The sequence below is a fragment of the Monodelphis domestica genome, chromosome 3 (genome assembly GCF_027887165.1).
Source record: "Monodelphis domestica isolate mMonDom1 chromosome 3, mMonDom1.pri, whole genome shotgun sequence".
Lineage (NCBI taxonomy): Eukaryota > Metazoa > Chordata > Mammalia > Didelphimorphia > Didelphidae > Monodelphis > Monodelphis domestica.
In genome coordinates, this window is record NC_077229.1 from 207,087,143 (window position 1) to 207,231,321 (window position 144,179).

Genomic DNA, 144,179 nt, shown 5'->3' on the forward strand with positions numbered 1-144,179 from the left:
CTAAGCATTTAGCAAAAGGAAAGGGAATAGATTAGGCACAATTGGACGGGTAGTAGTAGGAAGAAAAAGGAAAAGGTCAGAGCATAGAGAACTGAAAGAGATGGGGCCCATGGTATTAGGGAGTGTAGACCACCCAGGGGAGGGATAGTATAAGGTCATTGTGTTTCCGGGGGAACAGAAAGAAAGGTGTGATATGGAAGATCAATTCTATCTGTTCTATTTTTCAACCTGGTATCTACCCTGGCAATTAACCCATTGTTTTATAAATTTGATATTTTGTGCTCATTCCCAAGCTCCTTGAGGGCAAGGACTGTTTTGTTTAACATAGAACCTAACATCTTGTAGGAATTTAATAAATGATTGTTGAAGTTAATACACGTTAGTTCCAAGCATTAAACTCAAAAGTTGATGCATAGAGTGAATGTAGGTCACTGTCTTCTTTAAAAAAAAGTTATGCAAGAAATCTTAAATTGAGATTTTCAGGCCTATTTTCTGGTGAAGAGACACTTGTAAATTGACTTGCTCACTCTAATCAGTGCTTTTTGGGTAAAGACAATCACAGACTAAGGAGTATAGTAATAACCTGGGATTCATGGACTAAAACACTTTGATTTTATTTATGAAAAAAATATTTTTTAATGAAAAACAATCCAGCTGAAAGGAGGAAAGTGATATTTCCTTCACCTTCACCCTTGAGCATACAATTCTCCCATCTCTGGGTCACAGAATTACTTTCCTTGGATTTCTCCTACTTTAACCTTCTTGGATTAATTATTGCAATATTTCTGTTACCTACCTTAGTGCCAACATCTATCATGTTTTTCACCCCATTCAGAGTTGAATTCTTTTCTTATAATTTTGATAATTTTTAAAGGATTTCATTTTGCTTCTTTCAGTGTTCTTATTTTTCATTTAAAATATATAACTTTATATTTCAGATCTTGTCAAAGCTGACATCCAAGCAATATGTACCTAAATAATTATTGTTTCCCTTATTTCTAAATTCATCCTCTCTTAGAATTAAGTAATTTCTTTCAAAGTTGCTGAGGGTAAACGGGAAGGGCTGGTTTCTCAGGAGCTGGGTTTGTAATAGGTATTGTGGTTGGGGGAAATTCTAAATGCTTTGGAGCCAATAAACTGGAATGGGAGTGACCTCTAGTGGTTCTGACTTGTTCTGGAGAAAATTCCATCTACACAAATTAAAAGTTACCTGCCACCATATTTTACTGTTTTAGCTGCAAATCAAAAATATGGACTTCAATAGGATAGAAGTGAATCTCGCATTTAATATTAGATGGAGACTGATTAGAGAATTATGTGCTTATGTTCTCAGATTTCTATTCCACTTGCCAAATTTCCAGGCAGCCATGCTTACATTTATTCTCCCTCTATTATCTAATTGAATTAAGGGAAGTAGTAGGATCTATTCATAGAAAGAATATTGGTCTTGGAATTGGAAAACTTAAATTGTGATCCTAGTCCTTCCTCTTATTGCATATACAGCTTTGGATCGGCCATGTCATCTTTAGGATTTCTGTTTTCTCTCTTATTAAATAAAGTTATATCTGATGATCTCTATGTCCCTTCTACCTCTAAATCTATACTCCTAGCTGATAAGACCTCTCAGGTCCTCATTTACATCAATTATCAAATAAGGTGGTTATGCTAAATGACTACTAAGGTTCCTTTAGAGTCTAAATAAATGATCTAGAGAGTTAGCCCTTAGATGCTAATGCAAATTCAAAATATGAAATAGTTATAGTATTATGAACCAGTTAATCACTCGGAGGAAGAGAAGAAATAGAATCTCTATTATCTTTATTGGTTTAAATTCATTCAGGAATTATTTCTTACTAGACTATCAGATTCTGGCCAACACTTGGAGTTAGGTTGAATGGAGTAGCCTAGATGGAAAGTGGAACAAAAATTAATTTACATTTGAATATTTTTGTCAATTTTATCTATAGTATGTGGGGAAATAGATAAATATTTCATAGGTATAATTAGAAACCTAACTTTACGTTCATAAATTCTTAATTTTATTTTTATATAAATCAAAAGTATGCTATTATTTACCTAACAAAAATAATTATGTACTATCGTTTCTCAATTCAAGAAAAGTTTCGATGACACCCAGTTTTTGGCAGATAAGTTTTTTATCATCCATCACTATTCCAACTTGGTAGGATTTTATAAATTCTACATGCTCATATCATTCTGATGGTATGAAATATAATTCACACAATATCAAATTATTCTTGCAACAGTTTTTTTTTTAAGTAGTAGTGTTTGAGACAATGATGACACTCAGCCCTCTCAGAGATTCCTCACACTACTCCCATAATCTACATTTCATAGAATCATGGAACCACATAATTTCAGATCTGCTAGACAGGATTGGGAAGGAGGAGCACCGCATAATCCAAGTATGTATCCCATCCATGACTGGACACATATTGCAATCCAATTATTATTCTAGTGCAATATCCTGGAAAATAATGTTAGATTTTGATTAAGAGAACTGGATTCTACTATAAAGCAGTGGTCATCAAAACAATTTGGTACTGGCTAAGAGACAGAAGGCAAGATCAGTAGAATAGACTTGGAGAAAATAACCTCATCCAAACAGTGTATGAAAAACCCAAAAAGCACAGATTTGGGGACAAAAATCCAGTTTCACAAAAATTGCTGGGAAAATTAGAAGACAGTATGGGAGAGATTAGGTTTAGATCAATATCTAACACCCTATACCAAGATAAACTCAGAATGGGTGAATGACTTGAATATAAAAAAGGAAACTATAAGTAAATTGGGTGAATACAGAACAGTATACTTGTCAGATCTTTGGGAAAGGAAAGATTTTAAGACCAAGCAAGAGTTAGAAAAAATTACAAAATGTAAAATAAATAATTTATTACATTAAATTAAAAAGGGTTTGTACAAATAAAACCAATGCAATGAAAATTAGAAGGGAAGTAACAAATTGGGAAAAAATCTTTATAACAAAAACCTCTGACAAAAGTATAATTACTCAGATTTAAAAAGAGCTAAATCAATTGTATAAAAAATCAAGCCATTCCCCAATTGATAAATGTGCAACAGACATGGATAGGCAACTTTCAGATAAAGAAATCAAAACTATCAATAAACACATGAAAAAGTGTTCTAAATTTCTTATAATCAGAGAAATGCAAATCAAAACAAATCTTAGCTATCACCTCACACCTAGCAGATTGGCAGGCATGACAGCAAGGGAGAGTAATGAATGTTGGAGGGGATATGGCAAAGTTGGGATATTAATGCATTACTGGTAGATTTGTGAATTGATCCAACCATTCTGGATGGCAATTTAGAATTATGCCCAAAGGGTGCTAAAAGACTGTCTGACTTTTGATTCAGCCATACCACTGCTGCATTTATACCCCAAAGAGAAAATGAGGGGAAAGACCTCTACAAGAATATTTATAGCCTCACTTTTTGAGGTGACAAAAAATTGGAAAATGAGGGGATGCCTTTCAATTGAGGTATGGCTGAACAAATTGTGGTATATGTTGGTGATTGAATATTATTGTGCTATAAGGAATAATGGACTGGACAAATTCTATGTGAACTGGAATGACCTCCAGGAATTGATGCAAAGTGACTCTAAGAGAACACCCTAATGCAAATATTAATAATATGTAAATAGGTCTTGATCAATGACATATGTAAAACCCAGTGGAATTACTCATTGGCTATGGGGGGGAGAGAGGAAAAGAATCATGGAACCATGGGAAAATATTCTAAATCAATTAATTAAATAACATTTTTTAATTCTAAAAAAAATAAAAAGGACTGGATTCAGATCCCAGTTTTTGTACTTGCTACTGTTTGACTTTGAGCAAATCACTTAATCTCATCCATCTTCTGTTTCTTCATCTGTAAAGTGATGGGGTTATACTAGAGGGCTGCTCATATCCTTTCATCTCTAAATTTATAAATCTCTACTACTTTAGTTTGCGAAAGACCTATAGGTCTATCAGGCATAGAATCAGACCACAAGCAGCTATAACTCAAAAGTCTTATAGCATACAGGGGCAGCTAGGCCATATGTTAGATAGAACACTGGGCATGGATTCAAGAAAACCTGGGTTCACTTTCCTTCTGCAAACTGGGGATAATAATAGTATCTGTCTCCCAGGGTTCTTGTGATAATCAAATGACATAAGAATTATAAAGTGCTTGTCACATAGTAAGCTCTTTATAAATTTTAGCTATCATTATTATAGGAGCAGCTAGGTGGTACAGTAGGCAGAGCACTGGGTCTGGCATCAGAGTTCCTATTTGACCTCAGATACTTAATAGCTATATTATCCTAGGTAAATCACAACCTCTATCTGCATAAAACTGGAGAAGGAAAAGGCAAACCATTCCAGTGGCTTTGCCAAAAAAGCCCACAGACAGTATTAAAAATGCTAAAAAGACATAATATCAGAAGATGAGCCCCTCAGGTCAAATCATGTCCTGCTATGGTCCATAGGGTTAGACATGATTGTACAGCAACAACAATTATGATTATAATAGTTAACAGTGTTTCATAGATATTAAAAGATTCACCCATGGTTATATGACTAATAAATTTCTGAGGCACCTGAAATAGTCCAAGGCAGACATTTCAACCCTAGTATTAATCAGTAAAATATTGTTGATCAAGCCCCAGCAAATGTTTCTCAATACTCTCAAGAAAATCGTTAGTGGCCATATGTACACCCTCCACAGAGAGAAGGAAACAAGTCTCAAGCAAATCCTTGCTCCCCATAAGCTAATCAGGGGGATCCCATGATCTTTGTCTTTGTTTTTGTTAATGTCAAGTCATTTCCATCATGTCTTATTCTTTGTTACTCCATTTTTGGGGATGGGGGAAGTTTCTTGGCAAGGATACTGGGATGACTTGCCATTTCCTTCTCCAGCTCATATGACAAATGAAGAAACTGGGACAAACAGGGTTACATTTCTAGCACACTCACACAACTAGTGTCTGAGGCCAGATTTGCACTTAAGCAGATGAGATTTCCTGACTCAAGGCTTGATGCTCTATCCACTGCATCACCTAGCTTTCCCTAATCTATGTCTATCTATATCATATTTCATGGCTAGATTCTTGTGAAATCACCCAGATGTTTATTTTCTCAAGTTGGGCTTGTCATTTCTAGTGGGCTAGAATAGAATAGAATCCTCTGCACTATAAATGTCTGAGGCTGAGATAGTATGGTGTCACCTATATCTATTAATAAGAATTGTCTCAAGATAGCAATTTTAATCTTTCACTTGTTCTATTTTTCACATATTATAGGTGTAAAATCCTTCCTGACAGTCTAATAGTCATTCAGATACATATTGTAATCAGGGAGCATTTTTACCCAACAATGAGATGAATGATAAATGTAGCTTGGTTAAGCACTGCATACATTTTTTAAAAGTTCATACTTTAAAATGTAAATCAATATAAAATATTCTTTCTCTTGTTTAGGATAACTCGAAATTAATGATAGTGTGCAAGGGGAAAACTAGAAATGTGTCCAAGGCAAGGTAAATCATTAGTGCAGTAAACTTTAAAGTTAACCTTTCCAGATGTACATGAAATGCCAGAATGGCTCTATTGGCATTAGACGAACTTTATTTATATCATCATAGGAAAATCGTTAGTAGCTACTTGCATAACACTGTTGGATAGCATTTCAGAATAAGATTAAACTGTTTTTCTTGAAGGGACTATGTTTCTTCCTCCCCCTCTTTCCTTTTTTCCTCTCCCTTCCCTGTCCTCTTCTGCCATTTCTTCTCCTCCCCTCCTCTCTCATCCTTTCATTTTCTTTCCTTCCTTTTCCTCAGATACACAATCATAATAAGACCACTTAATCAATCAGTAAATATTTGTTAGGTGTCTACTATGTACCAAGCACATAATATTGCATCTGTTACTTTGCAAGGGCTATGCTAATGCCTGAAATGTATAAATCAAAAAATTAATGTGTATTTAGTGTACCTGATATTCATGTCTTCAAGAAGCTTACCTTCTATATATACCTCTTTCCCTTCATGTTATAAGTAGGATATAGCCTTCTCTCTTGTGGAGGTTTCAAAAGAGCAGATATATAAACGAAAACCATAAATAAATATGATGTAAATTAGAATTGGCTAAGTCCTGTAAAGAGGTGGGAAAAAATGATCAGAATTCAACAGAAGGAAAGGGAACTTTGGGCTTTGACGAGCAGGGGATGGAGGAAGGAGACTGAGACATGCCGAGATGCATATTCGCCTTTGGACCTCTGCAGTTGACGCCTTCTTTGATCTCATTCTTTTTTACATGAAATCGATTTCCCTGGGCTTCTGTGCTTAGGCAGGGCTGGTGACCATGCTCTAAAGTTGCTTAGAAGCATCCCTTGGCTAAACATTTCTCTTAACAGTTTGCTGCCACCTAGTGTCCAGTAGACACCTTCCTCTCTTCAATCTTGATTGGAGCAAATGATGAAAGTGACTGATGGAACCCTTTGCGGTTCACCAAAGATCAAGGTTCCAGAGAGCATAAATATAAGCTACATGGAAGATTTTCGAACTCATCCTATAATGTGTCTCCTTCCCCCTTTCTGATCTTGTTGGACATTATTTGTAATCCCGTATCAGAGAATGAAGATATTAAGAAAATTAAGCCAAATATGAGTAAGACCAGGAAATCACACACACACACACACACACACACACACACACACACACACACACACACACACACACCATTTTTTTTGGCCCTTTTGGAGTTGTTATGTGAGTGAAAGATATATTATGAAATCATTTCTATATCTTTTTCTTCTAGAAGAATCTCATCACTCTGACTAGTCTTCTACTGATGGCATTTTAAAGATTTTCCCACTAGATTCAGTCGTCCTTCGTGGGACAATCTTTGGAGGTTGTGCTTTAACTTGGAAGAGTTCTCTCCTAGTTCTTTCAGGGAATGCTTCCTTCCGGCTCCCTCTCTTCCACTTGAAATCCAGCTCCAATAGTGTCATACATTATTTATGAAAGTCGGCACCATTACTAGGATGTGACAGAGTGCTTGACATCTTTTCTCTTTGAGTTCGTTCCATTAATAGCTGTTCCGAAGAATAGAATTCATTTCTAGAATTGCATACAGTGCCATTACATAAAGTCTGATTGATGTGCACTCAGGTGGGCAGAAGGAGTTATCAAAATCTGAAAATCAACTATTTGAAGGGAAATCAGCAAAGGGATTATCATTAAGGCAGTGGGAGGACATAATTGCCTGTGCTGACTGACTGGTGGGAAGTCTCCAACCTCCACTGCAGATTCCAAAAAGTGTGCTTAAATGGGATAGAAGTTGCTCTATTGCATGGACTTTTCTAAAATTTCAGGATGTTGTTTGCCAGAGGGACTCTGGAGCAATGGATTTGAGGAGAAGTGAAAAGGCGCCTGGACAAGAAGTAATTGCTTTGGGACTTCTTTACTATAAAATATCAGAAGATATGAGTGACTGGCCCCAAGGTATATGTGTATGCATGAATTTATAGACACATATGTGTGTATGTATATATACACATATAAATACATATATATCACTTTAAGAAACTAATTACATTTGCATTTAAAGGGATAGGGAAATAAAAGGACTAAACAAAACTTCCTTTCACTCTTGACCTGCTCTCTCCATCTCCCCTCCCCGGTATTCACATTATCCCACACTACTTCTGTTATTCTTTTAATTGACTACCTGCACTCCCTGGAACTCTCAAGTTCATATTCAAGGACATCTGTAGAGCCATGTGCATAGACATACACAGGGACACACATTATTCTTCTTTCCCTTTTCTCTGGACAAGAATCCTAGTTTGAAGCAAGCACATCTCAAGTGGCCAAACCATTCCCAAAATGTGCTGATCCCAAATTTAAGTTGAACCACAGTATTAATGATAGCTGACCTTAGAGAGCACTTCAGGCAGCAAATCTTTTTACATTCATTATGCCATTGCAGCTTCACAAATTGTCCTTTGAAGGAGGTGATACAACTATTACTAGTTAATCTAATAGGTAGAGAAACTAAGGCCCAGAGGGGAGAAGTGACTTGCTCAAGGTCACAGAGCTAGTAAGATGAAAAATTAGCATTCAAACCCAGGTCTTCTGATTTTGTACTATATTATGATGCCTCTCAGTTCAGTCTAGCTGTATTAAGTTATACAGATAATTGCTAAGCATCCCACTTCTTCTGGGAAGGCATAGTTGGAAAAAACTGGAGGCTTGATAGCAATAGAAATCAATGAAAAGATGCTCTATTTACTTCCACTTTTAAAACTTTGAATATTCACAGTTGAGAGAAAAATCCTTAAAATTTCTTATTTTAACTAATCAATAAATAAGGCTTAGCTTTCAACATTAAGATTATTTTTATTCTCAGGTATTTCTTGTTTGCTTATTTGTTTTGGCCATTAGGTATGTTGCTAAACTCAGGAAGATCTCAGATAAAGACTTATTTTGGCCAGCATTGGCTCTACCCTACTCTGATGACAGATTTATGTGGAGGTCATTTATTAAGCACATGTTATCAGAATCTAAAAATTACTCAGAGAGCAAACTAGAAAGTGGTGTGCTACAGAAATACATGCTCACACAAGCATATATACAAATTTGCAGAGTTACTGAAGCCTAGACCAAAATCTTCATCAATAAAACATATGAAAGTGGTCTCCCTTGTGAAATAAATCTTAAGGAGTAATTTTCCAATATTCAACTTGCCAATTGCCCACATATTTGCAATGAGAGTGATTATAATGAATATTCTATTCTATGGAAAAGGCTATTGACATTTCCTGCTTTATATCAGAAAGGCAGAGAACACTCATGCCAAATGCACTATCAATATGAAACAGGAAACATTTGTTTACTTTGCTGACATTGTCATTGATTTGCCATATTGAGATGTTAAGAATAATTACTTTCTGCAAATGAAGGAGTATGGGAAAAATCCTTCATCAGCAAAGGGCTACATATCCCAGAAATGCCAACAAGGTACATAATTAGATATTATAATTAGTTATCATTGTTATGTAGGCTAATGATGACTTTCAAGGATGGTCAGAGCTGAATCTTATCTCACCCCAATGGAATCAAAACCAATATGAGTCATTAGGGGAGAATATGATTTTTTACATCTGCTACTCTCCATAGAAGGGAAATTCTATTAAGTAGTAATTTTAAGAAACCTAAAAGTCATCAATATTACATATTCCAGAAGCAAAAAAATGAATCCTTTCTTTTTGATGTTCAGTAGTCCTACCTTTTTATAAGGAGGCAGACTGAAAATAGCACAGATCACACTTTTGGTGTCTTGGTGACTGAAATTCTTCACCTTCGGCCTCCTATACATAGATTATCAGTCTGGGAGGATGAACATATCTTTATGAATTCCTTGTCTCTTGTTACCCTCTCTTTTCTATGGGCTTAATGAAGTTGACCCATTGACAAAAAGGTCAATTCACATGACATAGCTACATGCCATTCAGTTCTCTATTTGAATTAGAACCAGAATAATACTTTTTTTTACATAATAAATATACATTGGCTTTATCTGTGATCTGGTGGTCTTTGTCCATGCTTCATATTCATCTTCCTATCCTATATTTTGTTACATGTCCTGAGGCCATTTATTCATGCACCTTAACATCCCAGAGCAAAAGTGACTTCTGGGAATATTGCTCCCCAGTATGTTGTTTTCCCCATTAGAGTATAAGTTTCTGGAAGGCAGGGGTCATCTCAGTTTTGAAATTGTATCCCAACAGCATAGCACATTGCCTGGCACAGAGTTTTATTGCTTTGACCATTAGGCATGCTGCTAAATTCAGGAAGGAGCCATATAAAAATTTATTTTGGCCAGCATTGGCTATTATGATGACAGATTTATGCAGAGGTAATTTGTTAAATGCATGTTATGAAAAGCACTTAATAATTGTTTTTTTCCTAAATCTTTTCACACAATTCTTATGGAGAAAGTATAATATATTGAGAAAGTCACTAGACTGACTCAAGAGATCTTTGGGAATCAGGTTTTCATATAAAAAATGAAGGGATTGGACAGAATTAGGTTATCTCTAGCTCTAATGTTCTGTGAAAGTATAAATTGGTTGTTTTCCATCATGTAGATCAAAGTTAGATTGATTAACTTAGTCAATACAACTTAAAAAAATACCAAAATCAGTTAAATTAGTGCAAGTGTTCAGACTGTCTCTACAATACAGAAACAGGAGATCAATTAGTTCAACTAAATACTGGGTACACCTGGCATTACTTAGACAGAAAAGCTGTATGACTGATTGAATGTTAGACTGAAATAAGCTAACCTGATATTCTAGCATTATAGTTCCTGACTTCCAGATTTGGCCTGGTTTTTTATTCTGTCATTTTCATAGAGCTCTCATTATTTATACTCTCCCAGTTTAGTAATATTCTTGTCTTCCAGAATTTTCTGGGTTTTGGAGGGGTGGACTTTTTCTATTTTCATTTGAAAGTTCATAATCTCATTCTGGTTTCCTCCAAAGTACCACAAAGATCATGGTTTAATTGCCCTAATAATAAGGTAAACTTCTGTTGGGTCATAAGATTCTAAATACTGAAGGAATCCTAACAGTGTCTTTCACATTGTAACAACATGATAAATGTTTGTTGAAAATAGTCTAATGCTTTCCTTTTTCAGATAAATGAATTGAGGCCCAAAAATAGTATATAATTTGCCCAAGGTCACATAGCTAGGCTAACATTTGAACCCCTGATCACTTACCTTTTAGAGCATTTTTCTTCCCATCCTACCTTTCATATGAAATTTTCAACTTCACACTATATGACAGTCAGTGGACTAAACCAGAGATGTGCTTGAATTGACTCCAAATGGCTGGGCTCATGTGAACTAAATGTTAAATTTTCAGTGTGACATTTATTTACTCCTTATTGTCAAACACTATAAATCAGGCCTCAGTTGATCATCTTGTTGATTGTCTCTAAATTGGAGAAATTGATGTAGAAAATGATAATAATACAAATTAAACTTGAATATTATGAATTTTTGAAAAGATGATTGATAAGCATTTACCAGCCTATTCCTGACTAAAGGTCAGAAGTCACACTGATTCACTACTCCTAGTCAGGCTTATATGATTATACACCAAGATTATAACTCACTCATCAAAACAAGAGTTTTATCCTTCCAAAGGAAAAAAAAATAATGGAACTTTCTAAAGAAAGATAGATGATATGGAGGCAAATGTGGAGTAAGAGAGAAATTTTAGTACTTCTTAAATAGTAAAACATATATCTTAAAGAAAAACCTTATCAATATCTTTTTAGAGTATAAAGCTAAAGCAGTATATTAAAAGTAAAATGACAATCTCTAGCCTGTCATGCCTCCTTAAATAATAACCCACTTTTAGTGAAATGTGGCTGAGAAATAAAGACAATATATGGATTGATTTTTTAGTTGTTCTGAATTTAAAATATTAAAAATTAAAATTAGCAATTATTCTTTAGATTTTTACTTTTTCAGTGTGGTATATATATTCTCAACAGAAAAAAATTGTAGGTTAACATGACAAGAGGGTAGTCAATGTAGTCAACTATAAACATGGTTTCTCAAATATTTTAATCAACTAATAAATATTTATTGTCTCGAATGTACAAAGCACTCTGCTAGGTCCTGGATACAAAGAAGGGGAAAAAAAAAGAACTAGCAACTGTTCTCATGGAGGAAACCAGTTGCATGTATGAATAGAAATATATTTTAGAAAATAGCAGGCACAAGGTGATTTGGGGGGAGGGAAGAGTACAAGCACCTGGAGAGTAGGAATAGCTTCATGAATTAATTGTAGGAAGTAGTGTTTGAACTGACTCTTGAAGGGAATTGGAATTCTAAGATCCAGAGATGAGGCAAGGAGTGTGTTCCAGGGATGAAAGTCAATGAGTCCAAAATCAGAGACAGGAAATAATATACAGTGTATAAGGAACATGAAGGTCAGATCAACTTAATCATAGAGTGTATGAAGTAAAGCAATGTATAATAAGAATAGAAAGGTGAGTTGGGACTAAATTGTGAAGAACTTTAAAATGCCTAACTATAATTCTATTTGTTCATAAGATAATAAGGAGCAGCTGAAGTTTGTCTAGTAAGAATGTGACATATACTTAAAAAAATCATTTTGGCAGGTATTTGTGAGATAAAAATGAATGGGGTTATGGAATGAGGTAGGAAGTCCAATTAAGAGATCTTTGGAATAATCCAGCAGAGAGATGGTTAGGACCTAAACTCAATTAGTGTCCAGATGGGTAGAAATGATAAAGGGACAAGAGATAAAAGAGATATTGTGGAGGAAGAAATAATGAACTTGGTAACTGATGAGATATGTGGGGAGGAAAGGAGTGGGAAGGGGGGAGAGAGAGAGAGAGACAGAGAGAGAGAGAGAGAGAGACAGAGAGACAGAGAGACAGAGAGACAGAGAGACAGAGAGACAGAGAGACAGAGAGAAATGAGGAGGGGGAAGGGGGGAGAGAGGTTCAGAGGGAGAGAAGGAGAGAAAGAAAAAGGAAAAAAGGAGGGTGGCCAAGGGTTGGGGGCCACAGAATGAGTTCTGTTTTGGATGTATCAAGTTTCATATGCTTATGCAATCCAAGTTTGTAAATATATACATGTATAAATAAATATTCTTGCATATGTACATATATCTATAAATGTATATGAGGATGACTCCTTGATATGTCTATCGGTGTGTATAGACATACGTACATACAATTCAGTATTCATACATATATGTTTATATACCTACATATCAAGGAGTCATCTACATTGAGATGCTAATTAAATCATAGATTGATGATGAGACCAGAATAGGGTAGAGCAAAGCAGATGAGACTGCTTACTCTGGGCAAGATGATAGATAGTCTTTAAAATGTGAATGTGAATGTGAATTAGCCATCCCTAAATTCATTCAGCCATCATCTATTATATGCAAAGGACTATGCTAGGTGGTATCATTCCTGTGCTCAATAACTTACATTTTATTATGGAGGTAACCCAAAATGTAGATAGTAATGAATACTTTAAAGAGGTATAAAAAAGGAGACCAAGGAAAGGGCCTATTGTTTGACATTTAAAGAATAAAGATGTTCCAGGTCTAGGACACAATTTGAAGAAATACAGAGAAGCATGTGAGATGAAGCATGTAAAGAGAAATGGCTAGAGAAATGATTATGTAGAAAAAATGATATAAGAAACATAAGATTAGAAAGATCAAGTGATATAAAATAGTGGGGAACCTTGGATACCATTCACATAAATCTAAACTTGACTCAGTTGACAATAATGATCAACATATGTTTATTAAGTACCTACTTAGTGACAATTCTTGAAATTTCTGAGCTGATGAGTGACACAACAGGTTCTATGTCTAAGACTGATCATTGTGGTAATGATATGAAGAATGGATCATAATAGGTAAAGATGACAAATGAGAAGATGTATAAGGAAATTATTGCAGTTGTCCAGATGGGTGGGAATGAGGACCTCTCCTAGGAAAAAGGGAAAATATTGTTAGTGGAATGCCAAAGTAAAATCAAGGAATGCTTTTTTTTTTTTAACCCTTACCTAATACTGTGTTTTGGTTTTAAGGCAGAAGAGTGGTAAGGGCTAGGTGATGGGGGTTAAGTGACTTGTCCAGGGTCACAAAACTGGGAAGTGTCTGAGGCCAAATTTGAACCTAGGACCTCCCATCTCTAGGCCTGCTTTTCAATCCACTGAACCACCATGCTGCCCCCCAGGAATGCTTAAAAAAAAAAAACCAAACAACCACATTACTTTGTGTCCTAGTAAAAACTCTTAATAGATAAGAGCAAAGGCCAGGCAAAAGTGATTAAGTAACTTTCCCAGAGTCACACAGAAAGTATTTGAGCCTGATTTGAACCCAGGTTCTCCCAACACAAGGCCTGACACCCTACCCACTGTGCCATCTAGCTTCTCCTAATTTTGTTTTTGTTGTCTTGTTTTCAGTGGAGAAAAATGTTATTATGAAATTAGAACTAGTAGGAAATGTTGATTGAATATGGGAGTGGAAGAGGGAGATTTAAGACCAAATAAACAAAGATAACACAATTATTAGTAATGAAGTTAGGATAAAGAATAGGATTGGGAAAAGCTCTTTTTTTGCATATTTAGAATGAGACATGGAGGTTGATTAAGAAGTGGAAGTTAGAATAGAGACAAGAATTATAAATATACCAGTGGGAAGGTAACAGGGAACAATACATTCATTTTCTGGGAGTACTTGCTTCGCCTATTTTTCTGGCTCTTATTTTCATCAATTTATGTCTCCATGCCATGGAGAGAGAACAGGGAACTCAACACATCTTCAGATCTCCCCTGTGTTTAAAAAATAACTTACTTACTTAACATAAGTAGTAAATAATAATTTATTTAAAATAGAAATAATTATGACAGAAATAAATATGTCAGCAGAAATATCATAAGATACATGGTCTAACCAAGTAACTTTTCTCCCTCCAAACCTATCAGGGGCATTCCTTATTTCTTGGACTTTTTCCATACTTTTATTATCTTTATTTTTCCAGATTTCATGTTGATAAAATTTGAAATAATTTTCTGACATTTTACAATCCATGTTCTCTTCCTATCTTCCACTTCTTCACTTCTCCCTAAGACAACAATTAGTATTATATAAGTTGTACATGTACAATCATGCAATACACACTTCATTCCTTCTATGGTGGTAGATAGCTTTTGAAATCACATGTTCCTTGGAGTTGTCTTATATCCTTTCATTGTTGTTAATAGTTAAGTCATTGACATTTGATCATCAATACTTTGGTTACTGTGTGTAATGTTCTCCTGGTTCTGCTCACTTCACTTTCCATCACTTCATAGAAATCTCTGTAGGTTTTTTGTGATCATCTTGTTTGTCATTTCTTATGGCACAATAATATTAGATTTTTTCACTTCTTCAAAAAGAGGAGAAATAGGCAGACATCTGTATCTCCCAATGCAAAGGGAGAGGGAGATTGCTTAATTACTTAAAATTGTAAACTAGTTAAGAAGTCCCTTTTTTGTTATCATTCACCAGTGATTTGTGCTGAACAGGGTAGCATGCATCAATTATCATGAATAAAACACTCTAAACTGTTTTCTTCTCCCATGGTCTCATACCTTCTGGTCATAATCTGCTTTGTCTGCTTGTTTCAACTAATCTTCATAGCAGGATAATGCTCATGCCTGTACACTACAAGTTTGAGAGAATCCATTTGAATAGGCTTGGACAATGTAGCAGCTTTTACCCTTATGCCTCTTGACTCTGCTTCCCCTTTCCCTTTCCAATTTTAATTTCATCATTCTGTTGCTACATGGGTTTCTTCTCAAATAAGAAATAATACATCTGTTGCCAAAGTATAATGGCACATTTAGTTCAAAGCAATCTCTTTCCTCCCAGTCCTTAGGGAATATAGCCCTGCTGGATCTGAAAACCTGTAATAATGATAGCTCTCTAGAATCTGTTTTAAATAATGATCTTGTGTATTTGCAGAAAAAGGGTCAATCAATACATAGGAGAAGAGGAGTAGGCAGCTGGGCAGCAAAAGATCCAAAGGTCACAGATTTTAAACTGAAAGGGAATCAGTATTTCTTACCCTTTTTGCATATGGGTTAGACACCTTTGACCAATAATATTTTAAATGCATAATATAAAATATTTAAGATTACAAAGGAAATCAAAGGTTCATGAATATAAAGATTTATTTTTTCACATTTAAGTATATGGACCCTCTGAAATCTATCTACAGATCCTTTAAGGTTTAATGGACTCCAGATTAAGAACCTTTGATTGACAAGATGATAAAAGAAACTGAATGAATGAATGAAGTGATGCAAAGTGAAGTGAGCAGAACCAGGTAAACATCATACACAGTAACAGCAATAATGTATGATGATCAACTGAGAATGACTTAATTACTATCAATAAGGCAAGGATCCAGGGCAACTCCAAGAGACTCATGAAACAAAAAGGATATACACCACCATTGAAGGACAGAAGAAGTCTGAAACATACCACTCTATTTTATTTCCTTTATGGATTTTTCTCTAGTGAAAAATGTGTATCTTGTTTTATATGAACTGAAGCTGAAAATATGTGTCATATGATAATAGATGTACCATCTCTGTCATATTACCTGTTTTCTTAGGGAAGGAAAGAAGTGGAAAGGAGGAAGAAAACATAGATTGCAAAATATCAGAATATGAATATTAAGAAATTGATTGGATATGTAATATGGAAAAAATAAAACTTTTAAAAGAATCTTTGATTGAGTCAAGCTCCCTAAATATTCATATAATGAGTCCCCTTTTAGGATTATCTAGTAGATATAGATGCTGAGTATATAGGCCTCCTAGTCACTCAGGAATTCTACAGAGACAAGTCCAACTAAAATTGTGAATAGCCAAGTTTTGACTGACAAGTCAGGGAGTCCCACTGTAAGTGGGAGTCAGCTGAAGGGTAGCAGAGGAGACTGCAGATGGGGGTGTATACTTCAGGAAGAAAGGTCAGTGTGGAGGCAGGTAAAGATGTGGAAAGATCACCATTTAGAACCCACAGTCCCCATTGTTATTGTATCCTACTCATGAGCAGTTGACAAATGCTTGCTGGAAGTTAAGATAATCACTAAAGACAAAGCACAGGGTTTGAAGTCAGGGAGACCTAAGTTCAAATCCAGCCTTAAATACTTCCTAGCTAGGTAAAACTAGGCAAGTCACTTTACTTGTGCCTCAGTTTCTTCAACTGTAAACTGGAAATATTGCTAAAACTTACCTCATAGATTATGAATATTTATAAATTTATAAAGTGCTTAGCATAGTTCTTAGTATACAGTAAGTGCTTAATAAATGTTTATTGCCATTCCCATCTTGTAGGTAGGCTGAAAAAAGCTGAAGGAGCAGGTTGAATAGGGCCTAAAGTTTCTTTGTCATGCCCAGTATAAAAGGCTGAGATAGAAGTAGGATGCAGTCAGTAAGGACAGGAGGTCTATACTTCAACAGAGAGTATGACTCAGGGATTACCATGTGTCCCCAAATTTTTCTCTTTTTTAGCAAGTGTTTGTGTTGTTGCCTCCAACACTGACATTGTGAGCGATCATAGGCCCTGTTCTCTGTGCATTCTCCTCACTTAGCTGTATCAGAGAGCCCATTGGATAAAGTAGCTCTTTTGTCCATGAGCTGGCTATGTTTCACTGACTATGTCAATCATCAGAAGGTTGGCTACTAGACAATGAAGGTTTTTAGCTGTAGATAATCATACAAGGCATTAATGAAGGTATAGATCTACAAGAGTGAAAGGAGTACCTATACCAATGAAATCAAGTATCCCTGAAGCATTGAAGTATTTCTATTAGAACCTCAAAGTTTGCTAAGAAATAAGCTATTTAATCTTCATGAAAATAAATATATTTTAAGATTAAGATAAAATATTAATAACTGTCATTTACATGAAACCATAACTTTCTCAAGACACTTTAGATGTATTTTCATTTGACACTGTTAGTTTATGTTTTGACTGAATATTTAATTGGTCACCAGGGATTTAAATTCTAAATCCCAAAAACAAATTGCTAAAGTCAAATGTAATTTATGGTAGTTTATTTTATAATAGAGGGAAGATATTAAGAAAGAGAGAAAAGGAGAGAGAGAGAAATAGAGAGAGAGAGCTCCAACTTCCTCTGACCCAGGTAGCAATTCTAAGACCCTAGCCAGGGGAAAGGAGTTTCAAGATGATGATGGACCTTTCCTGGAGGCCCACACCTCCAGGAAGGGCAAGGAAGGAAGTCAGTCTTTACACTCACCACAGTGAGTGTAAGGAAAAGGAAAGAAGTCTGAGGTCTCCCCCACAAGCTCCTCCAATGTCAAGTTCCACAGCCAAGTGTCCCTCTTCACTCCAATTCTGAGTGTCAGTCTTCTGTGTGTCTCTGTTTCCACTTTTAAAGACCTTTTTTCTATTGTGTCACTTTCCCTAAATTTTGCATCTACCAATCACAGCTGAGGCTCCACTCCAGGACTGCCCACTCTTTCACATATGGTTCACAGACCTCCCACTCAATGTATAAAGTGGTTGTTCACACCTTTTTGTGGTTAAAATCCAAAATGGGTAGATAAACTTTAAGTACTGTGTTTATACTTTGGGGATTAAAATCTAAAAATAGATAGGGGATTACAATTTAAACTTCACAATCAAAGAAGAGCTAAGTACCTTCATTGTTACAATCAGGGGAGAGCCAAATCCAATCTTCCCAACACTCAGAGGTAAGTACTATTGTTATTCACCTTTTATAGATTTGGAAACTGAGGCTGCTCAGGTTAAAGTACTTGCTCAGAGTCAAAAAACTATTAAGTATCAGAGACAGGAGTACTTTACACCTATTCTCACATTTGATGCTCATAGAAATTGAAAGATAGATACTATTATTTTTCCATTTTACAGATGATGATGACAAAATTGAAGCTACTTAGGTGAAATAACTTGCCTAAGATTACAAAACTATGCAAATGTCTGAAGCAAAATTCAAACTTAGGTCTTCCTCATACCAAGTTTAATCCTCTATACTAGCTGCCCAGGAATAGGAAAAGAGATGATACCATGTTAGTCAACACAAACATGTTGAATATAACAATTTCACAGATATTGATTGAGATTATTACCTGATACACAGCTAAACTGTGCATTTAGGTGAGATGGATGAAAGCCCATGCTGATATCTGAAATATCAGGGAAAAAGAATTCTCTGAAAGCTTCCCCTAGGGATTTTTGGCTATATATTAAGTGTTGGTTCCTGGAAGATTTAAAAAAGAAGAAGAAACGAAAGGGAGTAGGGAATAAGAAGAAAGGGGAGGGAGACGGGGAGAAGAGGAGAGAGGAGAATAAAGGGAAGAAAAGAGAAGGGAAAGGAAGAGGGAGTGGGGAGGGGAGTTAGGATGGTGAAAGAAATAAAGGAAAATGAGGGGGCTGCTTGAATGGTTAAAGGGCAATTTTGTTTCAACCATTGTGAAAACAGCAAAATTATTATCTCCATTCATTTATTTTTATTTCCAGGAGCTTTGATTCCATCTGTGTATGAGGGCTTCTGGCATGGAAACTCCCTCCATGGTTGTAAATAGGAAATTCTTCACTAACTAATGTCTTGGACAAGGAGAAGTTAAACAATTTGCCCAGTACCACATAGCTAATACATATTAGAGACATAAATTATACTTAGGACTTTTTGGCTCCAAGATCATCCTACATCCTTTGCATCATGGAGCCTCTACACTCCATTTCATAGGTGGGAAAACTAAGACTGAAAGAGATTTTGGGACCAACTTGGGATCACAAAGCTATGTAAGCCTTGAGCCCAAGTCTTCTGAATCAAGGACCATTCTCAACTCTCTGCCAACTCTACTATTTTGTCTCTGAAGCAGCTTTGAGGAGCCTTAATGGAAAGCAAGAAGCAGTGCAAGCCAGAAAAGTCAAACCACTATCACAACTTTGAATGCTTTCTCCAAAGGAGTCCAATAGAGAGTGTCTAGGAGCCTGAATCCAAGTGCCCTAGAAATAATGATCCCCACATATAATCTGATCTGTTTCTAGCCAAAGATCCTCGAGTCATCCCTGAAGGGAGCAATCAATGTTTAGAAGATTTTTATTTCCCTTAACACCACCAATATAAACTGACAGGAAGCAAGACTAAGAGCTCAGAGAATGAGTAGCAATACCCCTACATGTACCAGTCCTGCTTCCAGCCCCTAAAGTCATCATCATCCCAGGAAATAATCCTTGCATAGAGAACTTATTAAATCAGATACATTAGATTGTGAAGTCCTTGAGGGAAAGGGCTGTCTTTGCCTTTTTATTTTATCCCTAGCACAAAGCACAGTTCTTGGTATATAGTGGTTGCTTAATAAATGTTGATTGTAGAGAAGGCTGACTAATATTTTCTGTAGATGCTTCAGCCCCCCCTACCTCCTCACCAAACACAGCAACTGAAGAGTCAGAAAATACAATTCACCCCCCCAAATCCTGGCATTGTCAAATGGTTCCATGTCAGAAATGTAAACAAAATTGAAGAAGATGGACTATTACCATGTGTTTTGCTGTTGCACTCTAAGGACTGGGCCTTTCTATCTGACTTGCTGCTGTGAAGCCTCCATTAAGAAAGTGAACTTCTTGAGAGCAGCACTGTCTCTATTTTTCTATTCCTGTTACTAGAGCTTAGCATGGTATGCACAAAAAGCATCCAATAAGTGTTTTTTCATTCATTTATTCATTATCCAGGATTAAATATAATAAGGAACTTATACTAGAAGTCAGGAAATAAGTTCATTTCCATCTTAACCAATGAACTTCCAGTGAGACCTTGAGTTAATCAGTTCATTTTTCTGCTCCTCAGTTTCCTCATCTACAAAATGAGGAGGCTGGCCTAAAGGCTTATAAATACCTTTCCAGATCTAAGGTGCTGTGATGTTTCCTATATCTATACTTTGTCCTCTGTTTGACATTGAAAGCTCTGTTATAAGTGATCCTCTTCCTATCCTTCCAGACTTCTTACATTTGCTCTCCTACACACATAGCACACCGTCTCTAGCACTGTGCCTTCAAATAAGCTGCCCCCAATCCTATAGTTCCTCCCTTTTCACCTCCTACTCTTAGAATCTCTGGTCTCCTTAAGAACTCAGCTAATGTGCCACTTTCATCAACAAACTATTTCTGGTCTCTGGCTGAAAGGACATTCTCTCACCAAATTACCTTGGTAAACACTTAACAGGATTGGCACATAGTAAATGTTTAACAAATATTTATTGACTATTATTGATGATTTGCTGAATACCTTAATTTAATCTTATTTGATTTTCTGCACAGACCTGTGAGGTAAATGTTACAGGTTTTATTTTACCCATTATGGTGAAATAGATGTTCAGAGATGTGAGTTGACTTGCCTATGGCCACACGACTAGTATTTGAGAGAGAATTTGAATCCAGGTTTCTCCTGAATCTAAGTTCAGCACTCTATTTCTTGATGCTCTCTTAGCAAGCATTTAAATGCTTATTATGTTGCCAGAGCAGTGATATGCAGGGTACTTCAGAAACAGCAAAAAAAGGGAAAAGGGGGAGTGAGAGAAGAGAAGGAGAAAGAAGGAGAGAAGGAGAGAAATACAGGGATTCAGAGAAACAGATGGAGAGACAGACACTAAGAGAGACAATGAGAGACAGGGGTAAGAACAAGAACAGGAACAAAGAGAGAAAAGAGACAAAGAGAGACTAAGGGGAGAGACAGAAAACAAAACAGAGGAGAAGAGAGAGAGAGAGAGAGAGAGAGAGAGAGAGAGAGAGAGAGAGAGAGAGAGAGAGAGAGATGTTATCTCTTCTAAAATTCTCAGAAACTTCAATCTATCACTTTCTCTAATGGAGTGTGAAACTGAATGACCATTTTCTTTCCTGGAACAATTCTCTGTGGGGAGATATTTGGGGGTGGGAAGGTGGAGCGTGGGATAAAGAAGGGCATCCAAGTGTTGATTTGCTCCACTTGAATCCAAAAATGTCAAACTTTCTCAAGAAAACTTTATGAACCCTTAAAATGGCTCTATGTGGGGTGAGATGGGGAAAGTGATATTAGAAACCTGGTGGGTTTTGAAACATTTCAAATTCCTCAAAGAAAAGGTGATGTGCCACGACTAATTGCATACATAACTGACATCATGGAAAGGGGGAAGGGATAAAGCAAGTATAAAATGTTATGCCTGTCCCTGTTTTCAATTCCTCCCACGTAGAGACTGCTTCTGTTGAAACCTGTTATTGCTAAAGCACTTTTCATTATATTTTTAAAAAGAGCTACACTTCTAAAAGAGACGACTGGCACCAAAAATTCAGCTGTTACATTAGGGGCAATTAAATTGTGTTTGTATTTTCATTCCTGGCTAGTTGATATTATTATTGTTGAGAACATGCCCAAGAGAAGGGTGTTTTCCATTAATCAGAAACACAAATAAATATTACTCTGATCTTTATACATTCCTTTGAAAACTATAAAGATAATATTGTCAGGTACAAGAATACAAGCAAGGATGATAAAAATGCAAGAAAAAAGACAGTTATTTGAATGTCATCTAACACTAATTACAACATCCATGTATCTTCACTAGAATTTTATCCATTGCTCCTAATTCAGCTTCCACTAACTCAACAAGAAAAGTAACAGAATACTATAAGAAATCTCTCTTTCTGAACCTCAGAAATAGAGAAGTTAGGAAGAGGAGTGGGTTAAAGAGGAAAGATCAGTTTGTTTTTGTTTGAAGCATGATCATACAATCCAAGATTCTATTAGAATAACAATAATAGCTAACATTTATATAACCCTTTTCAGGTTTTCAGGATACTTGTATCTATTATTTTATTTGATTTAGAAAACAATAACAAAATATAGGACAAAACAGTAACAACTGTAACAAAATATAAGACGCACTTCAGTCTCACTATCTGAAGTCGTGGGAGTAGAAGAATACTCTCATTGTTTTAATGGTTAAATACTTAGTTGACTGAACGACAAAGAGTATGTGTCAATTTCTTATATTTTTCTTTTTCCTCATAGGCACAGATGATGACAAATAAGACCGAGTTTCATTACCCTGTGCTACTTTCACTGTATCTTTCTCAGGTTTCCACTTAAATAGCTAAGTAATTTTTGCAGATTCTCAGAATCTTGGCTTTGGAAGGAGCTTCATAGTCGAATCCTAGCCCTTCCTTCCCATTTTAGAAGGTTCTATTTCATGTACTTAAGGTTCCGTATTACTCTAGCTGGGTTCTACCATATTCAGTTTGTGGAGCAGGTCATCTGGCCAGCCTGTATCAGAACAAAGATTCTCTTTGTCACCTTCCTCCTAAGGCATCATCAAGTCTTCTTTTAAAGACGTCCAAATCTCACTTCCTAGGTCATGAGGCAGTCTGTTCCTCCTAGCTTTCATGCTATGGTTGGAAGACTTTTCCTTACACTGAGCCAAATCTGTTTCTGTGCAACTTCAGTCCATCACCTCTTGCTCATATTATCCATGTAGCTGGAACACATATATCCCTATATAGCTACATATATACGTATGTGTGTGTGTGTCTGTCTCTCTTTAAGTGACTTCCCCAGGATTAAAAAATATGCCTCTGAGAAAGTATGCAACAATGGACTCAATTCTCTATCCACTATCCCCACTGTCTCCCTGTGTATCTGTAACCATGTCTGAATGTGCATTTCTCTGCCTCTTTCCATGTTTCTGCCTCTATATGCACACAATACATATATATTTATATATGCAACAACCTCAATATTTATATGCACACATATTTCTCTATGCCTGAGGTACATCTATATCATGGATACATAAAATGTATCTATATGTCCTTTATATGCACATAATCCACACATATTTATGTGATAGATTGAGAGTTAGAAATAAACTCAAAATAGAGCATTAAAATAATAGAATCTAGAGATGAAAAAGACTTTTAGAAATTCAGGTAAGAGAGATACAGTTTTTGTTTTTTTCTTTAAACCTTTATCTTCCATCTTATAATCAATACTGCATATTGGTTCCAAGGCAGAAGAGCAGTAAGGGCCAGGCAATGGGGGTTAAGAAACTTATCCAAGATCATATGGGCAGGAAGGCCAGATTTGAATCTTGAGGTCTGGCTCTCAATCCACTAAGCCACCACTTACTCTGATATAGCTCATTCTCATCTGCTATTCAAAACCATCTAGAAAAAGGTGATGTTTCTTGTGTTCTGCACCTCTTGTTGAATATTTATCAAGCAATTGTAATAGGAAGGGAGCACTGACATCATTCATTCAGGCCAACTACAACAGGTTTTTAACTGATCGTTTTGATGAAAGATCTGACCTTTGTATTTAATTCTTATAAAAGATCAAACAATGACCTGCTGAGTGATCTTCTGGCTATATGTGACTACATCTGAATTCCAACTGAACTCTGATTTAACAAAATAAAACCCTACACATTTTAAAAAAGGAATACAGACGAGAAATCTGCAGCCCAGACAATTACGTTATTATTTGTTAGTAGCAGAGCCAAAGCTAGATGAGTAGACTGAATTAACTTTAGTTGATAAGGAGTTAATATGTACTTGTATCTTTCTTCTCAAAGTTACCATTAAAGCTCTATAATACAAAAATTACTGGGTAATGGGGTGGGATGGGATCTGTGTCATCCTTTGGTAGGTGGTCAATAAATGTTTACTCATATAAAAAAGATGATAATGATGTTGGTAGTTTGTCTCAAAAATTCACCTCTTCATTTGTGGTAAGACCTATGCATCAGCAGACTATGAGAGAAAAAAAAAACTGAATTAGATATCAGAATATCTGGGTTCTAGTTCTGACTTGGGTGTATGAACTTGGTTAAGTCCCTTATTAATCTCTGGGTCTCCATCTGGAGTCCAACAACCTCAATTTGAACCCAAGTTTTGTCATATTATCTATATGATTTGGGACTATTCACTGCACTTCTTAAGTGCTCATCTGTAAAACAGGGCAGCAGGTTTGAGAAAGACCTCTCAGGTCCTTTCCATCTCTAAATATATGATTCTAAGGACTATCTATCATATGATATTGTCTACTTCTTAGGATGCCTTTACTACTGACATTTAGACTCTAAGGTTTACAGAATACTTTTCTCACAATAAAACTGTGAAGTAGGTGTTGCAAAAATTATTATTCCCATTTTATATATCAGGAAATTAAGGTCCACATTAGTTAAGGTATTTGTTCAATGTCATGTAGTTAGTAAGACAGAATTAGCTTTTGGCCTCATGTCTAGAACCTTCTACTAGATTATGTTACATTTCTTTAAAGTCACTATTACAAAGTCCACAATTCACAGGATTTAGCACTAGAAGAAATCCTAGCGATTTTATAGTCCAACTCTCATTCTTAGTTGTTGTTATTCAGTCATTTCATTTGGGTCTTCGAGACCCCATTTTCTTGGCAAAGATACTAGAGTGGTTTGCCATTTCCTTCTTCATCACATTTTATAGATGAGGGAACTGAAGCAAACAAGCTTAAATGATCATTTTAGGGTCACACAGTTAATAAATATCTGAACCCAGATTTGATCTCAAAAGAGGAATCTTCTTGACTCTAGATCCATCAGGCTATCCACTGCACTACCTTTCTGCCCAGTTCTTATTTTACAGATGAGGAAAGTAAGGATGAGAGGCAAGACTATGCTGGAGCCAACTTGGATCAGGTCCTGAGAACAAATTGTTAAAATTGAAACATCAGTATTAATACTTCAGAAATTGAAAATTATTATAAATTAAGGCTTGATTTAATGTTTTATTGATTGCATAAACTTAAGAAATTGATAGAGAAGATGTTAATAACACAGAGTAAAGTTAACATTGTGTCATGGAAGACTTTTTTTCCCTCAGGGAGACAGTGAAATATTTATCAGTGGCCCCTTGCTTAAAGGGCTTAAGTGTTATTGAAGGTGATATCAGTATGTTTTTGTTCTATATTATACTGCCTAGGTGTGTGAATATTTAAGTCTAGATAAATCAATGGGAGGCACTACCTTAAGCTTGGGATCTCAGTGGATCTAAAATGAATAACTACCCAGGGCTTCAGAGCCTTTCAGAAGTATCTCTATGAGACATGCATCAGGTAATAGGATAATAGAAGGAAAGAAATCTTTCTCAAGCACCTACTATGTGTCAGACACTGTGCTAAGAGCTTTACAAATATATCATGTGATCCCTACAACAACCTGGAAGGTAGATGCTATTATTATCCCCATTTTTCCTTTGAAGAAAGGGAGGAAAACAACGGTTAAATGACTTGCTCAAGATCACACAGCTAGTAAATTCTTGAGGCCAGATTTGAACTTGTTTAGATTTTCCTGATTCCAAGCACAACATTCAATTTATTGTACCTTCTAATGAATTCATATACTTGGTTTAACTTATGTAATGCTTATAGTATTCCAGTCACCATACTAAACACTTCATAATCATTATACCATTTGAGTAACCCAAGGAATTGACCTTTACACAGGAAGGAAAATTGTGGCTGGGAGATGCTAATAGGTAGTTGACATTATAATGTGTCTATGTTTCCAGAGACCTTCCTATAGGAATTTTCAGACTTTGGCAAATTATTTGGATATGAATCGTTTCTAAGACAGAGTTTAGGAATATTTGTCTCCTCTCTCTTCTCTTTTCCACAACCATACTCATTTAATGAGTCAGTATATGTTATAGTAGTAGTCTCTCGGTAACTGAGGATGACAATTGTCTTTGTGCATTTTTGTGCACAAAGACACTTGTGCATGAAGATTTAAGTGGAAAAGTCAATGCACAGAGACAGTCCCACTCTCTCGGCATTAGAAGCCTGGGTCCATTGGCACGAAAAGTCTTTACACCTGGAGACTTCCTCAGCTGCATTGGATGGCAGTGTTGTCTTTTGTGCTCCAACACGCCCTAAGCACTCTACAGTGCCTTGCTGTATCGCCATCTCAGCCGTTGAACCTTCTTGTTGGTTTCTTCCACCTGTTCTGCTGAAACAGTCTTCACATGCTGGGTGAGCAAAGCCCTGGTTCACCAGGGGTCGACGATGACCCGATGGCTACCCTCACAAGGGCCTATCAAAGCCATTGCCTGGGGTGTGGCCACTGCCGGGGTGTATGGGATGCTCAGGGAGGGGTAGTATCTCTGGTATGGAGGGCTTGTCGTGCCCTTCTAGGGCAGCTCTCCAGCCTCTGACCCTCACCTGACACCCAGCTCTCTATATGCCATATCAATCAATCAAAGTACATTTATTAAGCATCTACTAGGTATATACAAGGACAACTAGATGACTTTAGTGGACAGAGCTTTGGTGCTGGAGTAAAAAAGATTTGAGTTTAAATTTGGCCTCAGACACTTACTATCTATGTGGCCTTGGGAAAATCACTTAATCTGTTCCCTTAGGAGGCATCTAGGTAGTTCAGTGGATGGAGTGCTTGGCCTAGAGTCAGGAAGACCTAAGTTCAAATCTGTTCTCAGATGCTATCTGTGTGACCTTGGGCAAGTCACCTAATCTCTCTTAACCTTAATCCAATAGAGAAGAAATAGCAAATCACAACTATATCTTTGTCAAGAAAACCACATGGACAAGTCCATGAGGTCACAAAGAGTCAGACAGAACTCAACAAAAACAAATGTGTTTATAAAAAACAAAATATTCTGTACTTTTTAGAAGCTTAAATTCTAACTTCAGAAACAAAAAGGACATTTATATAGCATCTATACAAGACAAATATAAAGTTAATAATTATAAAAACGTAGTTAGTCTTTAGGTCATTAAGGTGAATCAGGAAAGGCTTTATGTAGAATGTTCTTGAACTGAGTCTAGAAGAAAAGAGAATTTATGAGATGAAGATGAAAGAGTGCATTCTAGGTACCGCATATAGTGCAAAGCCATATTTCTAATTTTAAGCTCTATTTCTAGACTCTAAACTCCATGAGGTTAGGAAACAGTACAAAAAGTAGGCTCTTAATAAAGATTTGTTCTGAAATCAATTGCTCTATAATTCTATCAGAATGGCCTTTGTCTCAAAGATAGACGAGCTCTGAAGAAGATGCTTTAATGATTTTCATTGCTCTGAAATTTCAAAGTATTACATTTCAAGAGTTGTGGGAGTGGTGAGGTACAAGCACAGCTGTTGAAAGCAATCATTCCTAGTAGGAACTGTTGCTGAAAAAGAATATGAAGTTTCTTAGCAGATTCCTGGAGATGCAAATTAATTATTGTTTCCTGAAATCCTTCTTATGATTTTTCCATTTCAGCTTCTAAAATATTTATCATTTTTGGAGAGTACAGAAAAGAATGAGCATAGGAAAAGTGGTAGAGAATAGAAGAGATATAAAATTGACAAAACTATGACATTGCAGTATTTGAGTTGAAAGGAATCCTAATGGCCATAAAGTCCAACCCTTAACCAAAATGGATTAGCCATGATAAAATACAGGACAAGTAGTCACCCAGCATCTGCTTGAGGATCACCATTGTGAGAGATCCTGTGGCCTTCTGAAGTAACCCATTCCATTGGTTATTAACTCTAGGTACTAGGAACATTCCTGAAATTGAGCTTGAAATTTAAAAATAGATTATAGAGTGGCAGAACCAATAAAAGGATGAAGTGAAATAATTTTCAATTCAACTTAGAAAGTCAGGAGGAATAGTCTGTCTTACTGGGTGAGAGTGGAGCACAGTCTAAGACAGGTTTCACTCAGGCAAGTCAGCAGCTGATCATGGAGGTGGCTGAATCAACTTTACCAGCTTCCAGAACTTTCATCCCAGAAATAGCAAGGGGTCAGACAACTGTTTAGAAGGAGATTAAAGTGGCCTTTTTACTAGCACTCAGCATTGGACTCTGTTACATTGCTCTGATATGATTCCAGGTCTCATTCCCAGGGCAAGAAAGAGTATTGACATTCTAGGGATATGGAAGCCATAGGGAAACAGGGATTCTGGTCACAGTTCCAGAGGGGAAAATAGTACTTGTAGTTGATAACAGACTAGAGGACAGGCCAAGGAAGGAGTGACCAATCCTCTCCTTGAATCATACCACCTTAGAAAAACTGAAAATAGACCTTTTGAAGTTGCCCTAAAAACAGTAGCATTAAAACCCTAAAACTAAGGAGAAATTCCCTTTTTTGGAGCAGAGCCCAATTTTAATAGGAAGTTAAAAGTAAACAATAGACTGGAAAAAATTGCAAGTAACAACAAAAGAGCCAAATGAAGTTACTATGGCAACAGGGAAGTTCAAAACACTAACTCAAAAGAAAACAACAAAATTAAAACAGCTACATTCAGAGTCTCAAAGAAAAATGTGAATTGGTCTCAGGACAAAAAAAAAGAAAAAAAATAATTCCTGGAAGAGCTTAAAATATTTTTTAATCAAATAAGAGAGAGTAGAAAAAATAGAAATGAAATGAGTAATGAAAGAAATTCATGAAGAATCAACAGCTTGGTAAAAGAGGCATAAAAATACCAAAGAAAATTACACCTTACAAATACAGATCCTTAAGCCAAGTGGCACAAAAAACTACTGAAGAGAAGAACTCCTCAAAAACTGGAATTCGTCAAATGGAAAAGGAGAAACAAAAGTCTACTTAAGAAAATTATTTCTTAAATGTTAGAATTAGGCAAGTAGAGGTTATAGACTCCATGAGAAATCAAGAAACAATTTTTAAAAAATCAAACAAATGGAAAAAATAGAAGAAAATGTGAAAATATCTCATTGGAAAAACAAATAAGTTGGAAGATAGATTGAGGAAACATAATTTAAGAATTATTGCACTACCTGAAATATATGATAAAAAGAAAGATCCTAGACATAATCCTTTAAAAATTATCAAGAAAAACTACCCTAATGTTCTAGAACCAGAAGGTACAATAGCAAATAAAAGATTTCACCAATCTCCTCCTGAAAGAGATCTCAAAATAAAAACTACCAGAAATATAATAGTTAAATTCCAAAACTACCAAGACAAGGAAGAAATTCTGCAAGCTGCCAGAACTGTATAATTAAAATATTATGGAACCATATTCAGGATAATGCAAGATTTACCGGCTTTTATGGAATAGGAAGGCTTGGAATATGATATTCTGGAAGGCAAAGAAGCTAGGATTACAACCAAGAAGCACCTATCCAGCAAAACTATATAATCCTTCAGGAGATAAAATGAAATTTAATTAAACAATATCAAGCATTCCTGATTTTAAAAGAGCAGAGCTGAATAGAACATTTGACTTTCAAAACCAAGACTCAAGAGAAGCATACAAAAATATAAAGAGAAAAGAGAAATCACATGTTTCAGTAAGGTTAAACTATTTATATTCTTACATGGGAATATACTACTTATAACTTCTAAGTACTTGAACTTTATAATTGTTAGGGTAATTAAATGGAGTATATATAAAGAGAAGACTTGGATATGAGTTGAATATGATAGGATGTTATTTTAAAAAATAAATCAGGTTGTAAGAAAAAGGGGTGTTTTTGAAAGGGGGAAAGAAAAAGTTAGAGTGAAGTAAATTTTCTCACAAGAAGAGGTGCAAAAAAATCTGGTGTAATAAAAAAGGGACAAACAATGCTTAAACCTTGTTTTCATTTGAATTCCCTAAAAAAGTGAATAATGTACACATGTATAACATACACACATATATAAGGAGTTAATAGAAGGTGGCTGAATGAAGAAAGGATAGACTGGGGTAGGAGGTGGTCAGAAGCAAAACACTTTTGAGGAGGGACAGGGTGAAAGGATAAATGGGGGAAGTAGGATGGAGGGAAATGCAATGTAATCATAACTGAGAAAAAAGTATTGTGAGATTCTCTGATAAAGGTCTCATTTCTCAAATATATGGAAAACTGAGTCAAATTTATGTAAGTCATTCCTCAATAGATATGAATGGGCAATTTTCAGATAATCAAAGCTATCTATGGTCATAAAAAGTGCTTTCAATCACTACATTAGAGAAATGCAAATTAAAATAATTTGGAATTATCAATTCACACCTATTAGATTAGCTAATATAAAAGAAAAGGAAAATGACACATTTTGGAAGGAATGTGTGAAAATTGGGATACAAATTCACAATTTCATAAGTTGTGAACTGATCCAACTACTTTACAGTACAATTGGGAACTATGCCGAAAAGGTCACAAAACTGTGTATATTCCTTGTCCCAGCAATATCACTACTAGGTCTCTATCCCAAGAAGATTTTAAAAAGTGGGGGGAAGGACACATATTACAAAAATATTTATCATAATTCTTTGTGTGGTGGCAAGGAATCAGATATTGAGGGGATGCCATCAGCTGAGCCTAACAAGTTCTGGCATATGATTTTAATGGAATATGATTATGCTATAAGAAATGATGAATGGTTTTAGAAAACCTGAAAAGATTTACATGACCTGATACAAAGAGATCTGAGCAGAACCAGGAGTACATTATATAGAGTAACAGCAATATTGTGCTATGATTAACTGTGAATGCCTTAGCTATTTTTTGCAATACAATGATTCAAGGAGGACTTGATGAAAAACACTATCATCTTCTAGAGAAAGAACTGATGCAGTCTGAATGCATATTGAAACATACTTTTTTAAACTTAATTTTTTTGTTTTTTTTGTTAATGTTTTCTTTTACAATATGAATAATATGGAAATCTTTTTGCATCACTGCACACATATAATCTACATCATATTGCTTCATTTTTTAAGGACAGGGAGGAAAGAGAAGGACATAATTTATAACTTACAATTTTTAAAAATGTATGTTAAAAACTGTTTTCAAAATAATTAAGAAAATAAAAGAGAAGCATGACTTCAAACTAAAACAAGATAGAGAGAAAGAAGAAATTGGATCTATGTCAGCAAGCTGGAAACAAGAGAAATGAGGCTCAAAGGAAGAAGAAAGGAAGATCTCTGAACCATTGGATTTAAGGGAAAAAATAACAAAAAGCATTCTTCATATAAGGGGAAGGATTGGGGAGGGAATGATGTGATGATTTTGCAGTCATCATGAGGAGAGAAGTCATCTAGCAAGAATTGTTCATTAAGTCTGATGACTACTATCTACTTCTATTGTTTCACATGGACTCAAAAGGTAATATAAAAAGCAATCTAGAAAACACTGCTAAGCATTATGAAGCTTTACCTAAGAAACGTAAGCTTTTAGAGATAGAAGTATTATTCATCACTCTAACAATTCTGGATATCAGAAAAGAAAAAGCAGATCTCAGGAGTGAATGGAAGGATTTGAAGATTAAACCTGCAACACAGTGATGGTTTTCTTGCCCATAATCTGAAATATAATGGTAATGGACTCCTGGCCAGGGATAATGTGCACCTAATGAGGATCATTATAATATATATTTGACTAAAGCCTTTAATATATACATTTTGGGTAGAGGTTTTTAAACCATGTCTTTACCTGGAAACCCAGTCACCCTCAACTGTTTAGCTCCTTTGAGGGCAGGGAATATCTTTCTCTTTGCTTGTATTATCCCCAGTGTTTAGCACAGTGCCTGCCACATAGTAAGTGCTTAATAACAGTGCTTTCTGACTTATAAAAGTTTTTTTTCTAAATAATGCTTTGTTTTTCCTCAATTACATGTATAAATAATTGTTGACACTCATATTTTAAAATTTTGAGTTCCAAATTTTCTCCCTTCTTTCTGCACCACCTTCCTTATTACTCCATCTCCCTTCTTCCCTCTCCCTGACATAGAAAGCAAGCTAAAAATATTTTCTACATGGAAACATTTTCCAATATTAGTCAGTTTGTGGGAGATCTCAAATAAAAAGAAGTGGAAAGAAAGTGAAATATAATATGCTTTGGGCTGTGATTAAAAGGGTTTTAAATTGAGAAGTGGAGAAAAAGAAAATGGCCTTTATAGATCTCTCAAGTTACATTACATAAGAACAATATTAGAGAAAACTAGTAATTCATTTCCAAAAGATAACATACATGAAGGAAACCAGTAATAAAATCCACAAGGCTATAAGTGAGTGGAGTGTGATTAACAAAGATGCTAACACAAGCAAGCTAATTGGGTTGCTGAATTTCACAAGAACTTGCTGAATAAAACTCATGCTTTTCCCCTAGGCTCTAGAAAGTTATGTCTTATTCAAATGAATACAATAGACAAAAGAAGAGGAAGGTAAAATATAATTCTGCATTTAGAAGTTATACTTAACTTATTGAAGAAAATATAGGAACTTGAAAGAGAAAGGCTGGTGGAGAACATTTGTGAAAAACTCAGTATAGGGGGCAGCTGTTAGCCTCAGTGGATTGAGAGCCAGGCCTAGAGACAGGAGGACCTAGGTGTGGAAAGGAAAACTGAGACTGAGGAACCATCCTTTAGAATGTTGCTGGGAGGGGGAGTGGCAGTTGGAGCAGGAGAAGAGCCTTGTGGGAGAAAAAGCTGAGGAAGGGGCCTTTGCCTGGTGAACTCTGGTCAGGGTCAGGAGCTAGGACCCAAGCTCGACATCCCAACCAGTGGTGACCAGCCAAGTCCTGAAGGCAAGTGAACTCCACAATTACCCTGAAGCCTACTTATTGAGACACAGACCTTGTTTATTTCCCATAACATCAGCTCAGAGGTATCTCTCTCTTGGGTTTGAAGGGTGAGGGAAAGAGAGAATTTCACAAATCATCTATCATCCCCAGTGATTATCTCTCCTTTTACCTCATCAGCCCTTCTTATTCCTTTTGTCCCTTCACCTTCTCCATTATCTCTTACAACCCTTCCACATTCCCTTTTGCCCAATCCTTACAGAGGTTCAAATCTGGCCTCAGACACTTCCTGGTTGTGTGATTGTGGGCAAGTCACTTGAACCCCATTGCCTTGCCCCAACCACTCTTCTGCTTTGGAACCAATACTTTGTATTCATTCTAAGATGGAAGGTAAGGGTTAAAAAAAAAAAACACCTCGGTATAAGGAGGAATAGAGACAATATTACTATGGGAGTACATTATAATAACATGAACATGGAGTGAAAAGAGATGAATTTGGTAAACATAAAGAAAAGTTTGAACAGAAACATGATAAAGTAATAATGAGGGATTTCATTTATCTAGATATCCACTATAACTCTTGCTTTTTGCCAAAAGCAAATTGGACAATCAATTCTTGTCCTGCTCTACTGAAACGCATTCTGATTTTTCAAAAAGTAAAAGACACAATTAATTGGAATAGTCATCATATCTTTAGAAGGAAATACCTATTCCATATTTAAGTTCTTGGTAAAGTAGCAGAAGAAAGCAAGGTATAGTCAGATGTACACCCTACATTTTTAGAGAGTGGGTTTTAAAGTGTTTAGAAAAAAATCAACAGGATTCCACATTCAATGACAGAAATTTCTTTCCTAGGTTTTATGGCATGGTGGGGGAAATATTTTCTTTCTTTAATTCTTTTTTCCTAATTCAAAATTATGCTTTTATAGCACAGGTTTTCTTTCTTTCCTTTTGATATCATACCCCCTCCAAACTGGGGCTTTGATGCCAATGAATATATCTTGTTGCTACCTCCCACCTCCCTGCACTTCTGACTTTCCACTTGGCTAGCCAGCTATGAAATCAAGAAATAGCATTTCTTTTTTTTTTTTTTAATATATTTTATTTGATCATTTCCAAGCATTATTCGTTAAAGACATAGATCATTTTCTTTTCCTCCCCCCCACCCCCCATAGCCGACACGTAAGTCCACTGGGCATTAGATGTTTTCTTGATTTGAACCCATTGCTTTGTTGATAGTATTTGCATTAGAGTGTTCATTTAAAGTCTATCCTCTGTCATGTCCCCTCAACCTCTGTATTCAGGCAGTTGCTTTTTCTCGGTGTTTCCACTCCCATAGTTTATCCTTTGCTTATGAATGGTGTTTTTTTTCTCCTGGATCCCTGAAAGTTGTTCAGGGACATTACACCGCCCCTAATGGAGGAGTCCATTACGTTCGATTATACCACAGTGTATTAGTCTCTGTGTACAATGTTCTCCTGGTTCTGCTCCTCTCGCTCTGCATCACTTCCTGGAGGTTGTTCCAGTCTCCATGGAACTTCTCCACTTTATTATTCCTTTGAGCACAATAGTATTCCATCACCAACATATACCACAGTTTGTTCAGCCATTCCCCAATTGATGGGCATCCCCTCGTTTTCCAGTTTTGGGCCACCACAAAGAGCGCAGCTATGAATATTTTTGTACAAGTCTTTGTGTCCATTATCTCTTTGGGGTACAGACCCAGCAGTGCTATGGCTGGGTCAAAGGGTAGATATTCTTTTGTCGCCCTTTGGGCATAGTTCCAAATTGCCCTCCAGAATGGTTGGATCAGTTCACAACTCCACCAGCAATGAATTAATGTCCCTACTTTGCCACATCCCCTCCAGCATTCATTACTTTCCTTTGCTGTTATGTTAGCCAATCTGCTAGGTGTGAGGTGATACCTCAGAGTTGTTTTGATTTGCATCTCTCTGATTATAAGAGATGTACAACACTTCTTCATGTGCTTGTTAATAGTTTTGATTTCTTTATCTGAGAACTGCCTATCCATTTCCCTTGCCCATTTATCAATTGGAGAATGGCTTGATTTTTTGTACAATTGATTTAGCTCATTATAAATATGAGTAATTAAACCTTTGTCAGAGGTTTCTATGAAGATTTTTTCCCAATTTGTTGTTTCCCTTCTGATTTTAGTTATATTGGTTTTGTTTGTACAAAAGCTTTTTAGTTTGATGTAGTCAAAATTATTTATTTTACATTTTGTGATTCTTTCTATATCTTGCTTGGTTTTAAAGCCTTTCCCCTCCCAAAGGTCTGACATGTATACTATTCTGTGTTTACCCAATTTACTTATGGTTTCCTTCTTTATGTTTAAGTCACTCACCCATTTTGAATTTATCTTGGTGTAGGGTGTGAGGTGTTGATCTATTCCTAGTCTCTCCCACACTGTCTTCCAATTTTCCCAGCAGTTTTTATCGAATAGTGGATTTTTGTCCCAAAAGCTGGGATCTTTGGGTTTATCGTATACTGTCTTGCTGAGGTCGTTTTCCCCCAGTCTATTCCACTGATCTTCCTTTCTGTTTCTTAGCCAGTACCAAATTGTTTTGATGACTGCTGCTTTGTAATATAGTTTGAGGTCTGGGACTGCAAGGCCCCCATCATATGTGTTTTTTTTCATTATTTCCCTGGATATCCTTGATCTTTTGTTCTTCCAAATGAACTTTGTTATGGTTTTTTCTAAATCAGTGAAGAAGTATTTTGGTAGTTCAATGGGTATGGCACTAAATAGATAAATAAGTTTGGGTAGGATGGTCATTTTTATTATATTGGCTCGTCCTATCCATGAGCAGTTAATGTTTTTCCAATTGCTCAAGTCTAGTTTTAGTTGTGTGGCGAGTGTTTTGTAGTTGTGTTCATATAGTTCCTGTGTTTGTCTTGGGAGATAGATTCCTAGGTATTTTATTTTGTCTAAGGTGATTTTGAATGGGATTTCTCTTTCTAGTTCTTGCTGCTGAGCTGTGTTGGAGATATATAGAAAAGCTGATGATTTATGTGGGTTTATTTTGTATCCTGCAACTTTGCTAAAGTTGTTGATTATTTCAATTAGCTTTTTGGTTGAATCTCTAGGATTCTTTAAGTAGACCATCATGTCATCCGCAAAGAGTGATAACTTGGTCTCCTCCTTGCCTATTCTGATACCTTCAATTTCTTTATCTTCTCTAATTGCTACTGCTAGTGTTTCTAGTACAATGTCAAATAGTAGAGGTGATAATGGGCATCCTTGTTTCACTCCTGATCTTATTGGGAATGCATCTAGTTTATCCCCATTGCAGATGATATTAGCTGTTGGTTTTAGATATATACTGTTTATTATTTTTAGGAATGACCCTTCTATTCCTATGCTTTCTAGTGTTTTTAATAGGAATGGGTGTTGTATTTTATCAAAGGCTTTTTCTGCATCTATTGAGATAATCATGTGGTTCTTGCTAGTTTGCTTGTTGATGTGGTCAATTATGTGGATGGTTTTCCTAATGTTGAACCAGCCCTGCATCCCTGGTATGAATCCTACTTGATCATTGTGAATGATCCTACTGATCACTTGCTGGAGTCTTTTTGCTAGTATCCTATTTAAAATTTTTGCATCTATATTCATTAGGGAGATTGGTCTATAGTTTTCTTTCTCTGTTTTTGACCTGCCTGGTTTTGGAATCAGTACCATGTTTGTGTCGTAAAAGGAGTTTGGTAGAACTCCCTCTTTGCTTATTATGTCAAATAGTTTGTATAGTATTGGGGTTAACTGTTCTCTGAATGTTTGATAGAATTCACAGGTGAATCCATCAGGCCCTGGGGATTTTTTCTTAGGAAGTTCTTTGATGGCTTGATGGATTTCAATTTCTGATATGGGATTATTTAAGAATTCTATTTCCTCTTCTGTTAGTCTAGGCAGTTTGTATTTTTGTATATATTCATCCATTTCTCCTAAATTGGTGTATTTATTGCCATATAATTGGGCAAAGTAATTTCTAATGATTGCCTTAATTTCCTCCTCATTGGAGGTGCTGTCCCCCTTTTCATCTTTAATGCTGTGAATTTGCTTTTCTTCCTTCCTTTTTTTAATTAGATTGACCAGTACTTTGTCTATTTTGTTTGTTTTTTCAAAGTACCAGCTTCTTGTCTTATTTATTAAATCAATAGTTCTATCACTTTCGATTTTATTAATTTCTCCCTTAATTTTTAGGATTTCTAATTTGGTTTTCTCCTGGGGGTTTTTAATTTGATCGCTTTCGAGTTTTTTCAATTGCATTTCCAATTGATTGATCTCTGCTCTCCCTTGTTTGTTAATATGAGCTTTCAGGGATATGAATTTGCCTCTGATTACCGCTTTGGCTGCATCCCAAAAGGTTTGAAAGGATGTTTCGCCATTGTCATTTTCCTTGATGAAATTATTAATTGTTTCTATGATTTCTTCTTTAGCTAAACGGTTTTGGAGTATCATATTGTTTAATTTCCAATTGGTTTTAGATTTGGTTTTCCATGTACCATTACTAATCATTATTTTTATTGCCTTGTGATCTGAGAAGGCTGCATTCATTATTTCTGCTTTTTTGCATTTGTGTGCTATGTTTCTGTGACCTAATGTATGGTCAATTTTTGTGAATGTGCCATGTGGTGCTGAGAAGAAGGTGTATTCCTTTTTATCCCTATTTATTTTTCTCCATATGTCTATTAATTCTAATTTTTCTAAGATTTCATTCACTTCTTTTACCTCTTTCTTATTTATTTTTTGATTCGATTTATCTAAATTTGATAATGGTTGGTTTAAGTCTCCCACTAGTATGGTTTTATTGTCTATTTCTTCCTTCAATTCTCCTAGTTTCTCCATTAGAAATTTGGGTGCTATATTATTTGGTGCATACATGTTGATTAATGATATTTCCTCATTGTCTAGAGTCCCTTTTAACAAAATATAATTACCTTCCCTATCCCTTTTGATCAGGTCTATTTTTGCATTGGCTTTATCAGATATCATGATTACCACTCCTGCCTTCTTTCTATCAGTTGAGGCCCAGAAGGTCTTACTCCATCCTTTAATTCTGACCTTGTGGGTGTCAACCCGCCTCATGTGTGTTTCTTGAAGACAACATATGGTAGGGTTTTGGATTCTAATCCATTCTGCTATTCGTCTACGTTTTATGGGTGAGTTCATCCCATTCACGTTCAAAGTTATGATTGTCATTTGTGAACTCCCTGGCATTTTGATTGCCTTCCCTAATTCTAACCTTTTCTTCTTCGGCTCTACCTTTTAGTCCAGTGATTTACTTTGAATCAGTCCCCCTTGTCCCCTCCCTTGATGTTTCCCTTTTTAGTCCCTCCCTTTTTGTTCCCTCCCCCTCCCCCCTCTCTTTCCCTCCCTTTTTGTTCTCCCTCTCCCCCTCCCCCCCTTGGTTTTCCCTTCTCCTTACCCTTGTTGGGTAAGATAGAATTCAAGATCCCAATGGATCTGGATGTTTTTCCCTCTCAGAGTTGATTTCCCTGAGATTGAGGTTTAAGTAAACCCCCCCCTCTCTTCCTCTCCTTCTTATAGGAGTTTTCTTCCCCTCCCCTTCCCCTGTGAATCTTTGTGTGAGAACCATTATTCTATTTGGTCTTTCTTTACCCCCTATTTATACATTACATTTTCCCCACATATTAGTATACATAGGTTGATATAAATGTAGTCCTTATAGAAGAGAGTTTGAGTAAAAGAAGATAACATTTTTCCCCTTTCCTTAATATTTACCTTTTCAGGTATTCCTTGCTCTTTGATTTTCGGTATCAAACTTTCCACAGAGCTCTGGTCTTTTCTTTGCAAAAAGTTGGAAGTCTTCTATTTTGTTGAATGCCCATACTTTCCCTTGGAAGTATATAGTCAGTTTTGCTGGGTAGCTGATTCTTGGTTGGAGACCCAGCTCTCTTGCCTTTCTGAAGATCATGTTCCATGCCTTACGATCATTCAGCGTAGAACTTGCAAGGTCTTGTGTGACCCTGATTGGCATTCCTTTATATCTAAATTGTCTTTTTCTGGCTTCCTGTAGGATTTTTTCTTTTGTTTGATAGCTTTGGAATTTGGCAATTACATTCCTGGGAGTTGTCTTTTGGGGGTTTAGTGTAGAAGGTGTTCTGTGAGCTCTGTCAGTGGCTGTATTGCCCCCTTGTTCTAGAATCTCTGGGCAATTTTCTTTGATTATATCTTGTATCACCATGTCCAGTTTGGTGTTTATTTCTGGCTTTTCTGGGAGTCCAATTATTCTTAAATTTTCTCTTCTCCCCCTGTTTTCCAGATCTATCACCTTGTCGGTGAGATATTTTATGTTCTCTTCTAATTTCTTGGTGTTTTGGCTTTGCTTTATTAGTTCTTGCTTTAAGGCCTGGTTTTCTTTTACAGTTTGGTCAAACTGGTTTTGTAGATGCGTGAATTTCTTTTGCATCATTTCCCACTTTTCCTCCCAGAGGGCTTCCATCTTTTTGGTCCTTTCTGATTCAAATTCTTCATGGGTTTGTGGAGAGTTTCTATTTCCTTTGGAAGATTTTGGAGAATTTTCTTGTATATCTTCTTCTATCTGCTCTGTATTTTGTATTTTGGCTCCATAGAATGTGTCCAGAGTCGCCCCTTTCTTCTTATTTTTCTTGGTATTTTGGGGCTTCTGTGCTTCTGTGGAGTTTGTCATCTCTGAACGTGGAGGATTGGCTTTTCTTGTCTCTGTCTGGTGTTCAGAGGCAGTCCTGGGCAGATGTTGGTTCTATGAGTTTTCCCTGGGTTAAACTGAATATGCCTCACTGGAACTGGAATGGAAGGGTCGGACCACGAGGCCACACTCTCCCCCTGGCTCGATTTCCGGAAGTTGCCTTCAGAATCCCTGGCCGTGAGGCTGTTTCGTCGGCCTGCGGGGGGATGGGCTGCCACTTCCCCAAGCTCCGAGAGCACAGACTTTCACTGAGACTTGGATAGCAGGATCCAGCCCGTGAGGCTGTCTTGCCCGCCCTGAGGGTTGCTGTTGTTTTGACCAGCTCTCTGCAGCGGAGGCCCCAGGCAGTAACTTTCACCCGGACCGACCAGCTCTTTGCAGCGGAGGCCCCAGGCAGTAACTTTCACCCGGACCAACCGGCTCTCTGCAGCGGAAGCCCCAGGCAGTAACTTTCACCCGGACTGGGACTAGGGTAGAAGACCCTGAGGGTTGTTGTTCCTCAGACCCTGCTCTCTGAGCCCGGCGCGGCTGCCGCTTCCGGGAGCCTTGGACTCTGCGCTCCTACCCCTGACGTCCGAGGGATCTCGGGTTCTGGCTTTTAAGGGGAGCCGTACCTTTTGAACCGGGTCCAGGTCCAGGAGGAGGGTTCCCAGGGTCTGTGCTGTTGATCGTTTTGAATTTCGGCGCCTTAGGAGCTTCTAGTTTGAGATCGGTCGGGAAGGGTTTTCCGGAGATCTGAACTTCAGCTTTCTCTAAGCCGCCATCTTAACCGGAAGTCCAAGAAATAGCATTTCTATAGAGCCTTCTACTCCTTTAACATATGAAGAAAGGCATATTTAGAGGACCAAAAAGTTTCAAATTCTTATCCTCCTCTTCACTAACAAATAAGGACCCTATCATGGAGAGTATGGTTTAAATGTTCCTCTGTGTGTGTATATATGTGTATGTGTACACATGTGTGCTTCCTCTGCTTTGGATTAACCACAATGGCATGCTCCTATTGCTATCAAATTGATTTTCTACTGTTTGCAACAACTAAAAATAAACCCCAATGAAGCCACCAACTAAAGCAATCTTTGATCATAAAACTTGGCTCTAGGCACTGAGAAGAATATGACAAAAAGTACAGTGCTAGTGCCTAAGGCTTTCCTTGAGGAACTTGACATTATTCTACTGGGCAACTAAGGTAGAAGCAAAGAATTTAGAGAATTGTTGACTTCATTTGGAAACAGTTATTGTTTGAGTAGTTCACATTCCAGAGGATTTGCTCCCAAAGACTTTCAGCCTTACTCTTAATAACTGAATAACTATTGTGTCTCTAAATCACATTGAATCTGAAAAAAAAATGGGATTATTGCCTCTTCTAATGAAGGACTGTTTGGAAAGCAAAAAGAATGGCAATTGTGGCATACTTAGTCCTCTTAGCCCTTACTTTCAGCAAGAAGAAAATGAAACCTTGAGGCTTTATATAGTAATGCCAAGCCAAGGAGATATGGCAAGGATTGAGCTACATTACATAAATGCTATACTTGAAATCTGCCAAATAAATCAAAACTGGTAAGAGACTGATGCCTAAAAGGAATAATAAGCATTGATTACATTAGCTGGACAGAAGAATAAAAATGAGCATACTATACATTTATCAATTTCAATTTGAGATTTTTTAATATATAGAAAGAATCATTGACTTTTAGAATATAGGTGCATCTATGAAATATGTATGTATGTGAAATATGCCTATATGAATGTATACGCTATATATAAGTATGACTGTATATACATATATGTGTCCTATAGTCAACTGGATTTTACTATTAAAAATTATGGCAATCAAGTGAACTCATTTTTATAAATATGTATAAACTGCTCTTCTTTAGTCTAAAATGAACTTTGGTGTTTTGTTGGGTCCATCATCCATATCCCTATTCAAAAGGCAAATAAGGATATTTCCCCCACAGGAATAGTTTATAATCACATTGCCCAATTTTAATTTATATAATTTTTTTCATTTCTATAATTTTTTAATTCTTTACTTTATAAAATTCTTACATATACCTTTCCAGAATGTTTCCTCTCAATCTAATGGAATCCTCCTCAACCTATCCAACAATTTTTTTTTGTAATAAGAGTTATAACAAAGTAGATGTCCATCAAATGGGGCCTGACTAAACAATTGTTGATACTTGAATATAATATAATATAATATAATATTACTATACCATAAGGAACAATATTGTTTTTATGGTGTAGTAATACTATAAAGCGACATATGTGCTAATGCAAAGTAAAGCCATTTTTACCATTTTTATCCTAATGATCTTTTTTTCTTGCTTCAACAATATAGTAAACATAATTGCTATTCTGGACTATGGAAGCCATTTTACCTATTATTTTTATATTTACCTATTCTGTAGCTCCTACTAATTTTGAGAAAAGCTGGTCCATAAATATGACTAGGCCAACGAATATTCTCTGATTTAAAAAAATAATCTTTTTTTAGCCACCTCCTTTTGAAATATGCAAACGTTGAATTTAATACAATTCTCCACTAAAGGTCTATCTCTGTTCAATTCTCATTTTTCTTTTTCACAGTAAAAAAGTACTCATTTTTTCTTATCTCCCCTTGTTAGATAGTACAAACATCCCCAAACCCTCCTTGTCAGTATTTATTGGAAAAGAGCAACTTTTATCTTCCAACATTTATGCTCTTTCTGATGTTATACTTAGTCATTAGATGATTGCCTTTCATGTATCCATTTATCAGTTCCTTTGTATGTGTGGGAAGGTAAATGTTCATATCTTGACATTCAGTTATGCCTGTAAAACCCTGACAGGTGTGTCTTACTCATGGTTGTTTTGATCTTCATTTTTCATTTGTAAAATTTTTTGAAAGTTCTTTTGACCTACTTCATGAACTGCTCATCACTCAATTTTTAGTTTTAAGTTTAAATATTAGTTAATTTTAGATTTAAATTTTTAAAGTTAAATTTTAAAGTTAAAGTTTTAAAGTTAAAAATTTTAAAGTTAAAATTAAAGTTAATATGGTAACCCTGTAGTTACTGAAAATTTTGCTACTGGGGAGGCATCTGGGTGGCTTAGTGGATTGAGAGCCAAGCCTAGAGATAGGAGGTCCTGGGTTCCAAGCTGACCTCAGATACTTCCTAGCTGCATAACCCTGGGCACTTTACTTCCATTGCCTACCCCTTACTACTCTTCTGCCTTGGAACCAATACACAGTAGAGATTCTAAGATGGAATGTAGGGGTTTAACATTTTTTTTTACTACTGGTAATTTTTAAATCATATATTGTCATCATTAGAAAGAACCTTTTAGATTTTCTAGTGCCATTCCTTCACATTATGTCTGAAAGAATGGAAACCCCAAGAGGATAAAATACAAAGCCAATGCAATAGACCTAGTCTGTGGCAAAACCAGACTCATAACTTGGTAATTTTAGTAATCTCTATCATAGTTTGTAATATATCAATTTTCACCTTTGATTCATGAGTCATTCTAATGGAGCACATTTTAATTTTCTGGAAAATTTAAAGTATACTATATGTCATCTAAATGATATATTGTTGTTCTTGGTATCCTGTCATTCTTCTGGCCATATCCAACTCTTCCTACTCCCATTTGGATTTTTTGTGGCAAAAATGCTGGAGTGGTTGGCCATTTCCTTCCTTAACTCATCTTAGAAATGAGGAAACTAAGGCAAACAAGATTAAGTGACTTTCCCAGGGACAGATACCAGTGAGTAAGGCCAGATTTGAACTCAAGAAGAAGAAGAGTCTTACTGACTCCTAGCCCAGGACTCTATCTCCTGTGCCATGTAGGTACCCCAGCAATGTATTACACTTGTTTAACTTACTAACCAGAGATTATACACCTAGGTTTGCTTTGGTAACTAGCAACCATTAGTCATGAAAATAAACACTGAACCAAAAGGAGAAAATTAACATATTTTAATTTTCCTTTCTCTTTCTTCTATAATGTTTTCTTTGGCATCTATGTCTATAATGAAACCCTAAGACCATTGTCTATAAGGTACTATAGAGTAAAAATGTCACATTCTACAGGGGTACATCTAGTTGAAACACAGTTGTAAACTTCAATATGGCCACTCTATTTGGCTCTTACAATGGTTGAGATAAAGGAATTAATCATTTTGAAATGCAGCTATTTTAACAACCTGCTTTAACCATTCATCTCAAAATGTGACCATGTAAGAAACTATGATAATTTTGAGGTCTCAAAGAACTATCGGGTCATTGATTGAGTTTTCTGTGGGCAGCATGATCTTGGTTCTTTTTGCCTAAAGAGTCAGAGAACCAAAGAAGGAAAAAAGAATGGAAGAGAAGGGGAAAATATCAATAGCAAAGGAAAAATCTGAATAAAATAATTCAGTTTTGAGGATCATTAAGAGTTTTTTTAGTTACTGATTTCTGTGACAGGATAAGGAATATGAATGCAATCCAAATATTGGCATGACAAAGTGACTGGGATTTGCCTCTAGAGGTCATACAACACTGTTGTGTCTCTAAGGTCATTTCTCTCCCTCTCTAAAAAGCTGTTTCTCTTTTGTAAAATGTCAGCTCATTGGTACCTCTGTTTCTGTCCCTAATAGAGCTATGGATAATGTTATTTTCCCATATGTAATAATTTAATGCCCTTTGAAATTTGTTTATAGATGGCATTATGCATCAAATTATATGATATTAGAATGGTATGATGCCAAATTTACTTAAGGAAATAAAATTCCAAATAATCATAATGAAGTTTCCTGGAGACATTTTTATGTGACATTGTGTTTGTAAATATTTTTCATGGTCTTTTTAAGATGGAGCTCCAAGTCACCTGATTCCTGTTTCTTTGTTTGTTGCTGTCAAAATGAAAAATTTTAGTCAAAAGAAAACATTACAGTACAAATGAAGAAATGTGTACACATCCTGACCCTTATGCCTTTTATTAGAGACAATTCATTGCTATTTTTACAGATCCTGGAATAGAAACTTCCAAAATAATGCTATGTTGTTTTTCTTTTCTTATCTTTTTTTCCTTTTTTGGCAGAGCTTGTAAGTAAAAGCATTATAAATTAAGCCTACTTTTTACAGTACACTTAATTTGAGTGTGGCTTACCAACAACATATCCAAAATGGTGGCTTTCTGTGACATTGTGTATAAGGCAAAATGTATCCCCCCCTTTAGCCTCTGCATTCTGCTCTTTCCTCTCTTTTCCTTATGCTTCATAAGAGCTCATTGACTTTGAGATCTCTCCCTTCTCTTGGGCAAAACTTGATCTCAGAAAGTGGCCTGAGGTATAAGTGATTGATCATAACATTCAAATCTCCAACATTTAGTACTTTAAAAGTATCAAATCCCCAGGTTAAAAGCAGGAATTCTTGTCTGGGGTCCAACCTCTGCCCCACTCTGAAATATATAAATGTGATTGTGATGAAATATTATTTCACAGTAAAAAAAAAAGACAAACAGGTTAGCTTTTTGCATCTTGTTACCTGGAAAAAATAACAATGTAAGAAAGGGAAGACCATCATACTGGTGCTATTGGAGAACCTCATTGAATTCAGTTCAGTAATTCAGTACCATTATGTTCAATATTTATTAAATGCGTGCTCTATGCCAAGAATATGTGCTAGGGATACAATGGAAAAAAATAAAATGTTTCAGGCCTCAAAGGGTTTTCCTTCTACTAGGATAAACCACAGAGAGAAGTTATCATTAAGAACTCCTAATCCTGGCCTCAGTGTGACTGTCACAAGAGGAGAAGCTTGGGGGTTCCACTTGGCACTCAGTGTATATGGCCAAATGTTGTAAACAAAAGAACCAGTCCAAACTTTTAAAAAGTGTTTTCCAAGCCTGTGCTAAAAGCTTCATATATACATACATACATACACACATACATATATATATATAACATATATCATAGCTCCATATTGTATATGTATATTTCTTTATATTTCTTTCAAATATAGGCTTTGTGGGAGCTAATGCAAATGCTGCTTGAGTAAATCCCTATTTGGAGGCTGGAAGTAACTGAAGAAATCACATTCCTTTATTTGAGATCAAGATCACTTCCATCTATCTTTGGCTTATCAGCCATCTGTGCTGGTGAATCTTAGAGAAAGGAAAAGATAGATGTTTGTCTACATATCTGGGCCTCCACACTTTATTCCACTCATGGATAGAAAAAATAAAAGGCTTTTTCTTCTCTTTTGTGCAGAATTGGTTCTATCTAAATGACCACAGGAGGTCAGGGTTAATGATCAGGGAGGAGGATGCTTCTCAGCAAGAACTATTATGAAGTTCCAAGGATATGTTTTCCAGAAGGAGAAACTGAAGATCTGGAACTTTTAACAGTGTGATTTCTTTTAGTCTTGTGACAGTTCTAACAGGTGTCATGGCTTAATGGATGATCCCCAGGTTGTAGACATCTGAGCTGCAATTCTAGTTCTATCATGGGCTTGCTGTACTCCCTGGGGATGCATGGCCACATCTGCCAGAGCTGGAAGAGGTTAAGATTTGAGAAGAAACTAAAGTCCATTGAGCATTGCTGTAAAGAGAATGGAGAAAAATATAAAATTCAATCTCTTTAGATGGAGGCAAGGGAACTAAAGATTTTACATATGGAATTACAATGGTGGGAGGGAGAAGCAAAGTGGCTCAGCGGATAAAACACTGAGCCTGGAGTCAGGACAACCAGAGTTCAAATCCAGCCTTAGACATTCACTATGTGACTGGGCAAATCATTTAACCTCTGTTTGCCTTATTCCACTGGAGGAGGAAATGGCAAACCACTCTGATATCTCTGCTAAGAAAATCCCATTGACAGTCTATGGATGTCACAAAGAATTGGGCATGACTGAACAACAAAGTTACAATTTTGAGAGGCAGCATAATATAGTGGATAGAGGGCCAGTCTTCAATTCAGGAGGTCCCGGATTCGAATCTTACCTTTTAAAGATTACTGCAGCAGATATGGCAAACTTTTTAGGAACAGAAATAAAAATCTCATTTTAAAACTTTTTTTCAGATGGCACATTATGATGTGACATGCTGGTTGCTTTGTCCACATGTGCTCAAACAGATGGCATCAAATCAGTTTCTGCCCATTTCAATTTATTAGAGTCTTTTGATAGGTTTAAAAGAGTTCAGTGAAATTGTAAACAGTTTCAGAAACCACAAAATCATACTCCAGTACTTCCATTCATCTCCTTTCCCAAGTATTGTGCATTTATACAATATAATTTTAAAATTCATAATTAATTATAAACCTTTTGATAAGCCAAGCTACTAAAACCCAAGTTCTCCTTTTAAATAACCTTGGGATCTTTAATGCAGACCCTCATGACAACAAAATTGAAGGTGGTTAGTTAAAAGTTTCTCAAATAGATGTTATATATTTTTCACCCATTCCAGATATTTCCATATCTTTTTGCCCTCCTTCCCTTTGGGGTTGTTATTTTCTGCATAGACCTGAGTGGGGTTTGGTAACCTTTTTTGTAATGAGCTTATTTTGTGTGTTTCTCTGTTATTATTCATTTTTTCTTCATATACAAAAATTTTTCCCCTTTAGGCTTTTCTTCTATGACTCTACAAGGTTGTTAATGATCAGTAATACCAGTGGGAGTTGGTTGATTTCTGAAGAGGATTAGTTCATAAGAAGAAAAAGAACTTTCTTTTGTACTTTTGTCAGTGATTCTAGATGTTCCAAAACTCAGTTATGCTGAAACACTGAACTGAAACCCTGGCTTTCTTGAAAAATATCCAAGTGATATGAGTCAGCATTCCTATCCAAGATTCAGAACTTCTCTAAATGAATCTGAGGAGTTAAATTAAATGTTCAGCTCAAAGTCAACTTATTCCAAAGAAAACTAGTTATATCTTTTGCATGAAATCTACTCCCTCCATTTTCTAGCTTTCCTATTTCTGTTAAGAGTACCACTGCCCTACCAGATTGCCAGGTCTTGAGAAATGTCCCCTGTTCGGTTCACTTCCAGTACACTCTCTGCCTTGTTCCATCTCTATTTCAACTGCCTTGCTCACCACACTCCCAAGAATATAACCTCCTTTCCTTTCCCTGCTTCCTTTTTCCAGATGCTCTTTATGCTTTCTTTTCCTTAATAAAAGTTAATCTCCTTGAGAGCAAGGATATTATAGTCTTAATTTTGAATCTCTAGCACTTTAATTCTGTGCTTGGCATACAATACGCATTTAATAAATGATCTATCTATTTACCCTTACATCTATCCTTCCTTCTTTCTTCTCTTCCTCCCTCCTTTCCTACTTCTCCTCCACCCAATGCCTTTTGTACAATGACAAATGCTCCTAGATTTGATTGATCCAACTGGTTTTATTTAATCATATATGCATATAGATCATAAATCAAAGATTTAGAAATATAAGGTAATTGAGAGATCATGTGGTTCAATTCCAAGTGTCAGAGATTGTGACTAGTTTATGGCCACAGAGTTAAAAAGTGTCAGGAGCAGAGTCTGAACAAAGGTCTATTTAATTCCACATCAGCACACTCTCCCTAAACTATGTTGTCTCTCTATTTGCAGTGGGTGCACCAAGGACATTCCAAATCATTAATCTGTAGTCTTTTACCATGATAGAGAGAGAGATTTAAAACTGTTAAACTGGAAGGTGCAATCCTTTACTGCTCTCCTATGGTTTTTGCCATATCCTGATTTAGCAGGAGTCTTTAGAGCATCTGATGTATGAAAACAGAATGCTTCGCAAGCACACAAATAAGAGTTTGGATCACCCATCCCTATAACCCTTCTTTTGAGGGAATTTCTGACTCAGTCATTCCAACACATAACAACACATGAAACTTCAAATTATAATCCATGGAGTATGTAAATTGATTTAAGCATCACTCCCCCACCCCAATATGCACATATGGGGTTCTTTCTGGTCTTCTTTTATATCTTTTCCTCACATCTGGCAGCAGGATGCCTTTTATATAGCATTAAATCAGATTTCATCCTTATTATAATTGCGTGTGTCACTGTTACATGTCCTTCACTTGACTAAAACATGAAAATGGTGAGGATGGGATTCAGTATTCCAATTTTCATAGTAATGACATTCCAGGGGAGAAATGAGATCTTGGCTTGGGTGGTAGGTATATGTAATTCAATTTTAAGTTTCAGATGATTAGAAAACTCACCTGTTGCTCATGCCTATTATAGGCTAACATTATATATATATATATATATATATATATATATGTATATGCATCATTTGTATATATAAGAAAAACATTTTTAAACCTGGGTTAATTTTGAAGTGAACTGTTTCCACTTAAGCCCTACTCAGATATCTAGCACATAGAAACTATCAGTGACTGACACATAATAGAAATTAAGTAAATGTTTGTTGAATGAGTGAATAAATGAGTAAGTGGGTGAATGCCTCATTATTAGAATGGAAGAAGCCTTGAGTTCTCAAGGCCAGTGACCCTGACTGGTACAATCAAACTGGAAAGCTTTCAAATAAGAATTCAGCAATACTGAGAACTAATTTAGCTCAATTTGGAGAAACTAATCTCCAGAAAAGTTGGTCATAAAATGACCTCTAAAAATGACCACCTTATGATAGAATGGGAAGGCTATTTTTAGCATTGGTGAAGGCAATAATAAAATAACAAATCTTTTAAAGATGTGGAGAAAAGACAGAGATGGAATTTGCTCCCAAATGCCATAATGGAATAACAAGTTCTATGACTATCCTTAAAATATTTATTTCCTAGGACATTTTAGATTAGAAAAGCTCTTCTCCACAGTGAGCCACTATTTTATCTCCTATCAAATAGCAGATGATGCTTCTGGGACGATTGAACCATAACCAGGAAATTTGTCCAGGCTGAAGCCTTTTCCAAGTGTGGAATTTTCCTTGGATATCCAGCAGGGGACACTCACACACAGATTAGACAGAGAGATGGTCAGTTCCAGTTCCCTTGTATTAAGTGTCAGTCTCATCACCCCACAATCGCTGTCCATCTCATCCTAGAATGTATGGACTACCCACTGTGTACCTGTTATTGATCTACTGCAGACTGTTTATCTCAGTTATTCCTTTATCATTGTCTTAGCTACAGCAGGAAAATACTTCTGGCATTACTCTCAGTGACACCCATTTCAGACCCAGGGGCTTCCTGTTCCACCACCAATGTGTATTACTTCCTGACTGACAGATTCTCCTAACATTTTAGATAGATGAAGATGAAAAGACACTTTAACCTCCTATGGACAAACAGGTAGTCACACATAAAATCAGTAAATATTATTTCTCCTCTAATCACCTTTATTCTCATAGAAAATGTTCAATCTTATTGACAGAAAGTTTGACTTCTTCCTCTGTATGCTTAAGATAAAATCAAAATCTGTTTTCTCATCTCTGTTCAGTTGCTCAGATATTTTCAAATATGAGAAAACTGAGGGGCTAACTTCTTAATTTTATGAACTCTTGTTTGAATTTCAAAGGTTTAACACCTTTGGAAACAAGAATTCAAAAAAGTCTTTAAGGGTTTATACCTATGTATACACAGAGAGAGATAGACGAGAGACAGAGACAGAGAGAACCAACACTTCTTTTTGACCCTGCAAAAAAGAGAGATTAAAAAATTAGCAAAAACATTTATTTTTTTTTTTAGTTTGTTAAAAACCATGGAGGGGACTTCCGGTCAAGATGGCGGCTTAGAGAAAGCTAAAGTTCAGACCTCCAGAAACCCTTCCCGACCGATCTCAAACTATAAGCTCCTAAGGCACCGAAATTCAAAATGATCAACAGCATAGACCCTGGGAATCCTCCTCCTGGACCTGGACCTGGATCAAAAGGTACGGCCCCCCTCAAAAGCCAGAACCCGAGATCACTCGGACCTAAGGGGTAGGAGTGCAGAGTCCAAGGCTCCTGGAAGCCACAGCCCCGCCCCCCTCAGAGAGCAGGGTCCTCTGAAACAACAGCAACCCTCAGGGCGGGCAAGACAGCCTCACCAGCTGGATCCTGCTATCCAAGTCTCAGTGAAAGTCACTGCCCTCGGAGCTCCAGGAAGCCTCGGCCCCTTCCCCTGCAGGGAGCAGGGTCCTCTGAAACAACAGTAACCCTCAGGGCTGACAAAACAGCCTCACGGCCAGCTATTCTGAAGGCAACTTCCGGAAAGCAACCCGACCCAGTCCAGTCGAGGGGGAACCTTAGCAGCAGGGAAACAGAGAGAGCCGGGGGAGAGTGTGGCCCCCTGGTCCGACCCTTCTATTCCACTTCCAGTGAAAGTCATTGCCTTAAGGCATACTCAGTTTAACCTAGGGAAAGCTCATAAAACCGACAATCTGCCCAGGACTAAAGCCTCTGAACACCAGACAGAAATAAGAAAAGCTAATCCTCCCCATTCAGAGATGGCAAACTCCACAGAAGCACAGAAGCCCCAAAATCCCAAGAAAAATAAGAAGAAAGGGGCTACTTTGGACACATTCTATGGAGCCAAAATACAAAATACAGAGGAGATAGAATACGATACACAAGAAAATGCCCCCAAACCTTCCAAAGGAAATGGAAACTCTCCACAAACCCATGAAGAATTTGAATCAGAAATGACCAAAAAGATGGAAGCCTTCTAGGAGGAAAAGTGGGAAATAATGCAAAAGAAATTCATGCATCTTCAAAACCAATGTGACCAAACTGAAAAGGAAAACCAGGCTTTAAAGGCCAGAATCAGGCAGCTGGAAGACAACGATCATGAAAAAGAGCAAGAATTAATAAAGCAAAGCCAAAATACCAAGAAAGTAGAAGAGAACATAAAATATCTCACCGACAAGGTGACAGATCTGGAAAATAGAGGGAGAAGAGATAATTTAAGAATAATTGGACTTCCAAAAAAGCCAGAAATAAACACCAAACTTGACATCATGATACAAGATATAATCAAAGAAAATTGCCCAGAGATTCTAGAACAAGGGGGTAATACAGCCACTGACAGAGCTCACAGAACACCTTCTACACTAAACCACCAAAAGGCAACTCCCAGGATTGTAATTGCCAAATTCCAAAGCTCTCAAACAAAAGAAAAAATCCTATAGAAAGCCAGAAAAAGACAATTTAGATATAAAGGAATGCCAATCAGGGTCACAAAAGACCTTACAAGTTCTACACTGAATGATCATAAGGCATGGAACATGATCTTCAGAAAGGCAAGAGAGCTGGGTCTTCAACCAAGAATCAGCTACCCAGCAAAACTGACTATATACTTCCAAGGGAAAGTATGGGCATTCAACAAAATAGAAGATTTCCAACTTTTTGCAAAGAAAAGACCAGAGTTCTGTGGAAAGTTTGATACTGAAAAACAAAGAGCAAGGAATACCTGAAAAGGTAAATATTAAGAAAAGGGGAAAGGAGAAAAATGTTATCTTCTTCTTTTACTCAAACTCTCTTCTATAAGGACTACATTTATATCAATCTATGTATACTAACATGTGGGGAAAATGTAATGTATAAATAGGGGGTAAAGAAAGACCAAATAGAATAATCTTTCTCACACAAAGATTCACATGGGAAGGGGAGGGGAAGAAAACTCCTATAAGAAGGAGAGGAAGAGAGGGTTTTTTACTTAAACCATAATCTCAGGGAAATCAACTCTGAGAGGGAAAAACATCCAGATCCATTGGGATCTTGAATTCTATCTTACCCAACAAGGGTAGGGAGAAGGGAAAACCAAGGGGGGGAGGGGGAGAGGGAGAACAAAAAGGGAGGGAAAGAGAGGGGGGAGGGGGAGGGAAGAAAAAGGGAGGGACTAAAAAGGGAAACATCAAGGGAGGGGACAAGGGGGACTGATTCAAAGTAAATCACTGGACTAAAAGGTAGAGCCGAAGAAGAAAAGGTTAGAATTAGGGAAGGATATCAAAATGCCAGGGAGTCCACAAATGACAATCATAACTTTGAATGTGAATGGGATGAACTCACCCATAAAACGTAGATGAATAGCAGAATAGATTAGAATCCAAAACCCTACCATATGTTGTCTTCAAGAAACACACATGAGGCGGGTTGATACCCAGAAGGTCAGAATTAAAGGATGGAGTAAGACCTTCTGGGCCTCAACTGACAGAAAGAAGGCAGGAGTGGTAATCATGATATCTGATAAAGCCAAAGCAAAAATAGACCTGATCAAAAGGGATAGGGAAGGTAATTATATTTTGTTAAAAGGGACTTTAGACAATGAGGAAATATCATTAATCAACATGTATGCACCAAATAATATAGCACCCAAATTTCTAATGGAGAAAATAGGAGAATTGAAGGAAGAAATAGACAGTAAAACCATATTAGTGGGAGACTTAAAGCAACCATTATCAAATTTAGATAAATCAAATCAAAAAATAAATAAGAAAGAGGTAAAAGAAGTGAGTGAAATCTTAGAAAAATTAGAATTAATAGACATATGGAGAAAAATAAATAGGGATAAAAAGGAATACACCTTCTTCTCAGCACATTCACAAAAATGGACCATACATTACGTCACAGAAACATAGCACACAAATGCAGAAAAGCAGAAATACTGAATGTAGCCTTCTCAGATCACAAGGCAATAAAAATAATGATTAGTAATGGTACATGGAAAACCAAATCAAAAACCAATTGGAAATTAAACAATATGATACTCCAAAATCGTTTAGTTAAAAAAGAAATCATAGAAACAATTAATAATTTCATCGAGGAAAATGACAATGGCAAGACATCCTTTCAAACCTTTTGGGATGCAGCCAAAGCGGTAATCAGAGGTAAATTCATATCCCTGAATGCTTATATTAACAAACTAGGGAGAGCTGAGATCAATCAATTGGAAATGCAAATGAAAAAACTCGAAAGCGATCAAATTAAAACCCCCCAGCAGAAAACCAAACTAGAAATCCTAAAAATTAAGGGAGAAATTAATAAAATCGAAAGTGATAGAACTATTGATTTAATAAACAAGACAAGAAGCTGGTACTTTGAAAAAAACAAACAAAATAGACAAAGTACTGGTCAATCTAATTAAAAAAGGAAGGAAGAAAAGCAAATTAACAGCATTAAAGATGAAAAGGGGGACAGCACCTCCAATGAAGAGAAAATTAAGGCAATCATTAGAAATTACTTTCCCAATTATATGGCAATAAATACACCAATTTAAGGGATATGGATGAATATATACAAAAATACAAACTGCCTAGACTAACAGAAGAGGAAATAGAATTCTTAAATAATCCCATATCAGAAAATGAAATCCAACAAGCCATCAAAGAACTTCCTAAGAAAAAATCCCCAGGGCCTGATGGATTCACCAGTGAATTCTATCAAACATTCAGAGAACAGTTAATCCCAATACTATACAAACTATTTGACATAATAAGCAAAGAGGGAGTTCTACCAAACTCCTTTTACGACACAAACATGGTACTGATTCCAAAACCAGGCAGGTCAAAAACAGAGAAAGAAAACTATAGATCAATCTCCCTAATGAATATAGATGCAAAAATCTTAAATAGGATACTAGCAAAAAGACTCCAGCAAGTGATCAGAAGGATCATTCACCATGATCAAGTAGGATTTATACCAGGGATGCAGGGCTGGTTCAATATTAGGAAAACCATCCACATAATTGACCACATCAACAAGCAAACCAGCAAGAACCACATGATTATCTCAATAGACGCAGAAAAAGCATTTGATAAAATACAACACCCATTCCTATTAAAAACACTAGAAAGCATAGGAATAGAAGGGTCATTCCTAAAAATAATAAACAGTATATATCTAAAACCATCAGCTAATATCATCTGCAATGGGGATAAACTAGACGCATTCCCAATAAGATCAGGAGTGAAACAAGGATGCCCATTATCACCTCTACTATTTGACATTGTACTAGAAACACTAGCAGTAGCAATTGGAGAAGAAAAAGAAATTGAAGGCATCAAAATAGGCAAGGAGGAGACCAAGTTATCACTCTTTGCAGATGACATGATGGTCTACTTAAAGAATCCTAGAGATTCAACCAAAAAGCTAATTGAAATAATCAACAACTTTAGCAAAGTTGCAGGATACAAAATAAACCCACATAAATCATCAGCTTTTCTATATATCTCCAACACAGCTCAGCAGCAAGAACTAGAAAGAGAAATCCCATTCAAAATCACCTTAGACAAAATAAAATACCTAGGAATCTACCTCCCAAGACAAACACAGGAACTATATGAACACAACTACAAAACACTCTCCACACAACTAAAACTAGACTTGAGCAATTGGAAAAACATTAACTGCTCATGGATAGGACGAGCCAATATAATAAAAATGACCATCCTACCCAAACTTATTTATCTATTTAGTGCCATAGCCATTGAACTACCAAAATACTTCTTCACTGATTTAGAAAAAACCATAACAAAATTCATTTGGAAGAACAAAAGATCAAGGATATCCAGGGAAATAATGAAAAAAAAACACATACGATGGGGGCCTTGCAGTCCCTGACCTAAAACTATATTACAAAGCAGCAGTCATCAAAACAATTTGGTACTGGCTAAGAAACAGAAAGGAAGATCAGTGGAATAGGCTGGGGGAAAGCGACCTCAGCAAGACAGTATACGATAAACCCAAAGATCCCAGTTTTTGGGACAAAAATCCACTATTCGATAAAAACTGCTGGGAAAATTGGAAGACAGTGTGGGAGAGACTAGGAATAGATCAACACCTCACACCCTACACCAAGATAAATTCAAAATGGGTGAGTGACTTAAACATAAAGAAGGAAACTATAAGTAAGTTGGGTAAACACAGAATAGTATACATGTCAGACCTTTGGGAGGGGAAAGACTTTAAAACCAAGCAAGACATAGAAAGAATCACAAAATGTAAACTAAATAATTTTGACTACATCAAATTAAAAAGCTTTTGCACAAACAAAACCAATGTAACTAAAATCAGAAGGGAAACAACAAACTGGGAAAAAATCTTCATAGAAACCTCTGACAGGTTTAATTACTCAAATTTATAAAGAGCTAAATCAACTGTACAAAAAATCAAGCCATTCTCCAATTGATAAATGGGCAAGGGACATGGATAGGCAGTTCTCAGATAAAGAAATCAAAACTATTAATAAGCACATGAAGAAGTGTTCTACATCTCTTATAATCAGAGAGATGCAAATCAAAACAATTCTGAGGTATCACCTAACACCTAGCAGATTGGCTAACATAACAGCAAAGGAAAGTAATGAATGCTGGAGGGGATGTGGCAAAGTAGGGACATTAATTCATTGCTGGTGGAGTTGTGAACTGATCCAACCATTCTGGAGGGCAATTTGGAACTATGCCCAAAGGACGACAAAAGAATATCTACCCTTTGATCCAGCCATAGCACTGCTGGGTCTGTATCCCAAAGAGATAATGGACAAAAAGACTTGTACAAAAATATTCATAGCTGCGCTCTTTGTGGTGGCCAAAAACTGGAAAACGAGGGGATGCCCATCAATTGGGGAATGGCTGAGCAAATTGTGGTATATGTTGGTGATGGAATACTATTGTGCTAAAAGGAATAATAAAGTGGAGGAGTTCCATGGAGACTGGAACAACCTTCAGGAAGTGATGCAGAGCGAGAGGAGCAGAACCAGGAGAACATTGTACACAGAGACTAATACACTGTGGTATAATCAAAAGTAATGGACTTCTCCATTAGTGGCGGTGTAATGTCCCTGAACAATTTGCAGGGATCTAGGAGAAAAAAACACCATTCATAAGGAGAGGATAAACTGTGGGAGTAGAAACACCGAGAAAAGCAACTGCCTGAATACAGCGGTTGAGGGGACATGACAGTGGAGAGACTCTAAATAAACACTCTAATGTAAATATTATCAACATAGCAATGGGTTCAAATCAAGAAAATATGTAATGCCCAGTGGATTTATGGGTCGGCTATGCGGGATGGGGGGGAGGAAAAGAAAATGATCTATGTCTTTAATGAATAATGCTTGGAAATGATAAAATATAATTAAAAAAAAAAAACCATGGAGGGATGGCTAGAGCTTCCTTTCCAAATAGCACATAGATTGTTAGAGAAGGAAGGCTCTTAATAGTCATTTAGTCCATTTGGGAGAGACTCAGAGGAGTTAAATGACTTGCCCAAGATCACACACACACAATTAGTGCCAGAGCTGGGACTAAAACTCAGATTTTCTTTTTTTTTTCTGGGATATACATGTATTATCATGCAAAACATATTTCCATATTATTCATTTTTGTAAGTGAATAATCTTATAAAACCCAACCCCAAAACATATACTCAAATATAAATAAGTGATTAATCATATGTTTTCATTTGCATTTCTACTCCAACAGTTCTTTCTCTAGATATATGTGGATAGCATTCTTTTTCACAAGTCCTTCAGAATTGTCCTGGATCCTTGTATTGCCATTAGTAGCAAAGTCTATTACATTTGATCATTTCACAACATTGTAGCCACTGTGTACAATATTCTCCTGGTTCTGCTTATTTCATTCTGTATCAGTTCACATAGGTCTTTCCAGATCTTTCTGAAATATCCTGTTCATCATTCTTCATAACACAATAGTATTCCATCAACATCATATATAACAATTTGTTCGGCCATTCCCCAATTGAGGGATATCCTTTTAATTTCCAATTCTTTACCATCTCGAAAAGAGCAGCTATAAATAGATACAGACCTAGCAATGGTTTTACTGAATCAAAAGATATTCATTCTTTTATACCCCTTTGGGCAAAATTCAAAATTGCCCTCCAGACTACTTGGATCAGTTCACAACTCCACCAGCAATGCATTAGTGTACCAATTCTGCTACATTCCCTTAAAAACTTATTATTTTCCTTTACTGTCACATTAGCCAATCTGGTACCTCAGAGTTGCTAAAACCTAGATTTTTCTAATGACAGTTTTGTTTCTACTGTATAACACTGTACTTTATTTATAATTTAATCTAAATTTAGAAATATCAGGGCTCTTTTGCAAAAGGACAAGTTTTCTGATGATGCAAACTGTGCTAAGGTGAACATAAACACATGGAGAGCAAGCAAGATATACACCAGGGTAAGAAACCTCTTTATGCAGTCATATTTTTTCTCACAGAACTGCCATTGGAGAGGAATTATCTAAGTCCTGGATAAGACATGCCACTGAAATAATACAGCAGTGACAGATAAATGAAGAGAAGAAATGGTGGAAACTAAGAGAAAATCTCAAGGGACCAGCATTCAATCATAAATAGTCTGAGATCAGAGGACCTTTATGCCATTGTTAGAATGACATATGCTAAATGACAAATATTGATGTTAAAGTCTTTTGGCAGCAGAGAATCTTCCCAGAGAGCCCATTTTCAGTCCCTTGCACTATTCCACCTAGAAGGGGAGTAATCGTCTGAATTCATGCTGCATGTGGACAAACTGCTTCTAAGATTGGAAATCAAGGGAGCAATGATGTCAGCAATAGACAGTGTTAGATCATCATCCCAAGTAAGTTCTGGGTTGCTAGGTGATAGATGATAGACAGCTTTAAGAGCACCTAACTGTTCTAACTGTTCTATAAAAGATGGTAATAGAAAATTAGATTCAATAAGTACTAGAGACAAGAAAATTGTTTAAAGAACAAATGAAGAAGAGGAAAAGGAAGCTGGAGAAGAATGAGGGAGAAGAGGATGTGAGGAGGAAGAAGAGGAAAAGGGGGAAGTGTAAATCTTGAAATTTCTCAGACTTGTGAATATTAAAAATTTCCACATTGAGGAATCCTCCATTGGAACAAATTCCCTATTGGGAAACATTCCCCATTTTGATGTGAGAACTTGCCAGGATCAGAACTGGGAGGACCTCTACTCCACCCGTACTTAAGACTGCTTTAGGGGAGAAAAATCCTTGCTATGGGAGGACCTCTACTCCACCCATACTTAAGACTGCTTTAGGGGAGAAAACTCCTTGCTAAACAATGAAAGTACTTGGACCCATGCTTATAATAAGGCAAGGAGTTCTTTGAGCCATGCCTGTTTTTTAGAATTGATACAATGAGATGCTAGGTACCTAAAAGGGTCGGGCAAGTTTTCTCTTAATAAGATTAGTTGACTCAACTGTGTTTTCACTGGTTCAGACTTACTGAGGAGATTAGTCGACTTAGCAGGAATTCAGATGGGCAGGCCTTTGGAAAACGTCTACAGTGATTGGTAGATGTAAAGACTTAGGGGAGGTGACATAGGAGAAAAACCCCTATATAAGAAAAAGCAGAATCTCTTGAGAAAAAAAAATCCTTTTGGAGGATCTCTGGTGAGGATCGCTCGGGAAGAATCTCTTGAGAGAGGCTCTGGAGAAGGGAAGCTCTTGGAGGACAATCTCTAAGGAGGTCTCACTGGAGCTCCTCTGAGGGGACTCTGTCCCTCTGGAGGCTCTGGAGAGAGGCCCTTTGGAACAGTCTCTGGCTGGAAGGCTCTTTAAGGAGGACTCTGGTTGGAACTCTCTCTGGTGAAGTCAGCTGAGATGGAGCTGGCCTGGTGTCACTAGAATCCTTGCTTAGACAGACCTTGTGGTGAGTGTTAAAAAGACTGACTGACTGATCTCTCTCTCTTAAGACTCAGGTCTAGGCCATGTTGGCTTAAGGCCCTTCATACTTATTTCCTTTTTCTCTCTTTCTCTCTTTTCTTTAATTCCACATTTGTATTAATTAAAATCTCTATAAAACCCAGTTGACTTGGGTATTTGAATAATTGGGAATATTTCCCTGGTGACCACCTTATATTTGATTTAAAAACCAAGACACTGAGGTGAAACATATTTTCTGCAGTCAAATTTACTCACCCTCTCTTATATCTATCACAATTTATATCTTCCACCATTTTAACTCACTATAGTTTACAACATCACTCTTTTAACTGTTACAGTTTAAGGCCTTCAACCATTTTAAATATAACAGAGGAGAAAACTGCCTGCCAGAATATCTTCTAAAGTATAGATTATGGAAGGAAGGTGAGTAACTGATCCAAAGGCAGGAAGTCAAGTGAAGCCTGCTAAGAAATGGGATGATGGACAGAACTGTTTCTTCCAGATAAAGTATTGTGGGACATGAAGTCACAACAACTCAATGTAAAATACTGAAGACTGAACCCAGCCAGAGTGGCAAAGCTCCTTCTACCACAAAGGTGACTAAATGACAACAAACACTGATTTAATAGGAAAGCTAAGACCTCAATTTATCAGAAATCAAATGGGGCAAAATCAATTGAGAACATTGAAAAGACTCATGAATGAGGGCTTCTCCACATTTCTGAAGGATCTAAGAGGACTTCATCATCTTTCTTTTCTCTGGGTACTTTCAATGTACACTCAGAAGACCTTGTACAACAGTGACTGTGAAGATCGGAGTTGTAGAATGTCCTTCTTTGTTAGATGATAGATTTTGTGGTCACCTACGCCTACAATAGTAAGAGGTGCTAAGCATCTTCTATTATGGACATCTGTACTGGAAGATAACTCTCCATTTCATCCATATGTTAAAACCTCCCAATCATTCAGGCTAGAAAAAAAGGTGAATCAGTCAATCAATGAATAAGCAAGCATTTATTAAGAACCTATTATGAGCTGGGCATTGTGATTATCATCAGGATATAAAGACAAAAAGGAAACAGTTTTTATCCTGAAGGAACATATGCTATTGGGGGAGAGAACATATCACACATATACAATACACACACGCAAATATATATATATGTATATATATATACATATATGCACACATATACAAGCACACACAGATATATACACATATACCCACCTTATAAATATACAGGGTGTCCCCAAAACCTGCAGGTAGATCCAAACTTTATTATCTTAAGATTTTATTAAGACATACAATATAGAATATATACTAAATAAATACAATGTAACATGATGCATTAGAATTGGTGGGGTCAGGAAAGGCTCCATGGAAAAAGTATTATTTGATTAGAGTTTTGAAGTAGTACCAATTAGCAACCATCAATTAATAAATTGTCTGCAGTGTGTTAGACTGAATTCTAGGCTCTGGGAATACAAAGATGAAAGTAAGATGCACCTGCCCTGAAGAGAAGTTTTAGAAAATTAAATTTTATATTTAATCATCAAAAATGTTTTTTCTCCTGACCACTACAACTCTCTCACCTCCCTAATTGAGAAGGAAAGAAAAACAAAACCCCTAGTACAAACACATGTAGTAAAGTAAAACTAAGGCAAATGTGGGTTAAGTGACCTATCCAGGGTCACTCAGCTAGCAAGTATCTGAGGCCAGATAGGACTCAAATCTTCCTGACTCCAGGATCTACTATATCATCTACCTGCATGTGTGCACACGCACACACACACACACACACACACACACACACACACACACACACAACTATTAATATGTCTTTTCTGTGCTTTAAGTTTCTCCCCTCTTTATCACAAGAAGGATAGCATGTTTAATCACTATTCCTCTGGAATCCTGGTTGGTCATTATGCTGATCAGAATTCCCAAGTCTTTCAAAGTTTTCTCACTGCAAAATTGTTGTCACTCTGCATATGGTTCTCCTGGTTCTCTTCACTATTTATCTGTTTGTACAAGTTTCCCCAGGTTTAGAGCACACTACCCCATCCCATCCATTTATCACAACTCAGCCATCCTTCAGTTGATAGGCACTTCCTCTGATTCCCATTTGATGTCTCAGAGAGTTATAAATATCACAGCACATTCTTGGTTAGATTTTGTTTTCCTTTGAACATCCCTTGATCTACCTTGATCTCTAATTACTCCTTTTTCTCTTTCCTGTTTCTCCATTGAATGGAATATATTTCTGAAGCCTACTGTTTCTATGCATGTCTTCTTCTCTCCCCTGATCCATTCAGAGGAGAATGACATCTAAATATCAACTATTCTCTCTGGTCCTTCCTATTTGTATAAATTTTTACTTGAGCCCCCTGATAATGAAATTTTTGCTAAACTTCCTTTTCCTTCCTCTACTTTCCTTTTCCTCTTGCTTTCCATTCTTTTTTAAGGTCGTTAAAACATAAAAGAGACATCTTCAGGGCTTCCATCCTAATTAGACACCCACTATGATTCCTAAGAATGAGAGAATTCAGAAGGTACATCTATACCATCTCCCCGTATTTTAATTAAGCAGTTTATACTTGTTTGGTCCCTTAACATGGTTTGCTCATATTTTCTTTTTTACATTTCTCTTAACTCTTCTGTTTGAACTTCAAAGTTTCTATACACTGCTGGTCTTTTCATCAGGCTTGGAAGTCCTCTTTTTCATTAAAGATCCATTTTTCTCTCCTATAGGATTATTCTCAGTTTTACTGGGCAACTTATTCCTGGTTTTCTGCCTTTGCCTTCTGGAATATCATTTTTCAAGCTTTCTGCTCTTTTATAGTTGTGGCTACAAAATCATGTGTGATCTGGACTGTATATCCTTTGTACTTGAATTTTCTAGTAATTAGAATTGTCCAGTAATAGAATTAGTGAAGGGACTAGCTTTTATTATGTACCTGCTATGTGGCAGGTACTGTGCAAACCTCTGGGGACACAAAGAAGAACCTAATACAATCCCTGCTCTAATAGAGCTCACAGGCTAATTGGAGAAATGACATGCAAGCAGCTATGTAGATCAGATATGGAGAGGCTAAACTGGGGATAATCTTAGAGGGAATACATTAAGCTATTCCCAGCAAAACTGAAAAATGTTTCTTACAAAAGGAGAAAACTTAACTAAGACTTTAAAGAATTTAACTAAGAATTCCAGGGAAATCAAGAGACAGAGATGAGAAGGGAGAGAGCATTCCAGGGAGAGAACAGTCAGTGAAAATGCTTGGAGTAGGAGAGTATGAGTATATGAGAAATGGCAAGAAGGCTTGTGTTATTGGATCACAGAGTATAGTGAAGGGAGTAAGGAGTGAAAAAGACTGGGAAAGTAAGAAGGGGCCAAATCATAAAGGGCTTTGAATTCTGCTTCAGACATTTACTGAATGTGTGTTTTGGGGCAGCTAGATGGTGCACTCATTAGAGCAACAGTCTTAAAGACAGGAAGTACTGTGTTCAAATACAACCTCAGATATTTACTAGCTCTGTGACCATGTACAAATCACTTAATCCTATTTGTCTCCGTTTCCTCATCTGTAAAATGAGCTGGAAGAGGAAATGGCAAACCACTCCAGTATCTTTGCAAGAAAACCTCAAATGGGATTGTGAAGAGTTGGGCAGGACTGATATGACTTAACAACCACAAAATCCTTGGGAAAGTCATATAATTTGTCTTGGCCTCTGTTTTCTTATCTGTAAAATAGGGATCCATAAAATAGCACCAACTTCACAGGGTTGTGTGAGGATCAAATGAGATATTCCATGTAAAGTTCTGCAAACCTTAAAGTGCTATTTAAATTATAATCATTATTACCAGAGGTGTTAAGATTGAGGCTGAATCACCATCTGTCAGAGATGTTGAAGAATGATTTCTGCATTAACTGGGGGTTTTAACAAAATGACCTAAACTCCCTGAAATCCTAGACTAAGAAAAGCTTAAATGAGCCTATAAAAGAATTAATCAACAGTTCCTGATTCACACACATGCATACATCCCAGATTTCTAAAATAAAAATAGATTAACAAAATCCATCTGCCCATCACTAATTTAAATGGTAACAAAAAAAAGAGAGAGAGAGAGAGAGAGAATGCTACTACCATGGTGAAACAATCACACTTTCCTTGTTCATTGTTTAGGAGTCTTGTGTGCTGAAGGAGAATCGGCTTCTTGGCTTGATCAGGCCTGAATTTCTCCTAATAAACCCCTCCTGCCACCACCTACTCTCCTCCAACAGATATCTCCTCATCATGAAACGAGCAAGAACTAAATTCTCAAAAGAAAAGAGCCCAGCTTTGAAGGAAATCAGCCCATCAGGGAAAATTTTAACTATAAGCAATGCCACCCATGATTTAGTACTTTGAGAAGATTACATAGTCACCATCATAAATTAAGTTGTTGTTGTTGTTGTTGTTGTTTTCTGTGTCAATAGGGCTGTTTTAAGAACTAGACTGCACAGGATGTCACCATGTGGCAGGTATTGTCACCATTGGGCATTCAACCAAGCTAATGTGATCTTGGACTGTGATGAGTGTTATGATCAGGAGGTATACTGGAGTCAGATTTTTAGCTAGCTTGTTAAATTTTCCAGTGTAAGCATTTACTCTTGTGGAACTGGCCACAATTCAGGTTTTACTACATTGTTTTATTAATCATCTAGACTTTAGAAGGGAAGCTAGATGGCACACTGGATAGAAAGGTAGACCTAGAGTCAGAAACACTCATTTTCCTCAGTTCAAATCTGTCCTCAGACACATACTAGCTGTGTGGCCCTGAAAAAATCACTTATAATTGGTTGCATCAGTTTCCTCTTCTATAGAAATGGCAAACCACTCAGGTATCTTTACCAGGAAAACCCCAGATAGGGTCATGAAGAGTCAGATATTACGGAAAAGGCTGGACAATAACAATAAAGACTTAAGAAAGTAATGAAGAAAAAAATGTAATGAATGCATTCTAAACTTAAAAGTAAGGTAGGGGACAATAGGTGGCTCAGTAGATAGAGAGCCAGATCTAGAGATTGGGGGTCCTGGGTTCAAATCTAAACTCAGAAACTTCCTAGCTGTTGAAACAGAAATGATGATCTGTGTGACACTATTTTTTGTTGCTGCAGTGACTGACTGTACTCTGGTTTGAGACTAGAGTGCTGCTACTAAGTATGGGGGCACACATGATGGTACTTAGTTACAAGGGAGGTAGAGGTACTACAGAGATAGAGAGAGATACTGCCACAAGGATGCTGCTAGATGGTGCCACAAGGATACTGCTAAAGTGGAATGCTCTGGAGTTTGCCTGCTTATCCCTACTGATGGCTGATGGATCAATCTATTTCCTAACCTCCTCCTTCATCTTCCTCCCTTAACCGCCCACTTCTGGAAGCCTTTTGGCTTCCTCCCTCACCCCTGAGTAGACTATAAAATATTCTAGTTTTCTTTCTCAGGTAAGGGGTTTATTGTGATAACAGGATGAGAAACTGAGGTAGGAGGGATGAGGGTTTCCCTAAACTACAAGGAGAATTCAGTAGGGTTATGGAAATAATCAGTCTTGTAACAAACTCTGACAGAGAGACAGAGATGGAGGACAACAGTTATAATCTTTCTTCTTCACAAAGCCACCAAGAAAAGTCTCTCCTTCAGCCTGGCTTTCCTCCAACTCTTGGTCAGTCAAATCTGAGAGAACAGAGGTTTCTCCCTTGGTCAGAGAGTCCCAAAACCAAGTCAGCCCCACAAGGTTCCTCAGCCAGCCTCAACTGCCAACTCCTGGGAACCTTCTTCTTGATTGACAGACAGGTCCCCAGCCTTGGTTCTTGAATCTTGGCTTGTCATGCAAAACCTCTCTCTCTTCAAGTCTCTACCACACTGTGTGACCCTGGGCAAGTCACTTAACCCCAGTTGCTTAGCCCTTACCATTCTTCTGCCTTGGAATCAATACTTAGTATTAATTCTAGGACAGAAGTAAGAGTATAAAATTATTATTGTTTTACTTATTTACTTAATTATTATACTTTTCTTTGAGAGATGGTTATTAAATATTTACCAGCACACCACTGATTATAAAAGTTTAGAACAAAGAAAGGCATTAGGGAGATCATTACTCCTTTTGTCGGCTTGTTATCAAATCAAATTTTTATTTATTTTTAATTAAATTTATTTATGTATTTAGAATATTTTATATGGTTACATGATTCATGTTCTTTCCCAACCTTCTTCCCTTCCCCTTCAGACCTGACAAGCCCTTCCACTGGGTTATACATGTATCATTGATCAAAACCCATTTGTCTATTATTCATATTTGCAATAGAGTGATCTTTTACAACCAAAACCCCAATCATATCACCATAGAACCACATCATTAATAATATGTTTTTTCTGCATTTCTATCCCCAGTTCTTTCTCTGGATATATATAGCATTCTTTCTCATAAGTCCCTCAGAATTATATGGCAAATCAAATTTTAGAAGGGTATTTAGTCCTAGAAATTCTTAGGAAAGACACTGGGAAACTGGAAAATGCTCAAAGAAGGGCATCCAAGAGTTGGGGAAAGACTTTTAGGTTTTCTACCTTATGAGAATAGTTTAAAAGAACTGGAGAGGTTTAAATTAGAGAAGGTAAGACAGTTGAGGTTGGGAGAGAAACAAGATCACTCTTATTTTTTTTAAACCCTTACCTTCTGTCTTAGAGATTGACTCCAAGGCAGAAGAGTGGTAAGGGCTAGGCAATGGGGGTTAAGTGACTTGCCCAAGGTCACACAGCTGGGAAGTGTTTGAGGCCATATTTGAACCTAGGACCTCCCATCTCTAGGCCTGGCTCTCAGTCCACTGAACGACCCAGCTGCCCCCAACATGATCACTCTTGTCACCTGGAAGATATTTAATTCTAATTGGTTCCAACAAGGTAGAATTAGAGATAATGGGTAGAAGTTGTAGAGGCAGATTGCAATTAGATAAACAGAAAAATGAAGGTAGCTAAATGGTGCAGTGGATAGACTGCCAGACCTGGAGCCAGGAAGACTCATCTTCCTGAGTTCAAGTCTGGTCTCAAACTCTTCCTACCTGTTTGACTGTGGGCAAGTCATTAAACTTATTTGCCTCAGTTTCTTCATCTGTAAACTGGGCCAGAGAAGGAAATAGCAAACTACTCTATGTTAAGAAAACCTCAAATGGAGTCAGAAAGAGTTGGATATGAATGAAAATGACTGAACAACAACACAAGAAAAATTTGCTCATCAGAGTTCTCCTGAAGTGAAATGGGTTGCCTCAGAATATAGCATTTCTCTCCCTCTCTTTATTTCTTTCAAGAGAGGCTGGATGAATAAATGTTGGGCATGCTATATCATGTGTTCTTCCTCAGATCCAGATTAGATTAGATGGCCTCTTATGACTCTTACAATTATGAGGCTCTTGGATTCTGTGAGGCAGAGCAGTTGAATTGTGGGGGCAGGCCTGGAACAGCTGCTGTTGCTATCCTTGAGGAATGCACCAAACTGTCTTCCATATTGGGGCTGCTTGTAATAGAGCCCATAAAAGCACAGGGAAGGGATACAGAAATACAGACTTTGCCTCCTTCTCAACTTTACCTCAAGCTGTCCCTGCTACTGCTGTTAACATTTACACTTAGTCCAAAAATATTAAGGGTAGACTGTAGGATCTTCTTTCACCTCTGGGTGATTCTCATCATTGGGCAATAAGGCTTTAGAAATCCTGAGAAATCAGCTTAATTGACAAGAGTCTGTAAAAGTACCTTCCAAATCCCTTTATTAATTCATTTATTATGCAAAGCTGTACATATCTATAAACACAGAAAGCTACACATACTTGATCCAAATGAAGAGTGGCTCAACAGATAGCATCACAAATACCAAAATGAATACTTTTCTTTTTAACATACCTGCAGCTATGGCAACCACTGCTGCCAAGGGGGGAAAACAGTGACATTCTTCTATTCTTTATGATGGGGGTCATTTTTCCCCTTTATTAACTACAAGTAGTCTCTTTTCTTGAGTTTTATAGTTATGTAAAAATCATTTCTCACATATAAGCAAGTCTACCTTGTACAATGCAAGTTCAAAAAAAGTTCCTGAATAATGTGTTAGAGGGAGTGAGATACAGGAATCAACACCCCAAATTGATGCTTTGGAATTCACCTCCTCTCTTTTTCTCAGCCCACTGTCTGGTGGAGGTGTTAATTAACAGAAAGATGGCCATATGGTAGATATAGCGGAGAGAGAAAAGAAGAAATGGGGGACCAAGATAATCCTCTCCAAAACGATTGAGAATTAGTTTTATTTTTAAGGTTATACTGTATTCTTAGTTTTGATTTGTGCTCTCTAGGACCTAAAGGAAGAAATCTAGGATTTTTTGGTCACATTTCTTTTGGTGCTTTGCAGTTTACAGAGTAGTTTTCCCAAAACAATCCTTTGAAGCAATTATTTCCATCATACAGATAAAGAAACTTAAGTAACAGGAAATTGGGAAATCTCTGAACAAAATATGACATATGAATGTAATATTATTATGGTAGTGAGAATTGAAGAATATGAAGGATTCAGAGAATCATGAGAAGATTTGTATAAATTTATATAGAGTTAAATTTGGAGGCATAATGAAAAGAAAAATAGACACACTGGTTAATAAAAAAAACACTAAAATTTAAAAATAGTGGAAATTTAATTAAAATTAAATTCACCAGCGTTAACTCCAAAAAGATGAGTCAATATATTGTTCTTCTCCTGAAGAAGAGCAGGGTTATGTAGACAGAATATTGCATATATTTTTGATGTAGGTGTATCATTTTATTTTTCTCATTTCCCTTTTTATAAAGAAAGGCTTACTAAGAGGTGGACAGTGGTATATTTGGAAAATGCATTTGATATTAAAACACAAGTTATCAACAAAATATTTTTAAATCAACAAGATATATAGACTCAAAGAAATGAAATCATTTGCTTTGTTGTCACATAGCTAGACTCAAACTCCAGAGCTTTTTTTTTGTGTTCATTGAGCTTTTTACATTTTTATTTAATTATTTAATTTAATTAATTGATAATTAATGGATTGATTTATCAATTGATGATTGATTTTATTTATTTAATTAATTTAATTAATTAATTAATAATTAATTATTCTTCCATGGTTACATGATTCATGTTCTTTTTCTCCCCTCCTCCCATACCCCTCCTGTAGTCAACACTCAATTTCACTAGGTTTTACATGTATCATTGATCAAGACATATTTCTATATTATTAATGAATAATTACTCACATTATTCATTAAGGTGATCATTTAGAGTCTATATCTCCAATCATATCCCCATCCACCCATGTGATCAAGCAGTTGTTTTTCTTCTGTGTTTCTACTCCCACAGTTCTTTCTCTGGAGGTGGATAGTGTTCTTTCTCATAAGCCCCTCAGAATTGTCCTGGATCATTGCATTGTTGCTAGTAGAGAAGTCAATTACATTCAATTGTGCTATAATGTATCAGTCTCTGTGAAAAAAAATATTCTCCTGGTTCTGCTCCTTTCACTCTGTATTAATTCCTAGAGGTCTTTCCAGTTCACATGAAATTCCTTCAGTTCATTATTCCTTTTAACACAATAGTATTCCATTACCATCAAATACCACAATTTGTTCAGTCATTCCCAAATCAAAGGGCATTCCCTTATTTTCCAATTTTTTTGCCACCACAAAGAGTGTGGCTATAATTTTTTTTTGTACAAGTCTTTTTTCTTATTATCTCTTTGGCGTATAATCCCAGTAGTGGCCAAATCAAAGGGCAGACAATCTTTTAAAGCCATTTGGTACTGTCCCTCTTTAGGTAAGTTATCAGCTTATTATTGAAGAAAAAATGCCAAGGAAATTGATATATGAAAAGTAAGGTGCCACTCCTTCACTCAGGACATAAGATAGAGAACTCAGGAAGAACACAAAATTACAGCTTCTCTCTCAATAAATGACAGGATCATTTTAGTATCATGGACAAATCTCTTGTATTGGAGTCTATAGGACCAATTTCAAGTTTTCTGCCCAAATGACTTCATTTTCCCTTCTGTGATTCATATAAAATTAAAAATTCCTCTCCTCCTTGATTAAAAAACAAAATTGTCATAGATGGAATACATTGATGATACAGAGCTTCCCTCACCATAAAGAGGACATCAAAAAGATAATGACTTTATTAGGCTAAACACAAAAGTTTTACCACTATTGTATACATAGTTCTAATGGCTGTGCCTCTTAGGTGCCTTTGATTAATCATCTCTCTTGACACCAGGCAAAGTACATTATTGTTCATAGGTTCTTGTGTTTTGGGGAGCATCTTTGTGATGGTTATTGGATTCCTGTTATTTTTATAAAAATGAATTCCAACTACAAAATGTAGATGGGGGATTTGGAGGAATGCAGGGTCAAGATCCTCATAATTAGCATTTATTCTTGCTAATGGGTCCCATTAGCCATATGTAAACTTCTGTCAATTATTTAGATTTTCTTTAGTATGACTCTTAAACCTTAAAACTGTTAATTTTATAATTGTATGTACCTTTAAAAAATTCTTACTTTGTACTCAGTAAACATTTAATCAATGCATGATACATTTGAATTTAAGAATCGCTCATATACTATCCTTGACTTTACCTTTCTTTAATACCTTCTCATTTGTAAAATTCACATGGTAATAATTGTATTCACAGGGTTGTTATGAAGAAATCACTTGGAAAACTTAAAACATGATAAAAATGTGTTATCATAAGTACAACTTAGGAATTCTAGGAAACAGGGAGATGTACCAGCCAAGTCAACATGTACCATTTAGAAATGGGATGGATCTTTTGAACTACTACCTCAATTCAATCTTCAATTCTCCTTGCCCCTACCTCTTGACTTATGGGATGGAAACATATTGTGTCAGAAAGTAGGAAGGGGATGAGGAGAAGGAGATAACTAAACTTTGAATGCTAAAGGTATGAGTGTGGGAAATAGGAATGGAAATGACAGAAAATATAGCAATCCAGAATTGGTAATGAGGGATGAAAGAGAAGGAAAAAGAACCTAGGAAATTTCTGCCCATTGGAGATGCCCTGTTTTTAACTCTACCCTACCGTCTCATTAGTGATGAATAAGTTGAAAGAAACAACCAGGATGCCACAGAATGTAACCAAGAGCTAGCCCTATAGAGGAATTATTAGAGACCAGAACTAGATATATTCACCAGTGAAATAGAAATCAGCAAGGAAAAAGCAGACAGAGAAGGCATAAATACCTCTGATCTGAATTTTCTCAACTAATTAGATGTTTATAGCTCTGGGAGGTTATAAGTAGAAAAGTGTTGGGAATATCAGCTGATCTTAGTTTGGGGAATATTTATAGAGTAGATTCCTTGAGCTTCTGGATTTAGGTATGCCTATAAACTGAGTTTGGATGTCTAGGTTTGAGATAAGACTCATGTGTATATTTCTGTGGTAACTGTTTTGAATATATTTGATTTTATTCCTTTTACTTATTTGGTTATGAGTAAAAAACCATATAAAGTCAAATCATTTCATGTGATTGACTTCACTATCCCATGCTTATGTGTTAGAATGATCCAATGAAAGCATTTGAATGAAAAAGTATTTATTAAGGACTATAGGTCAAGCACTATGTAAAGTGCTGTAGATACTAATTCAAAAACAAAGATGGTCTGTTCCTTTGAAGGAGTTTGTATTCTAATGGGGGAAACAAGAAACAGAAATGAATATGGGCCAGGGAGGGGGCATTTTGGTCTGAAAAGTTTATGGGATGTTAGAGGGATCATAAGAGAGCAGATCTCATGAGAATTAATCCGACTGCAACTTACAACTCCTGAAGTCAAGTGATCCACCAGTCTCAGCCTCTCCAGCATCAGAGACTACAAGTAGGTATCACCATAGATTGACTCTTGTATGTTTTCTGAAGGAAGATTGTATTGTTTCCTTTTGTAACAACTGCAAGCTAGAGGACTGATTTACTTTAAAGACGTATAATGACAAAGAAGGTAATGGGCTTTGCTATCTACTTCCTGTGTAAATTGAAGCATGTCACTTTACCTGGTAGGGGGCCTCAGTTTCCTCATATGTCAAGTGAGAGGTCTGGACTAAATGGCAATTAAGGCCCTATCTAACTCTAAATCCTATGACTTAAGAACCTGTAGGGCTTCCTGAAGAAATAAGAAAAGCAAAGGTTTAAGGGTTTTTATTGTGGTAGGTAATTATAGGGATATCTACTGCTCTAAAGTCTCCTTAGGCATTGGGAATGGACTGGGCTGAATGTCCTGAGCTGTCAGTATCTCTGCTTGGTACTATTCCAGCTCTAGCTGTTGGGCCTTAAGACTATGGGGCTTCAAATAAATATGCAAAGAGGGAAGATTAAAACATTGACCTGATTTAGGGAGGACTTAAGGGATAGCAAAGACAACCTGACCTACAGTTGGGCTAGTGCTTAGTAATGATGCGCATAGCTTTGAGTGATCTGAATAATCTAACCCAAGTGTTTAAGCAGTCACCAAGCTAAAGGCCCACATCTCCAGATGCCCATAGGACAGCTCCATATGGACATACCACTTGAGCTTCCAACTCACCATGTCTAAAACAAACCTCATTATCTGTCTCTCTGTTCTTTCTGGGCTCCTATTTGTGTCAGTGGCAATTCCTTCACACTAAATGAATATATATTAAATGCCTTCAGTTTGAGGAGTACTGTAGAGATCATGGTTTGTTTGTTTGTTTTTTTTTCCTTCCTTATCATCTCAACTGTTATCTATATAGGTGGTAGGGCCATTCTAAAAACTCACTGACTAAGGGAAGCAGAAAGCAATATCTGGATCCATTTTCTGTGTGAACAGCAATGAGTTCTGGAAAGAGCCATGCTAAGTAACCTTTAGTAGAGACAAGACTCATGGAATGATTTGGCCAAAGGAATACCAATCTTTAGTACTGCCTGTAATTGGGGATCTGTATTGGAAGATGTGACAGAGGCTGGCACTAGAGAAAAATTGCCAGGCTGAAGAGTATGTGAAATTGATCACCTCCAAAGGGGAGGGGCCCCAGGAATGGAATCCAGAGGAGAGAAGACTCTGGCTGGTGAGCAGTGATGGTCTCTCCATCTTGAGATGTCAAAGATAGAAGGTGGATAAAGACTTTCTTTTGAGGGTTACCCATTTTTCCTGCTACTGACTGGAAATCTTTCCCCCCAACACTTCCCAGTTGAAGGGACTTTCTGAAGAGAAACCTGAGCTGACTTTACCTCAGCTCCTATTGCTCAGGGGTGATTCCACTTGACTTTCAATCAGGGGGCTCAGGCTACCAAGGCCCCAGTTCCCCCCCAAACTCAAGGAGGGAAGGGAAAAGGCTTAGAGACAGGGACCCCTTTTCCCCACTTTCCTTTTCCATTCTTTCCTGCCCTTTATTCCTTTGTATTACCTGATTAAGTTAACATTAAAAGTTATCTGTTCTCCAATCTGAGTGTGAGTGAACAGATCAAGGGGAGACTCTTTGGTCTTGAGTAGTGGATGGGGTACAAGAGGGACAAGAGTGAATTGGGGAAAGAAGCTTTAGCTAAGGAGAGAAGGCAGAAGGGAGAAAATCTTCTCTCTCTGAGCCAACCCATAACATCTGCTTTCTCCCCTGAAACCCGCTTTGAGAAGGAGGTTCTCCTCTATTTCCCCCTCTCCATACTGAAAGTCCAAGCTTCTCATGGGGCACAAAAGTTCTCTAATTTTATCTTTTTTAATACAAAGATCACTTGGAATTAATGGTTTCTAGTCAAAAGTTTTGATCATTTTTTAGGAATAAAATTCTATCACTTTTTTAAACATCATTTTATTTGGTCATTTCCAAACATTATTCATTGGAGACAAAGATCATTTTCCTTTCCTTCCCCCACCCCTCCCACCGCCTCTCTCATAGCCAATGCACGATTCCACTGGGTATCACATTTGTTCTTGATTCAAATCCATTTCCATGTTGTTGGTATTTGCATTAGAGTGTCCATTTAGAGTCTCTCCTCAGACATGTCCCCTCAACACCTGTAGTCAAGCAATTGCTTTTCCTCGGTGTTTTTACTGCCACAGTTTGTCCTCTGCTTGTGGATAGTGTTTTTTCTCCTAGATCCCTGCAGAATGTTCAGGGACATTGCATTGACACTAATGGAGAATTCCATTACGTTCGATTGTACCACAGTGTATCAGTCTCTGTGTACAATGTTTTCCTGGGTCTGCTCCTTTCACTCTGTATCACTTCCTGGAGTTTGTTCCAGTTTCCATGGAATTCCTCCACTTTATTATTCTTTTTAACACAATAGTATTCCATCACCAACATATACCACAATTTGTTCAGCCATTCTCCAATTGAAGGGCATCCCCTCATTTCCCAATTTTTGGCCACCACAAAGAGTGCAGCTATAAAAATTCTTGTACAAGTCTTTTTCCTTATTATCTCTTTGGGGCAAAAACCCAGCAGTGCTATGGCTGGATCAAATTTTATTGCAATGAATTAATGTCCCAAATTTGCCATATGCCTTCCAGCATTCATTAATTTCCTTTGCTGTCATGTTAGCCAATCTGCTAGGTGTGAGATGATACCTCAGAGTTGTTTTGATTTGCATCTTTCTGATTATAAGAGATTTAGAACCCTTTTTCATGTGCTTATTAATAGTTTTGATTTCTTTATCTGAAAACTGCCTATTCATGTCCCTTGCCCATTTGTCAATTGGAGAATGGCTTGATTTTTTGTACAATTGATTTAGCTCTTTGTAAATTTGAGTAATTAAACCTTTGTCAGAGTTTTTTATGAAGATTGTTTCCCAATTTGTTGCTTCCCTTCTGATTTTAGTTACATTGGTTTTGTTTGTACAAAACCTTTTTAATTTGATGTAGTCAAAATTATTTATTTTACATTTTGTGACTCTTTCTAAGTCTTGCTTGGTTTGAAAGTCTTTCATTACCCAAAGGTCTGATGTATATACTCTTCTGTGTTTGCCTGATTTACTTATAGTTTCCTTCTTTATGTTCAAGTCATTCACCCATTTTGAATTTATCTTGGTGTAGGGTATGAGGTATTGATCCAAACCTAATATCGCCCACACTGTCTTCCAATTTTCCCAATAGTTTTTATCAAATAGTGGATTTTTGTCCCAAAAGCTGGGATCTTTGGGTATATCATATACTGTCTTACTGAAATCACTTCCCTAAGTCTATTCCATTGATCTTCCTTTCTGTCTCTTAGCCAGTACCAAATTGTTTTGATGACCGCTGCTTTATGATATAATTTGAGATCTGGGACTGCAAGGACCCCTTCCTTTGTATTTTTTTTTTCATTATTTCCCTGGATATCCTTGATCCTTTGTTCTTCCAAATGAACTTTGTTATCTTTTTTTTAAATCAGTAAAAAAACAATTTTGGAAGTTCAATGGATATGGCACTAAATAGATGAATAAGTTTGGGTAGGATGGTCATTTTTGTTATATTGGTTCTTCCTACCCATGAGCAGTTAATGTTTTTCCAATTGCTCAAGTCTAGTTTTAGTTGTGTGGAGAGTGTGTTGTAGTTGTGTTCATATAGTTCCTGTGTGTGTCTCGGCAGATAGATTCCTAAGTATTTTATTTTGTCTAAGGTGATTTTGAATGGGATTTCTCTTTCTAATTCTTGCTGCTGAGCTGTGTTGGAAATACATAGAAATGCTGATGACTTCTGTGGGTTTATTTTGTTTTATTTATTAGTTCAATAGTTCTATCACTTTTGATTTTATTAATTTCTCCCTTAATTTTTAGGATCTCTAGTTTGGTTTTCTTCTGGGTGGTTTTAATTTGTTTGCTTTCATGTTTTTTATTTGCATTTTCAATTCATTGATCTCTGCCCTCCATAGTTTGTTAATATATGCACTCAGGGATATGAATTTTCCTCTGAGTACTGCTTTCATGGGTGAATTCCTCCCATTCATGTTCAAAGTTATGATTGTCACTTGTGGACTCCCTGGCATTTTTATATCCTCCCCTAATTCTGACCTTTCTTCTTTAGCTATAACCTTTTAAGCCAGTGATTTACTTTAAATCAGTCCCCCTAGTCCCCTCCCTTGACATGTTTCCCTTTCTAGCCCCTCCCTTTTGGTTCTCTTCCCCTCCCCCATCTCATTCCCTCCCTTTTTGTGCTACCTCCCCCATTATCCCCCTTGGTTTTCCCTTCTCCCTTACCCTGTTGGATAGGATAAAATTCAAGATCCCAATGGATCTGCATGCTCTTCCCTCTCAGAGTTGATTTCACTGAGAGTAATGTTTAAGTAAAAACTCTCTTCCTCTCCTTCTTATAGGAGAATCCTTCCCCTCCCCTTCCCATGTGTATCTTTGTGTGAGAAAGATTATTCTATTTAGCTTTTTTTCTATTTCTTGGAGTATATCTTAGTACCATCAATAATTCCCCCCTCCCTTTTTCTTTCTATCCCCCTTTTTCTCCAAATCATCTTGATGCCCCAAACTTTCCCTATGTGTGATTCTTCTTACTACTCTAATGATTCATACAATTTTTGAGAGTTACTCATTACATTTTCCCCACATATTAATATGCATTATTTGATATAAATGTAGTCCTTATAGAAGAGGGTTTGAATAAAAGAAAAAGATAACATTTTTTCCTTTTCCCTTTCCTTCATATTTACCTTTTCATTTTTCTCTTGGTCTTTGTGTTTGGATGTCAAACTTTCCACAGAACTCTGGTCTTTTCTTTACAAACACTTGGAAATCTTGTATTTTGTTGAATGCCCATACTTTCCCCTGGAAGTATATAGTCAGTTTTGATGAATAGCTGATTCTTGGTTGAAGACACAGCTCTCTTGCTTTTCTGAATACCATGTTCCATGCCTTACTGTCGTTCAGAGTGGAAATTGCTAGGTCCTGTGTGACCCTGATTGGTATTCCTTTATATCTAAATTGTCTTTTTCTGGCTTCTTGTAAGATTTTTTCTTTTGCTTGGATAGCTTCGGAATTTGACAATTACATTCCTGGGAGTTGTCCTTTGGGCATTTAGTGTAGAGGGTGTTCTGTGAACTTTTTCAATGCATATTTTGTCTCCTTATTCTAGAATCTCTGGGCAGTTTTCTTTGATGATATCATGTATTATGATGTAAAGATTACTGTTTATTTCTGGCTTTTCTGGTAAACCAATGATTCTCAGATTGTCTCTCCTTCCTCTGTTTTCCAGGTCTGTCACCTTGTCAGTGAGATATTTTATGTTATCTTCTATGTAGCAGTCCACCCCTATCTAGGGACAAGGGAAATAGAATGTACAGAGCGGCTTAGAAGAGAGCATGCTCAGTCTTGGCTAGGAAAGCCTCTGACCCTTGATCCTAGCTTCCCCCAGGTTAGGCGGGAAAAACAGGTTTCTTTGTGTTCACCTGGCTAAGATAAATCACACCTATACCTTCCTGTTAACCAATAATAATCATCCCTATGTATTGTGTATGTTTGCATATCAAAGAGATTAAAATCAGAGCCACAGCAGTCTCCGCCCTCTCTTGGATCTTAGCTCTCACTGATGTCTGCTCCATCTTTAAATCCTTTCCTCCTCTATCTCTCTTACCTGGGACCTGGCCTTCATCCAGGCACTTTCTTTTCTCTATCATATCTCCAACCTGTGTGTGATATTAAATTTGGATCACTGGACAGAATTAGCCTTTCTGAAAGAGGTCCAGACTGATAGGAGTTCTGCTGTGGCTCCATTATAATCAATAAGGCCTGGTTTTCTGACTAATTTCTGCCATCTCATATTTCTAACTTGGCTCTGCCATGCCCCTCACGGTATCCAAAACTTCTATCCTTTTTCTATCTTCCTACCTTGTGGCTTCTCGTGGGCCGAGAGGTCACATTCTAATTCTTTAGTCTTTTGACTTTGCTTTATTAATTCTTACTCTTTTGCACAATCATTGTCTTCCAGTTGCTTCATTCTGACCTTTAAAGACTGGTTTTCCTTTTCAGTTTGGTCTGACCTATTTTTTGAGGCTTTGAGCTGTTTCTGCATTTGCATATTTTGGTCTCTCAGATTGCTGAGTTCCTTTTGCATTGTTTCCCATTTTTCCTGCCAGAAGGCTTCCATCTTTTTCATAATTTCCGATTTAAATTCTTCAAGAGTTTGTGGAGAATTTCCATTTCCTTTGGAAGGTTTTGGAGCATTTGTTTGTGTTTCCTCTTCTATCTTCTCTGTATTTTGTATTTTTGCTCCATAAAATGTGTCCAAAGTCACTCCCTTCTTCTTGTTTTTCTTGGTGTTTGGAAGCTTTTGCACTTTTGTACTGTTTGCCATCTCTATGGTTTTTCTTCCCTTTCCAGTCAGAAATCTGAGTGAGGAGGACTGGGTTTTAGTGTATCTGTCTGATGGTCCGAGGCTTTAGCCCCAGGCAAATTGTCCATTCTCCAAAGCTGTGCTGTCTTCCAGAGGAAGCTCATGGTCTGCTCTCCCCTGCCTGCCAGTGTTTCAGGTGTTACTGCTCTCAGTTCCCTCCAGTTACTTCTCCGCTACCTTACTTTCAAGCTCCAAGCCTGGCATAGCACTGTCCACACGTGTACCTCAGTGCCTTTGCTGGCCCTGAGGTTCCTGTCCTTTCAGAGGGCTCTTCACTCTAAGGGGGGAGGGGTCCTGGCCTCCTTGAGCTCTGAGGGGTCCTGATGGGATTAGGTTCAGCTAGGTTGGTCTGGATGTGCCCCAAGGCAAAAACCTCCCTTGAGACTCTGATGGAAGGACACAGCCAGGGGGCTACAGGTTCCCCACATCTCTCTCAGACTGCTTCCCTGCAGTCTGTGTTGGATGCCCTGAGACTGGCCCAGGTTGCTTTCAAGGTACACCCTTCAGAATAACACCTTTTCAGGCCCTGAGGTTCCTGTTCTTTCAGAAGGTCCTGCACTCTAAGGGGGAGGGGTCCTGGCCTCCCTGAGCTCTGAGGACTCCTGATGGGATTAGGTTCAGCTGGGTTGGTCTGAATGTGCCCATAGGCCAAAATCTCTGGTAAGACTCTGATGGAAGGACCCAGCCAGGGGGCTACAGGCTCCCGCTGTCTCTCTCAGGCTGCTTCCCTGCCATCTGTGTTGGATGCCCCGAGACTGGCCCAGGTTGCTTTCAAGGTGCACCCTTCAGAACAGCACTTTTGTCAGCCCTGAGGTTCCTGCTGCTGCTGCGGCAGGCTCAGCTCTCTGGGTTGGGGGGGAGGGGTCCTGGAACCTTCCTTTTGTCTTCCCCTTTGACCCGAGTGTTCTAGAATTCTGGCTTTTGGGGGGCTTACCTTTTGATTTGAGTCCAGAAGGAGGGTTCCCTGGCTCTGTCCTGTTGTTAAGTTTGAATTTCAGTCCCCTAGGAGCATTCAGTTTGTGATCGGTAAGGAATGTCAGAGGTCTGAACATTTGCTGCTTCTAAGCCACCATCTTGACCCGGAAGCCCTCAGGAATAAAATTTAATAAATAATATTGTATAGAACATGCTTGTACTTGAGGACTCAATATATAGGACCATTCCAAATTTTTCTCAGATTTCATTGATGAAGGCACATGGGCTAACAGAAGCATGGTAGTAAAAACATTGGACTAATAATTAGGATAACTCACTTCAAATTTCTGCTCTGTCACTGATCACATGCTGCCATGAAGTGCCTTGACTACTCTAGAGCTCATTTTCCTCATGTATAAAATGAGGGACTCATACTAAAATTTTTTTAATTATTTATTTAGTCAATTTAGAACATTATTCCTTATTTACAAGAATCATATTCTTTCCCTCCCTTCCCTCCCCACACCCTTTCTGTAGCTGACACACAATTCCACTGGGTATTACATGTATCCTTGATCAGAACCTATTTCCATATTGTTGGTGTATGCATTAGGATGTTCATGTAGAGCCTACATTCCCAATCATAATCACTTGAACCATGTAACCAAGCAGTTGTTTTTCTTCTATGTTTCTACTCCCACAGTTTTTCCTCTGAATATGGATAGTGTTCTTTCTCATAGATCCCTCCAAGTTGTTCAGGATCACTGCATTTCCACTAATGAAGAAGTCCATTACATTCCATTGTACCACAGTTTATCATTCTCTGTGTACAATGTTCTCCTGGTTCTGTTCCTTTCACTCTTCATCAATTCCTGGAGGTCATTCCAGTTCCCATGGAAATCCTGGAGTTTATTATTCCTTTGAACAAAATAGTATTCCATCACCAACATATACCACAATTTCTTCAGACATTCTCCAATTGAAGGGCATCCCCTCATTTTCCAATTTTTTGACAACACACAACTATGAATATTCTTGTACAAGTCTTTTTCTTTATTATCTCTTTGGGGTACAAACCCAGAAATGAAATGACTGGATCAAAGGCCAGACAGTCTTTTAGCACTCTTTGGTCATAGTTCCAAATTGCCCTCCAGAATGGTTGGATCAATTCACAACTCCACCAGAAATACATAATGTCCCACCTTTCCCACATCTCCTCCAAAATTCATTACTTTCCTTTGCTGTCATGTTGGCTAATCTGATATGTGTGAGGTAATACCTCAGAGTTGTTTTGATTTCCATCTCTCTGATTATAAGAGTTTTAGAACACTTTTTTCATGTGTTTATTAACAGTTTTGATTTCTTTAACTAAAAATTGCCTATTCGTGTCCCTTGCCCATTTATCAATTGGAAAATGGCGTAATTTTTGTACAACTGATTTAGCTCTTTATAAATTTGAGTAATTAGACCTTTGTCAGAGTTTTTTGTTATGAATATTGTTTCCCAATTTTTTGCTTCCCTTCTAATTTTGATTCCATAGGTTTTGTTTGTCCAAAACCTTTTTAATTTGATATAATCAAAATTATTGACTTAACATTTTGTGATTTTTTTCTAGCTCTTGGTTGGTTTTAAAATCTTTCCTTTCCCAAACATTTGACATGTATACTGTAGTCAAGGCAGAGCCATAATGGCAGAAGCCCTCCTCTTCCCCCTGCTTGGGCTGCAGAGTCAAGGTCATGGGTTGAACTGTGTATGACCTGCCCAGCTGCATGCTCAAGGTTGGAATAGTCAGCAGAGGGAGGTTTGATAAAGGCTGTGAGAAACTGTGAGAGACTGTGGGAAACTTGTTTCTCTGCCCTTGTTTGAAATCCTCTCGATTCCTCCTTGTGCCTGGTAGGTAACATCATGAATTCCTATGAATCTGCCCAATTACTGGTTCCTGCTGTTGTTGGGCGGTAACATCATATCTTCCTGTGGGTCTTAACCTATATATGCTTTGTTTGAACCCAATAAATCTTTGTCGCTATGCATTTCATATAGTGTCCATTTGTTACTCTTCACTTTCATTATCCCAAGTAAGGTAACACAGGGCTGGCCGACCCTGGAGCTGAGCCTTACAGTATACTATTCTGTGTTCACATAATTTACTTATAGTTTCCTTCTTTGTGTTCAAGTCATTCACCCATTCTGAGTTTTCTTGGTGTAGCATGTAAGATGTTGATCCAAACCTAATCTCTCCCATACTGTCTTCCAATTTTCCTAGCAATTTTTATCAAATACTGGATTTTGGTCCCAAAAGCTGGGATCTTTGGACTGTCTTGCCCCAAGTCTATTCCACTGATCCTCCTTTCTGTCTCTTAGCCAGTACCAATTTGCTTTATAGTATAGTTTGAGATATGGAACTGCAAGGCCTCCTTCCTTCACATATTTTTTCATGATATCCTTGTATATCCTTGATCTTTTGTTCTTCTGAATGAACTTCGTTACGGTTTTTCTAATTCAGTAAAAAAAGTTTTTTTGGTAGTTCAATGGGTATAGCACTAAATAAGTAAATTAATTTGGGTAGGATTGTCATTTTTATCATGTTAGCTCATCCCACCCATGAGCAATCAATGTTTTTCAAATTGTTTAGATCTAGTTTTAATTCTGTGGAGAGTGTTTTGTAGTTGTGTTCCTATAGTTCCTGTGTTTGTCTCAGCAGATAGATTCCTAAGTATTTTATATTGTCTAGGGTGATTTTAAAAGGAATTTCTCTTTCTAATTTTTGCTGCTGAGATGTGTTGGAAATATATAGAAATGCTTATGACTTATGTGGGTTTATTTTGTATCCTGCAACTTTACTAAAGTTGTTGATTATTTTGACTAGCTTTTTAGTTGATTCTCTAGGATTATTTAAGTAGACAATCATATCATCTGCAAAGAGTGATAACTTGGTCTCCTCATTGCCTATTTTAATACCTTCAATTTCTTTTTCTTCTCTAATTGCTACTGCTAGTGTTTCTAGTACAATGTTAAATAATAGAGGTGATAATGGGCATCCTTGTTTCACTCCTGATTTTATTGGGAAAGCTTCTAGTTTGTCCCCATTGCAGATAATGTGTGCTGATGGTTTTAAATATATACTGTTTATTATTTTTAGTAAAGGCCTTTCTATTCCTATGCTTTCTAGTGTTTTCAATTGGAATTAGTGCTGTATTTTGTCAAAGGCTTTTTTCGCATCTATTGAGATAATAATGTGATTTTTATCAGTTTGCTTGTTAATATGGTCAATTATGTGGATGGTCTTCCTAATATTGAATCATCCTTGCATTCCTGGTATGAATCCTACCTGGTCATAGTGAATAACCCTCATGATCACTTGTTGGAGTCTTTTTGCTAGTATCCTATTTAAGATTTTTGCATCTATATTCATTAAGCAGATTGGTCTCTGGTTTTCTTTTTCTGTTTTTGACCTGCCTGGTTTTGGAATCAGTACCATATTTATGTAGTAAAAGGAATTTGGTAGAACTCCTTCTTTGCTCATTCTGTCAAATGGTTTGTATAATATTGGGATTATTTGTTTTTTGAATGTTTGATAGGATTCATTTGTGAATCCATGTGGACCTGGGGATTTTTTCTTAGTGAGTTCGTTGATGGCTTGTTCAATTTCTTTTTCTGATATGGGGTTGTTAAGTAATCTATTTCTTCCTCTGTTACTCTAGGCAATTTATATTTTTGTAAATATTAATTCCTATCACCTAGATTGTTATATTTATTGACATATAATTGGGAATAATAATTTTAATGATTGCCTTAATGTCCTCTTCATTAGAGGTGAGGTCTCCTTTTTCATCTTGGAAACTGTCAATTTGTTTTTTTCCTTTCCTTTTTTTTAAATTAGACTAACTAGTACTTTGTCTATTTTATTTATTTTTTCAAAGTATCAGCTTCTAGTCTTATTTATTAAATCAATAGTTCTTTGACTTTCAATTTTATTAATTTCTTCTTTGATTTTTAGGATCTCTAATTTAGTCTTCATCTGAGGATTTTTAATTTGTTCACTTTCTAGTTTTTTTTTTTTTAATTAGCATGCCGAATTTATTGACCTCTGCTCTCCCTAATTTGTTAATATTTGAACTCAAGGTAATAAATTTCCCCCTGAGTACTGCTTTGGTTTCATCCTATAGATTTTGAAAGGTTGTCTCATTATTGTCATTTTCTTCAATGAAATTATTAATTATTTCTATGATTTGTTGTTTAAATGATTTTGGAGAATCATATTGTTTAATTTCCAATTAATTTTTTATTTGCTTCTCCATCTACCCTTACTAATTATTATTTCATTGCATTGTGATCTGACCAGGTTGCATTTACTATTTCTTCTCTTTTGTACTTGTTTGCACTGTTTTTATGCCCTAGGACAAGGTTAATCTTTGTGAGAGTACCATGTGCTGCTGAAAAGAAGGTGTATTCCTTTTTGTCCCTATTTATTTTTCTCCACTTATCTACTAACTATTTTTTCTAAGATTTCATTCACTTCTCTTACCTCTTTCTCATTTATTTTTTAGTTTATTTTATCTAGTTCTGATAGAGGAAGGTTCAGGTCTCCCACTAGTATACTTTTTCTGTCTATTTCATCCTTGAGCTCCACTAGTTTCTCCTTTAGAAATCTGGGTGCTATGCCATTTGGTGCATAAATGTTGAGTATTGATATTTCGTCATTGTCTCTACTGCCTTTTATCAGGATGCAATTACCTTCTCTATCTCTTTTGACTAGATCAATTTTTACTTTGACTTTGTCAGATATCATGATTGCGATTCCTGCCTTCTTTTTATCAGTTGATGCCCCATGATTTGGCTCCATCCTCTCACTTTTACCCTATGTATGTATACCTTCCTTATGTGTGTTTCTTTTAGACAGCATATGATAGGGTTTTGATTTCTAATCCACTCTGCTATTCACTTGCTAATTATGGTTGAGTTCATTCCATCACATTCAAAGTTATGAATACCAGCTGTGTATTTCCCAGCATTTTGATTTCCACTCCGAGTCCTGCCTTTTCTTTCACTATTTCCTTCTACACCAATGTTTTTCTTTTAATCAGTCCCCCTAGTTCCCACCCTTATTTTACTTCCCTTTCTACCCCCTACCTTCTTATTCCCCTCTTATTTTCCTTATAGTTTTTTTTTAACTACCCCTCTCCCTTGTACTGCTTCCCTTCCCACCCATCTATTTGTTACCCTTCTACTTCCCTATAGGGTGTGTGAATTTTAAAGCTATTCTACCCTAATCAGACTGTACTTTAGAAGATCTGATTTAGCTATTTCCTGATCTATAACAATAGAGATACTTGGACTAACAGAATCAAGTTTTGGGAACTATAGATTTTTCCACCCTCTTTAGTTTAACAAGATTAGGAAGGTCTGCACCAAACTCAAGATTTAATTATCTGAGAAAATGGCCTTCAACAGACATGTGCAGTAAAAGCGGACAGACCCTTGGGTTGTCATAAGTCAAGCTAAGCTATCATTAGTATAGATGAAACACAGGAAAGTGATGTAAAACCATCTATATAAACCACATCACTTCCTCTCTCTTCTTCTTTCCCTGGAGAGGTGACTCTTGATGGCATCATGCTAGGTGTTCCAACATCTTGGAGTGGTGGCAGTTATTTGTCTGGGTTTGGCAGTGATTTTTGCCCTTGAGCTGATTCAGGTTCAGACATCTTATCTGAGCCCCTTTGGAGGTCAGGCTGATTCTTTCCTCCTTCACACTCAAAACCTTACTTTTTAGATTTCCTAATCTTCCCATCTAGTGCTAGCCCCTTCCTTCTTCCTCCTTCTTAATTTCCTCCACTATATCAATTAAATCACCATAAAATTTCCAGCTGACTTGGGTATTTTATTATTTGAGATTTTCCCTGGTGACCAAATTAAATTTAAATATTTAAGTCACAATGCTAAAATTATCCTTTACAGGAGTAAATCAGTTCTCTGACCCAATATAATTGATTGTTCTTCCCTCTTTGAGTAAATTTCAATGCATGTAAGAATTGAGTATTTTCTATATCTAACCTCTTTACCCTTCCAGTATATTGATGTTCTCTCCCCCTCCTGCCATGTGTTTCTTTGTGACATATAAATTTACCACATTTTGTTTCTTTTCCCATTTCCTTTAGTATCAACCTCTTTTTTAGCTCTAGTTGAATGTATATACATATTTATGTCTTGGCATTTCATCCTATATAATTTGTCACCGTTCCCTCTAAGTATAATTCTTCTAGCTACCCAGGTGATAATAACAATTTTTAAGAGTTTCCAATATCCTCCTTTCTTATAGGGATACATTCCATTTTAATTTAGTGGGTCTCTTAAAAAAAAGGGTTTTTTATTTTGTTTTGTTTTCCTTTTTCCCTCTTTCTTAATTATCTTTTGATGATTCTCTTGAGTTCTGTGTTTGGGCATCAAATTTTCTGTTCAGATCTGGTGTTTTCTTTACAAGTTCTTGGAATTCTTCTATTTTGTTAAATGACCATACTTTCCCCTTTAAGAATATAGTCAGTTTTGCTGGTAGTTGATTCTTGGTTGTAGACCTAGTTCCCTTGATTTTCAGAATATCATATTCTATGCCTTTTGGTCCTTCAGTGTGGATGCAGCCAGATCCTGTGTTATCCTCACTGTAGTCCCATGGTATCTTAATGGCTTCTTCTTGGCAGTTTGTAATAATTTTTTCCTTGATCTGATAGTTCTTGAATTTGGCTATAACATTCCTGGGTGTTTTCAGTTGGGGTATAAGTACAGGAGGTAATCTGTGCCTTCTATCAATCTCCACTTTTCCCTATTGTTCTAGAATATTGGGGCAATTTTCTTGGATAATTTCCTGTAGGATGATGTCCAGGCCTTTTCTTTTGTCATGGTCTTCTGGTAGACCAATGATTCTTAAGTTGTCTCTCCTGGAACGATTTTCTAAATCTTCTATTTTATGAATGAGGTGCTTCATATTTTCCTCGATTTTTTCATTCTTTTGATTTTATTTTATAGTGTCCTGCTGCCTTGTCAAGTCTCTTGCTTCTAATTGTTGTATTCTGATTTTTAAAGACAGGGTTTCATCCCTGGCTTTTTAGACACCCTTCTCCTTCTGTTCTGATTTTCTTCAGATGTCTTCTTTCATCTCCTTTGCCTCATTTTCAAGCTGATTAATTTTGGCTTTCAAGACCCTATTTTCTGTTTCCAGATGACTTATATTGCTTTTAAGTACTGTTCCCAGTTGTCTTCAGTCTCTCTTAATTGTGTTTTGAATTATATTTGAGTTCTTCCAAAGTCTGTATCCAATTTGCTGGAGTTTCTGTTTTTTGCTTGGTGTTCCTTCATCCTTCTCCTTCTCCTTCTGTTCTGATTTTCTTCAGATGTCTTCTTTCATCTCCTTTGCCTCATTTTCAAGCTGATTAATTTTGGCTTTCAAGACCCTATTTTCTGTTTCCAGATGACTTATATTGCTTTTAAGTACTGTTCCCAGTTGTCTTCAGTCTCTCTTAATTGTGTTTTGAATTATATTTGAGTTCTTCCAAAGTCTGTATCCAATTTGCTGGAGTTTCTGTTTTTTGCTTGGTGTTCCTTCATCCTTCTCTGTTCCATTTGCTCTTTGTTCATTGCCTGGATAGAAGCTGTTGATTGTAATTTCTTTTTTTTTCTTTTTCTGTTGTTTGCTCATGTTTTCCCCTTCTTTACTCCCTGTAGTTGCCTGCACTCTTGTCCCCTCATTTTCTGTTGGATCTGTGGTTTAGGGCTTGTCTATCAGCCTTCACCCTTGGAGTTTAGTCAACAAATCTCTCAGCACAGTCTGTGGGGGAGGGGTGCTGGAGATTGAGCTTCCCTGCCCTCTGAAGGCTGTGATGAGATTAACCCCAGTTGAGTTGCAGAGCTGGATCTACCCTGAAACCAAAACCTTGGGAAGGAGGGAGCAATATGGAATGTCTCTGCTGAAACTAGTCTGCCTGTTCTGTGCTTCTTCTCCAACTGCTTCCCCACTGCCTGTGTTCAATCCTCTGAGCCTGGAACACTTTTTCCCACAAGGTACTTCCTCCAGACTAGCACCCTTGCCCACCCAGAGGTTGTCTGCCCAGCTACCACTGGAGGCTCATTGCTCTAGGTCTGGGAAGGGTACTGGGACCTTCTTCTTCCTTCCCCTTAAACCCAAGTGTTCTTGAATTAAGGCTTTTGGGGAGTGTACCTTTTGAGTTGAGTCCAGCAGGAGGGTTCCTTGGCTCTGTCCTGTTATTAGGTTTGATTTTCAGTCTCCTGTGTGGATTTAGTTTGTAATCAGTAAGGAAGGATTTTTAGAGATTTGAACTTTCACTGCCTCTACACAGCCATCTTTACTCTGCCTCCTATCCTAAATGAATTTTAAGGCTTCTTTCAGTTCAAACATTCATTAGAATTGGATTCCTAGGGGGCAGCTGGGTTGCTCAGTGGATTGAGAGGCAGGTCTAGAGATGGGAGGTCCTAGGTTCAAATCTTGCCTCAGACACTTCCCAGCTGTGTGACCCTGGGCAAGTCACTTGACCCTCATTGCCTAGCCCTTACCACTCTTCTGCCTTGGAACCAATACACAGTATTGATTCTAAGACAGAAGGTAAGGGTTTAAAAAAAAAAGAATTGGATACTTAATGAGAAAATCAGGTAGTTAATAAACATTTTAAAAATACCTACTATGTGCCAAGGAATGGCAGTCCTCACCCTCAAGAATTTCAAAATCAAATAGAGGAAATAATATATAAAAAGAAGCTGAAAATATGAGCTAAGGAAGTAGGGGTTACCTTCCCTGGGGACATGATAAATCATGCAAAAAAAGGTGAGAAGTGGTCTGAGGAAGTGGAAGGTTGTAAGTTAATTTCACATGGAAGAATGATGAGCTTCTGGAAATGGTGAAGTCCAAGAAAGTAGTTGGATGGAAAATACTGAGATGGCTATCTTATAATGCCTCCTTAAATGAGAAATTTGGGAATATGGTGGAGTAGAAGCAGGAAAAGCTTGAATTGCTATGAGAACCGCCTCCAAACAACCTTAAAATAACACTTTTAAATGAATACTAGAATGAAAGAGCCAAAGAGGCAACAGAGTAAAGCAACTTTCCTGTAAGAAACAACTTGAAAGGTAGACAAAGAGAATCTGCTTTCACTGGGGTGAGAGGAAAGTGTTACCAATAGCATGACCCCACCAAAGAGTACTGGTACAAGCCAAAAGCAAGCCCCACCATACCCCACACCTAATGCCAGGTTCTGAACCTGGGGCCCAAGACAACTTTGAGACCCCAAGACCTTGCCTAAGTCAAAAGCAGTACAACCACTTGCACACACCTTAAAGTTGCAAACCCTACCTAGCAGTACCAATTCTTAAACTGTAGTATAAAGCAGTAATCATCAAAAACAATCTAGAAATAGCTAAGAATTAAAAGGGTAGATCAGGGGACTAGATTAGGGGCAAATGACCTCAACAATCTTGTGTTTGATAAACCCAAACATACCAGCTTTTTGGATAAGAACTCACTATTTGACAAAAACTGCTGAAAAAACTGGAAAACATTATGGAAAAAAAATTAGGTAGAGATCAGTATCTCATACCCTATACCAAGATACAGTCAAAATGGATATATGATTTAGATATAAAGACTGATATCATAAGTAAGTTAAAGGAACATAGAATAGTTTTCCTGGCAGATAATATGGAGAAGGGAAGAATTTATTACCAAACAAGAGATAGAGAGCATTATAAAATGTAAAATGAATAATTTTATTATATTAAATTAAAAAGCTTTTGTTCAAACAAAATCAATGTAACCAGGATTAGAAGGGAAAAAACAACCTGGGAAAAATCATAACAAATTTCCTTGGTAAAGGTCTAATTTCTCAAATGTATAGAGAGCTAAATCTAATTTATAAGAATTATGTCATTCCCCAACTGACAAATGGTCAAAGAATCTCAATAAGCAATTTTAAGGTAAAGAAATCAAAGCTATCAATAATCATATGAAAAAAGTTCTAAATAACTCTTGATTAGAGAAATGCAAATTAAAACAATGCTGAGGTACCATCTCACACCTATCAGATTGTCCAATATGTCAGTGTGATAACCATTGGATGGGATATGGCAAAATTTGGACGCAAATGCATTATTGGTGGAGTTGTGAACTAATCGTTCTGGAGGGAAATTTACTACTACTAGGCTTATATACCACAGAGATGATATAAAAGGGGAAAAGACCTCCTGGTACAAAAAGATCTAAAGTATCTTTTTTTGTGGTGGCAAAGAATTGGATGTTGAAGAGATATCCATCAATTAGGGAATGGTTGAACAAATTAGGGTTATAGAATACTATAAGAAATGATAATCAAGATGATTTCAGAAAAAGTTGGGAAGATCTACATAAGCTGATGCAAAGTGAAATAAGCAGCAATGGGAGGACATTGTACTCAGTAACAGCATTGAATTCTGAAAACTTAGCTATTCTTTGCAATACAATGATCCAAGTCAATTCTAAAGGACTTAAGACAAAGAATGCTATCCACCTCCAGAGAAAGATCTGCTGAAGTCAGATGCAGAACAAAAAACATACTATCTTTCACATTTGTTTATTTACAGTTTTATTTGGGGGGTTTGATTTTAAATGAATATTCTCTTACAACAATGGAAGTATGCTTTGCATGATAATACATGTATAACCCAAAACAAATTTCTATGCCTGAGAAGGGAGAGGAAAGAGAAGGAAAAAGAAAACTTGTTTTTTATAATTTCAGAAAATCTATGTTGAAAATTGTTATTACATGTAATTGGGGAAATAAAATATCTTTGAATTTAAAAAAAAAAACCCTAAAGATCTAGGAGCTCCTATTCAGACTTTTCATGCCATGAGAGCCTCTGACAAAAAGACATTGTTAAATTTAAATTCAAAGACTTATTCACAATATAACAATACTTTTGAAATTAAATCACCTTTCCTAAAGTTACCAAATACCACTACCAGGCCTATAGTCAAAAGAGATCAAAGAAAAAGGAAAATGACCCAAATGTCTAAAAGTATTTATAGCAGGTTTGTGTGTGTGTGTGTGTGTGTGGGTGGGTGGGTGTGGGTGTGGGTGTGGGTGTGTGTGTGGTGGCAAAGAATTCTAAACTTGGAATGGTGTCCATTAATGGGGAATGACTGAATAAATTATTTTATGTTAACATAATAGAATACTAATGTGATATAAGAAATGATGAGATATTTTAAAATCGGAAGTTAGACTTGTGTGGACTTGTTCAGAGTAAAGTGAATAAAACCAGAATATGGGGTAAGGATAGAGGAGACATATGCTTTAATTGGGAAAATTTTAATCCACAAAAGAAATTAAATCATTAATAATGGTTAGAATTATTCTTACAAACAAGTATGTTGATGCCTAAGTATGGAATTTCAGAGTCTGGGTAAGGCTAATGCTATAAATTCCATGACTATGGCTTTATCAGTTTAGGATAATCCATAGTAAAAAAAAAAAAGCGAATGGGATCCAGAATCCAAGGACTTGTGTGTGGATTTAAATTCTGTCACTTACTAGCTGTGTGGCCTTGAACAATTCACTTAATCTCTCTGGGTCTCTGGTGGACATCTATAAAATGAGAGAATCTAGATGACCTATTAGATTTCTTACAGTTCTAAATCTAATAGCCAAGCTAAGAACTTTTGGCCAGAAGCCCTTTTAGATATGCCTATAGGGTTAACAGCATTCTAATATATGATCAAATTTATTTGAGACCATGAGATAAGTGAACATTTATTGTTTATCCTTGTATCAAACTCATGTAATGCATGGCTTGTTTAATTTAATTTAATTTAACCCATATCTTAATGTAAATGGGGGATCAAACGTCATATTTTATTTGACAAAGGGATAAGACTTATAAGGAGATGAGGCCATGGGGAAGAAGAATGAGATACCATTGAAAGAAAAAATTAAATAATTAATAAAAAAAACTTATTGAAAACCTATTATGTACTAGCCACTATTTTAAGTACTGGGGATAAAAAGACAAAAATTAATAATTACCTACCCTTAAGGAGTTTGCTTATATCCTATGAAAAATGGAAAAGAATAGAAAGACTGGATTCCCAGAAACAAAAACCTTTGGAACTTTGCCTTCAGCTAGTTCTGCTGATAACTGACTGGTTTTTGTTTTTTGGGGGGAGGGGGGAGTAGGTACTAAAATTTGAGCAGGCAAGGTATTCAGAATAGGAAATGGGGTAATATTCCACTTGGCTTTCAAAAGTATGCCTAGATTTCCCCACTGGTACCACTAGTCTCTATGTGTCTGGATTTCTCTGTCCCCTTCAACTATTTTCCACATAAATCATGGAGTGGAGCTGAATGACCCCTTCAAAATTTAGGGAAGTGGAAGTTATTTGATAATGACTCACTGTGACCCAGACAGAAGAAGAAAAGAAAAAAATGTTCCAGGAAAGATTCACCAACCAAAAGGGACTTGTTTATTTCTTGACCTATTCTTGTTGAGAAACTATCTTTTTTCTCCAGTCACATTTTTCCCCTTTCATATTTTTCAGATTCTCTCCATTCTTGATAATTTAATTTTCTACAATGAACTATAATTAGTACATTGTCATTGTGTAGGTGCATATGTGTGGTGTCCCCTTTGCTAACCCTTGGCTATACCAGGGCTGAAAACATATCTAAATGATATTTTTATTAGTTGATGACCCTGAAAGCTTTTGGCCAGAGGGTCATTAAGATGCTAAACTTGTAAGATTGATAGCATTCTAAAATGTTATCAACTATATCTATAGTCCTTGAGACAGTGAACACTTCCTGTTTATCTTTATCTTTTTAAATATAATACTCCATGTGCCCCACCACTATGTAATCATTCACTGAACACAGTTCTTGCTGTACATAGCAAATGTTTAAAAAATGGTTATTGAATAAATGAATAAATTGAATGAATCAAGATGGATCCATGTGTCTGAGCAACAAAATCAAATTGCTTATCTTCCTTAAAGCAGTCTTCCTCATTTAGCCCATTCTGGAGGGACATAGCTGCATGTGTATGATTTGCCACACTTCATTGCCCTTCCTTCAGATTCTATTCTCTTTCCAGTGTATTGAAAGCTTTCATGAAATTTCCATTGATTTGTTCATTTGACAGTCATGCTTGACTGAAATTTAGATTCATTCTGACATGAACTTTTAAAATTGGAAGGTCTCATTTTATAGACAAACTCCAGAATGGCTAAACACTTTACCTTCCATCATGTGACTAATTAGTAGCAGAAGCAGGACTAAGATCTTTGTCTCCTGACTCCCAATCCAGTATGATGAAATACGTTTGAACGGTATAATTTAAGCTATTTAATAAATATTGAAAAATCATAATCTATTTAAAGAAGGGTTTTTTTGTTTTTTGTTTTGTTTTGGTTTGGTTTTTTTTGCAACAGACTGGAAAGAAGGTGTTTAACATTGGCTAGAAAATTCAAAGCAGTATATTATGGAAGGCCATCTCTTTTACACATTTTGTTAAGTGTGAGAATTTAAATGTCTCGAATGACTAAAGTGGAACTGCAGCACACTCTGGGCCACATTTGTAATTCCTCCCAAGTCTTCCATTTGCTACCAAACTCATAGACCTGACTGAGCTGGAATAAATATATAAGCATGTGATTGCTGGAACCTGGGCTGTAAGTTTAAATTAATCATTTAAATCACCTGGTATTTACAGATAAGGTATCAATGCCTCAAATTTGATGGCAATTTTAGATTTTTCTTTGTCTTTTATGCCACTTTTATCCTGCTACAGCCAACAGAAATAAATAGGTCAAATACTCAATCTCATGGTACTAATGAGTGAAAAAAATGAGCCTGAAGTGGCTCTTTGTAACCTAGTGGGAAGGGGCTAAGCTCACGGGTTTCAGTTTGGGGGACTCTCTTCCATTAAAAGAAAAGGAAGCTAAAGACTTGAACCTAGAAATCATATCCTTAAACCTCAACAGTATTTGGAAAGGCAGATAAATATATTTTTAGGCCAATATCCATCCCGCCACACAGAAAAGAACAAAGTATTCTACCTCATTGCCCCTTCTCTTGGTCCCCAATGGCAGGAATCACAGTCTCCCTTGGAGAGAATTAGAGCCTCTAAGCTCAGTGCCCAGTATCTTCTTCTAAAGAATATATATTGATTCCTTGCTGAAACATATTGCTGCTGACCCACAGATAGGGGGGCGTGTGCTTTTGTTCAATTCAACAATTATTATTATTATTATTATTATTGTTATTATTATGTGCTAGGCACTAGGCATAGAAAGTTAGCTGGACAGCAACAATGAGCACCTATAGGCTGGTGGTCTTTCAATGAAAATGAAACAAAGGATTTTGCAAGTGGAGAAATAAAAATGTGAATCACATTTCTGGCTTTCCAAAAATGATTAGGTGCTTTGTTAATCTCAATGTAGTCATGTCATTTTGGTCCTCTTCCAGAACAAACAACAAAAACCAACCAGGTGGAATACTACCCTCAGGACTAATGAGATAGACAATGAAACATAATAAAGTGATGAAATTGCTGCAAGGAAATCTTGGGCACAAAATTTTCCTCTAATATATGACTTTGAGCACACAGTGTAACTTCCATAACTTTTTTGTGCCTCGTTTTCACTTGTAAAACAAGGGAGCTAGACCCAGTTGGCTCTAAGGAGCATATTTTCTTTAAATCCATGATCTGTTATGAGCAACAGAAACTCCCATCTGATGATGAACACCACCTTGGTATCCTCAGAGCCCTATTCTAATTTTTAGATTCTATCCTTGAACTCCTATTTTGATTAATGGTGCTTTCTGCCTTCAGTTTTTCAATCTGAATTGGAGTCCTTTTTCAAGTCATTTTAATATTTAATTTATAGTAGAGAAAAGAATATTCTGATAAATTTTAATCCTAATTAGACTGGTCAAATTTGATTTCAGCAAATTTATTCCTGTGTATAATGGAAGACTCCCCAGTCCTTATGAATGTGAACTATGTACTTAGCCTGATTTAACCCCTACAAAGAAAAATATATTCTATGAACGTTTCCTGTCTGGTTAACTAGTAGAGAGTAAGAGGCATTGTTGGCTGCTGAAATTACATTCAAAAGAACACTAACAAGCCCAAGCAAGTTCTCTTTCCTTTCTGACTGCATTAAAATGAGGAAATATTGGCCACTATGTGTGGAGAGAGCACCATTAGCCTACTCTTCCCAACTAGGATACAATGAAGTCATTGTCCTTCTCTTACTTCTTATCCCTTATTTGCCTGTTATTTACTGCCTAAGATGAAGAATATTGGAGATTAAATAGAAAAATCTGAAAAGTGGATTGACTTTGACCAATTATAGCCCTTTTATATATACATTCAAGTTCTGGTGCAGTAGCCAATCAAAAGCCTTTTTTTTCCTTTTCCACCATGAAGATGGCAGACAGAAACCAATCATAGAATAGCTGTGTATAAGCTCATATAGGGAATTACATTAGATTCATAAGGGCTTCTCTCATTGATCAGCTCCCGGTTATGTAGTTCTTTATAAAATGAGAGTTGAGCAGATTTATTATCTTCAGTTTCACTTGCTAGAATTTTGTCAACAGAAAGAAATGGTTATTGTGGGCTTTGTATTTGGAAAATGGGCTGAATAGTGGTTAAGGGCATGATTAGTTTTCAAATTATTATAGAAATGGAACATTTTCCCTTCTTCTCTCTTCTTCTTTCCTCATTTTTTTTTACATTATCTCACTTAATTAGAACAATCTTGATAGAAAGTAGGGGAGTTAAAAAAAAACTTCCTTACTGAGAATATAGCAATTCTATATGATATTTCTGTGAAAATTGTCTCATTCCTTTTCCTGATGAAATGAAAAGTAAAATAATACAAGAGCAACTGAGTTGACTTGTGGGTGGGATGTGTTCCATGTGGTTTGCCTGAGGACACCTGTCAGTGTTTACTGAGTAGCCCTTATTTTTATACCTCCCTTCCTTTGTCCTTTGTCTTTACAGATGGGGATAGAGAAGTTTCAGAGGGAAAAAAAAACACAAATAATCAAGAAATCTAAACTGCTCAAGAAGGAACTTCACAAGCTACCATTTTGGACAGCAAATGTACATACAGGAAAGAAAAGGCATCTATCTGTAAAATGATCTGGAGAAGAAAATGGCAAACCACTTTTAAATCTTTGCCAAGAAAATTCCAAATGGGGTTATGAAAAGTAAGACACAACTGAAATGACCAAACAACAGCTAATCAACAGAGCATTTTGGTGATTTAAATTAATGTGGATTAATGAAAGACTTTTCTTGTTACTTTCACCCTTCATCATATTTACATGGCCAATAAATGTAGATAGCTATCATTTCCCTGTTTCATTGATACACTGGAGTTAGTCAAAACTCATTAAGTAGTATTTCTGCTTCATGCAGCATAGCTAGAAAAAAAATAGTTTTTCTTTACAGTCATTAGAATTCCATTAACTTTAATGCCTTGTTAATATTTTTATGTCCCTTGAGGCTTTTTGTGCAGTTTTTAATGCCTCATCAGGCCATCAACTTTTATGACATTTAGGACCTGGATTTTATCCAACTGCTTCAATTCTTCAACAATATGTGATGCCCCCCAAAATGATTCAATAGAGATTACAAGAACAATGCACTCTAGAAAACCATTTTTTAAAAGACTTTAAAGTACAGTTTCTATCATGAAAACTCTTTTATCTAAAACATTGTCTGACTTTTGTGATCAAATAGAAATTCTCCAGGATTCAGTGATCTTTCCCAGAGGCATCAATTACCTGAGCATGAAGAGATGTTGTGGTCTGTTGGATAAGTGGACTAGACCCCAAGGAAAATGTTTGCAGGCATTACATCCATATTTTAAAGAACATGGCCAGTAGACCAAACAAAAGCTAAGTTTGCTCAGGCAGAGCTAGTACCTGCATTCAAAAAGGCACTATTATTTCAAAATTTTCAGGAAACTTTTTTTTTAATGGGATTTTAGTTTTTATTTTATTATTTTTTGTTTCTTTTTTTCCATTTGAATCAGTTTATTTAGTCAATTTAGAACATTATTCCTTGGTTACAATAATCACATTATTTCCCACTCTTCCCGCAGCCAACATGCAATTTCATTGGGTATTACATGTGCCCTTGATCAGAACCCATTTCCATGTTGTTGTTTACACTAGGATGTTCATTTAGAGTCTACATCCCCAACAATAAGCCTTCAACCCATGTATTGAAGCAATTGTTTTTCTTTAGTATTTTTACTCCCACAGTGTTTCCTCTGGATGTAGATAGCAGTTTTTCTCGTAGGTTCCTCCGAATTGTAAAGGGTCATTGCATTGCCACTAATGGAGAAGTCCATTACATGAGTACAATGTTCTCCTGGCTCTGCTCCTTTCACTCTGCATCACTTCCTGGAGGTTGTTCCAGTCCCAATGGAATTCCTCCACTTTATTATTCCTTTGAGCAAAATAGTATCCATCACCAACATATACCACAATTTATTCAGCCATTCCCCAATTGAAGGGCATCCCCTCATTTTCCAGTTTTTGGCCACCACAAAGAGCACAGCTATGAATATTCTTGTACAAGTCTTTTTCCTTATTATGTCTTTGGGGTACAAACCCAGAAGTGCTATGGCTGGATCAAAGGGCAGACAGTCTTTTATTGCCCTTTGGGTATAGTCCTAAATTGCCCTCCAGAATGGTTGTATCAATTCACAACTCCACCAGCAATGCATTAATGTCCCAACTTTGCCACATCCCCTCCAACATTCATTACTTTCCTTTGCTGTCATGTTAGCTAATCTGCTAGGTGTGAGGTGATACCTCAGAGTTGTTTTGATTTGCATTTCTCTGATTATAAGAGATTTAGAGCACTTTTTCTTGTGCTTATTAATAGTTTTGATTTCTTTAACTGAAAATTGCCTATTCATGTCCCTTGCCCATTTTTCAATTGGAGAATGGCTTGATTTTTTTGTACAACTGGTTTAGCTCTTTATAAATTTGAGTAATTAGACTTTTGCCAGATGTTTTTGTAATGAAGATTGTTTCCCAATTTGTTGTTTCCCTTCTAATTTTGGATGCATTAATTTTGTTTCTACAAACACTTTTTAATTTGATGGAATCAAATATGCTCCCTCTCTATCTCCTTCCCCGCCATCTGTGTTGGACACTCCAAACTTGGCACAGTCCTGCCCACAAGGTACACCCTCCAGACCAGCACCTTTGACTGTCCAAAAGTTCCCACTGCTGCTGGAGTCTCAGTGCTCTGGATGGGTGGGGGGATGGGTCCTGGGACCTCTGTCTTCCCCTTAAACCCAAGTGTTCTTGGATTCCGGCTTTTCAGGGGGCGTACCTTCTGAATTAAGTCCAGTAGGAGGAGAGTCCTTGGCTCTGTCTTGTTGTTAAGTTTGATTTTGAGTCCCCTAGGAGCATTAAGTTTGTGATTGGTAGGAACGGTATTCAGAGGTCCAAACTTCTGCTCCTTCTGGGCCGCCATCTTGACCCAGGAAACATCTTGTATCATTATAACTTATCCTGTTCCTCTCCTATCTACTCCCAAACTAAGAGTAGGAACATAATTCAAGGAATAGCAAAAGTAAATGATCATAATATAATCACAATAGGAAAACCTCAATGAGAAAGAAAGAAGATAATATGCACATTCCCTTTTATTTCAAGAGAAAAATAAATAAGATTAAATATTTAAAACTGGTATAGCATAAAAAACAAAAACTATTTTAAAAATTCCTTGTTAATCAGACAAAAAGCAATGAATTTTCATGATTAATGGAAATTAACCAGACAACATTCACCAATCCATCATTTTGTTGTTATGAATCATTTCTAACTCTTCTTGACTCCATTTGCAAAGATACTGGAGTAGTTTGCCATTTCCCTCTCCAATTCATTTTACAAATGAGGAAAATGAGGCAGAATTAAATAACTTACCTGCAGTCATGCAGCTAGTAAGAACTCAAAAATAATGTGTTTTTTTTTCACTGCAGGCTCAACACACTATTGACTGTACCATCTAGTTGCTCCTAATATATATTTATGTATAAGTTTGTATGTATACCTATATATATATGTAATAGGGATTCTGAACATGTATATCCCAGATGAAGAAACCTATCAATGCAGATCAGTACTTTTTCTACAGCTTATAGTCTTCACTGAGTTGCAAAAGGCAAAGAGAGTCATCAAACACAGGGCTCACAACACTTCTAAGTGCCCAATAAACCAGATTAAAATGCAATTTAGAAATTTTAGCAAAGTGCATTGTATAGTTGGAAAATCTTGAACCCCAGGACTACATTCCCCAGAATTCCTTTTGTATTTCCCAGCATCCCTTTCCCTGCAACCTCAAGTTTGCCTAGTTATGTAATTGTTTAAAGCTTTCTGGGATGGCTCCCTCTTTTTCTTCTTTATCAAGACCAGAGCTGGAGTTAGTTAGCTCCCTTTTAACTGTAGTTTTTATTTTAATAATTATTATAAATATAATACTTTAGTTACTATATATTCATTTCAATTCTCACAGAATAAAAATACAATGAAATATAGATAATTAATATGTGGTTTTCTAAGTCTACATGTGGCCTACTGGAATTGTTATGTACATTTTAATAGCCCCACTTCTAATTGAGTTAGACATCTGTTGTTGGGAGAAAAAGGAAGGAATGATAGGAAAAGGAAGGGAAGGTAGGTAGCCAGGGGTACCCCCCCCTGCATTGGCAGAGAAATTGTTCAGGGTTTTTCTTTTAGGTAGGCTAGGGAGTTAAATTAAATCAAACTAGACTCCAGAGAAAGTTAGGTAGGTTTATTTAAGGTTAGGAAAAGAAAGTTTGGGAAAGTTAGAGAAAGTTTGATCTCTGGCAGCTATGCAGAGACCAAAGTTCTCCACCCAGGTTGGGGAAGAGGAGGGGAGACACAAGCCAAAACCCAGGCTTCTCTCTTCTTTTATTCTCCCTCTGATACCTCCCACGAAAGAAGTGGGAGGTGTCAGAGGAAGTTGCAGTAAAGAGTCTGGGGAGATGGAGTTTCCCAGGGCTTAGGTCCACTTCAATACACACACATCACTAGTCTAGAGCACTGAGAATTTAAATGATCTACCCAGTTTCATAATAACATTTATGTTATATTATCTATAAGCACTTTGGCTGAAATATCAGAATTTATAGTATTTTACTAAATAATACTTAAATTACTCAGGACTTATGTAGAATCGCATATATATATGTATATACATACATATATATAATGTGATATCTGCTCTGTGGTGTATAAGGAAGCATTGTAAGTAGAAAAAACATATGTATGTGCAGATTGTATCTATTCTCATCCACAGGTTTATATATTACACATATAGATGTATTCTTATTGATCAGTTGTATCAAATATATGAACACTCATACAGAATTATTAAGGAGCATCACAAAGGTATTTGCTTCATGCAAAATTGAAATTGAGCTGCTATCAATATTAAATGAAATTATGGAAGAATAAATAAACATAAATAACATAAATGTTATTATGAAACCAGGCTATGTTGGAGGCAGGACTTGAACCCAGTTCTCACAGTTCTACTCTATACACTATGCCATGCTACCTTTCATGTGAAGTCATGTACCCAGGTGTGTAGACAGACACATAGACACACATATGTAGACAAAATTTTTTTTATGAAAAGTATATATAATCAACGAGGATGACGAATGGCTATGGTAGGGGTCTTGAAGTCAGTTGGCTTCTTTGAATGTGTGCCTATTTACTTGGCTGAGACTAAAAGGGAAAGAAGGAAGGAGCCAGAGATGCCTCCTTCGCTTCTGGTGTGTTTTGAGTTGCTGGCTGTGTGATTCTGGATACTTAAGACATAAACACTAATGGCTGAAAGAAAGTACAGAGCTGCAGAGGGTGTTCTCTACATTAATAAATGGTAGGGACAATTTCTATCCGTCTCTAAAGGGATCCAACAGGAGACTTGTAATTTTCCTTTTTGGTAGAAAAGTTTGGGGGACACTGAGGTGAGGGTTGAGGGAAGACTAGTAATTTTCCTTTCTTGTGACTTTTCTGTAATCGGGTGAGGTAAAATGGTAAAAGGTGATTGAAGTGACATTATAGAGAGACTTAAATGATGGGCTAAAGAATTTGGAATTTATTTGATAGGCAATATGATAGATATAATAATAATAATAACTGACATTTTATATGTCTTTAAGGTTTACAGAGGTCATCAATAAGATAACATGTTATGTCATTTGATCTTTACATTGTGAGGTAGGTGCTATTGTTACCTCCTTTTTACAGATGGTGCAATTAAGTTTGAGAGAGAATAACAGAATTTGCCAGGGTCACAAGGGCAGGAATTACCTGAGGCAGGACTGAACCCAGGTCTTCTTGAATCCAAGTCCCACACTCTAACCACTGTACCACCTAGCTGCCTCAGAGTTGGAAGAGAGCTTAGATACCATTTAATTTAACTTCTCTCCTTTTACTAAAAAAGCAAAAGTGAAAGGAACTCAAAGTTGAACCCAAGTCCTCTGACTCTTTTGATGGAGAAATAAAAAAATTTGAGACTCATCCAGATGATATATTTAGAAAGATAAGTGATTTCAAAACAAATTGGGTGCAAGGCTTTTAGTCAGCCCAAAGACCTGAAACCTTGGTTTCTACAGTCAATGTATAGTTAAAAGAATGAAAAGTAGGATGTAGATTTTGAGCCACCCTGTTCCTTTTTGGTCCAGAGGATTGGGAAATACTGAGATGGGAGAGGCAGACATAATTTTCCTTTCTTTTGATTTTCTTGTAATCAGATGACTTACACAAAATTAGAATTTAATTTAACAAAATAGTGAATAAAGGCAAAATGGAGTTAATCATGCTATTTTAAATGTAATGCTCTAGGATGTTTTCTATCATATCATGCTGCCTCTTCAATTAGAACCATGGATGGTCTATGCATAGAGAAATGATATCATCTGACCTTTTGTAATAGGATGATTATCTGACAGCAATGTGTCTAGTATGAATGGAAAAAGGAAGAAGCCATATGCCAGGAGATTAATTAGGAGCCCATTGTGACCATCTAGGCAGGAGAGAAAGAAGGATGAAACTAGAGTAACAGTTTCAGCCTTCAGAGCAATGCATGTGAGAGATGAGGCAGGGATAGAATCTTGAAGATTTGTGAACTAATTGGATCCATGCATTGTGGGCAGAGGGAAATGACTCTAAGGACCTTAGTGTGATTAAGCTGGTCAAGAGAATTATGATATCATTGACAAAGATAAGGCATTTATAATCCTGGGTAAATTTAGGAGAAAAGATAAATTCAGTTTTAGATATTTTCCTTTAGCAGGACATTTAAAATGAAGCTATTTTGTTGGCAGTTGAAACCATGAGTCTAAAACTCAGGAAAGAAGTCAGAATTGGGGCTATCTGGGAGAAGATTTGGGAGTTGTGATTATTTCTCTCTTATATTTGTATGTCAGGAACTGACCTTATCGGCCTGGAAGTAGCCTTTACTGGTAACTACCAGCAATGAATAGGTTACCATAGAAAAAGATGGAAAGAATACAGATTTAAAAAAACTTTAATAAATTTTTGCTTGTTAATTGATTATGGTCCAGGATTTGACATTCGTGATTAATAGACTGAAAAACCTGAGGAGGAAGGAAGCACTAATATGAAGAAGATGAAGAAAGGCTTCCTGAGGGAGATGGTCCCTGAATACGTCTTGAAGAAAATTGCCTCACATATAAGGTGAAGGTGAGTGGGTGGTGCATTCAAGTTCTGAAAGGCATCCTGTGTAAGTTATTTTTCAGATTTTTAGTTTACTAGGTATTAATCAGTAAGCAATAATAAGAGGGATGAGAGCCAATTAAAGAGGAATCATGGTATAGTGAGATCATTAAGTATAAAATATTTTTCACAAATCCTTGAAGACAAAATGGAAAATTATAGGCTAAATTATAATGAAACTAGGTGTATCAGTAACAGTAGAGAGACTGGATCCAAAGAGCATTCAGTCAATCCTGGTTCAATTTTAACTTAGTCATGTCTCTAATACAGTGTATCTAAGACCTATCTATAATCTAGCACAGCTTAACATCTTTATCCATGACCTTTTCCAATATGTTTAAGAATGAATTTAAGTTCTTTCAGGTAGAAATTGGACTAGTTCTCTTACAATTTTGAAATTCTATAAATTCAAAGTTTATCAGATTTATAGCTGACATCATAATTAGCACATTGTATGACAATAAGAATCCCAAAAGATCCCAAAAGTAAACTATAGTCGGTCCAATGAAATAAAATGAAAATTAATAGGAATAAATATAAAGTTTTATACCTGGATTACAAAATCAAAAAGTACAAAATGAGAAGTAGAATCTGAAAACAAAAGAACTTTGTCCAAAGTGTACATCAAACCTGGAAAATACTCTCTTTTCATTTGCACCTCTGAGAATACTGTTTCCTCCTTTTATTTTTTTTATGTCTGCATATTTTATATTTTCTCAGTAGAATATAAATTCTCTGAGATAGAGAACACTTTCACTTTTTGCGAGGGATATTTAGCACATAATATACCTGGGCTATATTAGGAGACTAATGAATATTTGTTTAATTGAATTGATTTAAATTGAATCTAGTATTTTTAGAGGACACTGAGCCCAATTAGATAATAATGCAGTTATGGTAGACAAAAAAGCTAATACTCCTTACATTGTAAAAAGGGAGGAATAGTATCCAAAGTGAAGGAAACAACACTCAGATCATATTCTTCCTAATCAAATCATCTGGAATGTTATCCCCAGTTCTAGAATACATATTTTAAGAAAGACATTGACAAGCTAGAAAGTGTTCAGAGTAAGGCAACCAAATGGTAAAACCCTTGATATTATACCATATGAATATTCATTAATAAATTAATAAATGAATGAATGAAAAGCATTTTAGGCATTTATTATATTTTTAAGCATTTTGGTAAACACTATGGATACAAAGAAAAGCAAAAACAGTACTCCTTGGGGAGCTTACATTTTAAAAGAGGAAGTTAACACACAAAAGGTAATGATGGAAGGAGTTAAGTAGCTCAGAGAATTGAGATATAGGCCTAGAGACAGGTGGTCCTGGGTTCAAATCTGACCTCTGAAACATCTTAGCTATATGACCTTGGTCAAGTCATAAAACCCCAATCGTCTATCCATTAGTTACATTAGTCTAGCAATTTTTCCATGGGAGAAGGTAAAAGTTTATATATAATTTGGAAAGTTTTACACATGGTAAATTGGTCCTCTTCACCTTTGCCTTATATGTGAGTCAACTTTATTCAAGGCTCAGTTGAAGTACCATCTCCTGAAGGAAGCCTTTCTTCATCTTCTTCATAGTAGAGCTTCATCCCTCCTCAGGTTCTGTCTATTAATCACAAATGTCAAATCTTGGGCCATAATCAAAGAGCATTATATTGGCATAGTTAAAAGAAATGGGGACATTTATCATTGAGAAGAGAAAACTTAATGGCATTAATGATTGTCTTCAAGTTTTTGAATGGTTCTCAGGCAGAAGAGGGATTTATTCATTTTTAGGAGTGTTGTTTGTTTTTTAATGTTAACTTCAGAGGGCATAACTAGGAACAGGGAATAAAATTTATCAAAAGGCAGATTTTGATTGGCCATAAGAAAGCAATTCCTAATAATTAGACCTATCCAAAAGTGGAATGACTACTGTAAGGGGGAAAAGGGGTTATTTTTAAAAGGGTTGGACTTGAATATTTAAGAGTGGTCACCAGGAATTTAATTAATTTATTTACAAAATATAGAAGGAATGAAGAAGAAAATCAGAGAGAGGATAGGGTAAGATATCTAGCCTAGCCACTAAATAATTTACTCCCAGCCCCCCTGGGCAGGGAAAATTACTTTCAGCCAGCCTTGGCAAAGTCAAGGACCTGGGTAGTGTCTCTCAAGAGGATAGGTCTTTCCTGAGGCCAGTCTCTTCAGAGAAAAGTCAGCAGTTGAGTCAGCTTTTTCATTCACCATGTGTCAGTCCAGTCAGTAGATCCTTCTGCCCCTCTTCACTAGCCTCAACTCAAAAGCATGAAGAATTGCCCTCCAGCAGAAGTGGAAGTCCAAGTTGAACTCTGCTCCAAGAATCCCCAACTCTGTGTAGCACTCTCTATTTTATAGGTATTTTCTCTTGCATCATTTCCCCTAATTCCATGTCTAACAATCACAGCTGACATTCTGCTCTAGGACTGCCCAGAAGGCAGTTAGTCAATTATGATTCCTTATCCACTATCGCACATTTGGGTCACAGACCTCCCACTTCATGAGAAAGTGGGATATTTGCACTTTTGATGATTAGATCTAAATGGGCAGATCTTCATACTTAACTTTTAAGTAGATTGTTTACACTTATGGGGATTAAAATCTAAAAATAGACATGAGTTACAATTTAAGTTAAGTATTTTCATTATTATAATCAGGGGAGAGTTAAATTTAATCTTCACACTACCTTGGAAGGGCCTGGGTCTCCCCTTACCAGTGGTCTCAGCATTACCAAGGATAGCCAACTTTATGACTCTAGGAGTTATGAATTTACATTTTGGTCACATGCACTTTTTAAGTTTGAGTCCATTCTCCCATGAAATCTTTTGTTTGCAAAGTAATGATTTACCCCAAGTTGTAGGATTGGGATGTTTCTGTAATAACTGACTTTGCTAAATCTTCTTAGTCAATACCAATTCTAAAAATCTAAAAATTCTACTTAACTCTGGCTAATAATCAATGAAAAACATTTGAGGGAAGAACTGTCTTGTGGAGTCTCAACCCATCAATACAAGTGAGAGTGTGGAAATAAGCATAGAGGAGTAACCACACTCATGCATGTATACTGTGACAAGGAAATCACTTTAAAAGACTGATATATATTAATTTAAGGTCGCCAAGGAATTCAGCTATGTAATTCCTAAATGAAAACTCAAATCAGCAGTCAACCTTTTATGGAGTTTAATTACAAACAGGAGGAAGAAAGGTATTAGAGAGAGAGAGAGAGAGAGAGAGAGAGAGAGAGAGAGAGAGAGAGAGAGAGAGAGAGAGAGAGAAAGGGAGAGAAGGGAATAGGGCTTAAATACCCCCTCTGTTTAGGCTGGGCCAAAAGGCCCAAGCCCTTAGATAGCTGAGGCAAGAAAAGAGATCAGTCCCTATCACTCACGTGACCAAAATGGAGAAACAATCTCAGGGGCCTCCACCTCCAGCTTCCTTCAGAGCAAGCTTATCAGAGCACAACCTCTCAGAGCAAAACCTCTCCAACCTCCTTCAGTCCTCAGACCCCGCTATCTTTAAGGAAACCATCCAAGTTCCCTCCCCTCAGTTCTCACATCTACCAATCACTGTCCATGTCTTCCCTGTGCCAATGGTGGCTCTAGCTTAACCCAGGACCACCCAGAGGTCTGTGGCTTTGCACATGTATGTTGAAGGTCATATTCTCAAATAATTAAATCTTGATCCTTTGCTGCAGCCCTTCCTAAATCCTGTTACCCTGAGCAGGGTGGAGATTGGAAGTTCCAAGACCTGGTTCTGTCATTCCAAGTATCTCTATTGTATCAATTCTAAAATCAATCATGACTCAAAGAACTTCCTGTTCTATGCTTAAGCATAGGTCAAAGCCCTTTCCATTGTTCAGCAAAAGGTTTCTGTCCTAAAGTAATCTTAAGTAGGGAGGAGAAAGACCCTCCCATGCCAAGGGGGTTCACATTCCAATAGATTATCAGTAGGAAATTTTTCAAGTATGAAATTTCCCAATGGTGAAATTTCCAACATTTATAAGTCTAAGAAATTTTAAGGTTTACAATACATATATACAAACACACACATATTATGTTTATATACATATATAATAGATATATATGTATGCTTAGGTATACACACATAAAACACTATAAGAAAAAATATAAGAGGTCACAGATTCTCATGGAGTAAAAGGATATGAATCTTGATATTGCTCAGCTATTCCTTTACCTTTATTTCTCTATGCTTTATTTATCTAATCCTGGCTAACTTCCTGAGGAAGGCTTTCAGCAGTGCAGTCAGTGGTTCATATGGTGTGTGTTTTTTCCCCTGGGTGTCTACATATGATACATGATCATGTCCTGTGCTGAACCAAAGTACATAAAACATCAAAGAGGGGATCTGAGAGATGATGAAACACCTTCAGATTAAGTCTAAGGATCCTCTGCAACTGTGCTCAATCCACCATCATGTGGGAAGAGATTGCCTTATGTTTAATGCCTTCATCCCCAGAGGCAAACACCAACATTCTATTAAATACAAGCTGGTTTTCTTGCTTGAATAGGTAAAATGGTTTGAGAAACACTTCCCCAGGCTCAAGTTTATTAAGGAGAATAAAGAATTCTTAGGCTGATTATAAAAAATAAATCCAAGAGCAAATAGAGAGAAATAGAGACTATATATACAGGACATGATTCTTGGAGCTCTACAAACAATGGGTTGCCATCAAAGGGGATTTGAATCTTCAGGGAAAAACAACAACAATGGCGACAATAACAACATCTCATGGTTCACAGAAGGATAAGGATCTATAAGTCAGGTATGGTGGTACATACCTTTTATCCCTATAACTGGGAGAGGTTGAGAATAGTGGGACACTCAAACTCCAGAATTGTGAGCTACAATAGAGATAAAGTAAAGTCAATCTAACATCTATAGTAAGTCAGGTACACTATGGGGTGCCCTTGGAAGTAGGATTCCATTATACTACCAAGAGAAGAGGCAACTTATCCAGGTTGTACACAGAGCAAATCAAAACAAAACTTCTGTGCTGATTAGTAGTAACCATTGCTCTTCCCAGTCATCATCCAAAATAGGATGAAGTTTCTAAGGCTGATAAAAATCAACTCATTGTAACCTACATCTACGTGGGTCACATGCTTTCATATGATATGTAGAGGGAATTATATTATTAGAACTTTTTTCTATTGACATCCCTAGGGCCTATGAAATCCCATATATTTGATGGAAAGATAGATACATTTATTTCAGATGTCTTCCTCCAATTTAGAGCTAAGGCTTTAAAGGTAAAAGAAATGTGTGAAAAGTGAACAACTGTCCAGAGTGATGGTAAAGATTGGGAATTAATTTCCACTCCACATTTTAAGAAATCAAAATTGGGGCCTTTACTAGGAAAAAACAGTTGATCTCAAAGGGACTAAAAGGACCTTATTTTTCCGGAGGCTTGTTGAGCTGTGCCAGTAGAGACTAAAATCAAAGTAGGAAAGGAAGAATGTCAGGATGATGTAAAACTGGAGGCTGGCAGGAATGGTGTAGAAAGGCAAAGCCTGTGAAAGAAGTGTTCAGTAATTCAGAGAATGAAATAACTACTAAGAGAATGAGAATAATACTTAGATGTCCATATGATAGAAGTATGGCATATTGGTGATCTAAAAAGAATTGGAGGCTTTATTCCATGGTGATAAGTACAACAGCATAAGCATCATGGAAAGTCAATGGAATGAGACTGGATGCCAGTTGGCCTGGCACATATGCTGAATAAATTCTTGTTGACTGACTGACCTGTGAGAAATTCTAATTGTAAGTATATACATACTATATACAAGTATATTGTGTGTATATGTATCTTCTTATTGACCTAAAATCTCTTTCAGTAAATCCATCCATCATTACTAGTTTTCTCTTAAGTTTATCCTATAATTGTCCAATATTTGAAGACTAATAGTATGTCCCTTGGATAAGTCTTTTAATTTATCTGTGTCTCAGTTTCCTCATCTATAAAATGAGAAGGCTGGATAATATGACTCTTGAGATTCTTTACAATCTTTTCTAGATGGATGATCCTATGATCCTTAATCTTCTCTAAACTAAACATTACTAATTCCTTAAAATCTGTACAGATTGATCCCCATGCCTATCACCATTTAATGGTTGTGTTCTCTCTCTTTAATGATATACTTCATGAGTTTGCATTTAATCCTTGCACAGGAGATATGCTAATCTCAGTAGTATTCCAAATTTAATGTATGTGCTGCTGAAGGAAACTTATGAGGCAAGTCAAAAAATCACCTTTGTGATTTTTTCATGAAGAAATCACTCTTCAAAAATGAGGGATGAACAACAACTCTTTAATGTCCTTCTTATAGTCAGATGCCTCCAAATGAACACTTTATTATAAATAAGTTTTGGGCAGAGGAAACAAAGTCTACCTCTCTCTTATTCTGAGCAACCAAAGATCCCATTAGTTTTTTTGGTAACTATGTCTTACTGCAGACTAATATTGCACTTGAGGGTCATTAAAACTTCCATATCTCTTTCACAGGGAATTGCTATGCATTCAGACCTTTCACGACTTGTCCTTGCACTACTATTTTTTTAAAATTCAAGTGTAATTCTTTAGATGTATTAGATTTCATCATAGTAGACGTGGACCATAGTTCTGGTTTGTGTAGATTTTTCAGGATCCTAATTTTGTCATCCAAGTTATATTCTCCTAGCTTTCTTTTATGTCCAGATTCAATAATCATACCATTTATTCCTTTGCTGATAAAAATGTTAAACAGTAAAATGTCAAGGACAGATTCCTGAGACACTCCATTAGAATTCTCATTCCATATCAATGGCATGAATCCATTAATATTTCCTCTTAGGAGACCATCTATAAGAGTGCCAGGACCAAAAATAAATTCATCTCCCAGGGGAAAAAATATCATGATGAATCTTTCTGAATTTCTCTAGGAATGAGAGATTTCTTATAGCTAAGACCTCTGATTTCATTAATGTTGGTGTCTTTCAGTAATTAAACCATCAGTAATTTATACCGTTAGACAGTTGCCTAGATAGACTCGGAACTTGAGTAGTTTGCTCATGGCCACAGCTAGTATGGATCAGAAATTGAACTTGAACTCAGACCTCCAAGACAGCTTCCTATCCACCACATTATGTTGCCTTTTGGGTAGTTATAAGCTTTGGAAGGTCTGGATATATGACAATTCCTATAGAAAAGTTCTGGGGATTTAATGGGACTCAAGTTCAATATTAGTCAGCAGTATGATATGGTTACCAAATTATATAATTATTTGTGAGATATACCTGAGTCTTTTATTAAGAGAAGAGATTCTTAACATAGTGTCTATGAATGTCAGTAGTCAGACAATAAACATTTTCAGCTCATTTTAGGTTATTTGTTGCATGGTGGGGGGGGGGGGGACAATAGATAAAATGCATAGTCTCTCCAGGAAATAGATTCATATTCTTAACTAGCTGTTCAGACAGATTTCCTTTCTCCTGAGAGCACTAATTCTTGCATTGTATGTAGTCACTGGCAAGCAATAAGGTTATCCTGAGAACAGATGGCAGAATGGAAGCATCTCAGGTTCTAGATGCAGGAAAATATCCACCATCAGCAGCCTCTTCTCTGACTACTGACAGTAGGTGATACTCTCTAGAGGAAGCAGTTTGGGTAACATATGCAGGTGTGTGGGGAAGTTTACATCAAGATTTGCTCTTCAGTAGAAATCTAAATTTGCTTGAGTTTCATATATGAGTTTGAACTCATTAGTGGAGGGGAAAAGCCTATATGCATACACAATGCTGAGCAATTTACCTCCCATATAATCCCTGAATTCTGGCTGGATGTTGAAAGAGGAAGAAAGGAGAGTAAAGTATTTAAGGTCTGGGGGTCCAAGAAAAGTAGTTTCCCCTAAGCCTTGCATATTTCTTAGCTCTTATCCTAATTTAGATGAAGAAATAATTCTTATGTTAATAATAATCAATTATATATTTATATAATACTCTATGGTTAAAAATCATCAATAGGATCTCATTTGAACTTGACCACAATAAGGCATATAGTACAAGCAATTATCCCTATTTTCTAAATGAAGCAATTAGGGCTCAGCTAGGAATTGGAACTGAGAAAGATTATTTTATCCAATATCTTCATTTTACTAATGAAGTAAGTGAGATCTAGACAAGTTAAATGACTTGTCCAAAGACATATAAATTATAAGACACTACCAATGAATAGCTTAGCCAGCTTAGTCCCATAATGCCGCCAGACTGCTTATATTATATATTATAGTCAGTTATTGTCATAGCAACCATTTCAGACATTTATTCTGATATAAACTGTTTAATATTAAAGAGAAGCTAAGGGGGCAGCTGGGTGGCTTAGTGGATTGAGAGCCAGACCTAGAGACAGGCGGTCCTAGGTTCAAATCTGACCTCATATACTTCCTAGCTGTGTGACCCTGGGCAAGTCACTTAACCCCCATTGCCCAGTTCTTACCACTTTTCTGCCATGGAACAATACTTAGTCTTGATTCTAAGACACAAGGTAAGGGTTTAAAAAAGAGAGAGAGAACTTAGTACTTTTAATCCTACAGCATTTTGCAAGATAGATAAATAAAATTAAACTAATCTCAAGAAAAAAACTTAAACATTATTATGGTGAATATTCATGGAGTTTAAAAGACCAATATATCAATATTTAGTACTCCTTGTAACATTCCTTATAATAATTCCATTGAGTCCATGGATTCTGAGCCTGGTAGGTTGGCACTCATTGGGGATAAGTCAATTTCTTCAGTTTTACAGATGAGGAAAGTAAGGCTTAATGAAATGAAAAAAAAATGTCAATTATCATCCATGCAAAAAGGTTCCAAAATCAACAGGAGTACAATTAGCCTTTTGGGTCCACAAAATAGTGCCTTCCCTTCCTTTTTATCACTCTTTCCGATATCACTAAGCTAAGACAATAAATACATTAGTCTTTTTTTTTCTTTCTTAAATATATATCTTCCTGTTTTCTGCCCCCTTCATGAGAGCCATTTAACATGACAAATAATATTTTTAGAGAAGAAAAAGAAAAAGTCAGCATAACTGACAATACATTATGAAAATCTGAAATCGTGTAAAGTGTGTAATACTGTGGAACCCACTTAATATCAGGAAACAAATCCATTTGATTATTGTCCTAACCTGTGTCCAAATCCCTTATGCTAGCCTTCTCTTTATAATGTCTCTTTTAATACATGTGAAGAAAGAGCAAGAAGTATTTTTAAAATGTTAGCCTGAGAAAATCATGAAAATCACAATCTAAGAGAATTATTTTTAAATTCACTGGATTTGGAAGGGGTTTTAGGTGGGGCTACATTCTATCTCCCTCTGAAACACAGGTTTGCCAAGGCCTGAGAACAGAGCCTGAAATATAGGTGAGAAACCTGGGGAAAAGTCCTCTACTCTCAGAGCTGAAGTGAACAGAAATATCTTTTCCACTGCTGGACCTTGCCTCCAGGATTTACAGCCATTAGGTAGGAGGGTTCTCAGGAGAGCATGAGTGTCCACTAAAAAGCAATAAAGGATTCTTCAGGAAGGCCCAGTGCTGACTGTGGGCTGTGAAACCAGCCAGCAAAAGATGCTGGGAGTGGGAAGGCAGTGCCATATATTAGAAATGTGGGTGGTTTTTTGAGTGCACTTTGCTATTGTATTTAATTCACTCCTTTAACTCTTAACTCTCCCTCATGTTAAACTAAAGTTCTTTTTGGATTCCTTATTAAGCTTGTAGCCTGGCTGCTTCCACCTTCCAGGTCTTAATTGTTCATTTGTTACCTTTTTTCATCCATCATTTCATTACATCACTGAAGGCAGCTCATGGTGGGGAAAAAAACAAAAACAAAAAAAAACCTCTTTAAAATGGGATTAGAAGATTTCTGGATAATTGAGTAGAAAAACCTATTTTCCAACAAAGTTCCTTATCAAATTCCATCCCGGGTTCTTTATACAGATAAATCAAAATCTCCAAAGGAGGAAAGAACACGATGATTTTTATATATCTTCTCTTACTTCTGTCTTTGTTTCTGTCCCCCAGAGAGCTCGATTTTCTTTGTTCCCCAAATGTAGACTTCTCATCTGAGTTCCCCAGAAAGCGCCACAAGGGGCTCAGCAGGGCTCAGCAGGGCAACTAGCTTAAGCTGTGTGTGACTCAGCAGCCATGAGAGCCCAGCAGCAAGTCCAGTTCAAGCAGGATCAGCAGGCTGCATCCCCACAGAGATCACCTGCCCACACCGAAATCACTTCCTCCGCCCCAACACTGCCCAGAGGCTCAGTCAGCAGCACTCTTGCAGCCTTTCCCTCAAGACTCTCAACAATGGCTCCGGAATGTCATCACTGCCAACAAAAGGCTTTCCATAACACTAACTTAATTGGATCTGCCCAGCTGCCTACTGGTGGGTGTCAAGTGCACAGCTTGGAAAAGAGCAGTAAAGTTGGAATTAGGAGACCTGGATCTGCCTCTTGGCTCCAAGAGAATCACAGAATTTGAGATTTGGAAGGGACTTCCGGAAACTTTTAGTCCAAACCATACCAGAAAGAAATCCCCAAGTATAAAGTACCCAGTAAGCAATCATTTGGCCCCTTGTGAAGATCTCCAAGGACAGGGAACTTGCCATCAATCCAAGTAGCACGCTTCACTTATGACCAGCTCCAATTGGAAGTCTCTTTCCTCAAATAAAGCCTTTTTGAAACTCCCACCCATTCTCCTGGTTCTATACTCTGGGGCCAAAATAAACCAATTTAATCCCTACTCCATGTGACAACGATTTAAAAAGTGGGTTTTGTACTTCTCCCCCAGCCTTCTCTTCTCCAGGCTTAACAAGCCTGATTTCTTTAATCCACCCTCATCAGACACAGATTCAAGGAACTTCAACTATCTTGCTTGTCTATAATAGGCATTAACTAGCTTATCCATCCTTTTTTTTTTTTAATACCCCTTACCTTCTATCTTGGAATGAAGACTGGGAACTGGTTCCAAGACAGAAGAGTAGTGATGGCTAGGTTATTGAGGTTAAGTGACTTATCCAGGATCACACAACTACAAAGTAACTGAGGTCAGATTTGAACCCAGGACCTCCTGTCTTCAGGTCTGACTCTGTTCACTGAGCCATCTAGCTACCCCTCCATTCTTCTTAAATATTTCATGTGACTCGATCACATGGATGGATGGGGATATGATTGAGGATGTTGACTTTAAATGATCACCCTAGTGCAAATATCAATAATATGGAAATAGGTCTTGATCAATGACACATGTAAAACCCAGTGGAATTGCTCTTTGGCTATGGGAGGGAGGGAGAGGAGGGAAAGAACATGAATCATGGAACCATGGAAAATATTATAAATTAACTAATTAAAGAAAAAAAATAAATAATAAATAAATACTTTATGTGAAGTCTGACAAGGGTACAATGAGAATGACATCTTTTTTATTCCTGGAAGCTAAGATCACAAATATGAATTCACTTTTTTGACTGCTACATTTCAGTAATGAATCATATGGAGCTTGAGTATACAAAAACTCATACTAATTAAACACCTAATGGTTGTATGACCCTGGTCAAGTCATTTTACTTCCCCGAGACTTGGTTTACTCATCTAAAATATAGATAAAAATACATTTTCTATCTCTCAGAGTTGATTTGAAAAATGTATTTGTAAACCTTCAAGTGCTCTCCCTCTACTGATTCTAAGGTAAAATGTAGAATCAATAGCATGACATTCAAGGCTCTCTACAGTCTAGGTCCAATTTACTTTAACTGCCTTAGTTGATACTGCTCTCCTATACATACTGTCCATTAGAGCCAAATTGAACCAGTCAAGTTGTGTTAAATCAAACCAATAGGCATTTATTAGGCTTCTGCTCTGGGTCAGGCACTGTGCTAAGCACAGGGGATACAAGAAAAGAAAAAATCAGCCCCTGGCCTTGGCATTCCATGCCCTATCTCAATTAACTATTAAATTATTAATTTAATTTACTTATTAATAAATTTATTAATTTAACTTAATTAATATAAATAATTAAATATAAAACATTCCATCTTCCATATCTAGACGGCATTCTGTCATCATTTCTACTTGTTAAAATCTTCATCCTGATTGCCTCAGTTTAGAAGCCACTTTCCATGAAGTCTTCACTGAACTCCCCAGTCAAAAAGGTTCTTTAATGCCTGAAAGTTTCGCAGAGTACTTTGTCTAGATTTCTCTTCTGTCCTACACACTGTGCTTGTATTATATTTATCTGCATAACACTAAATTAATAATACACCACTCAGGTGAACCCACATGGTTGCAACAAATATCCTTCACTGTCTTATTCCTGGCAAATGAGTTTTATGAAATAACATCAGTTCTAGACAGTCTTCCTCTTGTTTGAGGGGATCTTTTTGTTACAATTATTGATGTATTAACAAACCTCCATCCTGGGGATGCTGCCAAATTGCAGTTCACACATCTAGAATTTCCCTAAAAAGGTGAAGTAACAAAGTGTATACTAGAATACAACATGAACAAAATATTAGAATAAGTTATTTATTTCTATTCATGAAAAGAGGAAGCTAAGCACAAAAGAGCCATAAGTTGTGGATAACTTAAATATTATCAACAAAATAAGGATCCATCCAGGACAACTCCCAGGGACTTATGGTGAAAAAGGATATTCATTTCCATAGAAGCAATAGAGTCTGAATGCAGACTGAAACATATCATTCTTCACTTTATTTTGCTCCATAATTTTTTTCTAGTGTAAACAATATGTGTCTTGTTTCACAACATGATAAAATGTGAAATATATATTATAGGATAATATATGTACAACCTATATCATATTACCTGCCTTCTTGAGGAAGGGTGAGAGATGGGAAGGAGGCAGAGAAAAAAGAATGAGACAGATCTTTGGATGTGACTACTGTGAGAATCTATTTCCTATGGATAAGCATATTTACTTTAATTTATTGTGTATTTCTAATAAAACATATGCATTATATTATAGAAATGTTAAAATTAATGGTTGGACAAAGATTATATGAAATTTTGTGGTTGCCAGTACAGTATTTATTATATCTTGAGTTAGAAATTTATTTACAAAAATATTTAAAAATAGAGAGGAAACAATGAAGAAAAGAAATGTGAGGGGAATAGAGAAGTTATCTATCCTATCAACCTAAATGCTTTACTCTGGGACTGCTTACTCCAGGCAGAGATTAATTAGTTCTCAACCAGAAAATCTGATAGTAAGTAACCAAGCAGCCTCCTCCAAGATGGAAGCTGATATCTCCAGAAACTAGGAAAGGGGTCAGGCTTTTACACCCCCAATTAAGTAATTCAAAAGTCAAAGTCCACGTAGAAGCTGAGATCCAAGCCGACAATCCAAGTCATAGTCTACATCAAAGCTCCCTCAAAAACTATCTCCAGAAGACAATTTCTTCAGACTATCTTCTCAAGGACAATCTGCCCTGAAGGAGTTTGGGGCTTGCTTTTTATGGTGACTTCTTGTCTCTTTCCCTCTTCACAAGGGTCAATCTCAGTTTCCAAATTGTATAGCACTGCCTATGGGCAGTGTCTGTAGGATCAACTTCTTACCTTCTGAGGGTTAAGTTCACATCAAAAAGATTCACAGGTTCCTGATCTGATTGAATTTCTAAGGGTGTGAACTCTCTAAGTACCTTGCTAGCTTCTCACCTATACAAAGTAGGGTATTTAAACTTTTGTTGATTCAATTTAGAAGTAGACAAAGGGGAAGTGAATCCTGTCTTCAGTCTAGCAAGGCACTAAGTAAGGGTACTTATGTTAGTGTTAAATCAGGCTAGACAATAGAGTAAAGAATTCTCTTTCACAACTGTTACATTACATTTTGTTATGTATTCTAAAAAATTCTTGGAGTCATGTAAAAAGAACAATGTCCTACATAAAGTAGATGATGAAAATATATTTAGTTAAATTGTTCTATAACATCAACATTAAGAATCTCATCAAAGAGTTCTTTAAGAGGTCCTAACTCTTTCCAGACAACAATTCCAAGTTCTAATCAAAAAGATACAACCTGCTTTGTGTGTGTGCACATTGTATGCATCTCTGTGCTCATGATGTGCATGTGTGTTTAACCAAATATTTAAACCCTGGAAAGTAGAGGCTGAGAGCAAAAGGATGAGATGAAGATATAATTCCATGTGGAAAACCGGAAAGAATAATAGGGCAAATAGAGATTTCTCTAATGTGAGACATCTTGATTTAATGATACCATTTTTAATTTGAATAGCACTTAGAGAGTTTTCAATGTATTATGTATATATATAGAATATATATAATCTTATTCCTTCCTTATATTAACCCTATGAGATCAGTAGGACAGGTATCATTCTTTTCATGTGACAGTTTAAAGAATTGTTAAAAAACTGAGACCCAGAGATATTGTGTCTTGCTCAAGGAAATCTAGCAGCATCTAAATCTAGCAGCATGTCTTCTAAATCCTACTCCATTGTTTTGTTTTGTTTTGTTTTTTATTGGTATTCACTTTAACAAATTAAACATTATTAAACACCTACTATGTACCAGTCATTTTGCTGGAGGAATGGCAGGTAGGTAGGGGAGAGATGTGACATATAGACATATATTAAATTACATATACATATGTATATATATAATTATTGTCTAGTAAGAAATAAGGCATAAGAAGGAGATCAAAGGGTTTTAGAGACTTTTTAGAATGGAATAAACAATAACAACCAAAGGGATGAGCAAAGACCACATGGAAAATTTGCTCTCTGAGCTAATACATAAATATAAGAATGCTGAAAGGTAAGGAAAGAAAAGTTACATATAAGAAGCTTTCACTGACCAATAGGAAAACAGTAATAGGAATTGGAGATTCAGCTTGGAGAGTGCATTGGTATAGGATTAAGAAATGGACACAGGACTGATTGTGTTCAAAAGATTGGGGGAAAAAACCCTCAAAAGAAAGCAGCATGAGGTAATTTTCCCAGAGATAAGAAAATGAAGCAGAGATACATTTTAAGAAAAGAAAAAAAAAAAGATTCAGGGAAGAGTGGGTGTTGAGATGAGAGAAGAGGCAAGGCAGCAGTGTGGGATGAAAACTAGGACGGGGAGGGAGAAAGTTGCAAGGGAGAAGGGGGGTGGGAGAAGAAATCAAAAGATGAGTGAGTCTCAAGAGCCTGAACAAAATATTTACTTATTTGTGGTGATTAAAAAATAATTTAAGGCAGGGGGGAAAAAGGCCACTAGTGAAACTAGGGGATAGGGAATCCCCCACTCTCTGCTCTATCCAATCCTCCCAATGTCACTCTCTAAAGCTACCCATCCCTTCTTCTGTGTTCTCTGGAATGCTTGCTCCTTGGGGGGTAGCACACTTACTTTTATCTTATTTTTTTTCTTTCTCTCTTTTCATCTTTGACTTTCAGGGAAACCTGATTCCCTTCTGATGACACAGGCTCACTGGAATCTCTTTCCAGTACTGGTTACACTTTCACTAGTTCCTCCTTTCCCCCTCCCCCACTCACTAATTAGGCAGTGATGGTTAACATTTTAAAGACAGCATACTTGATCCCATCCCCATCCCACTCCTCAGACTGAGTGCCATGCTCTGCCCCACTCCACTTGGTTCTCCCCCTCCATCCTCCACCTCCCACCTTATCCCAGACAGGGGAGGAAGGAAGTACTCCTGTCCTGTGGGTGATATGAGGAATGTCCTCTAGTGCATGGAGAGGGGGAGGGGAATAGCTCCTCTCTGATTCCCTATGGCTTTCTAGTAATGAATCTGGAGGGAGACTGCTGGCCTGCACACAGAGAGGGCTCTGCCTGCCCTTTTTGGCATCTGTGCCATAGGTTTGCCATCACTGGGTCAGGTATAGGAATTGTGATATTCCTTGATCCCAATTACTACTTTCAGGAATATAACAGTTCCATCACCCAGAAACTTCTCCTTTGAGGCTATCACAATTCATAACAATTTTCCAATCAGAATTCTGGTAGTTGTGGACAATCAGCCTCCAGGACACTACCCTTCTTTCTTAAATGGGTTCAATGTCTTACTTATATTTTAACTCTTCTCCCCAACTCCTACCCTTCTATCAGAGTACTTCATCATATATATTGATATTCCCTCAAAAAACTTAACCTCTCAGTTTCCCAACTTATTTCCCATAATATAATTTTTCACTTCACTAAAGATACAAAAAAGTAGTCATACTTTTGATCTTGCTGTCTCTCACAAATGCTCCATTTTTATGTTTGCAAGCTCTGAAATTCTTTATCTCATCAATATCTTTTGTAATTTTACCACTTCCTTCTACTTTGTAATCCCAAACCCTATTTTTCATTCTCACTATGACTTCCAATACTTTGATCCTTTAGTTCCTTCGATCACCCAATAAACATATATTAAACATCTACTTCGCTATGTTTCAGGTATTGTGCTAAGTGCTGGAGATACAAAGAGGCAAGAGATATTCTTGGTCCCCATTACAATCTAATGAGGAAGAATTAACATGCAAACAAACATGTGTAAGAAAAAAATTAACTGAAGGAAAGCACAAGGTTAAAGGGTAACGGGAGGCTTCCAGATGAAATTTTAAATAGAGATTTTTGGTTGTGATAAGATTTTAATTGTGATGAGTAGTTTAAGATGAAAATTTAGCTGTGACTTAAAAGAAGCTAAGGAAGTCAATGGGCAGAAGAGAGGAGGAAGAATATTCTAGAATGAAGGATAGTTGGAGAAAATGACTAAATCAAGATATGGAGTCTTATTCATAGAATAGCCAGGAGGTCATTGGATAAAAGAGTATGACTGAGAGTAAAGTATAAGATTGGGCAGAGGAAGAGGCTAGAATATGAAGAGGTCTGAGTGCCAGAGCATTTTGCATTAGACCTTGGAGGCAATCGGGAGCCACTAGAGTTTATTGAATATGTATGTGTCTGGGTGAGGGGAGTGGTGACATGGTCATACCTGTGCTTTAGGAAAATCTCTTTGTTGGCTAAATGAACAATGGATTAGAGTGGAGAAAGACTTGAGGTGTGCCAACCACCAATAGGCTGTTGCAGTAGTCCAGGAATAAGGTAATGAGGTCCTGAAACAGAATGATGGCAATGTCAAGAGAAAAGGGGGCACACTCAAGAAAGGCTGGTTGCAAAGATGAAATCAATAAACTAAGCCAACAGATTGAAGTTGGAAGGGTAAAATATAGTGAGGGGTGAATAATGACATATATATTTTATGCATGAAATCCTAGGACCATGGAACCCTCTACAGGAACATGGAAGTTAGAAGTTAAGAGTTCAGGGGGAGAAAGTAATGAGTTTGTTTTGGAGACATTGAGTTTAAGTTATATAATATGCATCCAGTTCAAGAATTCTGAAAGGCAATTAGAAATATGAGGTTGGAGTCCTGCAGCAGTGTTTATGGTAGAAAGTTAGAAATGAGAATCATCAGGAAAGAGATGACAATAAAATCCAAGGAAACTCATAAGGTGACCAAGTAAAGTAGTATAGAGGGAGAAGAGAAGAAGGCCCAGGAAAGAACTTTGAGGGACATATATGGTGATAGGGCATGATCTGAAAGAGAATCAAGTAAAGAAGACAGAAAAGGAGAGGTCAGATATGTAGGAGGAGAGCCAGGAGAGGTTGGTGTCCCAAAAATCTAGAAGGAAAATATCAAGGAGGAAAATGTGATCAGCAGTGTCAAAGGCTACAGAGAGAAAAAAGAATGAGGATTCAGAAAAGACCAGTGGATTGCACAACCTAGAGATCATTAATAACTTTGGAGAGAGGAGTTTCCATTGATAGAGGAGCCATATCCTCAGGGATTAAAAAATAGAGTAAGGTGAGAGAAGCAGAGGCATCTATTGTAGACAGTCTTTTCAAGGAATTAAGCTACAAAGGGCAGAAGAGATAATGAGATCAAAGAATCAAACAGGAATTTCTCCTTTTTTTCAGTATAGGGAAGAACATGTTTGTAGGTAGTAAGGAAAGATCCAGAAGGGGAATAGTAAAAATAAATAATTGAATGAGTGTGAATGAGAGAGGGAGTAATATGATGGAGGAGACAGAATAGAATGGGGATAACTTGAAAAAATAGAGGAATTAGCCTTAGGAAGGAATAAGGCCACTTCATTATGTGAAAAAGTTATAAAGGAAGAGTTAAAATAAGTGATAGGAGATGAGGAAGAGGGAAGAAAAAGGAACTCAAAGTGGATGGCCTCAATTTTTTCTGATAAAAATAAGGCAAGGTTCTTAGCTAAGTGGGTAGAGAAAGAATCACGGGAGGTTTGAGGAGTCATGAAAAGATTTAGAAGAGTCATTTTGGGAAGTGGGATAATGAATTGTTAAGGGAGATCTAGTAGGATTGCCTAGAGCAATGAAAACCCAGTTGAAGTTGTTTAACATAAATTTGTAGTGGACCCAGACAGAACAGTTGCATGATTTTCTCCACTTATTTCAGCAGCATGTGTGTAGGAGTGAAGGCAGCAAATAGTGAGAGTGATCCAAGGCTAAGCTGGGCATAATTGATGTCATGATAAGGAGTCTAAAGATTCAAGAGAAGAGGTGAGTGTATTGTTGAATCTGTTCACCAAGGAGTCAAAATAAGAAGAAATAGGGGCTTGTATAGTGGAGATGGCCTAGGAGAGAATTGAGGGGTCAAGGGATTCAGCACTGGCTATATTTTCCTTCTGTCTCCATCTTGACTATTTAGTGAATCAGTTCAACTCTTCTCTGTCTTCTTTGCCATATCCTCTCAATGATTTGTCTTGCCACGACAAAGCCTTGAATTACTCTCACCATCTGCTACTTTCACTCCTACTCTTGTTTTTCAGTCATTTTTAGTCCTGTCTGATTCTTTATGACCTCATATGGGGTTTTCTTGGCAAAGATATTAGAGTGGTTTGCCATTTCCTTCTCCAGTTCATTTTACAGGTGAAGAAATCGAGGCAAACAGGGTTAAATTATTTGCCTAAATTCACAAAACTAGTCAGTATCTGGGGCCAAATTTGAACTCAGAAAGATGAGTCTTCCTGACTGTAATCCTGGCACTCTACCTACTGAGTCACCTAGCTGCCCTTTAACTCCTAGGTGGAGAAAATATAGGAGAAAGTGATGGTTTTACCATATTACAAGTTACAGAGCAGTCAAGAAGGAAAAGTTTTAGCAAAAAAAAAATTATTGGTAACTTTGAAGCTTTAGTTGAGTGGCAAGATTAGATGTCAGATTTTAAGGATTTAAGAAGTGAGAAGTAGATGAAAAAACATGTAGATGGCTTTCTTTCTAGAAGACTATCTATGAAAAAGAAGAGAAACATGATCAATGGCTTCCTAAATTTCTTGCCAACTACGTGCTAGAGAGTACATGGTTGGACAGTCTATGCATGCAGGAATGGAAAGTATGGCTGAAGAGCTGTTGGCACCCATATTCTCCTCTTCCAGGCAGATATTTCAAGGACACATGCTGATGCAAAACTTGGCCCAGCAGAGGATGACAAAAAGTCAGAATCTTCTGCTCAAATAGGTAAGACAGTGAGAACATGAAGGAGGAGCTGACAGACATGAGTCAAGGCAAGTATGTCTGTCGTGGGGCATCTTCCAGAAAATGGGACAAGGGAGCTGATGGGGATAGAGAGAAAAAAGGGTGTGAACAGAAAGGAGTATATCATTGCTGGTTTACATGTGGTTCTGCCCTTCTCCTGTGCCCCCACCTCCTCCAATAGACATGGACATGCTTCTTTGATGGCACCCAAAGTTAGAACTCTCAGAGTCAGCTCTTAATACCAATAGAATACCCCTTCCCACTTCTCTCCTCATCATCAGTGCACAGGTTATATCTCCATTCAGTGGGAACATACATGTTAATGTGACATAATTTTTAGTTGGAGTAAGATCAAGTCGTACAATTTTTCAACAACTAAAGCCTCCACAGAACATGCAGTTTGGAGATGGAACAATTTTGATTCCCTCCCCATCCCTTCCTCGCCTTCATTCCAACCAAACCCAAGCACCTAACTCTTCTATTTTTAAGGAAGACACTGATCTCAATTTGATATACCTTGACTACGTGTAGAAGATGACCAGAATGCTAGAGTTCCAGTGGAAAAAGTAGCTCAGATTGCCTCTGGTGCTATGAGGCTTCTGCTGGTAGATAAGCAAAATGTGCCAAGAAGAGTTAGGAGGATTGGTGATCCTTGCCTGCCTGACTTCACCCATTTGGGTACAGATCCTTGCCTTTGGGAGTTCATATGACACTCTTTAAATCTGACATTTCCTGAGGCAAAGTTCTGCTTTTCAGTCTTTTTGGAGAATCTTTGCCTAATGCTGAAGAGGACAGAAACTGGGACAAAGCTGAAGATAAAGTAATTATGCCATTAAAGGTAAATTCTATGGAATCTTTAATGAGAATGGTTTTACCTTGTTCCTGGTAATCCGATGGGTAATGTAACATTATTTTATTTAGAAATAAAGAATGGAAATGAAGAGATGTCCATCAATTGAGGAATGGCTAAATAAGTTGTGGTGTATGATTGTAATGGAATACTACTTTGCTGTAAGAAATGACAAGCAGGTTAATTTTGGATAAAACGTGGAAAGGCCTATTTAAATGACCAGAACCAAGAGAACATTATATACAACAGAAATCTTATTTGAAGAATGACTTGTATATGTCCTCCTCTAGAGAAAAAAATGATAAATAGAAATAAGTATGGCATAATTTCATATATATATATATATGAAATTATGAAATTATGCCATACATATATATATGTTAAATGATGTTATGATGATACCTTCTCTAATTGGTATGGGGATGGAGGGTTGGAGTTAACTGGGCATTTTAATGTAACAAAACTAATCAATTAATTTTTAAAAGACAGTAGCAGATATTGTATATATTCAAAAGAATAAGAAAATGGTAAAAAAAATAGTTAAGGCCTTTCAGTTAACGAGCACTATATATTCAGTAAGCACAAATATTGAATGTCTTTTAGTACTATTTTTAACTCAACATTTACATTTTCAATTTTGAACATAAAAAAGAAATAACCTGAGCACCTGGGTCTAAAACCAGTTTCTGATACTTACTAGCTATGTGACCCCAGGCAAGTCACTTGACCTTCCCTACCTCAGTTTCCTCATTTATAAAATAAATTGGAAAAGAAAATGGCAAACCACTGCAGTATCTTTGCCAATGAAATCCCAAATAGGGTCACAAAAAGTCAGACAGGACTAAAAGGACTGAACAATAAAAAAGAAGTACAGTAGTTGGGTGTCATAAGAATGTAGAGAAAATTATTTTGGTTATATATATAATTCATCCTCACTATAGTCTCTCTAAGTTGGTTCTACTTACACAGTTTCTTAATAGAAGATTTGCATGAAAGAATATTGATTTGTTGCTATTAACAGAACAGCAGAACAAATATTAGACATACCCTTCCTTTAATATACATTCCTCAAATCAATCTTAGTTATTGACTTGAGACTTTAAAATAGTATTTTAAATTTTCCTTGTGTAAAGATTAAAATTAATATTCAATACTCCAAGTATTATTTTAATACTATTTATTAAAATCCACTTAGAGCAAAGGACAATTAAAAAAAACAGAACTAGAAAAAAAATCCCTTCTCCATGCTGGTACAAGCCAACACACCTAAGAGGGTAGAAACAGAAACCTCTTGGAAGAGAGCACCAGCATGGAGGAAGTTGAAATAGAATACCAAATTAACAGATAAGGCATGACAGGAAAAGGAAAAGGGGATTGTGGGAAATGTAGTCTCTAGGATTCAAAATTCTAAATCAAAACAATCTCCCCTGTGATCCTTTGGGAGACCAGTCCCCCTAATGGATCATAAAAATATAACTAAACTAACTTATAACTTGAACCAGAGGTATATACAAATATTACAGTTTTTAAAGGGAAATTACAATAATTTGGGGATAAGAGGAAAATAAAAAGGGAAAGGAACAAAACCAATAATAGGTACATTGACAAAAATCAAATTAGGGGACAGTCCTCTTTGGCATAAAAGTGTACATTCAAAGACAGACTTCTGGGTAATCATGGCTGCAATCTGGACACCACACGCTTCCTCTCCCTGGAACCGAAAGAAATAGACTACATCAAAGGAGCATAAAAATCACCTTTGGCGGAACAGGACTCCCCAGTATCCCACAGAGGTGAAGGTACGTGGGGCTTGAACATTTCCACACTATAATAAGAAGGAGGAAAAGCTTGCACAGAAAAGTGAACTGAGCCGCCCTTCCCCCACCCCACCTCCCCTACCAAACCAGAGTGAGCTACCTGAGCGCTCACCGGGACAGCAAGTGAGTGGGGAACTTCTGTCTGGGGGGGGGGGGTCACTCCAGGGTCCTTGGGATCTGGGGACTGCCAGAAAAAAACATCTCAGGGCAGATTCACGGGAGAACCCAGCGCTGAGCAAGGGGGTCCTCGGAGCTGTACTTGGGGTGGTTGCGCTGAACATCTGGGTGGAGCTAAACACCAGGGGCAGACCACACGCTGATTATCTGGATGGAGCTGAACACCTGGGCAGTGTGGCTGTGATCAGGGGCCCAGTGCTCTAAGAAACCTTGGAGGTGGGGAAGAACTAGTCTGAAGCAACCTAAATTCACAGAAAAACCGCCCATATAACCCAGACCCCAGACGAAAAAGGAAAGGGGAATAAAACCACCAAAGGGATGGCTCACATGTCCCAAAATCAAGCCTCCAAGAAGAAAGGGGGAAAAGTGACTATTGAAAACTTTTATGGTGGAAGTACCGAAGGAAAAGAGGAGAATGAGGAGGAAATAAAAAAAAAATCAGAACATGCCTCCCAAAATGGAAACTATCAACAAGCTCTGGAAGATCTCAAACTGGAACTTATCCAAAAGATGGAAACCTGGAAATAAAAATGGGAGAAAGAGATCAGCAGTCTGACAGATAAGACTGCTCAATTGGAAAAAGAGCTCGAAGCATCCAATAGAAGGGCAGACAAAGTTGAAAAGCAAAACCAATCCCTAATGACCAGAATTAAGCAACTCAAAGAAAGTGAGATGATAAAACAGCAAGAATCAATAAAGAAAACCCAAAAAATTAACGAATTAGAAGAAAACATAAAATATCTCACTGAGAAGGTCACAGATCTGGAAAACAGAGGGAGAAGAGAAAACCTCCAAATTACAGGTCTCCCAGAAAAACCAGAGATAAACAATAAACTCGATATTATTCTACAGGAGATTATAAAAGAAAATTACCCCCACGTTCTGGAGCAAGGGGGCAAAATAGAAATAGAAAGGATTCATAGAAAACCCTCTATACTAAATCCCCAAAAGACAACCCCTAGGAATGTAATTGCCAAATTCAAGAGCTTCCAAGAAAAGGAGAAAATCCTACAAGAAGCCAAGAAGAGTAGCTTCAGATATAAGGGGGCTCCCATAAGGATCACACACGACTTAGCGGCTAACACACTAAGAGACCGCAAAGCATGGAACACGATTTTAGAAAGGCAAGAGAGCTGGGTCTCCAACCAAGGATCAACTACCCAGCAAAACTGACTACATACTTCCAGGGGAAAGAATGGGCATTCAACAAAATAGAAGATTTCCAAGCATTTGCTAAGAAAAGACCAGAACTTATTGGAAAATTTGATATCCAAGCACAGAAAGCAAGAGAAACATGAAAAGGTAAATATGAAAGAAAGGGAAAAGGAGATAAATTTTATCTTTTTCTTTAAGTCAAACTCTCTTCTATAAGGACTACATTTACATCAAATTATATATATTAATATGTGGGGAAAATGTTTTGTGTAACTCTCAAAAATTGTAGCATCATAAGAGTAGTTAGAAGAAACATGCATAGGGAAAGATTGGGGCATTAAGAAGATTTGGGGAAAGTGGGGGCAAAGAAAGGAAAATGGAGGGCGGGAACCGTCGATAATACTAAGATTTACTTCAAGAAATAGGGAGGGACTTAATAGAATAATCTTTCCCATATAAAGATACACATGGGAACGGGAGGGGAAGAACTGTCATATGAGAAGGAGAGCGTGAAGTGGAATTACTTAAACCTTACTCTCAGTGAAATCAAATCTGAGAGGGAAGAACATCTAGATCCAGTGGGATCCAGAATTCTATCTTATCCATTAGGGCAAGAAAGAAAGGAAAATTAAGGAGGGGGAAGGTGAGGGAGTATGAAAAGGGAGGGAAGGAGAGGGAGGAGGGGAAGGGAGCATAAAAAGGGAGGGGCTAGAAAGGGAAGCATCTCAAGGGAGGGGACTAGGGGGACTGACCTAAAGTAAATCACTGGTTCAAAAGGAAATAGCTAAAGAAGAAAGGTCAGAACTAGGGGAAGATATCAAAATGCCAGCAAATCCACAAATGACAATCATAACTTTGAACGTGAATGGGATGAACTCACCCATAAAACGTAGACAAGTAGCAGAGTGGATTAGAACCCAAAACCCTACCAAATGATGTCTTCAAGAAACACATATGAGGCGGGTTGACACTCACAAGGTTAGAATTAAAGGTTGGGGTAAGACCTTTTGGGCCTCAAGAAAGAAGGCAGGAGTTGCAATCATGATATCTGACAAAGCCAAAGCACAAATAAACCTGATCAAAAGGGATAAGGAAGTTAAATATATTCTGCTAAAAGGGAGTATAGACAATGAGGAAATATCACTAATCAACATGTATGCACCAAATGGTATAGCATCCAAATTTTTAATAGAGAAACTAGGAGAATTGAAGGAGGAAATAGACAGTAAAACCATATTAGTGGGAGATTGAACCAACCACTATCAATTTTAGATAAATCAAACCAAAAAATAAACAAGAAAGAGGTAAAAGAGGTGAATGAAATCTTAGAAAAATTAGAGTTAATAGACATATGGAGAAAAATAAATAGGGACAAAAAGGAATACACCTTCTTTTCAGCACCACATGGCACATTCACAAAAATAGATCATACACTAGGTCATAGAAGCATGGCACACAAATGCAGAAAAGCAGAAATAATAAATGCAGCATTTTCAGATCAAAAGGCAATAAAAATATTGATCGGCAAGGGTACATGGAGAGCCAAATCAAAAATTAATTTGAAATTAAATAATATGATACTCCAAAATCGGATAGTTAGAGAAGAAATCATAGAAACAATTAATAATTTCGTTGATGAAAATGACAACAGTATGACATCCTTTCAAACCTTATGGGATGCAGCCAAGGCAGTACTTAGAGGAAAATTCATATCCATGAGTGCATATATTAACAAATTAGGGAGGACAGAGGTCAAGGAATTGGAAATGCAAATCAAAAAACTTGAGAACGAACAAATTAAAAATCCCCAGAAGAAAATCAAACTAGAGATCCTAAAAATTAAGGAAGAAATTAATAAAATCAAAAGTGACAGAACTATTGAGCTAATAAACAAGACTAGAAGCTGGTACTTTGAAAAAACAGACAAAATAGACAAAGTACTGGTTAATCTATTTTAAAAAAGGAAAGAAGAAAGGCAAATTAACAGCATCAAGGATGAAAAGGGGATCTCACCTCCAATGAAGAGGAAATTAAGGCAATCATTAAAAACTACTTTGCCCAACTATATGGCAATAAATATACCAACCTAGGTGATATGGATGAATATTTACAAAAATATAAATTGCCTAGACTAACAGAAGAAGAAATAGTTTTCTTAAATAATCCCATATCAGAAAAAGAAATCCAACAGGCCATCAAAGAACTTCCTAAGAAAAAATCCCCAGGGCCTGATGGATTCACCAGTGAATTCTATCAAACATTCAAAGAACAGTTAATCCCAATACTATACAAACTATTTGACATAATAAGCAAAGAGGGAGTTCTACCAAACTCCTTTTATGACACAAACATGGTACTAATTCCAAAGCCAGGCAGGTCAAAAACAGAGAAAGAAAATTATATACCAATCTCCCTAATGAATATAGATGCAAAAATCTTAAATAGGATACTAGCAAAAAGACTCCAGCAAGTGATCAGAAGGGTCATCCACCATGATCAAGTAGGATTTATACCAGGGATGCAGGGCTGGTTCAACATTAGGAAAACTATCCACGTAATTGACCACATCAACAAGCAAACCAACAAGAACCACATGAGTATCTCAATAGATGCAGAAAAAGCCTTTGATAAAATACAACACCCATTCCTACTAAAAACACTAGAAAGCATAGGAATAGAAGGGTCATTCCTAAAAATAATAAACAGTATATATCTAAAACCATCAACTAATATCATCTGCAATGGGGATAAACTAAATCCATTCCCATTAAGATCAGGAGTGAAACAAGGATGCCCATTATCACCTCTATTATTTGACATTGTATTAGAAACACTAGCAGTAGCAATTAGAGAAGAAAAAGAAATTGAAGGCATTAAAATAGGCAAGGAGGAGACCAAATTATCGCTCTTTGCAGATGACATGATGGTCTACTTAAAGAATCCTAGAGATTCAACCAAAAAGCTAATCGAAATAATCAACAACTTTAGCAAAGTAGCAGGATACAAAATAAACCCACATAAGTCATCAGCATTTCTATATAATTCCAACACAGCTCAGCAGCAAGAACTAGAAAGAGAAATCCCGTTCAAAATTACCTTAGACAAAATAAAATACTTAGAAATCTATCTCCCGAGACAAACATAGGATCTATATGAACACAACTACAAAACACTTTCCACACAACTAAAACTAGACTTGAACAATTGGAAGAACATTAATTGCTCATGAATAGGACGAGCCAATATAATAAAAATGGCCATCCTACTCAAACTCATCTATTTAGTGCCATACCCATGGAACTTCCAAATTTTTTTTTTACTGATTTAGAAAAAACCATAACAAAGTTCATTTGGAAGAACAAAAGATCAAGGATATCCAGGGAAATAATGAAAAAAATACAAAGGAAGGGGGTCTTGCAGTCCCACATCTCAGACTATATTATAAAGCAGCCGTCATCAAAACAATTTGGTACTGGCTAAGAGACAGAAAGGAGGATCAGTGGAATAGACTGGGGGCAAGCAACCTCAGCAAGACAGTATATGACAAACCCAAAGATCCCAGCTTTTGGGACAAAAATCCACTATTTCATAAAAACTGCTGGGAAAATTGGAGGACAGTGTGGGAAAGATTAGGCTTAGATCAACACCTCACACCCTACACCAAGATAAATTCAAAATGGGTGAATGACTTGAACATAAAGAAGGAAACTATAAGAAAATTAGGCGAACACAGAATAGTATACATGTCAGACCTTTGGGAAGGGAAATACTTCAAAACCAAGCTAGAATTAGAAAGAGTTACAAAATGCAAAATAAATAATCTGGATTACATCAAATTAAAAATGTTTTGTACAAACAAAACCAATGTAACCAAAATCATAAGTGTAGCAACAAATTGGGAAACAATATTCATAAAAACCTCTGACAAAGGTTTAATTACTCAAATTTATAAAGAACTAAATCAATTGTACAAAAAATCAAGCCATTCTCCAATTGACAAATGGGCAAGGGACATGAACAGGCAGTTCGCAGCCAAAGAAATCAAAACTATTAATAAGCACATGAAAAAGTGCTCTACATCTCTTATAATCAGAGAGATGCAAATCAAAACAACTCTGAGGTATCACCTCACACCTAGCAGATTGGCTAACATGACAGCTATGGAAAGTAATGAATGCTGGAGGGGATATGTCAAAGTGAGGACACTAATTCATTGCTGGTGGAGTTGTGAATTGATCCAGCCATTCTGGAGGGCAATTTGGAACTATGCCATAAGGGTGATAAAAGACTGTCTGCCCTTTGATCCAGCTATAGCACTGCTGGGTTTGTACCCCAAAGAGATAATAAGGAAAAAGACTTGTACAAGAATATTCATAGCTGCACTCTTTGTGGTGGCCAAAAATTGGAAAATGAGGGGATACCCATCAATTGGGGAATGGCTGAACAAATCGTGGTATATGTTGGTGATGGAATACTATTGTGCCAAAAGGAATAATAAAGTAGAGGAATTCCATGGAGACTGGAACAACTTCCAGGAAGTGATGCAGAGCAAAAGGAGCAGAACCATGGAAAACATTGTACACAGAGACTGATACATTGTGGTACAATCGAAGGTGATGGACTTCTCCATTAGTGTCAATGCAATGTCCCTGAACAATCTGCAGGGATCTAAAAAATACTATCCACAAGCAGAGGATAAACTGTGGGAGTAAAAACACTGATGAAAAGCAACTGCTTGACTACAGGGTTGGAGGGGATAAGACTGAGGAGAGACTCTAAATGAACACTCTAATGCAAATTCCAACAACAGGGAAATGGGTTCGAGTCAAGAACACATGTGATAACCAGTGGAATCGTGTGTCGGCTATGGGAGAGGGAAAGTTGGTGGGAGAGGGGGAGGGGAGGAAAAGAAGGTGATCTTTGTTTCCAGTGAATAATGTTTGGAAATGACCAAATAAAATAATGTTTAAAATTTAAAAAAAAGTGTACATTCAAAACAAAAGCATTCAAACCCACCAAAGTTCAAATTTGCCATATCTCAAAGTTCAATGTGGATCTTCTGGTACAATATGTGGTATCTGCAGGCATCTTCACATTGCCTTCTAGAATCTGGGAGGTAGTCTCTTGTTCTAAATTAGGCTCAAATTTACATCATAGTTCACAACAATAACATAGTCCCCCCTGAGGAAAATAATAATACATTTGAATATACTTATGTAAGTATTGGAAAGGAAACTCATTGTTGACAGTACAGGCTTCTCTAACCCACTCACTTCTCCAGCTATAGCAGAACTAAAGGGAGGTTTCCTTTTGATTTTTATTTTTTCCACTGTGCATTGTTAGGACCTTTTGTTACTTATCTCATTCACTCTTCATTCTTGGTCAATGCTACCACCCACCACCACATTAAATTTTAATCTCCTTAAGAGCAGGACCTTTGTCATACCCTTAGAAGGTGCTTTTAAAAAGCTTGTCAAATAAGCTAGTGAATAAGAGTTGATAGAAATAAGATCATTTTCTGAGAATAGAAAATCTGTTAGCTTTAACTCATACAGAAGTGGAACTCTGTGTCCCTACTTAAATTTTTCATTCAATAAATTTACCCAATATCAACCTCTGAACTCTCTTTGACTTGGCTATGGGATTTATTTGATTTGTAAATTGCTTTGGAAGGGATTTACATTTAATAGTACTTATTTATTTATCAACTAGTCTTTATACTTATTAAATATATCCACTTACCTTTTTCTTTATTTTATACTTATCTTTTTTATTTACTTGTTCACTTACTTATTTAATCATTCAGTTATCAAAAAAAAAAGCACACACACACTCAACATTTTTCTTACTATTTCCTCTCCAAAAGTGCATTGAATTTTTTTTACAATCTCCATTAGTTTGTTTTATACAGCTTATAATACCAGAGTAAAATTGGTTGAATTGAACAGGAAAATCATTTTATTGCTTTGGCTTTATACAGAATCTTGAGTTATTTTATTTTTAATGTAAAGCTCTTTTTGGGACACAGAGGTTTTCCCCTTAAGAAGTCAGAATCATGATACTTCCGATACTTCTGGGTAAACATGGCTACAATCTATTTTTGAATCGCTTCCTCTCCCCCAGCACCGAATGAAGTAGACTACCTCAAAAGAAAACAAAAATCATCCTTGAAAGAATGGAGCAACTCTCCAGAAAGCCACAGAAATGAAGGCTTTGAACATTTCCACACTAAAAGAAAGAGAAAAAGTATGCACAAAAAATGTGAACTGAACTGCCCTCCCCCACCTCCCCCACAGAACCAGATTATGGGCTCAGAGTGTTTACCGGAGACAGCGAGTGAGTGAGTAACATCTCTGTCTGGCGGGGGGGGGGGGGGGCACACCAGGGTCCTTGGGATCTAATGAGGACTGCCAGGGTACTACTCCTCAGAGAGGTTTCACTGGAGAACCCTGCACACTAGAGAACACACAGACCGTGGGAGCCCTTGCAAACTGCGAACACTTGTAAACCTCAAAATTTCTTAGACTTATAAATGTTGGAAATTTCACCATTGGGAAATTTCATACTTGAAAAATTTCATATTGATAGTGGGTCTTGACTATTGGAATGTGAACCCCATTGGCATGGGAGGTTCCTTCTCCTCCCTTCTTAAGATTACTTTAGGACAGAAACCTTTTGCTGAACAATGGAAAGGACTTTGACCTATGCTTAAGCATAGAACAGGAATTTCTTTGAGTCATGATTGATTTTAGAATTGATACAATGGAGATACTTGGAATCAATCTCCACCCTACTCAGTCCTAACAGGATTGAGGAAGGGCTGCAGCATAGATCAAAATTTAATTATTCCAATCTCTACCCTACTCAGGTTAACAGGATTTAGAAAGGGCTGTAGCAAAGGATCAAAGATTTAATTATTTGAAAATATGACCTTCAACAGACATGTGCAAAGCCAGAGACCTCTGGGCGGTCCTGGGTTAAGCTAGAGCCTCCATTGGCACAGGGAAATTGATGGACAGGTGATTGGTAGATGTGAGGAATGAGGGGAGGGAACTTGGAGGGTTTCCTTAAGGATAGGGGGGTCTGAAGACGCGAGGGGGTTGAGGAGTTTGTCGGAGTGGTTGCGGTGTGCTCTGAGAAGCTTGCGCTGAAGGAAGCTGAAGGTGGGGCCCCAGAGACTGTTTCTCCATTTTTGGTCACGTGAGTAATAGGGACTGATCTCCTTTCATTGCCCCAGCTATCTAAGGGCTTGGGCCTTTTGGCCCAGCCTAAACAGAAGGGGTATTTAAGCCCTATTCCCTTCTCTCCCCTTTCTCTCTCCCTCTATCTCTCTATCTCTAATTCCTTTCTTCCTCCTGTTTGTAATTAAAACTCCATAAAACGTTGACGGCTGACTTGAGTTTTCATTAAGGAATTACATAGCTGAATTCCTTGGCGACCTTAAATTAATATATATCAGTCTTTTAAAAGTGATTTCCTTGTCAACATTGTGGTGACCACGAAGGGACTAAGTGGTGAGACGTATAGTAAAAGGCAAGGAATTTCAGAAGTTTATTGAGAGGATTCTTTAGGCTCCCATGTGGTCAACACACTGCGGAGATGCTAGAAACTGTAGAAACTGCCTGAGGCCAAAGCTCCACTCCTCACTGTAGTGAGGGGGGGGCCAAATCAGGGTCCTTGGAAACTGACGGGGCTATCAGGGAATTACCCCTCAGAGCGGTATTACAGGAAACTTCTGCGCACAGGAGAAAAGAAACCACAGAGCACAGGGGTGGGCCGGTGCACTAACAAACCTTGGCAGGGTTGGTGAAGAACCAGCCTGAGGCAAAAGTACAGCCACTTAAATCCACAGAAAACCCACCCATAACAACCAGACCTCTGACCAAAAAGGAAAGGGAAAACCACCAAAGAAATGTCTCAGAGTGCCCAAGATCAACCCTCGAAGAAGAAAGGGGAAAAGGTGACTATTGAAAACTTTTACAGAGGGAAAACCCAGGCTACAGAGGAAAAAGAGGATGAAATTCAAGCAAAATCAAAACATGCTCCTCAAAATTAAAATTATCTATAAGCTCTGGAAGAACTCAAAATGGAGCTTATCCAAAAGATGGAAATCTTCTGGCAAGAAAAATGGGAAAAAATTCAGAAAGAGGTTTTCAGCCTGACAGACAAGAATTCAAAATTGGAGAAAGAACTGTAAGCCTCTAACAAAAAGGCAGACCAAACTGAAAAGCAAAATCAGTCCTTAAAGATCAGAATTAAGCAACTGGAAGACAATGATCTTGCAAATCAGCAAGAATTAATAAAGCAAAGTCAAAAAATTTATGAATTAAAAGAAAACATAAAATATCTCACTGACAAGGTGACAGACCAGGAAAACAGAGGAAGGAGAGACAATTTGAGAACCATTGGTCTATCTGAAAAACCAGAGATAAACAAAAATCTCGATGCCATACTACAATAAATCATTGAAGAAAATTGCCCTGATGTTCTCAAGCAAGGGGGCAAAGTAGAAATAGAAAGGGTTCATAGAATACTCTCTATAGGGGGCAGCTGGGTGGCTCAGTGGATTGAGAGCCAGGCCTAGAGACAGGAGGTCCTAGGTTAAAATCTGGCTTCAGACACTTCCTAGCTGTGTGACCCTCGGCAAGTCACTTGACCCCCATTGCCTAGCCCTTACCACTGTTCTGCCTTGGAGCCAATACCCAGTATTGACTCCAAGACAGAAGGTAAGGGTTAAAAAAAAAAGAATACCCTCTATACTAAATCCCCAAAAGACAACCCCCAAGAATGTAATTGCCAAATTCAAGAGCTTCCAAGCTAAGGAAAAAATCTTACCAGAAGCTAAAAAGAGAAACGTCAGAATCAGAGGAGCACCAATATGGGTAACAGAAGACCTAGCAGCGAACATGCTAAGAGACCGCAAAGGCAAGAGAACTGGGTCTTCAACCAAGAATCAGCTATCCATCAAAACTGACTATATACTTCCAGGGGAAAGTATGGGCATTCAACAAAATAGAAGATTTCCAAGTATTTGCAAAGAAAAGACCAGAACTCAGTGGAAAGTTTGACATCCAAACACAAAGAGCAAGAGAAACATGAAAAGGTAAATATGAAAGAAAGGGAAAAGGAGAAAAGATTTTTTTCTTTTATTCAAACTCTCTTCTATAAGGGCTACAATTAGATCAAACATATATACTAACATGGGGGGTAATGGATATGTCACTTTTGAAAATGGTATGCATTAATACAGTAATCAGAAGAATCACTCATAGGGAAAGTTCCGGTCAATAACATGATTTGGAGGGAAAAAAACAAAAAGAAAGAAAAAGGGAGGGGAGATCAATGATGGTACTAAGATATACTTGAAGAAATAGAAATAAATTGAATAGAATAATCTTTGTCACACAAAGATAAACACGGGAAGGGGAGGGGAAGAATTCTCTTACCAGAAGGAGACGAAAAGAGTGCTAATTATTATTACTTAAACCTTTCTCTCAGTGAAATCAACTCTGAGAGGGAAGAACATCTAGATCCATTGGGATTGTGAATTCTATCTTATCCAATAGGGTAAGGGAGAAGGGAAAACTAACAGGGGTAGGGGAGGGAGTACAAAAAGGGACGGAAGGAGAGGGGGAGGGGAAGGGAACAAAAAGGGAGGGACCAGAAAGGGAAGCATAATAAGGGAGGGGACTAGGGGGACTGATTTAAAGTAAACCACTGGTTTAAAAGGTTATAGCCAAAGAAGAAAGGTCAGAATTAGGGGAGGATATCAAAATGCTGGGGAATTCACAAATGACAATCATAACACTGAACGTGAATGGGATGAACTCACTCATAAAATATAGACAAATAGCAGAGTGGATTAGAAGCAAAAACCCTACCATATGTTTTCTTCAAGCAACACACATGAGGCGGGTATGACACAAGGTCAGAATCAAAGGTTGGAGTAAGACCTATTGGGCCTCAACCGACAGAATGAAGGCAGGAGTAGCAATCATGATATCTGACAAAGCCAAAGCAAAAATAGACTGAATTAAAAGGGAAAGGGAAGGTAAATACATCCTGATAAAAGAGAGTATAGACAATGGGGAAATATCACTAATGAACATGTATGCCCCAAATGGTATAGAACCCAAATTTCTAATGGAGAAACTAGGAGAATTGAAGGAGGAAATAGATAATAAATCTATACTTGTGGGAGATCTGAACCAACAACTATCAAATTTAGACAAATAAAATGAAAAAATAAATTAAAAAGAGGTAAAGAGTTGAATGAAATCCTAGAAAAATGAGTTAATAGATTTATGGAGAAAAATAAATAGGGACAAAAAGGAATAAACTTTCTTTTCAGCAGCACATAGCACATTCACAAAGATTGACCATACACTAGGTCATAAAAGCATGGCATACAAATGCAGAAAAGCAGAAATAATAAATGCAGCCTTTTCAGATCATAAGGCAATAAAAATAATAATCAGTAAGTGTACATGGAGAGTAAAATAAAAAATCAATTGGAAACTAAATAATATGATGCTCCAAAATTGGTTAGAGAACAAATCATAGAAACAATTAATAATTTCATCGAGGAAAATGACAATGGCAAGACATCCTTTCCAACCTTATGGGATGCAGCCAAAGCAGTACTCAGAAGAAAATTCACATCCTTGAGTGCATATATTAACAAATGAGGGAGGGCAGAGATCAATGAATTGGACATGCAAATCAAAAAACTTGAAAGTGAACAAATTAAAAACCCCAGAAGAAAAGCAAATTAGAAATCCTAAAAATTAAGGGAGAAATTAATAAAATTGAAAGTGATAGTACTATTAAACTAATAAATAAGACAAGAAGTTGGTACTTTGAAAAAAACAAACAAAATAGACAAAGTACTGGTTAATCTAATTTTAAAAAGGAGAAAAGAAAAGTATATTAACAGTTTCATCGATGAAAAGAGGGATCTTACCTCCAATGAAGAGGAAATTAAGGTAATCATTAAAACTTCTTTGCCCAATTATATGGCAATAAATATGCCAATCTAGGAGATATGGATGAATACTTACAAAAATACAAATTGCCTAGACTAACAGAAGAAGAAATAGAATTCTTAAATAATCCCACGTCAGAAAAAGAAATCCAGCAGGCCATCAAAGAACTCCCTAAGAAAAAATCCCCAAGTCCTGATGGATTTACAAGTGAATTCTATCAAACATTCAAAGAACAGCTATTCCCAATACTATACAAACTAATTGACATAATGAACAAAGAAGGAGTTCTACCAAATTCATTTTATGACACAAACATGGTACTGATTCCAAAGCCAAGTAGGTCAAAAATGGAGAAAGAAAACTACAGACCAATCTCCCTAATGAGCATAGATGTAAAAATCTTAAACAGGATACTAGCAAAAAGACTTCAGTAAGTGATCAGGAGGGTCATTCACTATGATCAAGTAGGATTTATACCAGAAATGTAGGGCTGGTTAGGAAAACCATCTACATAATTGACCATATCATAATCAAACCAACAAAAATCACAGGATTACCTCAATAGATGCAGAAAAAGCATTTGATAAAATACAACACCCATTCCTATTAAAAACATTAGAAAGCATAGGAATAGAAGGGTCTTTCCTAAAATAATAAATAGTATATATCTAAAACCATCAGCTAACATCATTTTCAATGGGGATAAACTAGATGCATTCCCAATAAGATCAGGAGTGAAACAAGGATGCCCATTATCATCTCTGTTATTTAACATTGTACTAGAAACACTAGCAGTAGCAATTAGAGAAGAAAAAGAAATTGAAGGCATTAAAATAGGCAAGGAGGAGACCAAGTTATCACTCTTTGAAGATGATATGATGGTCTACATAAAGAATCCTAGAGAATCAACCAAAAGGCTAATCAAAATAATCAACAACTTTAGCAAAGTTGCAGGATACAAAATAAACCCGCATAAGTCATCAGCATTTCTAAATATTTCCAATACAGCTCATCAGCAAGAATTAGAAAGAGAAATCCCATTCAAAATCACCTTAGACAATATAAAATACATAGGAATCTATCTCCCAAGAGAAACACAGGAACTATATGAACACAACTACAAAACACTTTCCACACAACTAAAAGTAGATCTGAGCAATTGGAAAAACATTAACAGCTCATGGGTAAGATGAGCCAATGTAATAAAAATGACCATCCTACCCAAACTTATCTGTCTATTTAGTGCTATACCCATTGAACTTCCAAAAACATTTTTCACTGATTTAGAAAAAAATCATAACAAAGTTCATTTGGAAGAACAAAGGATCAAGGATATCCAGGGAAATAATGGAAAAAAAAATACAAAGGAAGGTGGCCTTGCAATCCCAGATCTCAAACTATATTATAAAGCAGTGGTCATCAAAACAATTTGGTACTGGCTAAGAGACAGAAAGGTGGATCAGTGGAATAGACTTGGGGTAAGTAACCTCAGCAAGATAGTCTATGACAAACCCAATGACCCCAGCTTTTGGGACAAAAATCCACTATTTGACAAAAACTTCTTGGAAAACTGGAAGACAGTGTGGGAGAGATTAAGTTTGGATCAACACCTCATGCCCTATGCCAAGATAAACTCAGAATAGGTGAATGACCTGAACATAAAGAAGGAACCTATAAGTAAACTAGGTGAACACAGAATAGTATACATGTCAGACCTTTGGGAAGGAAAAGACTTTAAAACCAAGCAAGACATTGAAAGGGTCACAAAATGTAAATTAAACAATTTTGATTTGTTATGATTAAAATTTTGGGGAAACTGAGGCAGGTAGCAATTAGTTTCTCTCTGCAAGGAGTATTATATTTTTAGAGTTTTATTTAAGATAAGGAATTTAAGAATATACAAGTAAGAGAAGCATGTGCTAGGTGGGCTGAGAGGCCCATTCAATTTTCACTCATATCATGAGACGTGTCTGCTTTGCTTGCTCGCAGAAAGAGGAAGAGAAGAGAGCCCCCACTGTAGGCGGAGACCCTTTAAATAATAATTTGCTCTCGGCCCAGGTGAGAATTCAGTGAGATTACAAAGCATTCTGGGGAAGTGAAGCAAGGACTTCTGGGGATTGGAGTCCTGGATTCAAATCTCCATTTTTACAGATTACATCAAATTAAAAAGTTTTTGTACAAACAAAACCAATGTAACCAAAAGGGTTAGAAGGGAAGCAACCAATTGGGAAACAATATTCATTACAAAAACCTCTGACAAAGGTCTAATTACTCAAATTTATAAAAAGCTAAATCAATTGTACAAAAAATCAAGCCATTCTCCAATTGATAAATGGGCAAGGGATATGAACAGGCAGTTTTCAGCCAAAGAAATCAAAATAATATTTAAGCCAAAGAAATTAAAATGATAAGCACATGAAAAAGTGTTCTAAATCTCTGATAATCAGAGAGATGCAAATCAAAACAACTCTGAGGTATCACCTTACACCTAGCAGATTGGCTAACATGACAGCAAAGGAAAGTAATGAATGTTGGAGGGGATGTGGCAAAGTTGGGACATTAATTCATGGTGGAGTTGTGAATTGATCCAACCATTCTGGAGGGCAATTTGGAACTATGCCCAAAGGGCAATAAAAGACTGTCTGCCCTTTGATCCAGCCATAGTAATGCTGGGTTTGTACCCCAAAGAGATAATTAGGAAAAAGACCTGTACCAAAATATTCATAGCTACGCTCTTTGTGTTATCAAAAAATTGGAAAATGAGGGGATGCCCTTCAAGTGGGGAATGGCTGAACACATTGTAGTACATGTTGGTGATGGAATACTATTGTGCTAAAAGGAATAATAAAGTGGAGGAATTCCATGGAGACTGGAACAACCTCCAGGAAGTGATGCAGAGTGAAAGGAGCAGAGCCAGGAGAACATTTACACAGAGACTGATACACTGTGGTACAATTGAATGTAATGGACTTCTCCATTAGTGTCAATGCAATGTCCCTGAACAATCCACAGGGACCAAGGGGAAAAAAAAAACCACTACCCTCAAGCAGAGGACAAACGGGGAATAAAAACACCCAGGAAAGGCAACAGCTTGACTACAGGTGTGGAGGAGATATGATTGAGGAGAGACTCTAAATGATCACCTTAATGAAAAATACCAACAACATGGAAAAGAGTCCGGACTGAGGACACATGTGATACCCAGAGGAATAACGCATCACCATTGGGAGGGGTGGGGGGGAGAAAAAAGAAAATGACCTTTGCTTCTAATGAATAATGTTTGAAAAGAACCAAATAAAATAATGTTTTTTAAAAAAGAAGTCAGAATCACTTGTCCTGTAGAGAGAAATAAACATTATAGTGATGCAAAGATTATTATCAACTTCTTGAAAAATGAATACAATTCAAACACCCTCCCAGGATTTATGCGACAAAGGTCAATATCCAGTGCTTACTTGCAAACTACAATATAGGGTTGTAAATGTTGTCTCACTAAAGTGTGATTATTAGTTAAAATATTTTTAGATGGCTTAAACTGGGACTCTAAGAAACCAGCCAAAGTAGATGGAATATTGATCTCATAGTCAGGAAGAACTGAGTTTAATTCTTGTCTCAGTCTAGCTATATAACCATTAGACGGTCATATAACCACTACCAGTCTCACATTCCTTATCTGTACAATGAAGAGAATAATCTTAGTACCTACCTAATATGACTGCTATGAGCATCAAGCAAGATAACAAAATTTAATTAGTGTTTTAATTAGGTTTGCAAAGCACTTTACAAATCCTACCTCATTTGTTCTTTGCAACAATCCAATGAAGGAGCAGGCATCATGATCCTGATTTTACAGGTGAGAAAATAGAGACCAAAACAGGTTAAGTGATGTGTCCAGGTTCACAGATAGCAAATATCTGAGGCAAAAGTCAAAGTCAGGTCTTCCTGACTTCCTTCAGACCAATGTTCTCTATGCACCATGCCATCTAGCTCACTCAACTATTGGGCTAATTTTGGTATGAATCTTAACTTCAATTGTGAAGTCTATCAGAGCCTGACTAGGAGGTTTTAACCCTAAGTAATCCATTCTTAAAATATAATTCCTCAACCAAATATTTAGTTACAGTTCATTGGACAAGGAATTAAAGTGGGTGAGAAAGGGCTATTAAAGAGCTTGCTAAGCTGGTTTATGATATGATTTTAAAAATATGAACATTTTAACCCTGGACTCTAACATTTGCTATTCTGATTTGAATTATTTAACTTGTTATGATTATGGCCTTCTGAAATCTCCAACAAATTTGTCCCTCCCAAACAGTGGAAAAATACTTATGGGATTAAGTACAGTTCCTTAAAAATTTTTCCTTTTTCCTAATAAAAAGGATTTGGAGATCTACTTTTGAGGTTTTGACTCAAAAATCCTTGTTCTGGGTTCTGAAATATTCCCAGACTCCCTGCTTCACTTCCAAATAACAGAATAAATCATTCTCCTTTCTGATGGAGAAAGAGCCACAGTGATATGAGAGAACATGGGAGAACATGGAAGTCAATACTTTCATCAATTACTTTATTGCTACTACCCAAATTGTAGGTAAGAATTGGCCAACTAGTTTTGACAGTACTAGATGTATCTCTTTACCCAAAGAGAGACATTTGATGTCATTAATAACATTTGTGTCCATGTTTTGTCTTAGGTTATGAACTAAAGAAGGTAGAGGGTAACAATGCTCAATTTCCACATAAATAAAACAATTTCTTATTGTGTCTTCTATCACCAAATAACAATAATCAAATTTCCGCAAAATCTAATCAAGAGGTTACTTTGTAGGCCTTCCTTTATCATACCTTTGCGTAAATCTAATAAAAGCAACGTATTCCAATTTTACACATTTGAAATTTTGAAATTGCAAAGGATGTTCCAAAGCTGAGGGATACCAAAGACCACCTAGTCCAAGTTTTTCATTCCACACATGAGAAAACTGAGGGTTATGTTAATAAAGTACTTTGCCCAAGGTCATAAAAATAGTGAATATCATAGGTAGCATTTTAACTCTGATCCTCTCCATATAAAACTCTTTCCAATGAAACAGGCTGTTCATAAAAGGTAAACCAGGTCATTTTTAGTTCATATGTATTTCTGCAGTTAAAATTAGAGCATTTGTCTATTTGGAATACTCCTTCATTTATGAGGTATACTTTATATAAGACTAAATATTAACTTTTGGCTGAAAATTATCTTAAGAGATAATTTATATCAATATCATATTCTGATTCTTGGTGTCCTGCACATAGCAAACATTTGGAGAAATATAATATAGTAGCAAAATTACTGAATTTGGAATCAGGTGTGTCAGCTCTCTTGTCAAATTTTAGTTCTGCAACTTGTTAAGTAAGACATAAATGAACTTTCAAAGGGAAAAAAACAAGTCTTGGTCTAGATGTATTTTGAAGTGAATCTGATCAAACATTTAAAGAATTAATAACTCCATTATTACATATGATTTTCTCAAAAATTAAAAAATAAGTAAGAAACCAAATTTCCTCAATGAGTCAAAAATATCCTGGATATTCAAACCATGCAGAAATAAAGCAGAGAAAGAAATGTATAATATTACTAATGAACCTTAATGCAAAAATATTAAATAAACAATTAGCAAATGATTATGGCAATTGGTTAAAATTCATTCACTATGGACAAATTGGACTTATACCAGAAAATCAAGTTCATTCAATATTAATTCATCGTATTAAGAAAATAATATAATCAGATTACTAGATACAGGAGAAGCTTTTGATTAAATGCAGCACTCATATAAAAACCTTGAAAAATATTGGAATAAAATGCCTTCTTTAAGAGAATTAAAAGTATTTCTCTGTAATAAGGGTTTTGTTAATTGACATTATGTAAAAAGGTTAATATATTGTGTGGATTTTATTTTGTATCTTGCACTTTACTGAAGTTATTGCTTTAATTAATTTTAGTTGACTCTTTAGTGTTCTTGAATTAAAACTATCATATCATTTGCAAAAAAAGTATTATTTTGTTTGTTTTCTATGTGTGCTTATTCTTTTCCTTTTCTTACTATTTAGCCATCATGTCTAGAACTATGTCAAAATAACCACAAGAAATATTAACCACTAAATATTAAGGAGAATTGAGATAAAGTAAAGGTTCCCACTGTTTCCCCTATTGCTTTATATAGAGTTGAAATGCTAATTATAGTGATTAGAGAAGAAAAAGAAATCTAGGAGATAAAAATAGAAGAGCAACTCAGTTTAAATGATTGTTCATTAAAGTTTTTCAAGTGCTTTATATACATCTCTCATATAATTATCACAATGATCTATGAGGCAGATACTATAGGCATTGTTATCTCCATTTATACAGAAAGAAACTGGATTTGATATTGTTAAGTGACTTCCCTACACTCATGCCTATTTGGTTGTGGCTTGGTTTCAAAATAAAGTGTCTTGTTTCCAAATTCAACAATTATGCAATTCTCCTTTTTCTAAAAAGATAAACGGAGAAACAAATGTGTCCACTAGTGTGATGTTTGATAAACCCAAGAACAAAAATTAGTAGGGCAAGAAATCTTACTAGAAAAGTACTGTTTGAAAAACTGGAAGTCAGGCTAGTGGGGGGAAAAAACCTGTTTAGATCAGTGTATGATATTTTATACCACTATAAATACCACAAAATGGATAAAATAATTTAAATATTAGAAATCACAGTATTAAAAAGTGAAAGCAGAATAAAAGATTATATGTTTTATGGTATATAAGCAATGAAAAGGACAAAATGTATTTTATTATCTAAAAGTAAAAGGCTTTTTGTAGAGCTAAAGCAATGCATTTAACATAAGAAGGAAAACTATGGGTAAGGGAAATGATTTATTTGTATTCAATATCTCTGATAAAGCCTGAAATCCAAAATGTATAAGAGATTGGCAAACATGTAATCAGTCAATCAATCAATCAAGATTTATTAAGTGACCATTCTATGCCAGGTACTCTCACTCCCCAACAACCAAATATTTAAAGGACATAAGTAACTTTAAAAAACAAGAGAGATACACATTTCTAATAACTAGTTGAAAAATGTTCAAAAAACCACTAATCTAATGGACTCAAATTTGTACAGCTTGAGGTGTTGCCTTAAACTTAACAAGATATCAAAGATGTTAAGGAATGAGGACAATACTGAATTTTCCTGAAATAGCTCCTAGATATGGAAACTCTTTCTACCAATGCAAATCATCACATTCTCTGTAACCAAGGGAGATGGCTAGAGCTCTGGAGAGGCTAAGAAACCTATCCTACAGCCAATAGCTGGGAAGATTCTTTGTTTAGAAAGCAGGCACAGTAATTAACTCATGTTGGGAATTGTCAATTGATTCAACTGTTTTATAAACCAACTTGAAATTATTCAGTAAAAGTTACTAAACTGTTTATATCTTTTGATTCAGGGATGGCACTACATAGGATGTAGCTTAAGATTTTTATCAATGGCAAGGAAAGTTCAATCCATACAAAATATTCATAGTAGTATTATTTGTGATTTAAAAAATAAACTGGGATTAAAGTATTCAATGATTGGGGAAGGCCTGACTCTAAATTATGACATATGGATGAAATAGGATGTTGCCATGTTATCATGAATAAAGAATATGAAGAATTCAGAGAAACAAGAGAAAACTTGAATGAAATATTAAAGAATGTAGAAAAAAGGGGGGGAAGGATACATAATGACTTTAACAAAGTAAATAAACATTAGAGAGAATATCCATATCAATAAGATCACAGATTCTTTGAAGGAAGTCTCTCAGCATGTTTATTTTTCCAAAGAATCTATTTTTCTTCCCCCTTTTTAGTCTAAAGACCCCTTTTTCACAGAAACCCTCTCTTATACAATTCATAAATAAGGTAGTTTGTTTAATATCTTTTATCTGATTATTCTGTTTCTAGAATTCTCAGTCT

General features: G+C 36.7%; 1 long non-coding RNA gene and 1 other non-coding gene across 2 annotated transcripts; one reads left to right on the top strand and one right to left on the bottom strand.

Annotated features, from left to right (window-relative positions):
* The first annotated feature begins 47,376 nt into the window (after positions 1–47,376).
* LOC103101935 (uncharacterized) lies at positions 47,377–112,386 on the top strand. The gene is made up of 3 exons (XR_008917615.1): positions 47,377–52,266; positions 94,833–101,596; positions 111,728–112,386. It is a non-coding gene; the product is annotated as an uncharacterized LOC103101935 (long non-coding RNA).
* Positions 107,800–107,901, bottom strand: LOC130458640 (U6 spliceosomal RNA). The gene has a single exon (XR_008918049.1). It is a non-coding gene; the product is annotated as a U6 spliceosomal RNA (small nuclear RNA).
* Positions 112,387–144,179: the final 31,793 nt, after the last annotated feature.